Below are 137,081 nucleotides of genomic sequence, written 5' to 3'. Positions count from 1 at the left end.
TGGACAAACTGGGCCCCATAATCACAAAACAATAAGTCATCTGAAATTTTTTTTTATTCCCAATAAATAAATAAAAGAACTCCCAGCAATGTTAAATCCCCAATGCTAAGGGCTAGTTCACACGTAAAAACCGCCTGGCTTATTTTGGTCCCGAAAAAAACCGCTTCCTAATTAGGAAGCGTTGTTTTTTACCTTGAGGCGTTCTTTGGAGCGTTTTCTGGAGCAGTTTCCTCTCCCCTAAAGCGAATAGAAGGGAGGGAAAACTGCTAGCGGAAAAATGAAAGCTAGCAGTCTCCATAGACCACCATTGTATGGAGGCAGGTTTTGAGGTGAAATCTGCTGTCAAAATCTGCCTCATTGCCCCCCGTGTGAACTAGCCCTAACGGTCCCGCTGCTCATAGTGTATAGTAATCATACAGGGACCAAAACAATAATAATCTAATGGGGATTTATAGAGATTATTAGAAGCCTAATCTAATGCCAAACAAAGATCTTTGGGAGATATAATTGCCCAACCTGATAATTGCGGGGATTAATGCATGTCCATAGCATATGCCATTAAGAACAACAGGGAGGCATAGAAGGCACTCTCCCCAGTAAACACTAACCCCAATGGGCTGTTAGTTCCCTAAATTAACTGGAAACACAAGCAACAGCCTCTCCCTGTCATAGACTTGTATGTGCGCTGGCCACCAAGGATTAAAGCCCATAAGTTCCCTCTCCACACAGGTGAGCGCTAGCTTTCCCCCAACCAGGGCCGCACCTCTGAGGCGAGGTCACGCAGCCGCCTCAGGCAGCACTTTCAAAGGGGCAGCAATTTTACCAGTTTATTTTTTTCCTTATTTTTTCTCTTAACCAGCCCAAGACAGGATGCCCTGAAAACAGATCTGAACAGTAATGTCCCAGATGTCACGTGGGGACGTCACGTCTGGAACATTGCCATATAGTCCTGAAGCCTGTGCTAGGAGTAACAATGGATCCCGGAGAGGTGAGTTACACTGTTTATTATGCTTCTTCACCTCCCCTGAGTCTCTGATTATTATACTCCGGGGTCTGAAAAGACCCCAGGGTATAATAATAGCGGCAGTTTCTCTCGGGGTTAGCCTTGTTTGTTCCGGTGCCCGTTCAAAGAGGGTAACCTCAGCAAAAACTCACTTTGCTGATCATATTGATGTATGCTTGAGCAGTTACTCTGTACTGCTGGAAAGCTGACAGTGCTTGTCCATAGACAAATATTATCTGGAGGGAGGGGGCGTTCCTCCCAGCTCACCCAGTACAGCGCAATAGGCACTGCTGTGGAGAAGGATGTACCTGAGTGACTGTCAGGAACGCCCTTCTGACTGTAAAGAGCTACGGTACCAGGGCCGATAGTTCTTTACCCGGGGCACAGATTGGGAAAGCCGACAGTGCGCTGAATTCAGATCATTGTCAGCGTTCCAGCAGTATATAGAATTGCCTACGCCCAAATCGGTGAAAGGTCCTCTTTAAGGGTCTGGGGGGTGGCAGTTTCTTTTCTGAACAAGGTAGTGATGGGAGATATGAAGAAACTGGACAGAACGCTAGCTAGTAGCGAAAAAAAGAAGCAACATGCCCTATCTGCGCAGAATCAGACGTGAATTCCATGGCTTGACCATTTATTCGGGCCTACACAGGAGTGGGTTGCCGCGATAGGAAGCTGATGCTGCATCGGCATTTCGTCGCGGAATGTTCAAATGGAATGTTCCGTGAAAAAGATATGAAGGTCACAGCTCTTAATATAGAAAAAATGATAATAATTTAGAAGTGCACTACTCACGTGTCAGAGCCGTCAGCGTTGTAGCAGGATTCCAAAAGATCGGTGCACGGATAATGGCTCTCTCGGCTAAGCCAAAATGCAGCAACAGGAAAAGACAAAAGGATATATCCAGCACTCGGAATCCGGCCTAATAAAAATAAAACTGAACTTTTATTAAGAAATGGTCATTCTTCCATTAAAAAATTATGATCATACAAGGGACATTAGCTTACCTCTCGTATGATCAAACAATTTTTAATGGAAGAATGACCAATTCTTAATAAAAGTTAAGTTTATTTTTATTAGGCCGGATTCCGAGTGCTGGATATATCCTTTTGTCTTTTCCTGTTGCGGAATGTTCCGTGACCTTTTCCTCCGTGTGAACATACCCTTTGAGTGGGGGGTTTAATGTTGTTGGGATTTCTTTTATTGATTTATTGGGAATAACAGTTATGTTTTAGACGGGTTATTGTTTTGTGATTATGGGGCCCAGTTTGTCAAATTGCCTGAATAAAGAACTTCTGTTTTCTATCATGGGCAGGGGTGGAATTCGGAGGAAAGTAAAACCCACCCCAAACGACTAGGAATGGAAAATGTGCTGTTTACCCTGAAACATTGCTCAGCAGAGCCCAGGGATAACTCCTCCCAGGAAATCTCCTCTAGGGTGGGGGGAATATTGTCTCTCTCTTCCTGAACAATTCACTTACCTTGATTCTCCGGTCGGCGCAGCCATGTATCATTGTCAGCTATCAGCTGACGCAGCTCTCGGGCGCTCATGGCTTAGTTACCAAGGCGGATCTGATGAAATATTAGAGAACTAAGTTCTCAGGTGGCTCCGATATTACTGGGCCCTGATCAAAGATCAGTAAGAATGAATGGAAGTAATCACTAGATATGTAGTACAAACTAGTTCGCTCTTCCAGAACCAAAGTGAAGTGTCAGCAAAAGCATCAACTCAAGAAATGGCTGTGATGTCACAGCGCTCAGGGTTTATATCCCCTCAGGGTTCCGTTATGACATCATCATATGCAAATATGTGCATTATGACATCATCATATGCAAATATGTGCATTATGACATCATCATATGCAAATGTGAACAGAACCTCACATAATAGGTAAGCAGATCCTAGTTTTATGACATCACAGAAGTAAGGTCATGTGACTGTGTGTGTGTGCAAAAAAAAAAAAATAATAATAATAATTTGAATTAAAATCTGGATGTGGCTATTTCTAGGTACCGTACCTATGAACTCCTGGCTATTTTTAGGTACCATCCGTGTACCGTGCCTATAAACTTAAATGAACTGCAGATGTATCATATTTATCCCAGTAAATTTTCACTTTATTAAGACATTTATGTTACAATGGCTAATCTTCCTCGCACTGCGGACATCCATCCACTCTATAACAATCTTCATGTAGTGTGGAACAACAAGAAAAACAAGTTGTCAATTTTTTAGACTTTTTCCCCAAATCAAAGTGGCAAATCAGACATTTCTCCATTTCCTTGCAATTTTTTTGTGTTTTGGTTGTTTCCCTTTTTCTCCTCTTTGTGGATACCTTCAGCCTGAAAAGGCACAACTACCTGCGGACGCGCAGATGAAGATTTGCAGCTTGTAGAAGGTGGTGTATTTCCATCAACTATATCCGGAACATTTGAAGTCTCAGCACCTGCAACATCTTGATGTACAGACTGGTTATATGACAAGCTGGGTTGTAATAACGAAGAACCTCATCTGGCATTGTTTTGGATAACCTTGATTTCTTCCAAGTAGTTTAGAAAGGTTGAAGTTCCGTGATTAGATAAAATATCCGCCAACTGAGTTAGGGATTGGAACGGCGGATTGTACTTAGCAGTACTACTGAGTGGTTCTTCATCAATAGTCTCTTGTTCTTCCACAGCACAATATAAATCAAATTCTGTGTCTTCAAAACTAGGCTCAATTTGCAAATTTTCCCAGTATTTTTTGTGGAAGCAGTTCCTATCATACAAAGGAATTGATTGGGTTTCTCTCATTAAAAGCATGTGTCTGCATGGAACACAATATTGTAGCCGGAAACTGCAGTTACACAAGTTAACAGAACTGTCGTAAGCTTTTGAGTGATCGCCATTGCATGTTTCGATTATGGAATTCTACAAAATTTGCAAATTTGGCTTCATCGTTTGAAAACTCTTTAGAACTTTGCAAAAGAACCGTACACCAACTTCTGTCATTTCCTGCGATGCTGAATCAAGGTGAGTTTGCAATGGCGGATCAATTATTCTAAATGTTTTAAGCGACTGTTGAATCTGTTTATGCTGTAATCAGTTATCTATGAACGTTATGAGTTCTCAAGAAGAAAAAAAGTTACCTGGCGCCCGTATATAGAAAACCCTGGAAGGGGGCTGAAAATAGGCAGTTGCAGCTCTTACCCGGACACCAACCAATGAGGTGGTGGAGGTTAATGAACAAGAAAAATAAAACCCGGGATATCTATAGAGCGCTACTGTGTGACAATAAAACAGAAGCCAATTGCATGCAAAAATAAAACCAAATTATTGAGTCTTTATTCATTCCAATTGACAGTAGAAAAATATGCAAAAATGTAGGCTACGCGTTTTGGGCGTCTTCCTCAGGCCACTAAAACAATAGTAGTAAAAAATACACAGATCAGCAGATTGCCAAAACTTAAAAATATTACAAATATAGAAACAGTCTATGGTATGTTCAGAGCAGGAAACAAGTTGTAATGTCACAAACATGTTATATACAAAGTTAAAAACTGAGACAGTAGTCTTATCTTACATTCAGTCAATCAAAGGTTCACATGTAGAGTAAATCTGTAATAAGTTATATCAGAGGATGTTACTCACAGATGTCCTGAACTGTCAGAGCATAGGAATCAGCTAACCTGCGCTCCAGACAGCCAGAACTAAATAGACTACCTGGGCGACGCCTAGGCCTCGTGCATCACAGGGAGCAGGCGTTTACAGGTGGATATGATTACGAGGAGGTGTATACGGGTGTGGAGGTGTATACAAGTGAGGAGGTGCGCCATATACATATACACAAACAGACGCACACATATAAACACATACATATACATACACACACACACACACCTACACAAAATCTCACAATTAGCGAATGATTATAAGGAGGTGTATACAGGGGTAAAGGTGTATACAGGTGAGGAGGTGCGCCACATACACATACATATACACATACAGACGCACATATATATACACACATACATACACACACACACAGTGCTGCATATAATGGTGGTCATGTTTTGATAATATTCGTACATATATATTAAAATTGACATTAAAGCATATCGGAAAGACATGGCTATGGTTATGTGAAACAATACTGGATAAATTGGATTTATGAATCAAGCAATTTAACTAAGCTAAAAAATACAAATGTACGCTTATATGAACACACCCATATAAATAGTGGCATATGACAATAATACAAACAAGAAGAAGAGACAAAAATGTATTAATTATAAAGGTAGAAAAGGTTGAGTACCGAGGATTAACCTAATGCCTAAAGCCCAGATAAGGGGATATGGAGGTCTTGTTTCCAGAATAAATGGACTGACAAATGTATGATGCAGGCTTATATACATACATATATAAAAATAATCGTAATTGATGTTAGACTGAGGATTCCACCACATCATTCAGACCGTGTGGATAAAGGGTGTTCAATTTATAGATCCAATAGGATTCACATTGTCTAAGTCTTCGAAAATGGTCCAGGATGGAATCAGGTATATGTTCTATGGGCAGAATTACTGTGTTGCTAAAATTGCAATTGTTCATTACTCTGTAGTGGGCAGATACAGAATGTTTCTGGTACCCTTTATTGATATTAGACCTATGCCTGTTTACCCTACAATGGAATGGTTGGATGGTGCGTCCGATATATTGGAGATTGCACGGGCATTCGAGTAAATAGATGACATATTTGGTGGTACAGTTAAGTATAGTCTGTATCTGAAATGTTTCTTGGGTTATGTTAGATTTGAATGATATTGCTTTATGGTGTATGTTCTTGCAGCATAAGCATCGGGTGTGTCCACATTTGTACACTCCTGGTGCTGTTAGGGGAGATGTTATACTCAGAGGTTTAGGGTTGCGGAGCCTGCTGGGGGCAAGAATGTTCCGCAAGGTGGTCGACCTTCTGAAGGTGACCCTGGGATGAGCGGGGAGGGCTCGATTGAGGAATGGGTCACTACGTAACATGTTCCAATGTTTGGATAATATTGCTTTGATCTGTTTGTGGTCAGAATTAAAGGTTGTAATGAAGTTATTGCATACTTCAGAGGGTGTGTTATTTATCAAATGAGAAGTTTTGTCTTCATTTTTATCAGTATGACAGGTAGACTGACTTAGCTGTGAAGCCCTCCGGTAAGCGTTATCCACTAGAGGTTTAGGGTATTTTTTCTCCCTGAATCTATGTTTGAGAATGTTTGCTTGTTGATGGTATGTGGTGTCAATATCTCAGTTTTTTCGCACCCGTTTGAATTGGCTATATGGAATATTGCGCAGCCAAGGGCCATAATGGGCACTGTTGAATTCTAAATAGCTATTAACATCTACTTTTTTAAAATGAGTGGCCGTAGATAGGGTCCCATCTGGAGTGATGGAAATAAGCAAATCAAGGAATTCAATAGTGGTGGTGGAAAACTGATGCGTGAAAGAAAGGCCTAAATTATTGTCATTAAGTGTAGAAATGAATTGATGTGCTGATGATTCATCTCCCTTCCAAATGAAGATGAGATCATCAATATATCTCCTAAATAGGGCTATGTGGGTATGAAAGTAATGTGAATGGTAAATATAGGTCTCCTCAAACAGTCTCATATAGAGGTTTGTGTAGGATGGAGCGAATCGCGTCCCCATGGCGCAGCCCCTGGTTTGTCTATATACCTTATCCTGAAATGAAAAAATATTATGATTCAAAATAAAATCTATACCCGCCAGTATAAACTGTTTTTGGTGCGTAGGCATGGATGGATTGGATGATAGAAAATGATCAATAGATCGGAGGCCCTCCTGGTGGGGAATATTGCTATATAATGCTGACACGTCAGCAGTGAGTAATGACCACTGTGTGACTTGGTTATGCTGACTGTTAACTTGGTGAAATTCTCTAATCAATTGTGCGGAGTCTTTTAGATATGATGGTAATTGAATGACTAATGGTTGTAAATGTAAATCTATAAAATGTGTGTATGATTTTGATGATGACGTTATTAGTTCTTTCATGCAAATAGTCACTGTTGGTAAGCTTCGAAACTTTTCCTGAAGATTAGAGATGAGCAAACGCCGTTCGATCGAATAAGTATTCGATCAAATATCATGGCGTTCGATGTATTCTTTCACAATCGAATACCAGGCCGCATACGCAGTAAAAATTCGTATCCCCTCCCACTTTCCCTGGCAAGTTTTTTGCACAAATAACTGTGCAGGGGAGGTGGGACAGGAACTACGACAATGGAGGCAGTGAAAAAAATAGAAAACACCCATTGTGATGTTGTTATAAGTATGTTCTGTATGTTCTGTTCTGCTTACTTATTCTGCTTTGTCTGCCTAGCAACAGTGAGGTAGTAATGGAGGAGGAGCTGAGCTTAGGGGGAGGAGTTGCTAGACAGGGAGCCATGATGGAGCATGGAATAAAGGGTTCTGATCTACAAGAGTAACCATCTCATATTGGACTTATTCCAGAAGACCGGCATCCTCACTACAACACTACAATTGGCGACGAGGATTAAGAATCATCAGCTAAAGGTATTTCCCTGCTACAGAAAACTGTTTACAAGACTGCAATCCTAGCACCAGCCATGGCCTGCTTACCCTCCTTTGCTGCATTTGATGTGCACCAGCCCCAAGCAAACTTAGCAGCATGCTGGAATAAATGGCTGAAACACTTTGAGATATTCCTGCAAGCAATGAACATTACTGACAATGCAAGAAAGAAAGCCATGTTATTACACTATGCAGGGGAGCAAGTCTATGATATCTTCACAACTCTGCCCAATACAGGGGAGGACAGTGACTATGATCTATGCAAAGCAGCGCTAACTAAGCATTTCTCTCCATACATAAATGCAGCTTTTGAAATTTTCAAGTTTAGACAGTCAAAACAGTCAGCAACAGAAACCATTGATGAATATCATGTCCGCTTAAGACAACTTGCAGCTTACTGTGAATTTGCTGATATAGACAAGGAAATTCTGATGCAAATCATACAAGGTTGTGTGTCCTCTAAGTTAAGGAGACAAGCACTCAGAGATCCCACCATGACTTTAGCAAAGCTCCTGGACATTGCACGTATTCATGATGCAGCAGAGAATCAAGCTAAACTTATAGAGAACACAGACTGTATACCAGAGCAGCCATCTTCTGTAGCAAAGCTCACTCAGAAGCCACATGTGCCTCACACACAGGCTGCAGCCTGCTACAACTGTGGAGGTCCTTATCCTCATCAGAAACCATGCCCAGCACAGGGAGGAACTTGTCATAACTGTGGGAAACTAAATCACTTTGCAAAAGTCTACAGATCAAAATCACAATCTTCTCTCTCTGCTAAACAAGCCTTGCCACAGAAAGTTCAAGCAGTGCAGTCGGTGTCCCCTGCTGATCAGCCCAGCAGCACCTACTTATTCTCAGTGACTGAGGGGTCTCACAATGTGCATGCAATGTCTAATCCCAAACAAGTCATCTTAATACATGGCAATCCGGTGGAGACACTGGTAGTTACAGGGGCGTCTGTCAATGTTATTAGTCATGCCACTTATAGCCAGCTAAAGAACAAACCTGCTTTGCAATGTACTAACCTGAAGATATTTCCTTATGGTTCAGCTACTGCATTACCCCTATGTGGCAAATTTCAGGCATTGCTAACGGCTGATGGGAAATCCATCATGGACACTTTCTATGTAATGGAGTGTTCTGCAGACACTCTTCTGAGCTGCAATAGTGCGGTATCTCTGGGCCTAGTGAAACTGGCAAACAGCGTAACACACTCTTCTGTCCAAACTATTATGCAGAAATATCCTCAACTCTTTCAAGGCCTAGGAAAGCTGAAAGACTTTCCAGTGAAATTACACATTGACCAGTCAGTCCAGCCGTCAGTTCAACCTCACAGGCGCATCCCATTCCATGTCCGCAAGCTAGTGGAGAAAGAGCTACAAGACCTTGAGACAGATGATGTTATTGAACGTGTCGAGGGCCCAACTCCCTGGGTCTCACCAATTGTTGTTGCGCCTAAACCTAAGCAGCCTGGTAAAATCAGGTTATGTGTGGATATGCGACATGCCAATCGAGCCATTCAAAGAGAAAGGCATATTACGCCTACCATTGATGATATTCTCACAGATCTAAATGGTGCAAAAGTATTCTCAAAAATTGATCTAAAATCTGGTTATCATCAGCTTGAATTGCATCAAGACTCCAGATATATCACAACTTTTAGCACTCAAGAAGGTTCAAGAGGCTGAATTTTGGCATTTCATCGGCTGCAGAAATCTTTCAGAATGTTATCAGGCAAGTTCTTTCAGGAATACTTGGAGTCCTCAATGTTAGTGATGACATCCTTATCTTTGGCACAACCCAAGAGGAACATGACAATCACCTAGAACAAGTCTTTCAGAGACTGCAAACCTGCAATTTAACTGTTAATCCATCAAAATGCGAATTCAACAAGACGTCATTGAATTTTTTTGGCTACATTTTTTCTGAAAATGGTGTTTCTGCAGACCCTGAGAAAGTAGCTGCCATAACCTCTGCTAGCCAGCCACAAAATGTCTCAGATGTTCGAAGTTTTCTTGGTCTGGTCACATACTGTGGACGATTCATACCTGATCTGGCTACTGTTTCTGAACCCTTACGACAACTCACTAAAAAGGATACTCCTTAGTCATGGACAGTTGAACATCAATCAGCTTTTGATACACTTAAGTCCAGTCTTTCTAGTGACACAGTCATGGCCTATTTTGACCCACTAAAGTCTACTGAGCTTATTGTGGATGCCAGTCCTGTAGGCCTTGGTGCAATTTTAACTCAGGTGTCCAAAACTGGCAGTATCTCCACAGTCTCCTATGCAAGCAAGGCTTTAACAGAAACGGAACAGCGCTATTCTCAAACTGAGAGGGAAGCTCTCGCAGTTGTATGGGGATGCCTTCATTTTCATCTTTACCTCTTTGGTCGTCCATTCACAGTGATCAGTGATCATAAACCACTCATTCCAATCTTCAATAAACATTCATCAAAGCCACCCCCACGACTTGAACGCTGGCTACTCCGCCTGCAGAACTATCGCTTTCACTTGAGATATGAGGCAGGAGCTGGGAACCCTGCAGACTATTTTTCAAGACACCCTTCACCACAGTCTACCAAAGATGACTTGCCTGCCACTGTCTTAGCTGAGGAACATGTAAATTTCATTGTTACACACTCTGTGCCAAGAGCAATGACCCTCGAAGAAATTAAACATGCGGTGGATTCTGATCCCCAACTTCAGTTGGTAATTGACACTGTTCGGTCTAAGAACTGGAACTCTTTTCTAGCTGAGACTCGTCTTCAACCGCAGGGCCAAACAGCATATTTGCAGGCCTTCTTTAATGCAAGACACTCTCTTTCTGTATCTGACTCAAACATACTACTGCGGGACAACCGCCTGGTCATTCCTCAGAAACTTCAGAGTAGAGTGATCGATCTGGCCCATGAGGCCCATCAAGATATAGTTAAAACAAAGCAATTACTTAGGGAGAAAGTATGGTTTCCTGGACTAGATAAACAAGTGGAAGCACTTATTGCCACATGTATACCTTGCCAAGCAACTACGGTGGACCATAGCCGAGCACCAGTACAAATGACACCTCTGCCAGACAATCCATGGACTGCTGTGAGTGTTGATTTCTGCACTTTGCCAGATCATTCCTATTTACTGGTTGTCATAGATGATTTTTCTAGGTTTCCAGTCATTGAACCCGTTTCCACCACCTCTGCAAGAGCTGTCATACCAAAACTGGACAAAATCTTTTCTGCATATGGCATGCCTGAAACAGTGAAGACTGACAATGGGCCACCTTTCAATAGTGCAGATTTTCAGTCTTTTGCAACTTATCTTGGTTTTAACCACAGGAAAATAACTCCTTACTGGCCTCAAGCCAATGGTGAAGTGGAGCGCTTCATGCAATCTATCAACAAAACTCTTTGGATTGCTACCATGGAACACAAGGATTTGCAGCAAGAATTGTACAGGTTCCTTAGACAGTACAGAGCCACCCCACACTCTACTACAGGAACTCCGCCAGCGACTGCGCTTTTCGGCAGGCCTTTGCGCATTAAGCTTCCAAACATCCCAGTAGTTCACGTCCAGACTCCATTGGTCCTCAATGATTCCCTTGCCAAAGGCAGGATGAAAAGATATGCAGATAAGAGAAGTTGTTGCTTCAAACAGCTGTATGTGGGAGACTGGGTCCTGGTTAAAAGGCTGAGACCCAGTGACAAGTTATCATCCCCTTATCATCCAGAACCCTTTCAAGTCACACACGTCAAAGGTACCATGGTTACTGCTCAACGCCAGGGTCATCAAGTGACACAAAATGTCTCCCATTTTAAAAAGCTTCGTGACTACAACCCAGGAGCCAGTGCAGAGGAGACAGATGATGAGGACATTTCACCGGGTACAACTGGTTCAGCAACACCAACAAGAGATACGGAAAATTCACAGACTGTTTCTGATAACGAGATGTCTCAACGCTACCCGACAAGGATAAGTCGAAGGCCACCAACGAACCTCAGGGACTATGTTCTGCAGTAAAATGTTCTTTTCAGTTCGGACCTTTTATTTATTGTTCATTTATAATGTTTGCATTTTATTTTTTTTTATAAGAAGGGGAGAGATGTGATGTTGTTATAAGTATGTTCTGTATGTTCTGTTCTGCTTACTTATTCTGCTTTGTCTGCCTAGCAACAGTGAGGTAGTAATGGAGGAGGAGCTGAGCTTAGGGGGAGGAGTTGCTAGACAGGGAGCCATGATGGAGCATGGAATAAAGGGTTCTGATCTACAAGAGTAACCATCTCATATTGGACTTATTCCAGAAGACCTGCATCCTCACTACAACACTACACCCATTGTCTGCCGAAAACATGTGCCCTCCCATTCATAAGAACGGCCGCCGCCCTATTCGACATTTTTGCCGTCAGACATATGGAGAGAAACATATCTGCTGAGGGCTAGATAGAAATTAGCTTCATATAGGCAGGGAAGAAGTAATGAAGAAAGCCAACAGCTCTTCTCAGAGCTATACACTGTAGGGACATCAGTCCAGCTTTCCCCGGACGGTGGAAAACAGGGATACACAACAGATACAACTTCATATATAGCGGAGAAACAGCTTTCATTTTTAGCTGTCCGCACACAGAATAGCCGGAATCCATAGCAGTGACTAATTCATATAGAGATGAAAAAAGCCCTGAATTTTATTTTATTTTATTTTTTTTTTGGGGGGGGGGCCCTGAAACATAGCAGCAATCCACAGCAATTACAAGTTCATATAGCTGGAAAAAGCCTTGAATTTTGGGGGGGCCTGAAACAGCAGCAATCCACAGCAGTTACTTCTTGCTACATACGTGCTAAACAGCTTTTCAGGCTGTGTAACCCCAAAACAAGGATACAGAGCAATTAGTTCAGGCTATGTACGCTCAATCCAGATATTCAGGGTGTCTACCCCCAAAACCTAGGTGGGAGACCCAGAAATTCAGTCACGCTATATCAGCTCAATCCAATTTTTAAGGGTCTACCCCCAAAAGCTAAGTGTGATACACAACAATTCACTCAGGCTATATCAGCTCAATCCAATTTTTTTTTCAATCCAGTATTGTTTGCTCTCCATGATGTGAACTATGCCTTTGTCTCTTGAAAAGCAACCCAACATGAAGTCAGCCATGTGTGCCAGTGTGTTCCAAACCAAAATTTGACTGGTGCAAAAGTATGGGCACCTCAACAGAAAAGTGCCATTAATATTTAGTGATCCTCCTTTTGCAAAGATAACAGTCTCTAGTCGCTTCCTGTAGCTTTTAATCAGTTCCTGGATACTGGATGAAGGGATTTTGGACCATTCCTCTTTACAAAACAATTCAAGTTCAGTTAAGTTTGATGGTCGCCGAGCATGGACAGCGCGCTCTCAAATGATCTGAAAACAGCAGTCTGTAAGCGTATATGTCTTGTATCCGAATACACTGGCGATCAGTCATTGGCTCTTAAATTTCAACATCTTCTTAGGTTTCGATTCCCAGAAAATAATACTGTCTTTCTTGTAAACCACATGACAATCGTGTGCGTCAGCATTTGGGTGCGGTACTGGATACAGGCGCCATCTTAATGTGTATCAGGTATAATAAGCTTGCATAGAGAAAAATATAATTTCTTAAGCAGTATAAGAGATATATAAAAACAGGAATATATGGGTTTACCTTCACAACGCTATATCAGCTCAATCCAATTTTTAAGGGTCTACCCCCAAAAGCTAAGTGTGATACACAGCAATTTAGTCAGGCTATATCAGCTCAATCCAATTTTTAAGGGTCTACCCCCAAAAGCTAAGTGTGATACACAGAAATTCAGTCAGGCTATATCAGCTCAATATAGTTTTTTTTTCAATCCAGTATTGTTTGCTCTCCATGATGTGAACTATGTCTTTGTCTCTTGAAAAGCAACCCAACATGAAGTCAGCCATGTGTGCCAGTGTGTTACTTGGCATGACTTTGCTACCACCAACTGTAAGGGTCACTCTCCATTTCCTCCATTTTTCACTCCCCTTCACACCATCCATGCTGAAGCAATGGGATGCACTAAGGTGCACCCTCATGCCTCTTGTGGGACAGTGACATGAAATGCCACTTCATCCCCCTCATCTTCCTCCACCAGCCAACGGTGCGAAGATGACAGGAGTGCGCTATGAATGTTTTCTGCCTAGTAGAGGCTACTTCTCACTTATGAAAATGGCCACACTTTGACCAGTATATCAGGCACAATAGTGTAGGTTTCAAAGAACCTTTACACCAACAAATTGAAAACGTGGTCCATGTGTTGACCGTGTTTGAGTCTTGAAAGCTCCAGATCTGCTACAAGGTTTCGGCCATTATCACATATGCAAAAATGCCTGGCCCCAGGTGCAGCAGGGAAAAACACATTGCCATCTCAGCCAGGATGGCATCCCTGACCTCGGAGGCAGTGTGCCGTCTGTCCCCCAAGCTGATGAGCTTCAGCACGTCCTGCTGACATCTCCCCACGCCAGTGTTACAGCGTTTCCATCTTGTAGCTGGGGTGGAGGTTGCAGCGCAGTAGGCTTTCAGATAACCTGTGGCATGAATTTTGGGATGGGAGAGGAAATAGGCCACCCCAGTTTGCACACCCGGCCCAGACTCCCCTACATTCACCCTGCGTGTCATTAAAGATAAGCAGCATCCCTTACCACAGGCGCTTGTCCATGCGTCGGTGGTCAAGTGGACCTTGCAGCAAAGCGCGGAGCTCTGGGCCCGACTGATGTTATGGGACACGTGCAGGCGCAAGGCAGGGACAGCAAACCAAGAGAAGTAGTAACGGCTAGGCCCAGCATAGGGAGGTGCCCCAGCTGCCATCTGGTGACGGAAGGCCTGGGTATCCAGAAGCATAAACGTCAACATCTCCAGGGCCTGCAGTTTTTCAATGACGCCATTAAAGGCTTGGGCATGTGGGTGGCTTGCATTGTACTTCTGCCTGCAATGAAACACCTGGGAGATGGGGAGTGGCTGGGAAGAAGCGCATGATTGTGCAGGCCAAAAGGGCGGATCAGCGTGAACTCCCCAATGTGTCAGAGACAGATGTGTAGGTGTCCTTGCATCATATCCTTGCACCATACTTTGCTTGATTGGACTTTGATTTTGTGCCAAAAAGTGGTCAAGACAGCGATCCCTCAGCTAATCCCGTTACACCGTCCATTGCCAACTGCAGCACTGAAGTTACCATCACTGGAAGTGGTACAACGTCTTTCTCTGCATTTAGCCATGCTGGATGCTATGCTAGCTGTCTACACTTGGTTGCTTCCCGGTTCTCTTAATGCATATTGCTAAGGGGACTCAGATGTGTTTCTCGGCACTGAGGCCACCACCTCTGAGATCCCAAAGGAAGTTGACAAGAGATGTGTAGTACAGAAAAACAGATGAGAAAATACAGTCCTATGAAAAAGTTTGGGCACCCCTATTAATCTTAATCATTTTAGTTCTAAATATTTTAGTGTTTGCAACAGCCATTTCAGTTTGATATATCTAATAACTGATGGACACAGTAATATTTCTGGATTGAAATGAGGTTTATTTTAATAACAGAAAATGTGCAATATGCATTAAACCAAAATTTGATTGGTGCAAAAGTATGGGCACCTCAACAGAAAAGTGCCATTAATATTTAGTAGATCCTCCTTTTGCAAAGATAACAGTCTCTAGTCACTTCCTGTAGCTTTTAATCAGTTCCTGGATCCTGGATGAAGGGATTTTGGACCATTCCTCTTTACAAAACAATTCAAGTTCAGTTAAGTTTGATGGTCGCCGAGCATTGACAGCCCACTCTCAAATGATCTGAAAACAAAGATTGGTCAACATAGTTGTTCAGGGGAAGGATACAAAAAGTTGTCTCAGAGATTTAACCTGTCAGTTTCCACTATGAGGAACATAGTAAGGAAATGGAAGACCACAGGGACAGTTCTTGTTAAGCCCAGGAGTGGCAGGCCAAGAAAAATATCAGAAAGGCAGAGAAGAAGAATGGTGAGAAGAGTCAAGGACAATCCACAGACCACCTCCAAAGAGCTGCAGCATCATCTTGCTGCAGATGGTGTCACTGTGCATCAGTCAACAATACAGCACACTTTGCACAAGGAGAAGCTGTATGGGAGAGTAATGAGAGAGAAGCCGTTTCTGCAAGCACGCCACAAACAGAGTCATCTGAGGTATGCAAAAGCACATTTGGACAAGCCAGCTTCATTTTGGAAGAAGGTCCTGTGGACTGATGAAACAAAGATTGAGTTGTTTGGTCATACAAAAAGGCGTTATGCATGGCGTCCAAAAAAACAGCATTCCAAGAAAAACACTTGCTACCCACTATAGAATTTGGTAGAGGTTCCATCATGCTTTGGGGCTGTGTGGCCAATGCCGGCACCGGGAATCTTGTTAAAGTTGAGAGTCGCACGGATTCCACTCAGTATCAGCAGATTCTTGAGAATAATGTTCAAGAATCAGTGACGAAGTTGAAGTTACGCCGGGGATGGATATTTCAGCAAGACAATGATCCAAAACACCGCTCCAAATCGACTCAGGCATTCATGCAGAGGAACAATTACAATGTTCTGGAATGGCCATCCCAGTCCCCAGACCTGAATATCATTGAACATCTGTGGGATGATTGGAAGCGGGCTGTCCATGCTCGGCCACCATCAAACTTAACTGAACTTGAATTGTTTTGTAAAGAGAAATGGTCTAAAATACCTTCATCCAGGATCAAGGAACTGATTAAAAGCTGCAGGAAGCGACTAGAGGCAAAAGGAGGAGCTACCAAATATTAATGTCACTTTTCTGTTGAGGTGCCCAGACTTTTGCACCGGTCAAATTTTGGTTTAATGCATATTGCACATTTTCTGTTAGTACAATAAACCTCATTTCACTCCTGAAATATTACTGTGTCCATCAGTTATTAGATATATCAAACTGAAATGGCTGCTGCAAACACTAAAATATTTAGAACTAAAAATGATTAAGATTAATTTGAGTGCCCAAACGTTTTCATAGGACTGTAAGTGTAGGCTGTAGAGCACAGAGGAATCGGAGAGAACAGAGCTGGGGCCGGCCAGGTATTCCCATAACATGCGCCTATACTTGTCCCTCCTGGTGACACTAGGCCCCTCAGTAGCAGTAATTTGGCCAGGGGGGCCATTAACGCGTCCCAGACCTAGTAATAAGTCTGGCAACAGGGAAGAGTTTTGTATGCCTTTGCCTGTAGCCACCGTTTTTGCTGCTTAGCTTGCCTCCACATCTACACTGCTTTCACCCCTAGATATCAACCCAGTCTATGCCTCTGCTTCTAACCACCTATTTTGTTGATTAGCTAGCCTCCACATCTACACTGCTTTCGCCCCTAAACATCACCCCAGTCTATGCCTCTGCTTCTAGTCACCTTTTTTGTTGATTAGCTAGCCTCCACATCTACACTGCTTTCGCCCCTAAACATCACCCCAGTCTATGCCTCTGCTTCTAGCCACCTTTTTTTGTTGATTAGCTTGCCTCCACATCTACACTGCTTTCGCCCCTAGACATACATCACCCCAGTCTATGCCTCTTCTTCTAGCCACTTTTTTTGTTGATTAGCTAGCCTCCACATCTACACTGCTTTTGCCCCTAAACATCACCCCAGTCTATGCCTCTGCTTTTAGCCACCTTTTTTGTTGATTAGCTTGCCTCCACATCTACACTGCTTTCGCCCCTAGACATACATCACCCCAGTCTATGCCTCTTCTTCTAGCCACTTTTTTTGTTGATTAGCTTGCCTCGACATCTACACTGCTTTACCCGCTAGACATCACCCCTGTCCATGTCGAGTCGGTGGCCTCGTTGTCCACCAACTCCTCTTACAATTGCTCAATGTCCCCTTACTGCAAACCGCACATAACCACAGCTCGGGCTTGGTCTGCATTGTACCCTACACCCTGCTTAACGCAGCTGCCATATCCAGAGTTGTGATGAGCGCATGCTAATGTTTTGTGTCCAGTGGAAAGGATGGGAAAGGATTTCACATAAGTCTGCCACCCATGGAAACTCATGGTGCAGAAACTGGGGGAGCTGACTCTGAGGAACCTTTGGGTTTTGGACATGGTACTCCATCAAAGGTCTCTGCTGCTCACACACTCTATTCTGGCAGATGGAGGCGTTGCTGGAGGCTTTGGAGGCTAGCAGAAGCTCCTGTACACTTGCGAAAGTGGACGCACCAGCGCTGCACTTTCACCAGTAGCTCGTGTACATTTGGGTATGTTTTCAAAAAACGTTGCACCACTAAGTTAGACGTGGGCCAGGCATGGAACGTGTTGGAGGCTGGCAAGCTCCATAGCCGCTACCAGGTTCCTGCCGTTATCACACATGACAAACATGCCTGGCCCCAGGTGCAGCAGGGAAAAAGACATTTCCATCTCAGCCAGGATGGCATCCCTGACCTTGGAGGCAGTGTGCTGTCTGTCCCCCAAGCTGATGATCTTCAGCGCGGCCTGCTGACGTCTCCCCACGTCAGTAGCTGAGGTCGATTCAACGGCGGAGGAGGAGGAGAGTGGTGTTTCAGCAGTCCTGCCAGGAACATTGGGCGGGGAGACAAAGCAGGCTGCCAAAGAATCTTGTGTTTTGCTTGAAGAAGAGACCATCTTAGTCTGACTGCTGGTTGCTTTTGCTGCAGCATGTGGAGTTGTGTCTGTCAGCCTTGTGATATACTCCTCATTCTGGATCCCATTACTTTCAACAGTCTCTAAAGTCTTTGGACACTTTGAATTTTGTTCAGTTCCAAAGGACTCTGTGTTTAGATTTGGCTCAGTCGCAGCTCCAGGACATGCCTTTGAAGGCAAGGGTTCGTTTAGTGGCTCCATCTCAGCAGGATGATGATGGTGAACTTACTCCCCCCTGGTGTCCACTTACCTCCAGAGATGGCTGGTCTGGTGCCTTCCTTGTTCCTTGCCTCACTGCCGCTCCACGCTGCTCTTCTCCCTTCGCTGCCCCTCCCTGCCAGGTTAGGAGAGTGTGGGCGGGTTAGGAGAGTGTGGGCGGGTACTGGGAGGGGAGACGTCACGTCTCCCCGCCCTGTACCCGCCCACACTCTCCTAGGCTGCAAGACCCGCCTACCTAGCGCTTTAAACACTAACCTGGGAGGCGGGGCAGCGAGGCAAGAAGAAGGAGGGCACCGGAGCAGCCATCTCTAGAGGTAAGAAGCTGCTAGAAATGTTTAGTTTAGCCTCCCATTCGAATGAATGGAGGCAGCCGGCGCGCAGGGGGTTAAGGCTGTGTGCCGGCTGCTTCCATTCATTCCTATGGAACTGTAGCGGAGCCTTCACACTGAGTATACAGCGTATACTCAGTGTGAAGGCTAAGCAAAGCATTGTGGGAAAAGATCACCGATCTCGATCGAAATTTTCTCGATCGCCGATCGGAATCAGATCTTTCCGAACACGATCGCTCAACCCTACCTGTAACCTAATTTGGAAGGGCTCATGTTAAGGGCTAGAAAAGTGAATTTTGAAAGGTCTTACCACATCTCTCTCACACACACACACACACACACACACACACACACACACACACACACACACACACACATCCACAATGACAGTTGAGGGTGGGTACTGTTGGATTTCCCATTGCCTATTCCATCTGTGATTGTCATGGGCAACGTGATTTAAAGGGGTGCTTGTTAATGTTTATTTAGCTTAAATTTGGGTTTGTGTCCATCCATATGGGGAGTAGAGAAGGTTTCCAGATATTTTCCCACTTTGATAGAGGTATTTTTGAATGTGCAAAGTGTGTAGTTGTTAGGCTGTGATAGTGGGGTAATAGAGGGACTTTGGTGTGTTAGATGTCCCCAGACATGCTTCCCCTGCTGTCCCAGTTGCATTGCAGACGTGTTGGCATCGAATGGTGGGATCCCCTGAAACGAAGCATTTTCTCCCATAGACTATACTGGGGTTCGATATTCGTTCGAATAGTCAAATATTGAGATGGAATATGGAATATTTTACTGTTTGCTCATCTCTAGCAGTGACAAATAATCTGCTCTTGGACTGGCTTATCTGCCATCTTCCAATTTGATGAAACTCCCCTTAAACATGCTGGAGCATCTGTATGAGCAGCAGAAGGGGTGAACGATTGTAACAGATTTTTAGGAGTCCAGAATTGTGTAGGTCTGTAGTGTCTGAATGTGAATGTGTTCTAGTCCCCTCTTCACCATCATACAGGCAGTTTTTGGGACCAGTTTCAAAATCTGAAACAGGGCCCCACCTACCATGTGCCATTTATTATACTTGTGTCTACATATACAAACACTTGCTAAATTTGACATATTGGCCTCTGGGAGACCTGGTGCACAAAGCGTTTTGTAAAAATTGTCCGGCGGCCCAAACCCTTTTGGGAGAACACCCCCTTTTTGCAGATCACTCCCCATTTTTGTGACATTAATGCTAAATGTGTCAGTCACATTGCTTTTCTGATATGACTGGCACATATAGTGCTCATGTTATGTTATTCTGCTGGGCTGAGGACACTTGTCCACCCTGGGAGTCCAGGCAGTCAACCTTTCTGAGGGCCCCTCCCAGGTGTTTTGAGAGAGTTGGAGAATAACAGAGGGGCCTTGAGCCTCCTTGTGTACTTAGGCCCATGTATATCTGTTGGTGCGGTCGTGTATTTGGTGTAACTGATACCTCTGTCTTACTTATCATTATAGGCTCCTAGATCACAAAATATTATTATATACAGTAAAAAAAAAGTATAAACAATTTACACAATCTTTTTTTTTTTTTTTTTTTTTTTTTTTTTTCTTTCTTTTTTTTTTTTAGGAAGAATTTGCCATGGAATAAAGTATATGGCACCATCCGGGTCTGGAGCTGCCGTGTCCTGTAACGGATTGTAGTTCAGGCTGTTCTTTTTCCAGGCTTGGATATTCTTTCTGGATAGAAAAAGATAAAATTTTATTATTTCTATGTTACATGTCACATACATCTGATAGTGCGGAGGGAAAAGATGAAATATAGATGGCTTACCTTCCATTATTTTGGGATGTCTCTGTTCATAGCCCTTCATGGGGCTTCATTGGAAGCAGTGGTTACGGCACAGGGGGCACTGAGAGTGAGAGCGGAGCCAGGTCGAGATGCAACCCTGATGAAAGTTATGAGTACAGGGAAGCTCTGTGACTCGCTCTCCAATCTCATATTCAGTCATGCAGATTACACATGACTGGGCCTCCTCCTGAGATATTACCTCTCTAGTGGGTAAGTTCTGAATCTGCAGAGTTCTCCTGCTGGGCGGACGCCGCCGTCTCTCCTGCCAAAGTAGATATTGTGCATGTGGTTCAAGTGGTTGCCCCTGTGGCATTGCCGGTGACGTTGGGGTCATCCCACCCATGTCCAGCAGCTGAATGAATCTACTGAATGCACGGGTTGCAGGGTAGGAGTATACAGGAGATCTGCTTGGAATTGGATCCTCAGGGGGTGGAACCGGATTTGGCCGTTGAAATTCAGTGGTGTCAGCTGTGGATCCACTTCCTGGACAGTTGTTATCACTGCTGCTCTCTCCTATTATTCTGGAGGGATCTGCAGGAACCGGATTTGGCAGTTGAAATTCAGTGGTGTCAGCTGTGGATCCACTTGCTGGACGGCTGCTATCACTGCTACTCTCTCCTATTATTCTGGAGGGCTCTGCAGGGGCGGGTCTTAATGGAGAGCGGCTTCTTTCCCTGCTCTCTTCTAGTCCTCTGTGCTGTGGAGGAGCTCTGTCGCGTCTCCCTGTCCTCGCAGTGATAGGATTCCTGCTTCTTTGATGTCCAGTAGAAGGTTCTCCACGATGTCCTAGGGATGACCTCAGTCTATGGACAATTGCTGCCTGACCTGTAAATATATAAAGGTAACACATTTAGCCCATAGGAATGGATCCTGTTATTGCTAAGGGTTTTGAGGAGAGGAGACCCCAGTATAGTTAAGTTCAACAGTAACCTGAATAAAGATATATATCATTCACTGGATGAAGGGACGCCATCAACTAATATTGGACAAACTGGGCTCCATAATCACAAAACAATAAGTCGTCTGAAATTTATTTTTTTTTATTCCCAATAAATAAATAAATAAAAGAACTCCCAGCAATGTTAAATCCCCAATGCTAAGGGCTAGTTCACACGTAAAAACCGCCTGGCTTATTTTGTTCCCGAAAAAAAACGCTTCCTAATTAGGAAGCGTTGTTTTTTACCTTGAGGCGTTCTTTGGAGCGTTTTCTGGAGCAGTTTTTTCAGAAAATGACAGGCGGTTTTCCCCTCCCCTAAAGTGAATAATGAAAGCTAGCAGTCTCCATAGACCACCATTGTATGGAGGCAGGTTTTGAGGTGAAATCTGCTGTCAAAATCTGCCTCATTGCCCCCCGTGTGAACTAGCCCTAACGGTCCCGCTGCTCAAAGTGTATAGTAATCATACAGGGACCAAAACAATAATAATCTAATGGGGATTTATACAGATTAGAAGCCTAATCTAATGCCAAACAAAGATCTTTGGGAGATGTAATTGCCCAACCTGATAATTGCGGGGATTAATGCATGTCCATAGCATATGCCATTAAGAACAACAGGGAGGCATAGAAGGCACTCTCCCCAGTAAACACTAACCCCAATGGGCTGTTAGTTCCCTAAATTAACTTGAAACAAAAGCAATAGCTTCTCCCTATCATAGACTTGTATGTGCGCTGGCCACCAAGGATTAAAGCCCATAAGTTCCCTCTCCACACAGGTGAGCGCTAGCTTTCCCCCAACCAGGGCCGCACCTCTGAGGCGAGGTCACGCAGCCGCCTCAGGCAGCACTTTCAAAGGGGCGGCAATTTTACCAGTTGATTTTTTTCTCTTAACCAGCCCAAGACAGGACGCCCTGAAAACAGATCTGAACAGTAATGTCCCAGATGTCACGTGGGGACGTCACGTCTGGGACATTGCCATAAATTCCTGAAGCCTGTGCTAGGAGTAACAATGTATCCCGGAGAGGTGAGTTACACTGTTTATTATGCTTCTTCACCTCCCCTGAGTCTCTGATTATTATACTCCGGGGTCTGAAAAGACCCCAGGGTATAATAATAGCGGCAGTTTCTCTCGGGGTTAGCCTTGTTTGTTCCGCTGCCCGTTCAAAGAGGGTAACCTCTCGCCAGAAATCTATTCAGCAAAAACTCACTTTGCTGATCATATTGATGTATGCTTGATCAGTTACTCTGTACTGCTGGAAAGCTGACAGTGCTTGTCCATAGACAAATATTATCAGGAGGGAGGGGGCGTTCCTCCCAGCTCACCCAGTACAGCGCAATAGGCACTGCTGTGGAGAAGGATGTACCTGAGTGACTGTCAGGAACGCCCTTCTGACTGTAAAGAGCTACGGTACCAGGGCCGATAGTTCTTTACCCAGGGCACAGATTGGGAAAGCCGACAGTGCGCTGAATTCAGATCATCGTCAGCGTTCCAGCAGTATATAGAATTGCCTACGCCCAAATCGGTGAAAGGTCCTCTTTAAGGGTCTGGGGGTGGCAGTTTCTTTTCTGAACAAGGTAGTGATGGGAGATATGAAGAAACTGGACCGAACGCTAGCTAGTAGCGGAAAAAAGAAGCGACATTCTCTATCTGCGGCAGGATCAGCCGTGAATTCCATGGTTTGACCATTTATTCGGGCCTACACAGGAGTGGGTTGCCGCGATAGGAAGCTGATGCTGCATCGGCATTTCGTCGCGGAATGTTCAAATGGAATGTTCCGTGAAAAAGATATGAAGGTCACAGCTCTTAATATAGAAAAAATGATAATAATTTAGAAGTGCACTACTCACGTGTCAGAGCCGTCAGCGTTGTAGCAGGATTCCAAAAGATCGGTGCACGGATAATGGCTCTCTCGGCTAAGCCAAAATGCAGCAACAGGAAAAGACAAAAGGATATATCCAGCACTCGGAATCCGGCCTAATAAAAATAAAACTGAACTTTTATTAAGAAATGGTCATTCTTCCATTAAAAAATTATGATCATACAAGGGACATTAGCTTACCTCTCGTATGATCAAACAATTTTTAATGGAAGAATGACCAATTCTTAATAAAAGTTAAGTTTATTTTTATTAGGCCGGATTCCGAGTGCTGGATATATCCTTTTGTCTTTTCCTGTTGCGGAATGTTCCGTGACCTTTTCCTCCGTGTGAACATACCCTTTGAGTGGGGGGTTTAATGTTGTTGGGATTTCTTTTATTGATTTATTGGGAATAACAGTTATGTTTTAGACGGGTTATTGTTTTGTGATTATGGGGCCCAGTTTGTCAAATTGCCTGAATAAAGAACTTCTGTTTTCTATCATGGGCAGGGGTGGAATTCGGAGGAAAGTAAAACCCACCCCAAACGACTAGGAATGGAAAATGTGCTGTTTACCCTGAAACATTGCTCAGCAGAGCCCAGGGATAACTCCTCCCAGGAAATCTCCTCTAGGGTGGGGGGAATATTGTCTCTCTCTTCCTGAACAATTCACTTACCTTGATTCTCCGGTCGGCGCAGCCATGTATCATTGTCAGCTATCAGCTGACGCAGCTCTCGGGCGCTCATGGCTTAGTTACTAGAGATGAGCGAACACTAAAATGTTCGAGGTTCGAAATTCGATTCGAACAGCCGCTCAATGTTCGTGTGTTCGAACGGGTTTCGAACCCCATTATAGTCTATGGGGAACAGATACTCGTTAAGGGGGAAACCCAAATCCGTGTCTGGAGGGTCACCAAGTCCACTATGACACCCCAGGAAATGATGCCAACACCTCTGGAATGACACTGGGACAGCAGGGGAAGCATGTCTGGGGGCATCTAACACACCAAAGACCCTCTATTACCCCAACATCACAGCCTAACAACTACACACTTTACACACTCAATACCACCTCTCTGACAGTAGGAAAACACCTTGAAACATGTGTATTTGGCACTTGCAGTGAGGAGAGCTTGTCACCAGCAGTGAATTTGGCCCTTGTAGTAAGTTGAGGTTGGCACCAACATTTGTTTTGAAAATCAGGGTGGATTGAGCCTCTAACCAGCAGAGTTTGGGCAAATTCATGGTGGAGGGAGCCTCTAAACACCCCAGTTTGGGCAAATTCATGGTGGAGGGAGCCTCTAAAAACCCCAGTTTGGACCAATTCATGGTGGAGGGAGCCTCTAACCAGCCCAGTTTGGGCAAATTCATGGTGGAGGGAGCCTCTAAAAAACCCAGTTTGGACCAATTCATGGTGGAGGGAGCCTCTAACCAGCCCAGTTTGGGCAAATTCATGGTGGAGGGAGCCTCTAACCAGCCCAGTTTGGACCAATTAATGGTGGAGGGAGCCTCTAACCAGCCCAGTTTGGACCAATTAATGGTGGAGGGAGCCTCTGACCAGCCCAGTTTGAACCAATTCATGGTGGAGGGAGCCTCTAAACAGCCCAGTTTGGGCAAATTCATGGTGGAGGGAGCCTCTAAAAAACCCAGTTTGGACCAATTCATGGTGGAGGGAGCCTCTAACCAGCCCAGTTTGGACCAATTAATGGTGGAGGGAGCCTCTAACCAGCCCAGTTTGGACCAATTCATGGTGGAGGGAGCCTCTAACCAGCCCAGTTTGGACCAATTAATGGTGGAGGGAGCCTCTAACCAGCCCAGTTTGGACCAATTCATGGTGGAGGGAGCCTCTAACCAGCCCAGTTTGGACCAATTAATGGTGGAGGGAGCCTCTAAACAGCCAAGTTTTGGGAAATTCATGGTGGAGGGAGCCTCTAACCAGCCCAGTTTGGACCAATTCATGGTGGAGGGAGCCTCTAAACAGCCCAGTTTGGGCAAATTCATGGTGGAGGGAGCCTCTAAAAAACCCAGTTTGGACCAATTCATGGTGGAGGGAGCCTCTAATTAGCCCAGTTTGGACCAATTAATTGTGGAGGGAGCCTCTAACCAGCCCAGTTTGGACCAATTAATGGTGGAGGGAGCCTCTAAACAGCCCAGTTTGGGCAAATTCATGGTGGAGGGAGCCTCTAACCAGCCCAGTTTGGACCAATTAATGGTGGAGGGAGCCTCTAACCAGCCCAGTTTGGACCAATTAATGGTGGAGGGAGCCTCTAACCACCCCAGTTTGGACCAATTCATGGTGGAGGGAGCCTCTAACCAGCCCAGTTTGGACCAATTCATGGTGGAGGGAGCCTCTAAAAAACCCAGTTTGGACCAATTCATGGTGGAGGGAGCCTCTAAACAGCCCAGTTTGGGCAAATTCATGGTGGAGGGAGCCTCTAAAAAACCCAGTTTGGACCAATTCATGGTGGAGGGAGCCTCTAACCAGCCCAGTTTGGACCAATTAATGGTGGAGGGAGCCTCTAAACAGCCAAGTTTGGACCAATTCATGGTGGAGGGAGCCTCTAAAAACCCCAGTTTGGACCAATTCATGGTGGAGGGAGCCTCTAACCAGCCCAGTTTGGACCAATTAATGGTGGAGGGAGCCTCTAACCAGCCCAGTTTGGACCAATTAATGGTGGAGGGAGCCTCTAACCACCCCAGTTTGGACCAATTCATGGTGGAGGGAGCCTCTAAACAGCCAAGTTTGGACCAATTCATGGTGAAGGGAGCCTCTAAAATCCCGTTTGGACCAATTCATGGTGGAGGGAGCCTCTAACCAGCCCAGTTTGGGCAAATTCATGGTGGAGGGAGCCTCTAAACAGCCCAGTTTGGGCAAATTCATGGTGGAGGGAGCCTCTAACCAGCCCAGTTTGGACCAATTAATGGTGGAGGGAGCCTCTAACCAGCCCAGTTTGGACCAATTAATGGTGGAGGGAGCCTCTAACCACCCCAGTTTGGACCAATTCATGGTGGAGGGAGCCTCTAAACAGCCAAGTTTGGACCAATTCATGGTGAAGGGAGCCTCTAAAAACCCGTTTGGACCAATTCATGGTGGAGGGAGCCTCTAACCAGCCCAGTTTGGGCAAATTCATGGTGGAGGGAGCCTCTAAACAGCCCAGTTTGGGCAAATTCATGGTGGAGGGAGCCTCTAACCAGCCCAGTTTGGACCAATTAATGGTGGAGGGAGCCTCTAACCAGCCCAGTTTGGACCAATTAATGGTGGAGGGAGCCTCTAACCACCCCAGTTTGGACCAATTCATGGTGGAGGGAGCCTCTAAACAGCCAAGTTTGGACCAATTCATGGTGGAGGGAGCCTCTAAAAACCCCAGTTTGGACCAATTCATGGTGGAGGGAGCCTCTAACCAGCCCAGTTTGGACCAATTAATGGTGGAGGGAGCCTCTAAACAGCCAAGTTTTGGGAAATTCATGGTGGAGGGAGCCTCTAACCAGCCCAGTTTGGACCAATTCATGGTGGAGGGAGCCTCTAAACAGCCCAGTTTGGGCAAATTCATGGTGGAGGGAGCCTCTAAAAAACCCAGTTTGGACCAATTCATGGTGGAGGGAGCCTCTAATTAGCCCAGTTTGGACCAATTAATTGTGGAGGGAGCCTCTAACCAGCCCAGTTTGGACCAATTAATGGTGGAGGGAGCCTCTAAACAGCCCAGTTTGGGCAAATTCATGGTGGAGGGAGCCTCTAACCAGCCCAGTTTGGACCAATGGTGGAGGGAGCCTCTAACCAGCCCAGTTTGGACCAATTAATGGTGGAGGGAGCCTCTAACCACCCCAGTTTGGACCAATTCATGGTGGAGGGAGCCTCTAACCAGCCCAGTTTGGACCAATTCATGGTGGAGGGAGCCTCTAACCAGCCCAGTTTGGACCAATTAATGGTGGAGGGAGCCTCTAACCACCCCAGTTTGGACCAATTCATGGTGGAGGGAGCCTCTAAAAAACCCAGTTTGGACCAATTCATGGTGGAGGGAGCCTCTAAACAGCCCAGTTTGGGCAAATTCATGGTGGAGGGAGCCTCTAAACAGCCCAGTTTGGGCAAATTCATGGTGGAGGGAGCCTCTAACCAGCCCAGTTTGGACCAATTAATGGTGGAGGGAGCCTCTAACCAGCCCAGTTTGGACCAATTCATGGTGGAGGGAGCCTCTAAACAGCCCAGTTTGGGCAAATTCATGGTGGAAGGAGCCTCTAACCAGCAGAGTTGTGGGAAAGCAGGGTGGAGGGAGCCTCTAACCAGCAGAGTTGGTGGAAATCAGGGTGGAGGGAGCCTCTAACCAGCAGAGTTGGGGGAAATCATGTTGGAGGGAGCCTAGTATTAGCAGAATTGTGCAACGCTTATGGTGGATGAGTATGAGGATGCGGAGGAATTGGAGAGGTTGAGTACAGACATGGAGTTTCATGTTGGGGTGCTTTACACAGGTGGGCACAAAAATGAAGGCTCTATCCAGTGGTGGTTCATTTTTATCAAAGTGAGCCGGTCGGCACTCTCAGCTGACAGACGGGTGCGCTTGTCAGTGATGATGCCACCGGCTGCACTGAACACCCTCTCAGATAGGACGCTGGCGGCAGGACAGGACAGCACCTCCAAGGCATATAGGGCAAGTTCAAGCCACAGGTCCAACTTCGACACCCAATACGTGTAGGGCGCAGAGGGGTCGGAGAGGACAGGGCTGTGGTCGGAAAGGTATTCCCGCAACATGCGCCTATACTTCTCACGCCTGGTGACACTAGGACCCTCCGTGGCGGCACTTTGGCGAGGGGGTGCCATCAAGGTGTCCCAGACCTTAGACAGTGTGCCCCTCGTTTGTGTGGACCGGTGAGAACTTGGTTGCCTACTGGAGGAACTGCCCTCCCTGCCGCCACTGTCACATGCTGGAAACATCTCCATCATATTCTGCACCAATTGCCTGTGGCAAGCATTGATGCGATTGGCCCTCCCCTCTACCGGAATAAAAGACGAGATGTTGTTTTTATACCGGGGGTCAAGGATAGCAAAGATCCAGTACTGGTTGTCCTCCATGATTTTGACAATACGCTTGTCGGTTGTAAAGCACCCCAACATGAACTCAGCCATGTCTGCCACAGTGTTAGTTGGCATGACTCCTCTGGCCCCACCGGAAAGTTCAATCTCCATTTCCTCCTCATCCTCCATGTCTACCCATCCGCGCTGCAACAATGGGACGATTCGAAGTTGCCCGGAAGCCTCCTGTATCACCATCACATCATCGGACAACTCTTCTTCCTCCTCCTCCTCCTCCTCCTCCTCCATTAAACGCAGTGAAGCGGACAGATGTGTGGACCTACTCTCCAGCTGTGACGGATCGGATGCTATCCCTAACTCCTCTGTGTGATCTGAGTTATCCCTGATGTCAATCAGGGATTCTCTCAGAACACACAAGAGCGGGATTGTAAGGCTCACCATCGCATCCTCAGAGCTCACCCTCCTTGTGGACTCCTCAAAGACCCGTAGGATGTCACAAAGGTCTCTCATCCATGGCCACTCATGGATGTGAAACTGAGGCAGCTGACTTTGTGGCACCCTAGGGTTTTGTAGCTGGTATTCCATCAAAGGTCTCTGCTGCTCAACCACTCTATTCAACATCTGAAACGTTGAGTTCCAGCGTGTGGGGACGTCGCACAAAAGCCGGTGTTGTGGCACATGCAGGCGTTGCTGGAGAGATTTTAAGCTAGCAGCGGCTACTGTCGACTTGCGAAAGTGGGCGCACATGCGCCGCACTTTCACCAGTAGCTCTGGAACATTGGGGTAGCTCTTTAGGAAACGTTGCACCACTAGGTTGAAGACGTGGGCCAGGCATGGAACATGTTGGAGTCTGGCAAGCTCCAGAGCTGCTACCAGGTTCCGGCCGTTATCACAAACGACCATGCCTGGGCCCAGGTGCAGCGGCTCAAACCATATTGCCGTCTCATCGAGGAGGGCATCCCTCACCTCGGAGGCAGTGTGCTGTCTGTCCCCCAAGCTGATCAGCTTCAGCACAGCCTGCTGACGTCTACCAACGCCAGTGCTGCAACGTTTCCAACTCGTAGCTGGGGTCAATCTAACAGCGGAGGAGGAGGCGGTGGCGGAGGAGGAGGCGGTGGCGGAGGAGGAGGCGGTAGAGGAGGAGGAGGAGGGGGGTGTTCTTCTCGTGTCCCTGCCAGGAATGTTAGGCGGGGAGACGAGGTACACCGGGCCAGTTTGGGAAGCAGTCCCAGCCTCAACTACATTCACCCAGTGTGCCGTCAGTGAAATGTAGCGTCCCTGTCCGCATGCACTTGTCCACGCGTCGGTGGTCAAGTGGACCTTTGTGCAAAGCGCGGAACTAAGGGCCCGCCTGATGTTGAGTGACACGTGCTGGTGCAAGGCGGGGACGGCACACCGGGAGAAGTAGTGACGGCTAGGGACGGCATAGCGAGGTGCCGCAGTTGCCATCAGGTCCAGGAAGGCGGGAGTTTCAACAAGCCGGAACGCCAACATCTCCTGGGCCAGCAGTTTAGCGATGTTGGCGTTCAAGGCTTGCGCGTGTGGGTGGTTAGCAGTGTATTTCTGCCGCCGCTCCAATGTCTGAGAGATGGTGGGTTGTTGTAAAGAAACGCCTGATGGTGCCTTTGATGGTGCAGGAGAAGGAGATAAGACAGGACCAGGGGAGGATGAGGTAGAAGTCAACAAAGTGGCGGAGGCAGATGAAGTGGTGTCCTGGCTCGTCCTCTGGAGTGCATCGCCAGCACAGTCAGCAGTGGCAGTGGCAGAGGCAGAGGCAGTGGCAGTGGCGTGAACGGCAGGCGGCCTTTGTCCTGCCGTTGCTGCCTGCCACTGATTCCAGTGCTTGGATTCCAAATGACGGCGCATTGAAGTGGTGGACAGGTTGCTCTTCTCAGAGCCCCTAATCAATTTCGAGAGGCAAATTGTGCAGACAACACTATATCTGTCCTCGGCGCATTCCTTGAAAAAACTCCACACCTTCGAGAAACGTGCCCTCGAGGTGGGAGTTTTTCGGGGCTGGGTACGAACTGGAACATCTTGGGAGATTCCGGGTGTGGCCTGGCTTCGCCTAAGCTGCTGACCTCTGCCTCTGCCTCTAGCTACCCTTTTTGGTGCTGCACCTGCCTCAACATCCACACTACTTTCCCCGCTTGACATCCCCCCTGTCCAGGTCGGGTCAGTGTCCTCATCATCCACCACTTCCTCTTCCAACTCCTGTCTCATCTCCTCCTCCCGCACAATGCGCCAGTCAACTGGATGCCCTGACGGCAACTGCGTCACATCATCGTCGATGAGGGTGGGTTGCTGGTCATCCACCACCAAATCGAACGGAGATGGAGGAGACTCTAGTGTTTGAGCATCTGGACACAGATGCTCCTCTGTTAGGTTCGTGGAATCGTGACGTGGAGAGGCAGGTTGAGGGACAATGAAAGGAGCGGAGAACAGCTCTGGGGAGCAGGGACAGTTTGGGTTATTGTTCTGTAAAGCTTCGGAATTTTGGGAGGAAGGAAGACAAGACTGTTGGGTAATAGGAGGAGAGGAGGCAGAGTCTGACTGGCTGCTGGACAATGTGCTGTAAGCGTTCTCTGACAGCCATTGCAAGACCTGTTCCTGGTTCTCGGGCCTACTAAGGTTTGTACCCTGCAGTTTAGTTAATGTGGCAAGCAACCCTGGCACTGTGGAGTGGCGCAATGCTTGCTGCCCCACAGGAGTAGGCACGGGACGCCCTGTGGCTTCACTGCTACCTTGCTCCCCAGAACCATTCCCCCGACCTCGCCCACGGCCTCGTCCACGTCCCTTTCCGGGAGCCTTGCGCATTTTGAATTCCTAGTTAGAAATTGGCACTGTATACCAGTAGTAAAAATTGTGGGTGCACGTAACCCCAATATATTCTTTGAATTCCCAGTCAGACACTGGCACTATATGGCAGTAGCAAGAAATGAGGGTATTTGTATTCCCAATATACTCTTTGAATTCCCAGTCAGACAATGGCACTGTATACCAGTAGTAAAAATTGTGGGTGCACGTAACCCCAATATATTCTTTGAATTCCCAGTCAGACACTGGCACTATATGGCAGTAGCAAGAAATGAGGGTATTTGTATTCCCAATATACTCTTTGAATTCCCAGTCAGACAATGGCACTGTATACCAGTAGTAAAAATTGTGGGTGCACGTAACCCCAATATATTCTTTGAATTACCAGTCAGAAACTGGCACTATATGGCAGTAGCAAGAAATGAGGGTATTTATAACCCCAATATATTCTTTGAATTCCCAGTCAGACAATGGCACTGTATACCAGTAGTAAAAATTGTGGGTGCACGTAACCCCAATATATTCTTTGAATTACCAGTCAGAAACTGGCACTATATGGCAGTAGCAAGAAATGAGGGTATTTGTATTCCCAATATACTCTTTGAATTCCCAGTCAGACAATGGCACTGTATACCAGTAGTAAAAATTGTGGGTGCACGTAACCCCAATATATTCTTTGAATTACCAGTCAGAAACTGGCACTATATGGCAGTAGCAAGAAATGAGGGTATTTATAACCCCAATATATTCTTTGAATTCCCAGTCAGACAATGGCACTGTATACCAGTAGTAAAAATTGTGGGTGCACGTAACCCCAATATATTCTTTGAATTCCCAGTCAGACACTGGCACTATATGGCAGTAGCAAGAAATGAGGGTATTTGTATTCCCAATATACTCTTTGAATTCCCAGTCAGACAATGGCACTGTATACCAGTAGTAAAAATTGTGGGTGCACGTAACCCCAATATATTCTTTGAATTACCAGTCAGAAACTGGCACTATATGGCAGTAGCAAGAAATGAGGGTATTTATAACCCCAATATATTCTTTGAATTCCCAGTCAGACAATGGCACTGTATACCAGTAGTAAAAATTGTGGGTGCACGTAACCCCAATATATTCTTTGAATTACCAGTCAGAAACTGGCACTATATGGCAGTAGCAAGAAATGAGGGTATTTGTATTCCCAATATACTCTTTGAATTCCCAGTCAGACAATGGCACTGTATACCAGTAGTAAAAATTGTGGGTGCACGTAACCCCAATATATTCTTTGAATTACCAGTCAGAAACTGGCACTATATGGCAGTAGCAAGAAATGAGGGTATTTATAACCCCAATATATTCTTTGAATTCCCAGTCAGACAATGGCACTGTATACCAGTAGTAAAAATTGTGGGTGCACGTAACCCCAATATATTCTTTGAATTACCAGTCAGAAACTGGCACTATATGGCAGTAGCAAGAAATGAGGGTATTTGTAACCCCAATATATTCTTTGAATTCCCAGTCAGACAATGGCACTGTATACCAGTAGTAAAAATTGTGGGTGCACGTAACCCCAATATATTCTTTGAATTACCAGTCAGAAACTGGCACTATATGGCAGTAGCAAGAAATGAGGGTATTTATAACCCCAATATATTCTTTGAATTCCCAGTCAGACAATGGCACTGTATACCAGTAGTAAAAATTGTGGGTGCACGTAACCCCAATATATTCTTTGAATTCCCAGTCAGAAACTGGCACTATATGGCAGTAGCAAGAAATGAGGGTATTTGTATTCCCAATATACTCTTTGAATTCCCAGTCAGACAATGGCACTGTATACCAGTAGTAAAAATTGTGGGTGCACATAACCCCAATATATTCTTTGAATTACCAGTCAGAAACTGGCACTATATGGCAGTAGCAAGAAATGAGGGTATTTATAACCCCAATATATTCTTTGAATTCCCAGTCAGACAATGGCACTGTATACCAGTAGTAAAAATTGTGGGTGTATATAGCCCCAATTCTATTGCTAGGGGACTTGCAGGGTATTTCTGGGGTGAAGGTGGGGGGGCACACCGTTGGAACGGGTATCGGGGTATATATCGGGTATACGGGAATACACTGACAGTGTATTCCATTCAGGATCCTGGGAAAGCTGGGTTGCGGCGATTGAGCCCGTCAGTGCCACGTTACACTGACAAGCTTCTCCCTGGAATTTAGCTCTTACAAGAGCTGTTGGTTGTCTTCTCCTTCCTATCCTAGCCTGTCCCTGCCTACCCAGAATCTAAGCCCTAGCTAGCTGGACGGAAACCTCCGTCCTCGGTGAATTGCAAGCTCAGAATGACGCGAAGCTGGGCGGCGCTGTTCTTTTAAATTAGAGGTCACATGTTTTCGGCAGCCAATGGGTTTTGCCTACTTTTTTCAACGTCACCGGTGTCGTAGTTCCTGTCCCACCTACCCTGCGCTGTTATTGGAGCAAAAAAGGCGCCAGGGAAGGTGGGAGGGGAATCGAGTAATGGCGCACTTTACCACGCGGTGTTCGATTCGATTCGAACATGCCGAACAGCCTAATATCCGATCGAACATGAGTTCGATAGAACACTGTTCGCTCATCTCTATTAGTTACCAAGGCGGATCTGATGAAATATTAGAGAACTAAGTTCTCAGGTGGCTCCGATATTACTGGGCCCTGATCAAAGATCAGTAAGAATGAATGGAAGTAATCACTAGATATGTAGTACAAACTAGTTCGCTCTTCCAGAACCAAAGTGAAGTGTCAGCAAAAGCATCAACTCAAGAAATGGCTGTGATGTCACAGCGCTCAGGGTTTATATACCCTCAGGGTTCCGTTATGACATCATCATATGCAAATATGTGCATTATGACATCATCATATGCAAATATGTGCATTATGACATCATCATATGCAAATGTGAACAGAACCTCACATAATAGGTAAGCAGATCCTAGTTTTATGACATCACAGAATAAGGTCATGTGACTGTGTGTGTAAAAAAAACCAAAAAAAAAACCAATAATAATAATTTGAATTAAAATCTGGATGTGGCTATTTCTAGGTACCGTACCTATGAACTCCTGGCTATTTTTAGGTACCATCCGTGTACCGTGCTTATAAACTTAACCCCTTCCCGCCGATGGCATTTTTTGATTTTCGTTTTTCGTTTTTGACTCCCCTCCTTCTAAACCCCATAACTTTTTTATTTCTCCGCTCCCAGAGCCATATGAGGTCTTAATTTTTGCGGGACAAATTTTTCTTCATGATGCTACCATTAATTATTCTATATAATGTACTGGGAAGCAGGAAAAAAATTCAGAATGGGGTGGATTTGAAGAAAAAATGCATTTCTGCGACTTTCTTACGGGCTTTGGTTTTACGGCATTCACTGTGCAGCCAAAATGACATGTCCCCTATATTCTGTGTTTCGGTACAGTTCCAGGGATACCAAATTTATATGGTTTTATTTACATTTTGACCCCTAAAAAAAATTCCAAAACTGTGTTAAAATTTTTTTTTTCTAAAAGTCGCCATATTCCGACGGCCGTAACTTTTTTATACGTAAGTGTACGGGGATGCATAGGGCGTATTTTTTTGTGGGGCCAGGTGTAATTTTTAATTTTACCATTTTTGGGAAATGTTCTTGCTTTGATCACTTTTTATTAAAATTTTTATCAGAATCAAAACAGTGAAAAAAAAGGCGGTTTGGCACTTTCGACTATTTTTCCCGCTACGGTGTTTACCAAACAGGAAAAATATTTTTATAGATTTGTAGAGCGGGCGATTTCGGACGCGGGGATACCTAACATGTATATGTTTCACAGTTTTTAACTACTTTTATATGTGTTCTAGGCAAAGGGGGGTGATTTGAACTTTTAATTCTTTTTATATTTTTCTATATTTTTTTTTACTTTTTTTTTTTTTTTGCATTTATTAGACCCCCTAGGGGTGTTGAACCCCAGGGGGTCTGATCACTAATGCAATGCATTACAATGCTAATGCATTGCAATGCATTGCAAAAAAGCATCATCTCTTTTGTAGGCTGCATAGACCAGCCTGCAAAAGAGAGGATTTGCAGACAAGCCTGGAAGCCTTGTATAAGGCTCCCGGCTGTCATGGCATCGGGACGTCAGCCCGGGAGCATGCTCCAGGAGCCGGCAATCCCGGCCTTTGACCGCGGTGCCGGAGGGGTTAATGCCTCCGATCGGTCCGGGGACCGATCGGAGGCATGAGAGCCGGTTGTCTACTGCTTAAAGCAGTAGACAACCGGCGGCTATGGCGGCCGCCCAGCTCCCGGGCGGTCGCCATAGTTACAGACCCGACATGCGCCGTACTATTACGGCGCATGTCGGGAAGGGGTTAAATGAACTGCAGATGTATCATATTTATCCCAGTAAATTTTCACTTTATTAAGACATTTATGTTACAATGGCTAATCTTCCTCGCACTGCGGACATCCATCCACTCTATAACAATCTTCATGTAGTGTGGAACAACAAGAAAAACAAGTTGTCAATTTTTTAGACTTTTTCCCCAAATCAAAGTGGCAAATCAGACATTTCTCTATTTCCTTGCAATTTTTTTGTGTTTTGGTTGTTTCCCTTTTTCTCCTCTTTGTGGATACCTTCAGCCTGAAAAGGTACAACTACCTGCGGACGCGCAGATGAAGATTTGCAGCTTGTAGAAGGTGGTGTATTTCCATCAACTATATCCGGAACATTTGAAGTCTCAGCACCTGCAACATCTTGATGTACAGACTGGTTATATGACAAGCTGGGTTGTAATAACGAAGAACCTCATCTGGCATTGTTTTGGATAACCTTGATTTCTTCCAAGTAGTTTAGAAAGGTTGAAGTTCCGTGATTAGATAAAATATCCGCCAACTGAGTTAGGGATTGGAACGCCAGATTGTACTTAGCAGTACTACTGAGTGGTTCTTCGTCAATAGTCTCTTGTTCTTCCACAGCACAATATAAATCAAATTCTGTGTCTTCAAAACTAGGCTCAATTTGCAAATTTTCCCAGTATTTTTTGTGGAAGCAGTTCCTATTATACAAAGGGATTGATTCGGTTTCTCTCATTAAAAGCATGTGTCTGCATGGAACACAATATTGTAGCCGGAAACTGCAGTTACACAAGTTAACAGAACTGTCGTAAGCTTTTGAGTGATCGCCATTGCATGTTTCGATTACGGAATTCTACTAAATTTGCAAATTTGGCTTCATCATTTGAAAACTCTTTAGAACTTTGCAAAAGAACCGTACACCAACTTCTGTAATTTCCTGCGATGCTGAATCAAGGTGAGTTTGCAATGGCGGATCAATTATTCTAAATGTTTTAAGCGACTGTTGAATCTGTTTATGCTGTAATCAGTTATCTATGAACGTTATGAGTTCTTTCATGCAAATAGTCACTGTTGGTAAGCTTCGAAACTTTTCCTGAAGATTAGAGATGAGCAAACGACATTTTTGCCGTCGGACATATGGAGAGAAACTTATCTGCTGAGAGCTAGATAGAAATTAGCTTCATATAGGCAGGTAAGAAGTAATGAAGAAAGCCAACAGCTCTTCTCAGAGCTATACACTGTAGGGACATCAGTCCAGCTTTCCCCGGACGGTGGAAAACAGGGATACACAACAGATACAACTTCATATATAGCGGAGAAACAGCTTTCATTTTTAGCTGTCCGCACACAGAATAGCCGGAATCCATAGCAGTGACTAATTCATATAGAGATGAAAAAAGCCCTGAATTTTTTTTTTTTTTTTTTTTTTTTTTTTTGGGGGGGGGGGGGGGGGGGCCTGAAACATAGCAGCAATCCACAGCAGTTACAAGTTCATATAGCTGGAAAAAGCCTTGAATTTTGGGGGGGCCTGAAACAGCAGCAATCCACAGCAGTTACTTCTTGCTACATACGTGCTAAGCAGCTTTTCAGGCTGTGTAACCCCAAAACAAGGATACAGAGCAATTAGTTCAGGCTATGTACGCTCAATCCAGATATTCAGGGTGTGTACCCCCAAAACCTAGGTGGGAGACCCAGAAATTCAGTCAGGCTATATCAGCTCAATCCAATTTTTAAGGGTCTACCCCCAAAAGCTAAGTGTGATACACAGCAATTCAGTCAGGCTATATCAGCTCAATCCAATTTTTTTTTCAATCCAGTATTGTTTGCTCTCCATGATGTGAACTATGCCTTTGTCTCTTGAAAAACAACCCAACATGAAGTCAGCCATGTGTGCCAGTGTGTTACTTGGCATGACTTTGCTACCCCCAACTGTAAGGGTCACTCTCCATTTCCTCCATTTTCCACTCCCCTTCACACCATCCGTGCTGAAGCAATGGGATGCATTAAAGTGCACCCTCATGCCTTGTGTGGGACAGTGACATGAAATGCCACTTCATCCCCCTTGTCTTCCTCCACCAGCCAACGGAGCGAAGATGACAGCAGTGCGCTATGAATGTTTTCTGCCTAGTAGAGGCTACTTCTCACTTACGAAAATGGCCGCACTTTGACCAGTATATCAGGCACAATGGTGTAGGGGCAGATACTTGGAAGAAGATGAAGATTGCAGCACTCCAGGGTCTTCAGTTAATAAATCCTTTATTCATGCATCATTTAAAAAAAAAAAAAAATACACATACCAAAAGTGCAAAAGTTAGAAAAAACACATGTGAGCTTAAAAACGCCGACGCTTTTCGGGGCTCAGGGTCCCCTTAATCATAGCGTACTTACATCTTAGCTCTTAAACCTTTATAAACACTATGGGTTCTGCCACCCATCTGTGTATAATCAGCAGTCAGGTGTCAACACGGAATGAATAAAGTTTGTTTAAAGGAGTCAAAAAACACACATGACAAGAGGCAATCAGCTGTAAACAATACACAAAAACAGCGACGCCTCACTGCTATCCTAATGTGAATGGGACCCAAGTAGGATTAATTAGATTTTTTCTACATTACAAACTAGCCTATCTAGCACATATTTTACATGAAAACAGCGACGCCTCACCGCTATCCTAATGTGAATGGGACCCAAGTAGGATTAATCAGATTTTTTCTACATTACAAACTAGCCTATCTAGCACATATTTTGCACAAAAACAGCGACACCTCACCGCTATCCTAATGTGAATGGGACCCAAGTAGGATTAATCAGATTTTTTCTACACTACAAGCTAGCCTATCTAGCACATATTTTTAATACATATTTTTAGACCTAGCCTACAAAATGGATAAATGGAAAAGCTAGTAAATATAGGCCAAGTCCGATCTAATATTCATGCCATGTGGCACTCGACTATTGAATTTTAAGATATGCCAGGCTTCACGTTTGAGGAGGATTGCTTTGGTATTGCCACCCCTCAAGGGTTTTGAGATTTTTTCTATGCCAAGACAACGGAAGCTTTGGGTGTTTCCCTGGTGCTTCAAGGCAAAATGCCTCGAAGCTCCAGACATACTCTCCGTAATATTTTTACCGCAATCTCTCAAGTGCTCCGAGATGCGTAACTTGATATTCCTGGTAGTGCAACCTACATAATCCTGTTCACACTCAATACATTTGATGCAATAGACAACGTTGACACTATTGCAATCTAGATGGGATTCAATATTCCATTTAAAGCTGGAAGCATAGCTGGTTACGTCCTTTGAAGTTACCATATATTTACATACCCTACATTTAGGAAAACCACACTTGGTGCTACCTTTTTTAAGGGAAACATTGCTCTTCACTACAGGTAGACAACTAGGGGAAACCAAATTCCCTATCGTCTTTGCTCTTCTCGCTACAAAAGAGATGCCATTGTTCAAAATATTAGTGGTGATTTGGTCTGTTCTAAGGATACACAGATTATCCTGAATGATCTTTCTTATTAGGTCAAACTGAGGACTGTACCGAGTGGAGAACACAGGTCTTTTACTCATTTCTGCTTGTTTTTTGATAGTGTCAGGGTTTCATTCCCCCACCAAGAGTTTTTTTCAATCTTTTTTATTAACTTTGGCAGCAGCCCTATCAATCATCCACTTAGGATAGTTCCTTTGTTTTAAACGCACTGTGATTTCACTTCTCAGAATGTTAAAATCTTTGTCTTCACTACATACCCGTCTTGTTCTCAAAATTTCCCCGTATGGAATACTTGAAATTGTATGTGCCGGATGGCAACTATTAGCCATTAAGATGGAATTCCCCGCCGTTCTTTTTCTAAATAGGGAAGTTATTACTTTACCTGGAGGGACTGCACCTGTCAAGGAGATGTCTAAAAAGTTCATCTGCATCTTGTCATGAACATACGTAAATTTTAAACCGTAAGGGTTGCCGTGCAAAAACTCAATGAAGTCCGGTATGGGCGCTATATCTCCATCCCACACTCCAGATCTGCTACAAGGTTCCGGCCATTATCACATACGCAAAAATGCCTGTCCCTAGGTGCAGCAGGGAAAAACACATTGCCATCTCAGCCAGGATGGCATCCCTGACCTCGGAGGCAGTGTACTGTCTGTCCCCCAAGCTGATGAGCTTCAGCACGTCCTGCTGACATCTCCCCACGCCAGTATTACAGCGTTACCAGCCTGTAGCTGGGGTGGAGGTTGCAGCGCAGTAGGCTTTCAGATAACCCGTGTCATGAATTTTGGGCTGGGAGAGGAGATAGGCCACCCCAGTTTGCACACCCGGCCCAGACTCCCCTACATTCACCCTTCCTGTCATTAAAGATAAGCAGCATCCCTGACCACAGGCGCTTGTCCATGCATCGGTGGTCAAGTGGACCTTGCAGCAAAGCGCGGAGCTCTGGGCCCGACTGATGTTATGGGACACATGCAGGCGCAAGGCAGGGAGAGCAAACCAAGAGAAGTAGTAACGGCTAGGCCCAGCATAGGGAGGTGCCCCAGCTGCCATCAGGTGACGGAAGGCCTGGGTATCCAGAAGCATAAACGTCAACATCTCCAGGGCCTGCAATTTTTCGATGACGCCATTAAAGGCTTGGGCATGTGGGTGGCTTGCACTGTACTTCTGCCTGCAATGAAACGCCTGGGAGATGGGGAGTGGCTGGGAAGAAGCGCATGATGGTGCAGGCCAAAAGGGCGGATCAGTGTGAACTCCCCAATGTGTCAGAGACAGATGTGTAGGTGTCCTTGCATCATATCCTTGCACCATACCTGGCTTGATTGGACTTTCATTTTGTGCCAATAAGTGGTCAAGACAGCGATCCCTCAGTTAATCCCGTTACACCGTCCATTGCCAACTGCAGCACTGAAGTTACCATCACTGGAAGTGGTACAACGTCTTTCTCTGCATTTAGCCATGCTCGATGCTATGCTAGCTGACTACACTTGGTTGCTTCACGGTTCTCTTAATGCATATTGCTAAGGGGACTCAGATGTGTTTCTCGGCACTGAGGCCACCACCTCTGAGATCCCAAAGGAAGTTGACAAGAGATGTGTAGTACAGAAAAAAAGATGAGAAAATACAGTCCTATGAAAAAGTTTGGGCACCCCTATTAATCTTAATCATTTTTAGTTTTAAATATTTTAGTGTTTGCAACAGCCATTTCAGTTTGATCTATCTAATAACTGATGGACACAGTAATATTTCTGGATTGAAATGAGGTTTATTTTACTAACAGAAAATGTGCAATATGCATTAAACCAAAATTTGACTGGAGCAAAAGTATGGGCACCTCAACAGAAAAGTGCCATTAATATTTAGTAGATCCTCCTTTTGCCTCTAGTCACTTCCTGCAGCTGGGGCACCTCCCTATGCTGGGCCTAGCCGTTACTACTTCTCTTGGTTTGCTGTCCCTGCCTTGCTCCTGCACGTGTCTTATAACATCAGGAGGAGAGTGGTGTTTCAGCACTCCTGCCAGGAATATTGGGTGGGGAGACAAAGCAGGCTGCCAAAGAATCTTGTGTTTTGCTCGAAGAAGAGACCATCTTAGTCTGACTGCTGGTTGCTTGTGCTGCAGCATGTGCAGTTGTGTCTGTCAGCCTTGTGATGAACTCCTCATTCTGGATCCCATTACTTTCAACAGTCTCTAAAGTCTTTGGACACTTTGAATTTTGTTCAGTTCCAAAGGACTCTGAGTTTAGATTTGGCTCAGTCGCAGCTCCAGGACATGCCTTTGAAGGCAAGGGTTCGTTTAGTGGCTCCATCTCAGCAGGATGATGATGGTGAACCACTTACCTCCAGAGATGGCTGGTCCGGTGCCTTCCTTGTTCCTTGCCTAGCTGCCGCTCCACGCTGCTCTTCTCCCTTCGCTGCCCCCTCCCTGCCAGGTTAGGAGAGTGTGGGCGGGTTAGGAGAGTGTGGGCGGGTACTGGGAGGGGAGACGTCACGTCTCCCCGCCCTGTACCCGCCCACACTCTCCTAAGCCGCAAGCCCCGCCTACCTAGTGCTTTAAACACTAACCTGGGAGGCGGGGCAGCGAGGCAAGAAGAAGGAGGGCACCGGAGCAGCCATCTCTAGAGGTAAGAAGCTGCTAGAAATGTTTAGTTTAGCCTCCCATTCGAATGAATGGAGGCAGCCGGCGCGCAGGGGGTTAAGGCTATGTGCCGGCTGCTTCCATTCATTCCTATGGAACTGTAGCAGAGCCTTCACACTGAGTATACAGCGGATACTCAGTGTGAAGGCTAAGCAAAGCATTGTCGGAAAAGATCACCGATCTCGATCCCACATAAATAGATCGTGTTCGGAATTCCGATGGCGATCGTGAAATTTTCTCGATCGCCGATCGGAATCAGATCTTTCCGAACATGATCGCTCAACCCTACCTGTTAGCTAATTTGGAAGGGCTCATGTTAAGGGCTAGAAAAGTGAATTTTGAAAGGTCTTACCACATCTCACACACACACACACACACACACACACACACACGGGTGAACCTGCTCCTTTCGCCGCCCGAGGCGAAGTACAGAAAGCCGCCCCCCCCCGCACCGGGAGGAGGGGCAGACCGGGGGCGTGGCTTAGCGGAGGGGGCGTGGTGTCTCGAAAGGGGTCAGGGCTTAGCGCCGTTCGCCGGCAGAGAGCAGGCCCGGAGACTTCCTGCGCTCTGCCTGAGCATGAGGGGAGGCTGCTGAAGCAGCGCTGCTCCAGTGGCCTCCCCAAACCACCGCTCTGTGCTAAGCCAGTCCAGGACAGCTTGTCCTGGACTGGCTTGGGTTAGCAAAAATGCCACCCTCCCTGAGGCCCTGGCATAGTGCCGCCTGAAGCGCTCGCTTCAGGTCGCCTCATGGGAGGTGCGACACTGCACACACACACATCCACAATGACAGTTGAGGGTGGGTACTGTTGGATTTCCCATTGCTTATTCCATCTGTGATTGTAATGGGCAATGTGATTTAAAGGGGTGCTTGTTAATGTTTTTTTAGCTTAAATTTGGGTTTGTGTCCATCCATTTGGGGAGTAAAGAAGGTTTCCAGATATTTTCCCACTTTGGTAGAGGTTTTTTTGAATGTGCAAAGTGTGTAGTTGTTAGGCTGTGATAGTGGGGTAATAGAGGGACTTTGGTGTGTTAGATGTCCCCAGACATGCTTCCCCTGCTGTCCCAGTTGCATTGCAGACGTGTTGGCATCGAATGGTGGGATCCCCTGAAACGAAGCATTTTCTCCCATAGACTATAATGGGGTTCGATATTCGTTCGAATAGTCAAATATTGAGATGCTATTCGTAACGAATAACGAATAGAGATGAGCGAACAGTGTTCTATCGAACTCATGTTCGATCGGATATTAGGCTGTTCGGCATGTTCGAATCGAACAGCCACCTTCCCTGGCGCCTTTTTTGCTCCAATAACAGCGCAGGGTAGGTGGGACAGGAACTACGACACCGGTGACGTTGAAAAAAGTAAGAAAAACCCATTGGCTGCCGAAAACATGTGACCTCTAATTTAAAAGAACAGCGCCGCCCAGGTTCGCGTCATTCTGAGCTTGCAATTCACCGGGGACGGAGATTTCCGTCCAGTTAGCTAGGGCTTAGATTCTGGGTAGGCAGGGACAGGCTAGGATAGGAAGGAGAAGACAACCAACAGCTCTTATAAGAGCTAAATTCCAGGGAGAAGCTTGTCAGTGTAACGTGGCACTGACGGGCTCAATCGCCGCAACCCAGCTTTCCGTGGATCCTGAATGGAATACACTGACAGTGTATTCCCGTATACCCGATATATACCCCCGATACCCGTTCCAACGGTGTGCCCCCCCACCTTCACCTCAGAAATACCCTGCAAGTCCCCTAGCAATAGAATTGGGGCTATATACACCCACAATTTTTGCTACTGGTATATAGTGCCATTGTCTGACTGGGAATTCAAAGAATATATTGGGGTTACGTGCACCCACAATTTTTGCTACTGGTATATAGTGCCATTTAGAGATGAGCGAACAGTGTTCTATCGAACTCATGTTCGATCGGATATTAGGCTGTTCGGCATGTTCGAATCGAATCGAACACCGCGTGGTAAAGTGCGCCATTACTCGATTCCCCTCCCACCTTCCCTGGCGCCTTTTTTGCTCCAATAACAGCGCAGGGTAGGTGGGACAGGAACTACGACACCGGTGACGTTGAGAAAAGTAGGCAAAACCCATTGGCTGCCGAAAACATGTGACCTCTAATTTAAAAGAACAGCGCCACCCAGGTTCGCGTCATTCTGAGCTTGCAATTCACCGAGGACGGAGGTTTCCGTCCAGCTAGCTAGGGCTTAGATTCTGGGTAGGCAGGGACAGGCTAGGATAGGAAGGAGAAGACAACCACAACAGCTCTTGTAAGAGCTAAATTCCAGGGAGAAGCTTGTCAGTGTAACGTGGCACTGACGGGCTCAATCGCCGCAACCCAGCTTTCCCAGGATCCTGAATGGAATACACTGTCAGTGTATTCCCGTATACCCGATATATACCCCCGATACCCGTTCCAACGGTGTGCCCCCCCACCTTCACCCCAGAAATACCCTGCAAGTCCCCAAGCAATAGAATTGGGGCTATATACACCCACTATTTTTGCTACTGCCATATAGTGCCATTGTCTGACTGGGAATTCAAAGAATATATTGGGGTTACGTGCACCCACAATTTTTACTACTGGTATACAGTGCCAGTTTCTGACTGGGAATTCAAAGAATATATTGGGGTTATAAATACCCTCATTTCTTGCTACTGCCATATAGTGCCAGTTTCTGACTGGTAATTCAAAGAATATATTGGGGTTACGTGCACCCACAATTTTTACTACTGGTATACAGTGCCAGTTTCTGACTGGGAATTCAAAGAATATATTGGGGTTACAAATACCCTCATTTCTTGCTACTGCCATATAGTGCCAGTTTCTGACTGGTAATTCAAAGAATATATTGGGGTTACGTGCACCCACAATTTTTACTACTGGTATACAGTGCCATTGTCTGACTGGGAATTCAAAGAATATATTGGGGTTATAAATACCCTCATTTCTTGCTACTGGTATATAGTGCCATTGTCTGACTGGGAATTCAAAGAATATATTGGGGTTACGTGCACCCACAATTTTTACTACTGGTATACAGTGCCAGTTTCTGACTGGGAATTCAAAGAATATATTGGGGTTACAAATACCCTCATTTCTTGCTACTGCCATATAGTGCCAGTTTCTGACTGGTAATTCAAAGAATATATTGGGGTTACGTGCACCCACAATTTTTACTACTGGTATACAGTGCCATTGTCTGACTGGGAATTCAAAGAATATATTGGGGTTATAAATACCCTCATTTCTTGCTACTGGTATATAGTGCCATTGTCTGACTGGGAATTCAAAGAATATATTGGGGTTACGTGCACCCACAATTTTTACTACTGGTATACAGTGCCAGTTTCTGACTGGGAATTCAAAGAATATATTGGGGTTACAAATACCCTCATTTCTTGCTACTGGTATATAGTGCCATTGTCTGACTGGGAATTCAAAGAATATATTGGGGTTACGTGCACCCACAATTTTTGCTACTGGTATATAGTGCCAATTTCTAACTGGGAATTCAAAATGCGCAAGGCTCCCGGAAAGGGACGTGGACGAGGCCGTGGGCGAGGTCGGGGGAATGGTTCTGGGGAGCAAGGTAGCAGTGAAGCCACAGGGCGTCCCGTGCCTACTCCTGTGGGGCAGCAAGCATTGCGCCACTCCACAGTGCCAGGGTTGCTTGCCACATTAACTAAACTGCAGGGTACAAACCTTAGTAGGCCCGAGAACCAGGAACAGGTCTTGCAATGGCTGTCAGAGAACGCTTACAGCACATTGTCCAGCAGCCAGTCAGACTCTGCCTCCTCTCCTCCTATTACCCAACAGTCTTGTCCTCCTTCCTCCCAAAATTCCCAAGCTTCACAGAACAATAACCCCAACTGTCCCTGCTCCCCAGAGCTGTTCTCCGCTCCTTTCATTGTCCCTCAACCTGCCTCTCCACGTCACGATTCCACGAACCTAACAGAGGAGCATCTGTGTCCAGATGCTCAAACACTAGAGTCTCCTCCATCTCCGTTCGATTTGGTGGTGGATGACCAGCAACCCACCCTCATCGACGATGATGTGACGCAGTTGCCGTCAGGGCATCCAGTTGACCGGCGCATTGTGCGGGAGGAGGAGATGAGACAGGAGTTGGAAGAGGAAGTGGTGGATGATGAGGACACTGACCCGACCTGGACAGGGGGGATGTCAAGCGGGGAAAGTAGTGTGGATGTTGAGGCAAGTGCAGCACCAAAAAGGGTAGCTAGAGGCAGAGGCAGAGGTCAGCAGCTTAGGCGAAGCCAGGCCACACCCGGAATCTCCCAAGATGTTCCAGTTCGTACCCAGCCCCGAAAAACTCCCACCTCGAGGGCACGTTTCTCGAAGGTGTGGAGTTTTTTCAAGGAATGCGCCGAGGACAGATATAGTGTTGTCTGCACAATTTGCCTCTCGAAATTGATTAGGGGCTCTGAGAAGAGCAACCTGTCCACCACTTCAATGCGCCGTCATTTGGAATCCAAGCACTGGAATCAGTGGCAGGCAGCAACGGCAGGACAAAGGCCGCCTGCCGTTCACGCCACTGCCACTGCCTCTGCCACTGCCTCTGCCTCTGCCACTGCCACTGCTGACTGTGCTGGCGATGCACTCCAGAGGACGAGCCAGGACACCACTTCATCTGCCTCCGCCACTTTGTTGACTTCTCCCTCATCCTCCCCTGTTCCTGTCTTATCTCCTTCTCCTGCACCATCAAAGGCACCATCAGGCGCTTCTTTACAACAACCCACCATCTCTCAGACATTGGAGCGGCGGCAGAAATACACTGCTAACCACCCACACGCGCAAGCCTTGAACGCCAACATCGCTAAACTGCTGGCCCAGGAGATGTTGGCGTTCCGGCTTGTTGAAACTCCTGCCTTCCTGGACCTGATGGCAACTGCGGCACCTCGCTATGCCGTCCCTAGCCGTCACTACTTCTCCCGGTGTGCCGTCCCCGCCTTGCACCAGCACGTGTCACTCAACATCAGGCGGGCCCTTAGTTCCGCGCTTTGCACAAAGGTCCACTTGACCACCGACGCGTGGACAAGTGCATGCGGACAGGGACGCTACATTTCACTGACGGCACACTGGGTGAATGTAGTTGAGGCTGGGACTGCTTCCCAAACTGGCCCGGTGTACCTCGTCTCCCCGCCTAACATTCCTGGCAGGGACACGAGAAGAACACCCCCCTCCTCCTCCTCCTCTACCGCCTCCTCCTCCGCCACCGCCTCCTCCTCCGCCACCGCCTCCTCCTCCGCTGTTAGATTGACCCCAGCTACGAGTTGGAAACGTTGCAGCACTGGCGTTGGTAGACGTCAGCAGGCTGTGCTGAAGCTGATCAGCTTGGGGGACAGACAGTACACTGCCTCCGAGGTGAGGGATGCCCTCCTCGATGAGACGGCAATATGGTTTGAGCCGCTGCACCTGGGCCCAGGCATGGTCGTTTGTGATAACGGCCGGAACCTGGTAGCAGCTCTGGAGCTTGCCGGACTCCAACATGTTCCATGCCTGGCCCACGTCTTCAACCTAGTGGTGCAACGTTTCCTAAAGAGCTACCCCAATGTTCCAGAGCTACTGGTGAAAGTGCGGCGCATGTGCGCCCACTTTCGCAAGTCGACAGTAGCCGCTGCTAGCTTAAAATCTCTCCAGCAACGCCTGCATGTGCCACAACACCGGCTTTTGTGCGACGTCCCCACACGCTGGAACTCAACGTTTCAGATGTTGAATAGAGTGGTTGAGCAGCAGAGACCTTTGATGGAATACCAGCTACAAAACCCTAGGGTGCCACAAAGTCAGCTGCCTCAGTTTCTCATCCATGAGTGGCCATGGATGAGAGACCTTTGTGACATCCTACGGGTGTTTGAGGAGTCCACAAGGAGGGTGAGCTCTGAGGATGCGATGGTGAGCCTTACAATCCCGCTCTTGTGTGTTCTGAGAGAATCCCTGATTGACATCAGGGATAACTCAGATCACACAGAGGAGTCAGGGATAGCATCCGATCCGTCACAGCTGGAGAGTAGGTCCACACATCTGTCCGCTTCACTGCGTTTAATGGAGGAGGAGGAGGAGGAGGAGGAAGAAGAGTTGTCCGATGATGTGATGGTGATACAGGAGGCTTCCGGGCAACTTCGAATCGTCCCATTGTTGCAGCGCGGATGGGTAGACATGGAGGATGAGGAGGAAATGGAGATTGAACTTTCCGGTGGGGCCAGAGGAGTCATGCCAACTAACACTGTGGCAGACATGGCTGAGTTCATGTTGGGGTGCTTTACAACCGACAAGCGTATTGTCAAAATCATGGAGGACAACCAGTACTGGATCTTTGCTATCCTTGACCCCCGGTATAAAAACAACATCTCGTCTTTTATTCCGGTAGAGGGGAGGGCCAATCGCATCAATGCTTGCCACAGGCAATTGGTGCAGAATATGATGGAGATGTTTCCAGCATGTGACGTTGGCGTCAGGGAGGACAGTTCCTCCAGTAGGCGACCAAGTTCTCACCGGTCCACACAAACGAGGGGCACACTGTCTAAGGTCTGGGACACCTTGATGGCACCCCCTCGCCAAAGTGCCGCCACAGAGGGTCCTAGTGTCACCAGGCGTGAGAAGTATAGGCGCATGTTGCGGGAATACCTTTCCGACCACAGCCCTGTCCTCTCCGACCCCTCTGCGCCCTACACGTTTTGGGTGTCGAAGTTGGACCTGTGGCTTTAACTTGCCCTATATGCCTTGGAGGTGCTGTCCTGTCCTGCCGCCAGCGTCCTATCTGAGAGGGTGTTCAGTGCAGCCGGTGGCATCATCACTGACAAGCGCACCCGTCTGTCAGCTGAGAGTGCCGACCGGCTCACTTTGATAAAAATGAACCACCACTGGATAGAGCCTTCATTTTTGTGCCCACCTGTGTAAAGCACCCCAACATGAAACTCCATGTCTGTACTCAACCTCTCCAATTCCTCCGCATCCTCATACTCATCCACCATAAGAGTTGCACAATTCTGCTAATACTAGGCTCCCTCCACCCTGCTTTCCCACAACTCTGCTGGTTAGAGGCTCCCTCCACCATGAATTTGCCCAAACTGGGCTGGTTAGAGGCTCCCTCCACCATGAATTGGTCCAAACTGGGGTTTTTAGAGGCTCCCTCCACCATGAATTTGCCCAAACTGGGCTGTTTAGAGGCTCCCTCCACCATGAATTGGTCCAAACTGGGTTTTTTAGAGGCTCCCTCCACCATGAATTGGTCCAAACTGGGGTTTTTAGAGGCTCCCTCCACCATGAATTGGTCCAAACTGGGGTTTTTAGAGGCTCCCTCCACTATGAATTTGCCCAAACTGGGCTGTTTAGAGGCTCCCTCCACCATGAATTGGTCCAAACTGGGTTTTTTAGAGGCTCCCTCCACCATGAATTGGTCCAAACTGGGGTTTTTAGAGGCTCCCTCCACCATAAATTTGCCCAAACTGGGCTGGTTAGAGGCTCCCTCCACCATGAATTGGTCCAAACTGGGCTGGTTAGAGGCTCCCTCCACCATGAATTGGTCCAAATTGGGGTTTTTAGAGGCTCCCTCCACCATGAATTGGTCCAAACTGGGCTGTTTAGAGGCTCCCTCCACCATGAATTGGTCCAAACTGGGGTTTTTAGAGGCTCCCTCCACCATGAATTGGTCCAAACTGGGCTGGTTAGAGGCTCCCTCCACCATGAATTGGTCCAAACTGGGTTTTTTAGAGGCTCCCTCCACCATGAATTGGTCCAAACTGGGGTTTTTAGAGGCTCCCTCCACCATGAATTTGCCCAAACTGGGCTGGTTAGAGGCTCCCTCCACCATGAATTGGTCCAAACTGGGCTGGTTAGAGGCTCCCTCCACCATGAATTGGTCCAAACTGGGCTGTTTAGAGGCTCCCTCCACCATGAATTGGTCCAAACTGGGGTTTTTAGAGGCTCCCTCCACCATGAATTGGTCCAAACTGGGCTGGTTAGAGGCTCCCTCCACCATGAATTGGTCCAAACTGGGTTTTTTAGAGGCTCCCTCCACCATGAATTGGTCCAAACTGGGGTTTTTAGAGGCTCCCTCCACCATGAATTGGTCCAAACTGGGGTTTTTAGAGGCTCCCTCCACCATGAATTTGCCCAAACTGGGCTGTTTAGAGGCTCCCTCCACCATGAATTGGTCCAAATTGGGGTTTTTAGAGGCTCCCTCCACCATGAATTGGTCCAAACTGGGGTTTTTAGAGGCTCCCTCCACCATGAATTTGCCCAAACTGGGCTGTTTAGAGGCTCCCTCCAGCATGAATTGGTCCAAACTGGGGTTTTTAGAGGCTCCCTCCACCATGAATTGGTCCAAACTGGGGTTTTTAGAGGCTCCCTCCACCATGAATTGGTCCAAACTGGGGTTTTTAGAGGCTCCCTCCACCATGAATTGGTCCAAACTGGGCTGGTTAGAGGCTCCCTCCACCATGAATTTGCCCAAACTGGGCTGTTTAGAGGCTCCCTCCACCATGAATTGGTCCAAACGGGGGGTTTTAGAGGCTCCCTCCACCATGAATTTGCCCAAACTGGGCTGGTTAGAGGCTCCCTCCACCATGAATTTGCCCAAACTGGGCTGTTTAGAGGCTCCCTCCACCATGAATTGGTCCAAACTGGGCTGTTTAGAGGCTCCCTCCACCATGAATTGGTCCAAACTGGGTTTTTTAGAGGCTCTCTCCACCATGAATTGGTCCAAACTGGGGTTTTTAGAGGCTCCCTCCACCATGAATTGGTCCAAACTGGGGTTTTTAGAGGCTCCCTCCACCATGAATTTGCCCAAACTCTGCTGGTTAGAGGCTCCCTCCACCATGAATTTGCCCAAACTCTGCTGGTTAGAGGCTCAATCCACCCTGATTTTCAAAACAAATGTTGGTGCCAACCTCAACTTACTACAAGGGCCAAATTCACTGCTGGTGACAAGCTCTCCTCACTGCAAGTGCCAAATACACATGTTTCAAGGTGTTTTCCTACTGTCAGAGAGGTGGTATTGAGTGTGTAAAGTGTGTAGTTGTTAGGCTGTGATGTTGGGGTAATAGAGGGTCTTTGGTGTGTTAGATGCCCCCAGACATGCTTCCCCTGCTGTCCCAGTGTCATTCCAGAGGTGTTGGCATCATTTCCTGTGGTGTCATAGTGGACTTGGTGACCCTCCAGACACGGATTTGGGTTTCCCCCTTAACGAGTATATGTTCCCCATAGACTATAATGGGGTTCGAAACCCGTTCGAACACACGAACAGTGAGCGGCTGTTCGATTCGAATTTCGAACCTCGAACATTTTAGTGTTCGCTCATCTCTAGTGCCATTGTCTGACTGGGAATTCAAAGAATATATTGGGGTTACGTGCACCCACAATTTTTGCTACTGGTATATAGTGCCATTGTCTGACTGGGAATTCAAAGAATATATTGGGGTTACGTGCACCCACAATTTTTGCTACTGGTATATAGTGCCATTGTCTGACTGGGAATTCAAAGAATATATTGGGGTTACGTGCACCCACAATTTTTGCTACTGGTATATAGTGCCATTGTCTGACTGGGAATTCAAAGAATATATTGGGGTTACGTGCACCCACAATTTTTGCTACTGGTATATAGTGCCATTGTTTCACTGGGAATTCAAAGAATATATTGGGGTTACGTGCACCCACAATTTTTGCTACTGGTATATAGTGCCATTGTTTCACTGGGAATTCAAAGAATATATTGGGGTTACGTGCACCCACAATTTTTGCTACTGGTATATAGTGCCATTGTCTCACTGGGAATTCAAAGAATATATTGGGGTTACAAATACCCTTATTTCTTGCTACTGCCATATAGTGCCAGTTTCTGACTGGGAATTCAAAGAATATATTGGGGTTACATGCACCCACAATTTTTGCTACTGGTATATAGTGCCATTGTCTGACTGATAATTCAAAGAATATATTGGGGTTACAAATACCCTCATTTCTTGCTACTGCCATATAGTGCCAGTTTCTGACTGGGAATTCAAAGAATATATTGGGGTTACGTGCACCCACAATTTTTGCTACTGCTATATAGTGCCATTGTCTGACTGGGAATTCAAAGAATATATTGGGGTTACAAATACCCTCATTTCTTGCTACTGCCATATAGTGCCAGTTTCTGACTGGGAATTCAAAGAATATATTGGGGTTACGTGCACCCACAATTTTTGCTACTGCTATATAGTGCCATTGTCTGACTGGGAATTCAAAGAATATATTGGGTTTACAAATACCCTCATTTCTTGCTACTGCTATATAGTGCCAGTTTCTGACTGGGAATTCAAAATGCGCAAGGCTCCCGGAAAGGGACGTGGACGAGGCCGTGGGCGAGGTCGGGGGAATGGTTCTGGGGAGCAAGGTAGCAGTGAAGCCACAGGGCGTCCCATGCCTACTCCTGTGGGGCAGCAAGCATTGCGCCACTCCACAGTGCCAGGGTTGCTTGCCACATTAACTAAACTGCAGGGTACAAACCTTAGTAGGCCCGAGAACCAGGAACAGGTCTTGCAATGGCTGTCGGAGAACGCTTACAGCACATTGTCCAGCAGCCAGTCAGACTCTGCCTCCTCTCCTCCTATTACCCAACAGTCTTGTCCTCCTTCCTCCCAAAATTCCCAAGCTTCCCAGAACAATAACCCCAACTGTCCCTGCTCCCCAGAGCTGTTCTCCGCTCCTTTCATTGTCCCTCAACCTGCCCCTCCACGTCACGATTCCACGAACCTAACAGAGGAGCATCTGTGTCCAGATGCTCAAACACTAGAGTCTCCTCCATCTCTGTTCGATTTGGTGGTGGATGACCAGCAACCCACCCTCATCGACGATGATGTGACGCAGTTGCCGTCAGGGCATCCAGTTGACCTGCGCATTGTGCGGGAGGAGGAGATGAGACAGGAGTTGGAAGAGGAAGTGGTGGATGATGAGGACACTGACCCGACCTGGACAGGGGGGATGTCAAGCGGGGAAAGTAGTGTGGATGTTGAGGCAGGTGCAGCACCAAAAAGGGTAGCTAGAGGCAGAGGTCAGCAGCTTAGGCGAAGCCAGGCCACACCCGGAATCTCCCAAGATGTTCCAGTTCGTACCCAGCCCCGAAAAACTCCCACCTCGAGGGCACGTTTCTCGAAGGTGTGGAGTTTTTTCAAGGAATGCGCCGAGGACAGATATAGTGTTGTCTGCACAATTTGCCTCTCGAAATTGATTAGGGGCTCTGAGAAGAGCAACCTGTCCACCACTTCAATGCGCCGTCATTTGGAATCCAAGCACTGGAATCAGTGGCAGGCAGCAACGGCAGGACAAAGGCCGCCTGCCGTTCACGCCACTGCCACTGCCTCTGCCTCTGCCTCTGCCACTGCCACTGCTGACTGTGCTGGCGATGCACTCCAGAGGACGAGCCAGGACACCACTTCATCTGCCTCCTCCACTTTGTTGACTTCTTCCTCATCCTCCCCTGTTCCTGTCTTATCTCCTTCTCCTGCACCATCAAAGGCACCATCAGGTGCTTCTTTACAACAACCCACCATCTCTCAGACATTGGAGCGGCGGCAGAAATACACTGCTAACCACCCACACGCGCAAGGCTTGAACGCCAACATCGCTAAACTGCTGGCCCAGGAGATGTTGGCGTTCCGGCTTGTTGAAACTCCCGCCTTCCTGGACCTGATGGCAACTGCGGCACCTCGCTATGCCGTCCCTAGCCGTCACTACTTCTCCCGGTGTGCCGTCCCTGCCTTGCACCAGCACGTGTCACTCAACATCAGGCAGGCCCTTAGTTCCGCGCTTTGCACAAAGGTCCACTTGACCACCGATGCGTGGACAAGTGCATGCGGACAGGGACGCTACATTTCACTGACGGCACACTGGGTGAATGTAGTTGAGGCTGGGACTGCTTCCCAAACTGGCCCGGTGTACCTCCTCCTCCGCCACCGCCTCCTCCTCCGCTGTTAGATTGACCCCAGCTACGAGTTGGAAACGTTGCAGCACTGGCGTTGGTAGACGTCAGCAGGCCGTGCTGAAGCTGATCAGCTTGGGGGACAGACAGCACACTGCCTCCGAGGTGAGGGATGCCCTCCTTGATGAGATGGCAATATGGTTTGAGCCGCTGCACCTGGGCCCAGGCATGGTCGTTTGTGATAACGGCCGGAACCTGGTAGCAGCTCTGGAGCTTGCCGGACTCCAACATGTTCCATGCCTGGCCCACGTCTTCAACCTAGTGGTGCAACATTTCCTAAAGAGCTACCCCAATGTTCCAGAGCTACTGGTGAAAGTGCGGCGCATGTGCGCCCACTTTCGCAAGTCGACAGTAGCCGCTGCTAGCTTAAAATCTCTCCAGCAACGCCTGCATGTGCCACAACACCGGCTTTTGTGCGACGTCCCCACACATGCTGGAACTCAACGTTTCAGATGTTGAATAGAGTGGTTGAGCAGCAGAGACCTTTGATGGAATACCAGCTACAAAACCCTAGGGTGCCACAAAGTCAGCTGCCTCAGTTTCTCATCCATGAGTGGCCATGGATGAGAGACCTTTGTGACATCCTACGGGTGTTTGAGGAGTCCACAAGGAGGGTGAGCTCTGAGGATGCGATGGTGAGCCTTACAATCCCGCTCTTGTGTGTTCTGAGAGAATCCCTGATTGACATCAGGGATAACTCAGATCACACAGAGGAGTCAGGGATAGCATCCGATCCGTCACAGCTGGAGAGTAGGTCCACACATCTGTCCACTTCACTGCGTTTAATGGAGGAGGAGGAGGAGGAGGAGGAGGAGGAGGGGGAGGAGGAAGAAGAGTTGTCCGATGATGTGATGGTGATACAGGAGGCTTCCGGGCAACTTCGAATCGTCCCATTGTTGCAGCGAGGATGGGTAGACATGGAGGATGAGGAGGAAATGGAGATTGAACTTTCCGGTGGGGCCAGAGGAGTCATGCCAACTAACACTGTGGCAGACATGGCTGAGTTCATGTTGGGGTGCTTTACAACCGACAAGCGTATTGTCAAAATCATGGAGGACAACCAGTACTGGATCTTTGCTATCCTTGACCCCCGGTATAAAAACAACATCTCCTCTTTTATTCCGGTAGAGGGGAGGGCCAATCGCATCAATGCTTGCCACAAGCAATTGGTGCAGAATATGATGGAGATGTTTCCAGCATGTGACGTTGGCGGCAGGGAGGGCAGTTCCTCCAGTAGGCGACCAAGTTCTCACCGGTCCACACAAACGAGGGGCACACTGTCTAAGGTCTGGGACACCTTGATGGCACCCCCTCGCCAAAGTGCCGCCACGGAGGGTCCTAGTGTCACCAGGCGTGAGAAGTATAGGCGCATGTTGCGGGAATACCTTTCCGACCACAGCCCTGTCCTCTCCGACCCCTCTGCGCCCTACACGTATTGGGTGTCAAAGTTGGACCTGTGGCTTGAACTTGCCCTATATGCCTTGGAGGTGCTGTCCCGTCCTGCCGCCACCGTCCTATCTGAGAGGGTGTTCAGTGCAGCCGGTGGCATCATCACTGACAAGCGCACCCGTCTGTCAGCTGAGAGTGCCGACCGGCTCACTTTGATAAAAATGAACCACCACTGGATAAAGCCTTCATTTTTGTGCCCACCTGTGTAAAGCACCCCAACATGAAACTCCATGTCTGTACTCAACCTCTCCAATTCCTCCGCATCCTCATACTCATCCACCATAAGTGTTGCACAATTCTGCTAATACTAGGCTCCCTCCACCCTGATTTCCCCCAACTCTGCTGGTTAGAGGCTCCCTCCACCCTGATTTCCCCCAACTCTGCTGGTTAGAGGCTCCCTCCACCCTGATTTCCACCAACTCTGCTGGTTAGAGGCTCCCTCCACCCTGATTTCCCCCAACTCTGCTGGTTAGAGTCTCCGTCCACCCTGCTTTCCCACAACTCTGCTGGTTAGAGGCTCCCTCCACCCTGATTTCCCACAACTCTCCTGGTTAGAGGCTCCCTCCACCCTGATTTCCCCCAACTCTGCTGGTTAGAGGCTCCCTCCACCATGAATTGGTCCAAACTGGGGTTTTTAGAGGCTCCCTCCACCATGAATTGGTCCAAAATGGGTTTTTTAGAGGCTCCCTCCACCATGAATTTGCCCAAACTGGTGTTTTTAGAGGCTCCCTCCACCATGAATTTGCCCAAACTGGGCTGTTTAGAGGCTCCCTCCACCATGAATTGGTCCAAACTGGGGTTTTTAGAGGCTCCCTCCACCATGAATTGGTCCAAACTGGGGTTTTTAGAGGCTCCCTCCACCATGAATTGGTCCAAACTGGGCTGGTTAGAGGCTCCCTCCACCATAAATTGGTCCAAACTGGGTTTTTTAGAGGCTCCCTCCACCATGAATTGGTCCAAACTGGGCTGGTTAGAGGCTCCCTCCACCATGAATTAGTCCAAACTGGGGTTTTTAGAGGCTCCCTCCACCATGAATTGGTCCAAACTGGGGTTTTTAGAGGCTCCCTCCACCATGAATTGGTCCAAACTGGGTTTTTTAGAGGCTCCCTCCACCATGAATTGGTCCAAACTGGGGTTTTTAGAGGCTCCATCCACCATGAATTGGTCCAAACTGGGCTGGTTAGAGGCTCCCTCCACCATGAATTGGTCCAAACTGGGTTTTTAGAGGCTCCCTCCACCATGAATTGGTCCAAACTGGGCTGGTTAGAGGCTCCCTCCACCATGAATTGGTCCAAACTGGGCTGGTTAGAGGCTCCCTCCACCATGAATTGGTCCAAACTGGGGTTTTTAGAGGCTCCCTCCACCATGAATTGGTCCAAACTGGGGTTTTTAGAGGCTCCCTCCACCATGAATTGGTCCAAACTGGGGTTTTTAGAGGCTCCCTCCACCATGAATTTGCCCAAACTGGGCTGTTTAGAGGCTCCCTCCACCATGAATTGGTCCAAATTGGGGTTTTTAGAGGCTCCCTCCACCATGAATTGGTCCAAACTGGGGTTTTTAGAGGCTCCCTCCACCATGAATTGGTCCAAACTGGGGTTTTTAGAGGCTCCCTCCACCATGAATTGGTCCAAACTGGGCTGGTTAGAGGCTCCCTCCACCATGAATTGGTCCAAACTGGGTTTTTTAGAGGCTCCCTCCACCATGAATTGGTCCAAACTGGGCTGGTTAGAGGCTCCCTCCACCATGAATTGGTCCAAACTGGGTTTTTTAGAGGCTCCCTCCACCATGAATTGGTCCAAACTGGGGTTTTTAGAGGCTCCCTCCACCATGAATTGGTCCAAACTGGGGTTTTTAGAGGCTCCCTCCACCATGAATTGGTCCAAACTGGGGTTTTTAGAGGCTCCCTCCACCATGAATTTGCCCAAACTGGGCTGTTTAGAGGCTCCCTCCACCATGAATTGGTCCAAACTGGGGTTTTTAGAGGCTCCCTCCACCATGAATTGGTCCAAACTGGGCTGGTTAGAGGCTCCCTCCACCATGAATTGGTCCAAACTGGGGTTTTTAGAGGCTCCCTCCACCATGAATTGGTCCAAACTGGGTTTTTTAGAGGCTCCCTCCACCATGAATTGGTCCAAACTGGGCTGGTTAGCGGCTCCCTCCACCATGAATTTGCCCAAACTGGGCTGGTTAGAGGCTCCCTCCACCATGAATTTGCCCAAACTGGGGTTTTTAGAGGCTCCCTCCACCATGAATTGGTCCAAACTGGGGTTTTTAGAGGCTCCCTCCACCATGAATTGGTCCAAACTGGGGTTTTTAGAGGCTCCCTCCACCATGAATTTGCCCAAACTGGGCTGTTTAGAGGCTCCCTCCACCATGAATTGGTCCAAACTGGGGTTTTTAGAGGCTCCCTCCACCATGAATTGGTCCAAACTGGGGTTTTTAGAGGCTCCCTCCACCATGAATTGGTCCAAACTGGGCTGGTTAGAGGCTCCCTCCACCATGAATTGGTCCAAACTGGGTTTTTTAGAGGCTCCCTCCACCATGAATTGGTCCAAACTGGGTTTTTTAGAGGCTCCCTCCACCATGAATTGGTCCAAACTGGGGTTTTTAGAGGCTCCCTCCACCATAAATTGGTCCAAACTGGGGTTTTTAGAGGCTCCCTCCACCATGAATTGGTCCAAACTGGGGTTTTTAGAGGCTCCCTCCACCATAAATTGGTCCAAACTGGGGTTTTTAGAGGCTCCCTCCACCATGAATTGGTCCAAACTGGGGTTTTTAGAGGCTCCCTCCACCATGAATTTGCCCCAACTCTGCTGGTTAGAGGCTCAATCCACCCTGATTTTCAAAACAAATGTTGGTGCCAACCTCAACTTACTACAAGGGCCAAATTCACTGCTGGTGACAAGCTCTCCTCACTGCAAGTGCCAAATACACATGTTTCAAGGTGTTTTCCTACTGTCAGAGAGGTGGTATTGAGTGTGTAAAGTGTGTAGTTGTTAGGCTGTGATGTTGGGGTAATAGAGGGTCTTTGGTGTGTTAGATGCCCCCAGACATGCTTCCCCTGCTGTCCCAGTGTCATTCCAGAGGTGTTGGCATCATTTCCTGGGGTGTCATAGTGGACTTGGTGACCCTCCAGACACGGATTTGGGTTTCCCCCTTAACGTGTATCTGTTCCCCATAGACTATAATGGGGTTCGAAACCCGTTCGAACACACGAACATTGAGCGGCTGTTCGAATCGAATTTCGAACCTCGAACATTTTAGTGTTCGCTCGTCTCTATTACATAATAATCACTAAAAAAAGATAGGAGTGCACCGTATGCCCTATATTTAATGCGGCCCTGTATTCCCTGCTCATATAATACCGCCAGACAGTTCACCTATACCACCGTATCATATCCAGGGGCCCCTCCCAGATGTTTTGAGAGAGTTGGAGAATAACAGAGGGGCCTTGAGCCTCCTTGTGCACTTAGGCCCATGTATATCTGCCCTCCCCGCAGCCCCTGGAGCTATGATCTCCTCATTACACAATATACACATTTACATATATCTGCCATATATTGGAGCATTTGTTGGTGCGGTCGTGTATTTGGTGTAACTGCTACCTCTGTCTTACTTATCATTATAGGCTCCTAGATCACAAAATATTATTATATACAGTAAAAAAAAGAAAAACAATTTACACAATCTTTTTTTTTTTTTTTTTTTTTTTTTATTTACATTTTTTTTTTTTTTTTTTAAAGGAAGAATTTGCCATGGAATAAAGTATATGGCACCATCCGGGTCTGGAGCTGCCGTGTCCTGTAACGGATTGTAGTTCAGGCTGTTCTTTTTCCAGGCTTGGATATTCTTTCTGGATAGAAAAAGATAAAATGTTATTATTTCTATGTTACATGTCACATACATCTGATAGGGCGGAGGGAAAAGATGAAATATAGATGGCTTACCTTCCATTATTTTGGGATGTCTCTGTTCATAGCCCTTCATGGGGCTTCATTGGAAGCAGTGGTTACGGCACAGGGGGCACTGAGAGTGAGAGCGGAGCCAGGTCGAGATGCAACCCTGATGAAAGTTATGAGTACAGGGAAGCTCTGTGACTCGCTCTCCAATCTCATATTCAGTCATGCAGATTACACATGACTGGGCCTCCTCCTGAGATATTACCTCTCTAGTGGGTAAGTTCTGAATCTGCAGAGTTCTCCTGCTGGGCGGACGCCGCCGTCTCTCCTGCCAGAGTAGATATTGTGCATGTGGTTCAAGTGGTTGCCCCTGTGGCATTGCCGGTGACGTTGGGGTCATCCCACCCATGTCCAGCAGCTGAATGAATCTACTGAATGCACGGGTTGCAGGATAGGAGTATACAGGAGATCTGCTTGGAATTGGATCCTCAGGGGGTGGAACCGGATTTGGCCGTTGAAATTCAGTGGTGTCAGCTGTGGATCCACTTGCTGGACGGTTGTTATCACTGCTACTCTCTCCTATTATTCTGGAGGGCTCTGCAGGGGCGGGTCTTAATGGAGAGCGGCTTCTTTCCCTGCTCTCTTCTAGTCCTCTGTGCTGTGGAGGAGCTCTGTCGCGTCTCCCTGTCCTCGCAGTGATAGGATTCCTGCTTCTTTGATGTCCAGTAGAAGGTTCTCCACGATGTCCTAGGGATGACCTCAGTCTATGGACAATTGCTGCCTGACCTGTAAATATATAAAGGTAACACATTTAGCCCATAGGAATGGATCCTGTTATTGCTAAGGGTTTTGAGGAGAAGAGACCCCAGTATAGTTAAGTTCAACAGTAACCTGAATAAAGATATATATCATTCACTGGATGAAGGGACGCCATCAACTAATATTGGACAAACTGGGCCCCATAATCACAAAACAATAAGTCGTCTGAATTTTTTTTTTTATTCCCAATAAATAAATAAAAGAACTCCCAGCAATGTTAAATCTCCAATGCTAAGGGCTAGTTCACACGTAAAAACCGCCTGGCTTATTTTGGTCCCGAAAAAAACGCTTCCTAATTAGGAAGCGGTTTTTTTTTACCTTGAGGCGTTTTTTGGAGTGTTTTCTGGAGCAGTTTTTTCAGAAAATGACAGGCGGTTTTCCCCTCCCCTAAAGTGAATAATGAAAGCTAGCAGTCTCCATAGACCACCATTGTATGGAGGCAGGTTTTGAGGTGAAATCTGCTGTCAAAATCTGCCTCATTGCCCCCCGTGTGAACTAGCCCTAACGGTTCCGCTGCTCATAGTGTATAGTAATCATACAGGGACCAAAACAATAATAATGTAATGGGGATTTATAGAGATTAGAAGCCTAATCTAATGCCAAACAAAGATCTTTGGGAGATATAATTGTCCAACCTGATAATCGCGGGGATTAATGCATGTCCATAGCATATGCCATTAAGAACAACAGGGAGGCATAGAAGGCACTCTCCCCAGTAAACACTAACCCCAATGGGCTGTTAGTTCCCTAAATTAACTGGAAACACAAGCAACAGCCTCTCCCTGTCATAGACTTGTATGTGCGCTGGCCACCAAGGATTAAAGCCCATAAGTTCCCTCTCCACACAGGTGAGCGCTAGCTTTCCCCCAACCAGGGCCGCGCCTCTGAGGCGAGGTCACGCAGCCGCCTCAGGCAGCACTTTCAAAGGGGCGGTAATTTTACCAGTTTATTTTTTTCCTTATTTTTTCTCTTAACCAGCCCAAGACAGGATGCCCTGAAAACAGATCTGAGCAGTAATGTCCCAGATGTCACGTGGGGACGTCACGTCTGGGACATTGCCATAAATTCCTGAAGCCTGTGCTAGGAGTAACAATGGATCCCGGAGAGGTGAGTTACACTGTTTATTATGCTTCTTCACCTCCCCTGAGTCTCTGATTATTATACTCCAGGGTCTGCAAAGACCCCAGGGTATAATAATAGCGGCAGTTTCTCTCGGGGTTAGCCTTGTTTGTTCCGCTGCCCGTTCAAAGAGGGTAACCTCTCGCCAGAAATCTATTCAGCAAAATCTCACTTTGCTGATCATATTGATATGTGAATTCCATGGCTTGACCATTTATTCGGGCCTACACAGGAGTGGGTTGCCGCGATAGAAAGCTGATGCTGCATCGGCATTTCGTCGCGGAATGTTCAAATGGAATGTTCCGTGAAAAAGATATGAAGGTCACAGCTCTTAACATAGAAAAAATGATAATAATTTAGAAGTGCACTACTCACGTGTCAGAGCCGTCAGCGTTGTCGCAGGATTCCAAAAGATCGGTGCACGGATAATGGCTCTCTCGGCTAAGCCAAAATGCAGCAACAGGAAAAGACAAAAGGATATATCCAGCACTCGGAATCCGGCCTAATAAAGATAAAACTTAACTTTTATTAAGAAATGGTCATTCTTCCATTAAAAAATTATGATCATACAAGGGACATTAGCTTACCCCTCGTATGATCAAAAATTTTTAATGGAAGAATGACCAATTCTTAATAAAAGTTAAGTTTATTTTTATTAGGCCGGATTCCGAGTGCTGGATATATCCTTTTGTCTTTTCCTGTTGCGGAATGTTCCGTGACCTTTTCCTCCGTGTGAACATACCCTTAGAGTGGGGGTTTAACGTTGTTGGGATTTCTTTTATTGATTTATTGGGAATAACAGTTATGTATTAGACGGGTTATTGTTTTGTGATTATGGGGCCCAGTTTGTCAAATTGCCTGAATAAAGAACTTCTGTTTTCTATCATGGGCAGGGGTGGAATTCGGAGGAAAGTAAAACCCACCCCAAACGACTAGGAACGGAAAATGTGCTGTTTACCCTGAAACATTGCTGAGCAGAGCCCAGGGATAACTCCTCCCAGGAAATCTCCTCTAGGGTGGGGGGAATATTGTCTCTCTCTTCCTGAACAATTCACTTACCTTGATTCTCCGGTCGGCGCAGCCATGTATCATTGTCAGCTATCAGCTGACGCAGCTCTCGGGCGCTCATGGCTTAGTTACCAAGGCGGATCTGATGAAATATTAGAGAACTAAGTTCTCAGGTGGCTCCGATATTACTGGGCCCTGATCAAAGATCAGTAAGAATGAATGGAAGTAATCACTAGATATGTAGTACAAACTAGTTCGCTCTTCCAGAACCAAAGTGAAGTGTCAGCAAAAGCATCAACTCAAGAAATGGCTGTGATGTCACAGCGCTCAGGGTTTATATACCCTCAGGGTTCCGTTATGACATCATCATATGCAAATATGTGCATTATGACATCATCATATGCAAATTTGAACAGAACCTCACATAATAGGTAAGCAGATCCTAGTTTTATGACATCACAGAAATAAGGTCATGTGACTGTGTGTGTGCAAAAATAAAAAATAATAATAATAATAATAATAATAATTTGAATTAAAATCTGGATGTGGCTATTTCTAGGTACCGTACCTATGAACTCCTGGCTATTTTTAGGTACCATCCGTGTACCGTGCCTATAAACTTAAATGAACTGCAGATGTATCATATTTATCCCATTAAATTTTCACTTTATTAAGACATTTATGTTACAATGGCTAATCTTCCTCACACTGCGGACATCCATCCACTCTATAACAATCTTCATGTAGTGTGGAACAACAAGAAAAACAAGTTGTCAATTTTTTAGACTTTTTCCCCAAATCAAAGTGGCAAATCAGACATTTCTCTATTTCCTTGCAATTTTTTTGTGTTTTCGTTGTTTCCCTTTTTCTCCTCTTTGTGGATACCTTCAGCCTGAAAAGGTACAACTACCTGCGGACGCGCAGATGAAGATTTGCAGCTTGTAGAAGGTGGTGTATTTCCATCAACTATATCCGGAACATTTGAAGTCTCAGCACCTGCAACATCTTGATGTACAGACTGGTTATATGACAAGCTGGGTTGTAATAACGAAGAACCTCATCTGGCATTGTTTTGGATAACCTTGATTTCTTCCAAGTAGTTTAGAAAGGTTGAAGTTCCGTGATTAGATAAAATATCCGCCAACTGAGTTAGGGATTGGAACGCCAGATTGTACTTAGCAGTACTACTGAGTGGTTCTTCGTCAATAGTCTCTTGTTCTTCCACAGCACAATATAAATCAAATTCTGTGTCTTCAAAACTAGGCTCAATTTGCAAATTTTCCCAGTATTTTTTGTGGAAGCAGTTCCTATCATACAAAGGGATTGATTCGGTTTCTCTCATTAACCACATGAGGACCGCCGTACGTAAATTTACAGCCTCATGTGCTGGGATCCGCCGACAATTGAAGGTGATGGGCACCCCCGCGGCGAGATCGGGGGGTGCCGATGTCAGTAAAAGGTAGTCTGGGGTCTGGACAGTGACCCCAGACTACCGGAGCCCCCACATACCTGGTGATCCTGCCAGGCGATGGAGGAAGTGAGCGATGTGTCTCACTTCCTCTGTAGCTTACAGGACACCAGCAGGCTCATGTCCTGCTCGTGTCCTGTCTGCTATTGTGCAGAATCAGTTGATGCTTTCATCAAAGCATCAACTGATTCAAGTGTCCTAAAGGGATACATGAAAAAGTAAAAAAAAAAGTAAAAAAACAAAAAAATAAAGTGTATGAAAAAAGTAATAAAGTTATAAAGACCAAAAATCTCTTTTTTTCTATACAAAATGAATTATATAAATAAGCACTAAAAATAAAAAAAGCAAAGCATATTTGGTATCGCCGCGTGCGTAACAACCTGTACAATAAAACTGAAATAATATTTAATGTACACAATGAACGTCGGAAAAAAAAACATGGAAAAAACTCGCCGGAAGTAATGATTTCTTGCCATCTCATCCTACAAAATATGCTATAAAAAGTGATCAAAAAGTCATAGGCACCCCACAACAGTGCCAATAAAAAGCGCACATTGTCCCGCAAAAAATAAGCCCTCAACCAGCACTGTCAATTGAAAAATAAAAATGTTACGCCTCTCAGAAGATGGCGATGCAAAAAACATTGATTTATGTCCCCAAATGTGTTTTTATTCTACAGAATTAGTATCGCATAAAAAAATAACATAAATGAGGTATCGCCGTAAACATACCGACCCGCAGAATAAAGGTCACATGTCGCTTATACTGTACCCTGCATGACGCAAAATTTAAAATGTAAAACTCAATGCCAGGATTGATTTTTTTTTTTTTTTTTTAATCCAGCAAGAAAGAGTTAATAAAATGTATTCAGTAAGTTGTAGGCACCCAAAGATGGTGTCATTAGAAAATGCATCTCATCCCGCAAACAACAAGCCCTTATATGGCCGCGTCACCATAAAAATAAAGAAAATATAGCATCTAATAATGTGAAGACAAAAACCCGCAAAAATCGCCAAATCATTAGAACACGACTGGCTGCGTCAGGTAGGGAATATATAAGCTGTGCGAGCGGATATCAGGGGACACCCCAGATTTACAGCTTATGAGGGAAAAGACACCAGAAGTGACCCCTAAAGTGACCCCCAGAGCAACTCCCCCAATCATAGGAGCTACTGGGACATAGTAGGGAATTTGGTGTTTGTAATGTCCTCCGCACCTCTTATATATTCCCTCTTCGCCATCCGCTGTGCAGTCACGTCTGGGATACTAATACTCACTACGCCCCCTGAGAAATTCTTTGAGGGGTGCAGTTTTCAAAATTAGGTCACTCCTTTGGGGAATCCACTTTTCTGTTACCTTACAGGCTCTACAAACATGACATGGCGTCCAGATACCAAACATCAAAATCTGTACTCCAAAAGCCGCATCGCGCTCCTTCCCTTCTGCGCCCTGCTGTGCGCCCAAACTGCAGTTTATGTCACGTGTATGACACATGTATGACACTGCTGTACCCCGGATAACGTATGTAATGTCATTTGTGGGTATAAACTGATATTAGGGCACAGCTGGACACAGAAGGGAAGAAGGGTTATTGGGTTTTTGGAGCGCAGACGGTTTGGTTTTTGGATGCCATGACACTTTTGCAGAGCTGAAACGCCAGTAAAGTGGAATCCCCTGATATGTGACCTTATTTTGGAAACTACACCCCTGAAGGATTTCTCCAGGGGTACAGACAGCATTTAACCCCCAAGTGTTGCTATAACTTATCCATAAATGAATATGAAGCGAGGTGAGAGGTGAAAATGACAATTTTTCCAGGAATCTGTCATTTCAGTGCCTAATATGTTGCGCCCGCCTCGTATCAGAGATGAACGCTCTAAAAGCTCTTGTGCCCGGGATACCCGCTTACCAGTTTTTGGAGTGTGTATCTCTGCTGACATAAGTTGGGCACAAAAATGGCGAATCTCTGGAAAAATGTCATTTTTAACTTCTCTATCAGTTGCGATTTCATTTCTGGAAACTAAATAAATGCAACACTCAAGGGTTAAAAATTCTCGCTACGCCACTTGATAAATCCCATCAGTGGGGTAGTGTCCAAAATAGGGTGACATGTCTGCGGATTCCACTTTATTGACAATTCAGGGGCTTTGCAAAAGTGGCATGACGTCCAAAAACCAAACTGTGCTCCAAAAACCAAAATCGTGCTCCTTCCCTTCTGTCCCCGGCTGTGCCCAAACAGCCATTTCTACCCACATATGGCATTAAGTCCGTTATCCGGGGTACACTAGTGTCATACATGTCGGCATACACCGCCATTTGGGTACCCAGCAGGGTGCAGATGTGAAGGAACGCTATGTGCTTTTGGAGTGCAGATTTAGATTCTTCGTTTTTGGACACCATGTCACATTTGCAGAGACCCTAACCAGAAAACTATTCCAGCAAAATCTGCCCTCCAAAATCCAAATAGCGCTCTTTCCATTCTGAGCCCCACCATGTACCCATACAGCAGATTATGGCCACATATGGGGTATTGCCGTGTTCAGAAGAAATTGTGTAACAAACTGTGGGGGGGCTTTTAATTCTTAAACTATTTGCAAAATTAAAACTATGGCGCTAAATGGACGATTTATTGGGAAAAAAAGTAATTTTTCATTTTCATGTCCCAATGTTAATAAAATCTGTGAAACACCTGTGAGGCCAAAATACTCACTCTACCCCTAGATAAATTCTATGAGGGGTGTAGTTTCCAAAATGGGGTCACTTTTAGGGGGTTTCCACTGTATTGGTACTTTAGGGGCTCTGCAAATGCGACATGGGACCTGAAAACTATTCCAGCAAAATCTGCCCTTCAAAAGCTAAATAGCCCTCTTTCCATTCTGAGCCCTGCCATGTTCCCATACAGCAGATTATGGCCACATATGGGGTATTGCCGTGTTCAGGAGAAATTGTGTAACGAACTTTAGGAAGCTTTTTCTCCTTTATCCTCTTGTGAAAATTAAAAATTTGGGGCTAAATTGACAGTTTATTGGAAAAAAAGTAATTTTTCATGTTCATGGCCCAATGTTAATAAAATCTGTGAAACAGCTGTAGGGTCAAAATGCTCACTCTACCCTTTGATATGTTCTGTGGGGGGTGTAGTTTCCCAAATGGGGTCACTTTTAGGGGGTTTCCACTGTATTCGTACTCTAGGGGCTCTGCTAATGCGGCATGGCACCTAAAAATAATTCCAGCAAAATCTGCCATCCAAAAGCCAAATAGCGCTCCTTCCATTCTGAGCCCCGCCATGTACCCATACAGCATACTATGGCCACATATGGGGTATTGCCGTGTTCAGGAGAAATTGTTTAACAAACTGTGGGGGGCTTTTACTCCTTTAACCCCTTGTGAAAATGAAAACTTTGGAGATAAAGTGACATTTTAGTAATTTTTCATTTACACATCCCAATGTTAGTAAAATCTGTGAAACAACTGTAGGGTCAAAATGCTGACTATACCCCTTGATGAATTCTGTGAGGGGTGTGGATTCTAAAATGGGGTCACTTTTGGGGGGTTTCCATTGTTTTGGTACTCTAGGGTCTCTGCAAATGAGGCATGGTGCCTGAAAATTATTCCAGCAAAATCTGCTGTTCAAACACCCAGTGTCGCTACTTCCCTTCCATGCACTGCCGTGTGCCCAAAAATCAGTTTACACCCACATGTGGGGTATTTCTGTGTACGGGAGAAATTGTACAATAAACTGTCAGATGCATTTTCTCCTTTAACCCTTTTTGAATGTGTTAATTTTAGGTCTAAATGAATGTATTAGTGAAAAAAAATGAAATGTCTAAATTTCACTGCCATATTATTTTTATTCTTATGAAATGCTTAAAGGGTTAACAAACATCCCAAATGCTGTTTTGAATAATTTGAGGGGTGCAGTTTTGAAAATGGGGTGATTTATGGGGGTTTCTATTATACAGGCCTTTATAATTACTTTCAGAACTGAAGTGATCCCTAAAAAATTGGTTTGGGGAATTTTCTTGTAAATCTGGAAAATCGCTGTTACACTTGGAAGCCTTGTAACGTCCAAAATAAATTAAAAGACAATCAAAAGATGATGCCGATATAAACCAGAGATATGGGAGATAATATTTATTTATGTATTTGGATGGTATAACTATCTGCCTGAAAAGTAGAAAATTTCACATTTTGAAAATTGCAAATTTTTTCAAATTTCCATCAAATTTCCTATTTTTTTTTATAAATAAATACAAAAATATTGATTAGTGTTTACAACTAACATGAAGTATAATGTGTTACGAAAAAAACAATCTCAAAATCACTTGTGTAAGTTAAAGCGTCTCAAAGTTATTGCCATTTAAAGTGACACATGTCAGTTTTGGAAAAAAAGGCCCGGTCTTTAACATACTTTTGGGCCCGGTCCTTAACCGGTTAACTGATAAACCAAGTATCAAAATATCCTTCACACCATACACTATATTGTAGAGATATAGGCATAAAGTGTCCAGTAGGTGGCAGTCTGCTCATAAACAAACACACAAGGATGAGATCAGCTTCTGTATGGACATATTGGGCACAGATCCTTGTAGACCAGGGCTCGGTGCAAGATGTCTGACACGTGATATTTTATACTGGATTTCCTTGTTACGTCTCCTCCTGTAACTTTCGATTAATTTATTCTATTATATTGGCGGTATTATTTTATAGATGTCACACTCAGTATCCGTCTTCAGATATATCTATATCTACATACACAGATCCAGCATCTCCAAATACAAAAGGCAGAAAAAAATTCTGTCTACATTTTAGGTCTGTAACCATGGACAGAACTGGTAAAGACTGGGCCCAATAGGAAACATTGACATCATGTGGGACAGACGGGGCTCCCTGGAGGGCTGAAGCAGAAGTGGAGGCAGCAGGGCTGTCAATGTTATATGGAGGAATATGATGGGCCCTATATAAATAAAAATGTCTGTTCATTATACCACAGGCAGTGTATTGTGCTGACTATACTGCCCCCTAGTGTCCAGCACTGACTGTACTGGGGATTCGTAAATGCAGGATGACATTTTGATAGTTGAATCCGTCCTTTGCGTTATGTCCAGACAGACATCTTGTGAATTCCGGCACATTTATCAGTTTTATGGATCTTTGATGTTTTTGTAGTTGTTTATCACATAACATGGAGATACCTGGATGTCTCTGTGTATGAGCGGACTGCCACCTACTGGCCACATTATGTATACATCTTTAGGAATACTGCACATGACAGTGAAGGATATTCTGATACTTGCTTTATCAGATATTACAGTTTCTTGGATCACATCTAGATATTTCTGCTTAAAGTTGAACAAATTCATGTTTTTAGTGATTGTTATGTAAGACAAAACATGGAGATGCCGGGGATTGAACCCGGGGCCTCATACATGCGAAGCATGCGCTTTACCACTGAGCTACATCCCCTATAGGAAACCTCTATACATCCTCCAATTGCTGAGACAATATACTACGTGTAGCCCTATTGTGTGCATACTACTGGATATTTCTATACATGTATTGTGTTAGCTACACTGCCCCCTAGTGTTCACTATTGACATAGGCTTCTAAAATGGTGAACAGATAATATTCAGCCTTTATAATACAGACGGGCAGATGTTTCCTGAATTCCTGCACATTCCTCAGTTTTCTGGATCTTTGATGTTTTTGTAGTTGTTTATCACATAACATGGAGATGCCGGGGATTGAACCCGGGGCCTCATACATGCGAAGCATGCGCTCTTCCACTGAGCTACATCCCCTACAGGAAACCTCTACAAATACTCCAATTCCTGAGACAATATACTACGTGTAGCCCTATTGTGTTGATACTACTGGATATCATTATTAGAGATGAGCGAACACTAAAATGTTCGAGGTTCGAAATTCGATTCGAACAGCCGCTCAATGTTCGTGTGTTCGAACGGGTTTCGAACCCCATTATAGTCTATGGGGAACAGATACTCGTTAAGGGGGAAACCCAAATCCGTGTCTGGAGGGTCACCAAGTCCACTATGACACCACAGGAAATGATGCCAACACCTCTGGAATGACACTGGGACAGCAGGGGAAGCATGTCTGGGGGCATCTAACACACCAAAGACCCTCTATTACCCCAACATCATAGCCTAACAACTACACACTTTACACACTCAATACCACCTCTCTGACAGTAGGAAAACACCTTGAAACATGTGTATTTGGCACTTGCAGTGAGGAGAGCTTGTCACCAGCAGTGAATTTGGCCCTTGTAGTAAGTTGAGGTTGGCACCAACATTTGTTTTGAAAATCAGGGTGGATTGAGCCTCTAACCAGCAGAGTTTGGGCAAATTCATGGTGGAGGGAGCCTCTAAAAACCCCAGTTTGGACCAATTCATGGTGGAGGGAGCCTCTAAACAGCCCAGTTTGGGCAAATTCATGGTGGAGGGAGCCTCTAAAAACCCCAGTTTGGACCAATTCATGGTGGAGGGAGCCTCTAAACAGCCCAGTTTGGACCAATTCATGGTGGAGGGAGCCTCTAAAAACCCCAGTTTGGACCAATTCATGGTGGAGGGAGCCTCTAAACAGCCCAGTTTGGACCAATTCATGGTGGAGGGAGCCTCTAAAAACCCCAGTTTGGACCAATTCATGGTGGAGGGAGCCTCTAAAAACCCCAGTTTGGACCAATTCATGGTGGAGGGAGCCTCTAAACAGCCCAGTTTGGGCAAATTCATGGTGGAGGGAGCCTCTAACCAGCCCAGTTTGGACCAATTCATGGTGGAGGGAGCCTCTAAAAACCCCAGTTTGGACCAATTCATGGTGGAGGGAGCCTCTAAACAGCCCAGTTTGGGCAAATTCATGGTGGAGGGAGCCTCTAAAACCTCCCAGTTTGGACCAATTCATGGTGGAGGGAGCCTCTAAAAACCCCAGTTTGGACCAATTCATGGTGGAGGGAGCCTCTAAACAGCTCAGTTTGGGCAAATTCATGATGGAGGGAGCCTCTAAAAACCCCAGTTTGGACCAATTCATGGTGGAGGGAGCCTCTAAAAACCCCAGTTTGGACCAATTCATGGTGGAGGGAGCCTCTAAACAGCTCAGTTTGGGCAAATTCATGGTGGAGGGAGCCTCTAAAAACCCCAGTTTGGACCAATTCATGGTGGAGGGAGCCTCTAAAAACCCCAGTTTGGACCAATTCATGGTGGAGGGAGCCTCTAAAAACCCCAGTTTGGACCAATTCATGGTGGAGGGAGCCTCTAAACAGCCCAGTTTGGGCAAATTCATGGTGGAGGGAGCCTCTAAAAACCCCCAGTTTGGACCAATTCATGGTGGAGGGAGCCTCTAAAAACCCCCAGTTTGGACCAATTCATGGTGGAGGGAGCCTCTAAAAACCCCAGTTTGGACCAATTCATGGTGGAGGGAGCCTCTAAACAGCCCAGTTTGGGCAAATTCATGGTGGAGGGAGCCTCTAAACAGCCCAGTTTGGGCAAATTCATGGTGGAGGGAGCCTCTAAAAACCCCAGTTTGGACCAATTCATGGTGGAGGGAGCCTCTAAAAACGCCAGTTTGGACCAATTCATGGTGGAGGGAGCCTCTAAACAGCCCAGTTTGGACCAATTCATGGTGGAGGGAGCCTCTAAAAACCCCAGTTTGGACCAATTCATGGTGGAGGGAGCCTCTAAACAGCCCAGTTTGGACCAATTCATGGTGGAGGGAGCCTCTAAACAGCTCAGTTTGGGCAAATTCATGGTGGAGGGAGCCTCTAAAAACCCCAGTTTGGACCAATTCATGGTGGAGGGAGCCTCTAAAAACCCCAGTTTGGACCAATTCATGGTGGAGGGAGCCTCTAAAAACCCCAGTTTGGACCAATTCCTGGTTGAGGGAGCCTCTAAACAGCCCAGTTTGGGCAAATTCATGGTGGAGGGAGCCTCTAAACAGCCCAGTTTGGGCAAATTCATGGTGGAGGGAGCCTCTAAAAACCCCCAGTTTGGACCAATTCATGGTGGATGGAGCCTCTAAAAACCCCAGTTTGGACCAATTCATGGTGGAGGGAGCCTCTAAACAGCTCAGTTTGGGCAAATTCATGGTGGAGGGAGCCTCTAAAAACCCCAGTTTGGACCAATTCATGGTGGAGGGAGCCTCTAAAAACCCCAGTTTGGACCAATTCATGGTGGAGGGAGCCTCTAAAAACCCCAGTTTGGACCAATTCATGGTGGAGGGAGCCTCAAAACAGCCCAGTTTGGGCAAATTCATGGTGGAGGGAGCCTCTAAAAACCCCCAGTTTGGACCAATTCATGGTGGAGGGAGCCTCTAAAAACCCCAGTTTGGACCAATTCATGGTGGAGGGAGCCTCTAAACAGCCCAGTTTGGGCAAATTCATGGTGGAGGGAGCCTCTAAACAGCCCAGTTTGGACCAATTCATGGTGGAGGGAGCCTCTAAAAACCCCAGTTTGGACCAATTCATGATGGAGGGAGCCCCTAAACAGCCCAGTTTGGACCAATTCATGGTGGAGAGAGCCTCTAAAAACCCCAGTTTGGACCAATTCATGGTGGAGGGAGCCTCTAAACAGGCCAGTTTGGGCAAATTCATGGTGGAGGGAGCCTCTAAACAGGCCAGTTTGGGCAAATTCATGGTGGAGGGAGCTTCTAACCAGCCCAGTTTGGACCAATTCATGGTGGAGGGAGCCTCTAAAAACCCCAGTTTGGACCAATTCATGGTGGAGGGAGCCTCTAAAAACCCCAGTTTGGACCAATTCATGGTGGAGGGAGCCGCTAAACAGCCCAGTTTGGACCAATTCATGGTGGAGGGAGCCTCTAACCAGCAGAGTTGGTGGAAATCAGGGTGGAGGGAGCCTCTAACCAGCAGAGTTGGGGGAAATCAGGGTGGAGGGAGCCTAGTATTAGCAGAATTGTGCAACGCTTATGGTGGATGAGTATGAGGATGCGGAGGAATTGGAGAGGTTGAGTACAGACATGGAGTTTCATGTTGGGGTGCTTTACACAGGTGGGCCCAAAAATGAAGGCTCTATCCAGTGGTGGTTCATTTTTATCAAAGTGAGCCGGTCGGCACTCTCAACTGACAGACGGGTGCGCTTGTCAGTGATGATGCCACCGGCTGCACTGAACACCCTCTCAGATAGGACGCTGGCGGCAGGACAGGACAGCACCTCCAAGGCATATAGGGCAAGTTCAAGCCACAGGTCCAACTTCGACACCCAATACGTGTAGGGCGCAGAGGGGTCGGAGAGGACAGGGCTGTGGTCGGAAAGGTATTCCCGCAACATGCGCCTATACTTCTCACGCCTGGTGACACTAGGACCCTCCGTGGCGGCACTTTGGCGAGGGGGTGCCATCAAGGTGTCCCAGACCTTAGACAGTGTGCCCCTCGTTTGTGTGGACCGGTGAGAACTTGGTTGCCTACTGGAGGAACTGCCCTCCCTGCCGCCAACGTCACATGCTGGAAACATCTCCATCATATTCTGCACCAATTGCTTGTGGCAAGCATTGATGCGATTGGCCCTCCCCTCTACCGGAATAAAAGACGAGATGTTGTTTTTATACCGGGGGTCAAGGATAGCAAAGATCCAGTACTGGTTGTCCTCCATGATTTTGACAATACGCTTGTCGGTTGTAAAGCACCCCAACATGAACTCAGCCATGTCTGCCACAGTGTTAGTTGGCATGACTCCTCTGGCCCCACCGGAAAGTTCAATCTCCATTTCCTCCTCATCCTCCATGTCTACCCATCCGCGCTGCAACAATGGGACGATTCGAAGTTGCCCGGAAGCCTCCTGTATCACCATCACATCATCGGACAACTCTTCTTCCTCCTCCTCCTCCTCCTCCTCCTCCATTAAACGCAGTGAAGCGGACAGATGTGTGGACCTACTCTCCAGCTGTGATGGATCGGATGCTATCCCTAACTCCTCTGTGTGATCTGAGTTATCCCTGATGTCAATCAGGGATTCTCTCAGAACACACAAGAGCGGGATTGTAAGGCTCACCATCGCATCCTCAGAGCTCACCCTCCTTGTGGACTCCTCAAACACCCGTAGGATGTCACAAAGGTCTCTCATCCATGGCCACTCATGGATGAGAAACTGAGGCAGCTGACTTTGTGGCACCCTAGGGTTTTGTAGCTGGTATTCCATCAAAGGTCTCTGCTGCTCAACCACTCTATTCAACATCTGAAACGATGAGTTCCAGCGTGTGGGGACGTCGCACAAAAGCCGGTGTTGTGGCACATGCAGGCGTTGCTGGAGAGATTTTAAGCTAGCAGCGGCTACTGTCGACTTGCGAAAGTGGGCGCACATGCGCCGCACTTTCACCAGTAGCTCTGGAACATTGGGGTAGCTCTTTAGGAAACGTTGCACCACTAGGTTGAAGACGTGGGCCAGGCATGGAACATGTTGGAGTCCGGCAAGCTCCAGAGCTGCTACCAGGTTCCGGCCGTTATCACAAACGACCATGCCTGGGCCCAGGTGCAGCGGCTCAAACCATATTGCCGTCTCATCGAGGAGGGCATCCCTCACCTCGGAGGCAGTGTGCTGTCTGTCCCCCAAGCTGATCAGCTTCAGCACAGCCTGCTGACGTCTACCAACGCCAGTGCTGCAACGTTTCCAACTCGTAGCTGGGGTCAATCTAACAGCGGAGGAGGAGGCGGTGGCGGAGGAGGAGGCGGTGGCGGAGGAGGAGGCGGTAGAGGAGGAGGAGGAGGGGGGTGTTCTTCTCGTGTCCCTGCCAGGAATGTTAGGCGGGGAGACGAGGTACACCGGGCCAGTTTGGGAAGCAGTCCCAGCCTCAACTACATTCACCCAGTGTGCCGTCAGTGAAATGTAGCGTCCCTGTCCGCATGCACTTGTCCACGCGTCGGTGGTCAAGTGGACCTTTGTGCAAAGCGCGGAACTAAGGGCCCGCCTGATGTTGAGTGACACGTGCTGGTGCAAGGCGGGGACGGCACACCGGGAGAAGTAGTGACGGCTAGGGACGGCATAGCGAGGTGCCGCAGTTGCCATCAGGTCCAGGAAGGCGGGAGTTTCAACAAGCCGGAACGCCAACATCTCCTGGGCCAGCAGTTTAGCGATGTTGGCGTTCAAGGCTTGCGCGTGTGGGTGGTTAGCAGTGTATTTCTGCCGCTGCTCCAATGTCTGAGAGATGGTGGGTTGTTGTAAAGAAGCGCCTGATGGTGCCTTTGATGGTGCAGGAGAAGGAGATAAGACAGGAACAGGGGAGGATGAGGGAGAAGTCAACAAAGTGGCGGAGGCAGATGAAGTGGTGTCCTGGCTCGTCCTCTGGAGTGCATCGCCAGCACAGTCAGCAGTGGCAGTGGCAGAGGCAGAGGCAGTGGCAGAGGCAGTGGCAGTGGCGTGAACGGCAGGCGGCCTTTGTCCTGCCGTTGCTGCCTGCCACTGATTCCAGTGCTTGGATTCCAAATGACGGCGCATTGAAGTGGTGGACAGGTTGCTCTTCTCAGAGCCCCTAATCAATTTCGAGAGGCAAATTGTGCAGACAACACTATATCTGTCCTCGGCGCATTCCTTGAAAAAACTCCACACCTTCGAGAAACGTGCCCTCGAGGTGGGAGTTTTTCGGGGCTGGGTACGAACTGGAACATCTTGGGAGATTCCGGGTGTGGCCTGGCTTCGCCTAAGCTGCTGACCTCTGCCTCTGCCTCTAGCTACCCTTTTTGGTGCTGCACTTGCCTCAACATCCACACTACTTTCCCCGCTTGACATCCCCCCTGTCCAGGTCGGGTCAGTGTCCTCATCATCCACCACTTCCTCTTCCAACTCCTGTCTCATCTCCTCCTCCCGCACAATGCGCCGGTCAACTGGATGCCCTGACGGCAACTGCGTCACATCATCGTCGATGAGGGTGGGTTGCTGGTCATCCACCACCAAATCGAACGGAGATGGAGGAGACTCTAGTGTTTGAGCATCTGGACACAGGAGTAGGCACGGGACGCCCTGTGGCTTCACTGCTACCTTGCTCCCCAGAACCATTCCCCCGATCTCGCCCACGGCCTCGTCCACGTCCCTTTCCGGGAGCCTTGCGCATTTTGAATTCCCAGTTAGAAATTGGCACTATATACCAGTAGTAAAAATTGTGGGTGCACGTAACCCCAATATATTCTTTGAATTCCCAGTCAGACAATGGCACTGTATACCAGTAGTAAAAATTGTGGGTGCACATAACCCCAATATATTCTTTGAATTACCAGTCAGAAACTGGCACTATATGGCAGTAGCAAGAAATGAGGGTATTTGTAACCCCAATATATTCTTTGAATTCCCAGTCAGAAACTGGCACTGTATACCAGTAGTAAAAATTGTGGGTGCACGTAACCCCAATATATTCTTTGAATTACCAGTCAGAAACTGGCACTATATGGCAGTAGCAAGAAATGAGGGTATTTGTAACCCCAATATATTCTTTGAATTCCCAGTGAGACAATGGCACTATATACCAGTAGTAAAAATTGTGGGTGCACGTAACCCCAATATATTCTTTGAATTCCCAGTCAGACAATGGCACTGTATACCAGTAGCAAAAATTGTGGGTGTATATAGCCCCAATTCTATTGCTAGGGGACTTGCAGGGTATTTCTGAGGTGAAGGTGGGGGGGCACACCATTGGAACGGTGATTTGGGGTGTATATATGGGGTATACGGGAATACACTGTCAGTGTGTTCCATTCAGGATCCTGGGAAAGCTGGGTTGCGGCGATTGAGCCCGTCAGTGCCACGTTACACTGACAAGCTTCTCCCTGGAATTGAAGTTATATGTAAGCCCAATATATTCTTTGAATTCCCAGTCAGACAATGGCACTATATGGCAGTAGCAAAAATAGTGGGTGTATATAGCCCCAATTCTATTGCTAGGGGACTTGCAGGGTATTTCTGGGGTGAAGGTGGGGGGGCACACCGTTGGAACGGGTATCGGGGGTATATATCGGGTATACGGGAATACACTGACAGTGTATTCCATTCAGGATCCTGGGAAAGCTGGGTTGCGGCGATTGAGCCCGTCAGTGCCACGTTACACTGACAAGCTTCTCCCTGGAATTTAGCTCTTATAAGAGCTGTTGGTTGTCTTCTCCTTCCTATCCTAGCCTGTCCCTGCCTACCCAGAATCTAAGCCCTAGCTAGCTGGACGGAAACCTCCGTCCTCGGTGAATTGCAAGCTCAGAATGACGCGAACCTGGGCGTCGCTGTTCTTTTAAATTAGAGGTCACATGTTTTCGGCAGCCAATGGGTTTTGCCTACTTTTCTCAACGTCACCGGTGTCGTAGTTCCTGTCCCACCTACCCTGCGCTGTTATTGGAGCAAAAAAGGCGCCAGGGAAGGTGGGAGGGGAATCGAGTAATGGCGCACTTTACCACGCGGTGTTCGATTCGATTCGAACATGCCGAACAGCCTAATATCTGATCGAACATGAATTCGATAGAACACTGTTCGCTCATCTCTAATCATTATGTGATTAGTAAAGTGGAAATACATAATAATAATACCGCCATACAGATATAATGTAGCCATACAGCGCCCACATACAGTACACCGAAATAACACTGTCCTACAAATAAATACTAAAAACATAGAGTGCATATAAATGATACTGTCACACTGTGCAAAACAATAATACCACTATATAGTGCACACGGATAATACTCCCATACTATACACATTAGTAGTGCTATTACGCAGTACACGTAAAAAAAACACTTTTGTGTTTCAACAAGTCGAAGTGCGTACATGGATGTTTTTGTGTATGAGTTGACTGCCCCCTACTGTCCACCATGAGCTTATGTTTCCACATTATATGATGGTGAACGATACAATCTTTTTATTTTTTGACAAAATCCAGTTGTTTGAGGATCATCCAGACACCCGAGCTCTGAAATTTGTCATCTTTATTGTATTTAGATAAACTTGTACAAAACATGGAGGTGTCGGGGATTGAACCCATGGCCTCATACACGCAAAGCACACGCTCTACCACTGAGCTACATCCCCTACATAACAATTCCTTTAATGTTCCCAATTCTGAGATGAAACAACACATTGCATTGAGCCCCTATACTGAGGGGAAATAATCCCAGCAGGTATTAGGCCCTATTTAGTTACACATCTCTGCCGCTGCCCACAGCCACCTTTGCTTACATTTCAGTCCTTTAGGGGGCCCCATGCATCAAATATCATGTAGCTGAGGCTGAACAGTGTCAGGATGTTGTTGACAGCGATGTGATATGCAACACACAGGGCCCCCTGGAGGGCTGAAGTGTAAGCGAATGATAGATAGCAGGACTATTTTTCTCAGATCTCAAAAACAAAAGAAACACCGAGCAACCCGTAGTGGAGATCGTACTGATAGTGATAATTTCAGATGACAAAAAACAGGCTCACCTTTTAGGTAGTGTGCATACACAACTGTTTTGTTGATGATGGGATCACTTGGCCAAGGATCCCTCTCAGGATTGGATGCAGCTGCAGGGTACCTCACACCTCACGGGTGTATGTATGGGTGTATGGAACCTTGCCTTCCGCCGGGTTAACAAGCCTCCTGGCCTGACGGTAAAGAACTTTTACACCTGAAGAAGGGCAGAGTTACGCCCGAAACGCGTAGTGTGTTGTTCAATAATAATCGTATATTTACTTATCCATTTGGCAAGCGCAGGTCCTTTGTGTCCAAGTTTGCAGTCACTAAGGAGGACTATTTATTACATCACTGGCCATGTATTTCTATACATGTATTGTGTCAGCTACACCGCCCCCTAGTGGTCACTATCGACATAGGAGTCTAAAATGGTGAACAGATAATATTCAGCCTTTATAATACAGACGGGCAGAGGTTTCCTGAATTCCTGCACATTCATCAGTTTTCTGGATCTTTGATATTTTTGTAGTTGTTTATCACAAAACATGGAGATGCCGGGGATTGAACCCGGGGCCTCATACATGCGAAGCATGCGCTCTACCACTGAGCTACATCCCCTATACGAAAATCTCTAAAAATACTCCAATTCCAGAGACAATATACTACATGTAGCCCTATTGTGTTGTTATTACTGGAAATCCTTATGTGATTAGTAAAGTGGAAATATATAATAATAATAATACCGCCATATAGATAAAATGTGGCCATACAGCGCCCACATACAGTACACCGAAATAACACTGTCCTACAAATAAATACTAAAAACATAGAGTGCATATAAATGATACTGTCACACTGTGCAAAACAATAATACCACCATATAGTGCACACGGATAATACTCCCATACTATACACATTAGTAGTGCTACCACGCAGTACACGTAAAAAAACCACTTTTGTGTTTCAACAAGTTGAAGTGCGTACATGGATGTTTTTGTGTTGACTGCCCCCTACTGTCCACCATGCGCTTATGTTTCCACATTATATGATGGTGAACGATACAATCTTTTATTTTTAAGCTTATTTTTTGACACAACTCAGTTGTTTGAGGATCATCCCGACACCTGAGCTCTGAAATCTAGCATCTGTATTGTATTTAGATAAACCTGTACAAGGCATGGGGATGCCGGGGATTGAACTCGGGGCCTCATACATGCAAAGCATGCGCTCTACCACTGAGCTACATCCCCTGTATAACTATTCCACTAACGTTCCCAATTCTGAGATGAAACAACACGTTCCATTGAGCCCCTGCACTGAGGGGAAATAATCCCAGCAGGTATTAGGCCCTATTTAGTTACCGATCCCTGCCGCTGCCCACAGCCACCTTTGCTTACAATTCAGTCCTCTAGGGGGCTCCATGCGTCTCATATCATGTAGCTGAGGCTGAACCGTGTCGGGATGTGGTTGACAGCAATGTGATATGCAACGCACAGGGCACCCTGGAGGGCTGAAGTGTAAGCATGACTATTTTTCTCGGATGCATTGGGAGCATAAGTAGGAGCATTGTGTAGGGGATGTAGCTCAGTGGTAGAGCGCATGCTTTGCATGTATGAGGCCCCGGGTTCAATCCCCGGCATCTCCATCTTTTGAGACAAAGAACTACAAAACATCAAAGGTCAGTAAAACTGATATACAGGCAGGAAGTCACACGAAATATGTTCGGGGATAATACGAAGACGGAATTTAATGTAAAAGAGCTTAACCTTTTGTCTGTAGAGAAAATGATGGACACTAGGGGGCAGTCTAGTCCGCACAATACATGTACAGGAATACATGGTACTATTCCGTTATCGGGCCAGCAGCAGCGCAGTTCAGCAGCAGCTTTCGGGACAGCAGTTCAGCAGCGGGAATTACAATGACATCCGAGGACTGCTGGCCCGATGCTTGTGCCCAGTAACCAGTACATCGATGACCCCCCTCCCCCATCCTTCTCCTCCTGCCAGTGCTGCCCCCCAGCTCTCCTTACATCTTCCCCGTACCCTCTCCCCGCCACACGACTAGGCCTCACCTCAGCGCTAGTACCGAGACCGAAAGGAAAGACACCGGGGCTCAATCCAGGCCCTGACAAGAAACACGCCGACTATAGGAACGGTGAGCTACAGCGAGCCGGAGGGACAAACTTTCTGCAGCGTCCGGCGGCTATCTAGTAGCATTCATTGCTCAAGATTTACGGTGAGGCCTATTACAGGGAGAGGGTACGGGGCAGATGTAAGAAGAGCTGGGGGGCAGCACTGGAAGGAAGAGGAGGATGAGGGCATCGATCGATGTACTGCCTACTACACACAAGCACGGCCTCTATCATCGGGCCAGCATCGGCTTAGTCATGTGGCGGGGAGAGGGTACGGGGTAGATGTAAGGAGAGCTGGGGGGCAGCACTGGAAGGAGGAGGAGATGGAGGGGGGGTCATTGATGTACTGGCTACTGGGCACAAGCATCGGGCCAGCAGTCCTCGGATGTCATTGTAATTCCCGCTGCTGAACTGAACTGCTGTCCCGAAAGCTGGTGCTGAAATGCGCTGCTGCTGGCCCGATAACGGAATAGTACCGAATACATTGCCGGTGATCCTGCAGCATCTGGTGACTTCACATCCTACCACCAACGTGATATGCCAGAAATCCAGTATAAATTATCATGTGCCCGACATCTTGCACCTCCTGTCATTGTGGAGCCGAGCCCTGGTCTACAAGGATCCGTATCCAATATGTCCTTACAAGTTGAAGTGTGTACATGGATGTTTTTGTGTATGAGTTGACTGCCCCCTACTGTCCACCATGCGCTTATGTTTCCACATTATATGATGGTGAACGATACAATCTTTTTACTTTTAAGCTTATTTTTTGACAAAATCCAGTTATTTGAGGAACATCCAGACACCTGAGCTCTGAAATTTGTCATCTTTATTGTATTTAGATAAACCTGTACAAAACATGGAGATGCCGGGGATTGAACCCTGGGCCTCATACATGCGAAGCATGCGCTCTACCACTGAGTTACATCCCCTATGGGAAACCTCTACAAATACTCCAATTCCTGAGACAATATACTACGTGTAGCCCTATTGTGCTGATACTACTGGATATCATTATGTGATTAGTAAAGTGGAAATATATAATAATAATACCGCCATACAGATATAATGTAGCCATACAGCGCCCACATACAGCACACCGAAATAACACTGTCCTACAAACAAATACTAAATACATAGAGTGAATATAAATGATACTGTCACACTGTGCAAAACAATAATACCACCATATAGTGCACACGGATAATACTCCCATACTATACACATTAGTAGTGCTACCTGAGCTACATCCCCTATAGAAGGTGCATTAGTCTATATTGGGTTCACAAGGACACTAACAGCTCAGTGACATGTACCGCAGTTCCGTTTTGCACATTTCCGGTCTGGACGAAACCACCAGGAGATCTCATGAGACAAATCTCGCCAGGTTCCCCCAACAAATGCTCTCAGTGCTGCCCCCTCCTGGATTCAGCAATCTGCCTCCTAAGGCCTCACAGCAGATGTAAACTGGGACTGTCCTGGTGTCCCAAGAGGCCCCCGCTACCATAGGGCCCAGTAGGAGTGCACCATATGCCCTACTAGCAGTTACCCGCGACTTCGTCTGCGGGTTGGCGGTGGCGCTGAACCGCTTATATTTCTTGTCCCCCCATCTCTGCCCCCAGTTTCTTGTCCCCCCAGTTTTTTGTCCCCCCATCTCTTCCCCCAGTTTCTTGCCTCCCATCTCTGCTCACAGCTTCATGTCCCCCCCTACATCGGCCCCAGTGTAGTTGGACTCACCTTGCCACGCTCCCCCGCCACTCTCTCCGCTCGCTCACTGCACATAGTTGTCGGGCGGCTGGTTGCCTGTGGCATAGATGAGGCAGAGCAGGGGCCTTGCGCTGCTTTCCTGGCTTGTCAGTCTTTCGCTGCACTGCGGAGCCGAGCCCTGGTCTACAAGGATCCGTATCCAATATGTGCTTACAAGCTGAAGTGGGTACATGAATGTTTTTGTGTTTGAGTTGGTTACATCCTAGGCAGATAGACTGCAATAGAGCCGCCGGTATTATACAGTGCATTGCAGAATACCGGCGCCTCTATTGCAGCCTACCTGCCATACGCAGCCAGCCGCCCGACACCTATGAGCCGCGGGGGAGTGTGGCAAGGTGAGTCCAACTACACTGGGGTGATGTAGGGTAGGGGGGGGGACATGAAGCTGTCCTCCCCGGGACACCCCCTCCCCAACCCCCTCCCCAACCCCCTGTCCCTGCTGCACTGACCTGTTATGTGGTGTGTCGGGTGCAGCAGCCTCCTCCTTAGCCATCCGCGAAGTGTGTAGGTGGCCTGGGATAGCTACGGCGCTGGGACCATGTGGGCTGCCGCCATCTTGCTCACTGTGTCCCTGCTGAATCGGCACGCCCACCTTCAGTCCCCAACCTATGGTGCCGCAGCCCTGGCTCCAGAACCCGCCCACAGCCTGCCATGCACCAATAGGAGGTGCGTGCACAGACCAGCGCTGGCAGAATGCCAGCTGCTACAGCCGTGCCAGAGGGTTTTTTGGAGGGTCACGGTGGCGATTTGGGGTGAGTGGCCCACATTTAAAGTAGCCTATTACCTTTTCCTGGGCAATATGTATGTGTGTGTGAAATTTCCCCAAAATCCATTCAGCCGTTTGGCTGTGATTGAGGAACAAACATCTGAACATTCAAACACACAAACATCCAAACTCACACCTTTATAATATTAATAGGATACGGGCAGATGTTTCCTGAATTCCTGCACATTTATCAGTTTTATGGATCTTTGATGTTTTTGTAGGTGTTTATCACAAAACATGGAGATGCCGGGGATTGAATCCGGGGCCTCATACATGCGAAGCATGCGCTCTACCACTGAGCTACATCCCCTATGGGAAACCTCTACAAATACTCCAATTCCTGAGACAATATACTACGTGTAGCCCTATTGTGCTGATACTACTGGATATCATTATGTGATTAGTAAAGTGGAAATATACACTCACCGGCCACTTTATTAGGTACACCATGCTAGTAACGGGTTGGACCCCCTTTTGCCTTCAGAACTGCCTCAATTCTTCGTGGCATAGATACAACAAGGTGCTGGAAGCATTCCTCAGAGATTTTGGTCCATATTGACATGATGGCATCACACAGTTGCCGCAGATTTGTCGGCTGCACATCCATGATGCGAATCTCCCGTTCCACCACATCCCAAAGATCCAGAACTGCCGCTCACTGGATGTTTTTTCTTTTTCGGACCATTCTCTGTAAACCCTAGAGATGGTTGTGCGTGAAAATCCCAGTAGATCAGCAGTTTCTGAAATACTCAGACCAGCCCTTCTGGCACCAACAACCATGCCACGTTCAAAGGCACTCAAATCACCTTTCTTCCCCATACTGATGCTCGGTTTGAACTGCAGGAGATTGTCTTGACCATGTCTACATGCCTAAATGCACTGAGTTGCCGCCATGTGATTGGCTGATTAAAAATTAAGTGTTAACGAGCAGTTGGACAGGTGTACCTAATAAAGTGGCCGGTGAGTGTATAAATGCCATATACCTGCCCATAATAATAATAATAATACCAATGTAATACTGCCATATAGGTGGTATGTAGTCTCAGAAACATGAGCATTTTCACACTGTGTATGAGGGGATGTAGCTCAGTGGTAGAGCGCATGCTTTGCATGTATGAGGCCCCGGGTTCAATCCCCGGCATCTCCATGTTTTGTCTTACATAATAATCACTAAAAAGAGATAGGAGTGCACTATATGCCCTATATTTAATGCGGCCCTGTATTCCCTGCTCATATAATACCGCCAGACAGTTCACCTATACCACCGTATCATATCCAGGGGCCCCTCCCAGATGTTTTGAGAGAGTTGGAGAATAACAGAGGGGCCTTGAGCCTCCTTGTGCACTTAGGCCCATGTATATCTGCCCTCCCCGCAGCCCCTGGAGCTATGATCTCCTCATTACACAATATACACATTTACATATATCTGCCATATATTGGAGCATTTGTTGGTGCGGTCGTGTATTTGGTGTAACTGCTACCTCTGTCTTACTTATCATTATAGGCTCCTAGATCACAAAATATTATTATATACAGTAAAAAAAGTAAAAACAATTTACACAATCTTTTTTTTTTTTTTTTTTTTATTTACATTTTTTTTTTTTAGGAAGAATTTGCCATGGAATAAAGTATATGGCACCATCCGGGTCTGGAGCTGCCGTGTCCTGTAACGGATTGTAGTTCAGGCTGTTCTTTTTCCAGGCTTGGATATTCTTTCTGGATAGAAAAAGATAAAATTTTATTATTTCTAAGTTACATGTCACATACATCTGATAGGGCGGAGGGAAAAGATGAAATATAGATGGCTTACCCTCCATTATTTTGGGATGTCTCTGTTCATAGCCCTTCATGGTGAGTTCACAACCAGGGCTGAATACAAGGCAGGATCCTCCCCTGAGGTTATTGTTGGTGCTTCATTGGACGAAGTGCTCACGGCACACGGGGCACAGAGAGTTGGAGTGCAGCCAGATCGAGATGCAACCCTGATGAAAGTTATGAGTACAGGGAAGCTCTGTGACTCGCTCTCCAATCTCATATTCAGTCATACAGATTACACATGACTGGGCCTCCTCCTGAGATATTACCTCTCTAGTGGGTAAGTTCTGAATCTGCAGAGCTCTCTTGCTGAATCGAGGATACTCTCTTTCCAGCAAAAGAAGATATTGTGCATTTGGTGAAAGTGGTTGCGTTTCCGTCATCCCACCTATGCCCAGCAGCCGAAGGAAGCTACTGAATACACGAGTTATAGGGTGGTGGTATACAGGAGATCTGCTTGGAATTGGAACCTCAGGGGGTCTGCGGCTGGGAGGAACCGGATTTGGCCGTTGAAATTCAGTGGTGTCAGCTGTGGATCCACTTGCTGGACGGTTGTTATCACTGCTACTCTCTCCTATTATTCTGGAGGGCTCTGCAGGGGCGGGTCTTAATGGAGAGCGGCTTCTTTCCCTGCTCTCTTCTAGTCCTCTGTCCTGTGGAGGAGCTCTGTCGCGTCTCCCTGTCCTCGCAGTGATAGGATTCCTGCTTCTTTGATGTCCAGTAGAAGGTTCTCCACGATGTCCTAGGGATGACCTCAGTCTATGGACAATTGCTGCCTGACCTGTAAATATATAAAGGTAACACATTTAGCCCATAGGAATGGATCCTGTTATTGCTAAGGGTTTTGAGGAGAAGAGACCCCAGTATAGTTAAGTTCAACAGTAACCTGAATAAAGATATATATCATTCACTGGATGAAGGGACGCCATCAACTAATATTGGACAAACTGGGCCCCATAATCACAAAACAATAAGTCGTCTGAATTTTTTTTTTATTCCCAATAAATAAATAAAAGAACTCCCAGCAATGTTAAATCCCCAATGCTAAGGGCTAGTTCACATGTAAAAACCACCTGGCTTATTTTGGTCCCGAAAAAAAACGCTTGCTAATTAGGAAGCGTTGTTTTTTACCTTGAGGCGTTCTTTGGAGCGTTTTCTGGAGCAGTTTCCTCTCCCCTAAAGCGAATAGAAGGGAGGGAAAACTGCTAGCGGAATAATGAAAGCTAGCAGTCTCCATAGACCACCATTGTACGGAGGCAGGTTTTGAGGTGAAATCTGCTGTCAAAATCTGCCTCATTGCCCCCCGTGTGAACTAGCCCTAACGGTCCCGCTGCTCATAGTGTATAGTAATCATACAGGGACCAAAACAATAATAATCTAATGGGGATTTATAGAGATTAGAAGCCTAATCTAATGCCAAACAAAGATCTTTGGGAGATATAATTGCCCAACCTGATAATTGCGGGGATTAATGCATGTCCATAGCATATGCCATTAAGAACAACAGGGAGGCATAGAAGGCACTCTCCCCAGTAAACACTAACCCCAATGGGCTGTTAGTTCCCTAAATTAACTGGAAACACAAGCAACAGCCTCTCCCTGTCATAGACTTGTATGTGCGCTGGCCACCAAGGATTAAAGCCCATAAGTTCCCTCTCCACACAGGTGAGCGCTAGCTTTCCCCCAACCAGGGCCGCACCTCTGAGGCGAGGTCACGCAGCCGCCTCAGGCAGCACTTTCAAAGGGGCAGCAATTTTACCAGTTTATTTTTTTCCTTATTTTTTCTCTTAACCAGCCCAAGACAGGATGCCCTGAAAACAGATCTGAACAGTAATGTCCCAGATGTCACGTGGGGACGTCACGTCTGGAACATTGCCATAAAGTCCTGAAGCCTGTGCTAGGAGTAACAATGGATCCCGGAGAGGTGAGTTACACTGTTTATTATGCTTCTTCACCTCCCCTGAGTCTCTGATTATTATACTCCGGGGTCTGAAAAGACCCCAGGGTATAATAATAGCGGCAGTTTCTCTCGGGGTTAGCCTTGTTTGTTCCGCTGCCCGTTCAAAGAGGGTAACCTCTCGCCAGAAATCTATTCAGCAAAATCTCACTTTGCTGATCATATTGATGTATGCTTGAACAGTTACTCTGTATACGGAGGAACTGCCCCCCTTTGGGATGCCCCTTTTAAAGAGAACCTTGCACCAATTTTGACGCAGGCAGTTCTATATACTGCTGGAAAGCTGACAGTGCTTGTCCATAGACAAATATTATCAGGAGGGAGGGGGCGTTCCTCCCAGCTCACCCAGTACAGCGCAATAGGCACTGCTGCGGAGAAGGATGTACCTGAGTGACTGTCAGGAACGCCCTTCTGACTGTAAAGAGCTACGGTACCAGGGCCGATAGTTCTTTACCCGGGGCACAGATTGGGAAAGCCGACAGTGCGCTGAATTCAGATCATTGTCAGCGTTCCAGCAGTATATAGAATTGCCTACGCCCAAATCGGTGAAAGGTCCTCTTTAAGGGTCTGGGGGGTGGCAGTTTCTTTTCTGAACAAGGTAGTGATGGGAGATATGAAGAAACTGGACCGAACGCTAGCTAGTAGCGAAAAAAAGAAGCAACATGCCCTATCTGCGCAGAATCAGACGTGAATTCCATGGCTTGACCATTTATTCAGGCCTACACAGGAGTGGGTTGCCGCGATAGGAAGCTGATGCTGCATCGGCATTTCGTCGCGGAATGTTCAAATGGAATGTTCCGTGAAAAAGATATGAAGGTCACAGCTCTTAATATAGAAAAAATGATAATAATTTAGAAGTGCTCTACTCACGTGTCAGAGCCGTCAGCGTTGTAGCAGGATTCCAAAAGATCGGTGCACGGATAATGGCTCTCTCGGCTAAGCCAAAATGCAGCAACAGGAAAAGACAAAAGGATATATCCAGCACTCGGAATCCGGCCTAATAAAAATAAAACTTAACTTTTATTAAGAAATGGTCATTCTTCCATTACAAAATTATGATCATACAAGGGACATTAGCTTACCCCTCGTATGATCAAAAAATTTTTAATGGAAGAATGACCAATTCTTAATAAAAGTTAAGTTTATTTTTATTAGGCCGGATTCCGAGTGCTGGATATATCCTTTTGTCTTTTCCTGTTGCGGAATGTTCCGTGACCTTTTCCTCCGTGTGAACATACCCTTAGAGTGGGGGGTTTAACGTTGTTGGGATTTCTTTTATTGATTTATTGGGAATAACAGTTATGTTTTAGACGGGTTATTGTTTTGTGATTATGGGGCCCAGTTTGTCAAATTGCCTGAATAAAGAACTTCTGTTTTCTATCATGGGCAGGGGTGGAATTCGGAGGAAAGTAAAACCCACCCCAAACGACTAGGAATGGAAAATGTGCTGTTTACCCTGAAACATTGCTGAGCAGAGCCCAGGGATAACTCCTCCCAGGAAATCTCCTCTAGGGTGGGGGGAATATTGTCTCTCTCTTCCTGAACAATTCACTTACCTTGATTCTCCGGTCGGCGCAGCCATGTATCATTGTCAGCTATCAGCTGACGCAGCTCTCGGGCGCTCATGGCTTAGTTACCAAGGCGGATCTGATGAAATATTAGAGAACTAAGTTCTCAGGTGGCTCCGATATTACTGGGCCCTGATCAAAGATCAGTAAGAATGAATGGAAGTAATCACTAGATATGTAGTACAAACTAGTTCGCTCTTCCAGAACCAAAGTGAAGTGTCAGCAAAAGCATCAACTCAAGAAATGGCTGTGATGTCACAGCGCTCAGGGTTTATATACCCTCAGGGTTCCGTTATGACATCATCATATGCAAATATGTGCATTATGACATCATCATATGCAAATATGTGCATTATGACATCATCATATGCAAATATGTGCATTATGACATCATCATATGCAAATGTGAACAGAACCTCACATAATAGGTAAGCAGATCCTAGTTTTATGACATCACAGAAGTAAGGTCATGTGACTGTGTGTGTGTGTGTGAAAAAAAAAAAAATAATAATAATAATTTGAATTAAAATCTGGATGTGGCTATTTCTAGGTAGCGTACCTATGAACTCCTGGCTATTTTTAGGTACCATCCGTGTACCGTGCCTATAAACTTAAGAACTGCAGATGTATCATATTTATCCCAGTAATTTTTCACTTTATTAAGACATTTATGTTACAATGGCTAATCTTCCTCGCACTGCGGACATCCATCCACTCTATAACAATCTTCATGTAGTGTGGAACAACAAGAAAAACAAGTTGTCAATTTTTTTGACTTTTTCTCCAAATCAAAGTGGCAAATCAGACATTTCTCTATTTCCTTGCAATTTTTTTGTGTTTTCGTTGTTTCTCTTTTCTCCTCTTTGTGGATACCTTCAGCCTGAAAAGGTACAACTACCTGCGGACGCGCAGATGAAGATTTGCAGCTTGTAGAAGGTGGTGTATTTTCATCAATTATATCCGGAACATTTGAAGTCTCAGCACCTGCAACATCTTGATGTACAGACTGGTTATATGACAAGCCGGGTTGTAATAACGAAGAACCTCGTCTGGCATTGTTTTGGATAACCTTGATTTCTTCCAAGTAGTTTAGAAAGGTTGAAGTTCTGTGATTAGATAAAATATCCGCCAACTGAGTTAGGGATTGGAACGGCGGATTGTACTTAGCAGTACTACTGAGTGGTTCTTCGTCAATAGTCTCTTGTTCTTCCACAGCACAATATAAATCAAATTCTGTGTCTTCAAAACTAGGCTCAATTTGCAAATTTTCCCAGTATTTTTTGTGGAAGCAGTTCCTATCATACAAAGGGATTGATTCGGTTTCTCTCATTAAAAGCATGTGTCTGCATGGAACACAATATTGTAGCCGGAAACTGCAGTTACACAAGTTAACAGAACTGTCGTAAGCTTTTGAGTGATCGCCATTGCATGTTTCGATTACGGAATTCTACAAAATTTGCAAATTTGGCTTCATCATTTGAAAACTCTTTAGAACTTTGCAAAAGAACCGTACACCAACTTCTGTAATTTCCTGCGATGCTGAATCAAGGTGAGTTTGCAATGGCGGATCGATTATTCTAAATGTTTTAAAGAGGACCTTTCACCATATCCGGGCACAGGCAGTTTTATATACTGCCAGAAACTGACAGTGCGCTGAATTCAGCGCACTGTCGGCTTTCCCGATCTGTGCCCGGTGTGAAGAGCTTACGGCCCGGTACCGTAGCTTTTCTATGGTCAGAAGGGCGTTTCTGACAGTTAGCCAGGAACGTCCTTCTGCCTCGCGGCGCCAATCGCGCTGTGCTGTGGAGCCGGGAGGAACGCCCCCTCCCACTCCTGATAATGCTCGTCTATGGACGAGCTTTGTGAGCAGAGGGAGGGGGCGTTCCTCCCCGCTCCACAGCACAGCGTCCCTGGCGTGTTTTTTGCACCAATAAGGGCTAGTTCACACGTGAGTATAAGGGGAGGTTTTTGACAGCGGAATTCGCGTCCAAAACCTCCCCTTATAATGGTGGTCTATGGAGACCGCCGGGCTTCTGTTCTCCGCTAGCGGCGAGCTGCTGCTAGCGGAGAAAAGAAAGGACATGTCCTTTCTTCAGGCAGAAGCCGCGCAGTCTCAGCCGCGCGGCTTCCGCCCCCGGCAGCTCCCTCCTATGTCGGCTCATTCATTTGAGCCGACAGCAGAGGGTTAAGCCGCGACAGCGATGGTCGCGGCGGGCGGGTTTTTGACAAGAGAGAGACGCGGCTCGCCGCGTCTCTCTCTGTGTCAAAACCCGCGCGGGCAGTTCACGTGTGAACTAGCCCTAACTGTGCAGGGGAGGTGGGACAGGAAATACGACAATGGAGGCAGTGAAAAAAAATAGAAAAAAACCCATTGTCTGCCGAAAACATGTGCCCTCCCATTCATAAGAACGGCCGCCGCCCTATTCGCCATTTTTGCCGTCAGACATATGGAGAGAAACATATCTGCTGAGGGCTAGATAGCAATTAGCTTCATATAGGCAGGGAAGAAGTAATGAAGAAAGCCAACAGCTCTTCTCAGAGCTATACACTGTAGGGACATCAGTCCAGCTTTCCCCGGACGGTGGAAAACAGGGATACACAACAGATACAACTTCATATATAGCAGAGAAACAGCTTTCATTTTTAGCTGTCCGCACACAGAAAAAAGCCCTGAATTATTTATTTATTTATTTTTTTTTTTTTTGGGGGGGGGGCTGAAACATAGCAGCAATCCACAGCAATTACAAGTTCATAAAGCTGGAAAAAGCCTTGAATTTTTTTGGGGGGCCTGAAACAGCATCAATCCACAGCAATTACAAGTTCATATAGCTGGAAAAAGCCTTGAATTGGGGGGGGGGGGGCCTGAAACATAGCAGCAATCCACAGCAGTTACTTCTTGCTACATACGTGATAAGCAGCTTTTCAGGCTGTGTAACCCCAAAACAAGGATACAGAGCAATTAGTTCAGGCTATGTACGCTCAATCCAGATATTCAGGGTGTGTACCCCCAAAACCTAGGTGGGAGACCCAGAAATTCAGTCAGGCTATATCAGCTCAATCCAATTTTTTTTTAAATCCAGTATTGTTTGCTCTCCATGATGTGAACTATGTCTTTGTCTCTTGAAAAGCAACCCAACATGAAGTCAGCCATGTGTGCCAGTGTGTTACTTGGCATGACTTTGCTACCCCCAACTGAGGGTCACTCTCCATTTCCTCCATTTTCCACTCCCCTTCACACCATCCGTGCTGAAGCAATGGGATGCACTAAAGTGCACCCTCATGCCTCGTGTGGGACAGTGACATGAAATGCCACTTCATCCCCCTCGTCTCCCTCCACCAACCAACGGAGCGAAGATGACAGGAGTGCGCTATGAATGTTTTCTGCCTAGTAGAGGCTACTTCTCACTTACGAAAATGGCCGCACTTTGACCAGTATTTCAGGCACAATGATGTAGATTTCATAGAATCTTTGCACCAACAAGTTGAAAACGTGGGCCATGTGTGGACCGTGTTTGAGTCTGGCAAGCTCCAGATCTGCTACAAGGTTCTGGCCATTATCACATATGCAAAAATGCCTGGCCCTAGGTGCAGCAGGGAAAAACACATTGCCATCTCAGCCAGGATGGCATCCCTGAACTCGGAGGCAGTGTGCTGTCTGTCCCCCAAGCTGATGAGCTTCAGCACATCCTGCTGACATCTCCCCACGCCAGTGTTACAGCGTTTCCAGCTTGTAGCTGGGGTGGAGGTTGCAGCGCAGTAGGCTTTCAGATAACCCGTGGCATGAATTTTGGGCTGGGAGAGGAGATAGGCCACCCCAGTTTGCACACCCAGCCCAGACTCCCCTACATTCACCCTTCCTGTCATTAAAGATAAGCAGCATCCCTGACCACAGGCGCTTGTCCATGCATCGGTGGTCAAGTGGACCTTGCAGCAAAGCGCAGAGCTCTGGGCCTGTCTGATGTTATGGGACACGTGCAGGCGCAAGGCAGGGACAGCAAACCAAGAGAAGTAGTAACGGCTAGGCCCAGCATAGGGAGGTGCCCCAGCTGCCATCTGGTGACGGAAGGCCTGGGTATCCAGAAGCATAAAAGTCAACATCTCCAGGGCCAGCAATTTTTCGATGACGCCATTAATGGCTTGGGCATGTGGTTGGCTTGCACTGTACTTCTGCCTGCAATGAAACGCCTGGGAGATGGGGAGTGGCTGGGAAGAAGCGCATGATGGTGCAGGCCAAAAGGGCAGATCAGCGTGAACTCCCCAATGTGTCAGAGACAGATGTGTAGGTGTCCTTGCATCATATCCTTGCACCATACTTGGCTTGATTGGACTTTCATTTTGTGCCAAAAAGTGGTCAAGACAGCGATCCCTCAGCTAATCCCGTTACACCGTCCATTGTCAACTGCAGCACTGAAGTTACCATCACTGGAAGTGGTACAACGTCTTTCTCTGCATTTAGCCATGCTCGATGCTATGCTAGCTGACTACACTTGGTTGCTTCACGGTTCTCTTAATGCATATTGCTAAGGGGACTCAGATGTGTTTCTCGGCACTGAGGCCACCTCCTCTGAGATCCCAAAAGAAGTTGGGTAAAAAATATGCAAATCTATTCTCCTGGATGGAATTAGGAGAACAGAGTGCACTCTGTACACCACCCTATAGAGGCAGCATCCTTAACATCATGAATGACTCAGTTATAAAGTCTTTTAATCATGATGTGGATTTAATTGCCAAATCAGTATTTCTGTCCCAAAAGGAACAGATTCCCAGCTATGGACAGCGCTGTTTCGGCCTATTGGGCCATCCTCAGCATAGCGTAGGGATACTGATTGGCAGAGTGAGAGACTATAGACCAGGGTTTGGGGACACTCGTCCACATCAGGGAGAGTGTGTGCCTACATAGGCAGTAAAAAAAGATAAATTTGCTCAACTTCAGAGCAGAAATATCCGGATGTGATCCAAGAAACTGTATTAACTGATAAACCAAGTATCAAAATATCCTTCACACCATACACTATATTGTAGAGATATAGGCATAAAGTGTCCAGTAGGTGGCAGTCTGCTCATAAACAGAAACACACAAGGATGAGATCAGCTTCTGTATGGACATATTGGGCACAGATTCTTGTAGACCAGGGCTCGGTGCAAGATGTCTGACACGTGATATTTTATACTGGATTTCCTTGTTACGTCTCCTCCTGTAACTTTCGATTAATTTATTCTATTATATTGGCGGTATTATTTTATAGATGTCACACTCAGTATCCGTCTTCAGATATATCTATATCTACATACACAGATCCAGCATCTCCAAATACAAGAGGGCAGAAAAAAATTCTGTCTACATTTTAGGTCTGTAACCATGGACAGAACTGGTAAAGACTGGGCCCAATAGGAAACATTGACATCATGTGGGGCAGACGGGGCTCCCTGGAGGGCTGAAGCAGAAGTGGAGGCAGCAGGGCTGTCAATGTTATATGGAGGAATATGATGGGCCCTATATAAATAAGAACGCCTGTTCATTATACCACAGGCAGTGTATTGTTCTGACTATAATGCCCCCTAGTGTCCATCACTGACTGTACTGGGGATTCGTAAATGCAGGATGACATTTTGATAGTTGAATCCGTCCTTTGCGTTACGTCCAGACAGACATCTTGTGGATTCCTGCACATTTATCAGTTTTATGGATCTTTGATGTTTTTGTAGTTGTTTATCACATAACATGGAGATACCTGGATGTTTCTGTGTATGAGCGGACTGCCACCTACTGGCCACATTATGTATACATCTTTAGGAATACTGCACATGACAGTGAAGGATATTTTGATACTTGCTTTATCAGATATTACAGTTTCTTGGATCACATCCAGATATTTCTGCTTAAAGTTGAACAAATTATTATGTAAGACAAAACATGGAGATGCCGGGGATTGAACCCGGGGCCTCATACATGCGAAGCATGCGCTCTACCGCTGAGCTACATCCCCTACAGGCAAATGCTAAAAATACTCCAATTCCTGAGATAATATACTACGTGTAGCCCTATTGTGTTGATACTGGATATCATTATGTGATTAGTAAAGTGGAAATATATAATAATAATACCGCTATATAGATATAATGTAGCCATACAGCGCCCACATACAGTACACCGAAATAACACTGTCCTACAAATAAATACTAAAAACATAGAGTGCATATAAATGATACTGTCACACTGTGCAAAACAATAATACCACCATATAGTGCACACGGATAATACTCCCATACTATACATATTAGTAGTGCTACCACGCAGTACACGTAAAAAACACTTTCATGTCATTTTTTCAGGGACTATAATACTGATGTTCTGTCCTAAGAAAAGGTCATGAATATACAATGTTGTGGGGTCTGAGACCCTTTGTAACCCCCTATATGTTCTATGTGCACTATACCCTGTAGGTGCTGTGGGGGCCCAGTCAGTGTTTACTATGGGGCCCGGTCCTTGCTAGTTACAACCCCTAATACCAGACCTGAAATGTAGACAGAATAGTACCAGCATATATAAATGCCATATACCTGCCCATAATAATAATAATACCAATGTAATACTGCCATATAGGTGGTATGTAGTCTCAGAAACAGGAGCGTTTTCCCACTATTTATGAGGGGATGTAGCTCAGTGGTAGAGCGCATGCTTTGCATGTATGAGGCCCCGGGGTTCAATCCCCAGCATCTCCATGCTTTGTCTTACATAATCACCAAAAAAGATGAATTTGCTCAATGCAGAAATATCCGGATGTGATCCAAGAAACTGTATTAACTGATAAACCAAGTATCAAAATATCCTTCACACCATACACTATATTGTAGAGATATAGACCAGGCGGAATGTGGTGTAAGTACCCATGACAACCTCCTCCCACGGCTGTTAGCACCCCGACATAGAAGAAACACTGGCACATTCTTGGATGGTAAATTGTGGGGGTCGGCCACAGCTTTATTAACCCCTTCCCGCCGATGGCATTTTTTGATTTTCTTTTTTCGTTTTTGACTCCCCTCCTTCTAAACCCCATAACTTTTTTATTTCTCCGCTCCCAGAGTCATATGAGGTCTTAATTTTTGCGGGACAATTTTTTCTTCATGATGCCACCAGTAATTATTCTATATAATGTACTGGGAAGCAGGAAAAAAATTCAGAATGGGGTGGATTTGAAGAAAAAATGCATTTCTGCGACTTTCTTACGGGCTTTGGTTTTACGGCGTTCACTGTGCAACCAAAATGACATGTCCCCTGTATTCTGTGTTTCGGTACGGTTCCAGGGATACCAAATTTATATGGTTTTATTTACATTTTGACCCCTAAAAAAAATTCCAAAACGGTGTTAAAAAATTTTTTTTCTAAAAGTCGCCATATTCCGACGGCCGTAACTTTTTTATACGTCCGTGTATGGGGATGTATAGGGCGTCTTTTTTTGCGGGGCCGGGTGTACTTTTTAGTTCTACCATTTTCGGGAAATGTTATTGCTTTGATCACTTTTTATTCAAATTTTTAGCAGAATTAAAACAGTGAAAAAACAGCGGTTTGGCACTTTTGACTATTTTTCCTGCTACGGCGTTTACCGAACAGGAAAAATATTTTTATAGATTTGTAGAGCGGGCGATTTCAGACGCGGGGATACCTAACATGTATATGTTTCACAGTTTTTAACTACTTTTATATCTGTTCTAGGGAAAGGGGGGTGATTTGAACTTTTAATACTTTTTATATTTTTTTATATTTTTTTTTACTTTTTTTTTTATTTTTTTTTTTGCATTTATTAGACCCCCTAGGGGTGTTGAACCCCAGGGGGTCTGATCACTAATGCAATGCATTACAATGCTAATGCATTGCAATGCATTGCAAAAAAGCATCATCTCTTTTGCAGGCTGTATACACCAGCCTGCAAAAGAGAGAATTTGCAGACTGGCTGGGAGCCCTTAACAAGGCTCCCGGCTGTCATGGCAACGGGGGGTCGGCCCTGGAGCATGCTCCAGGAGCCGGCGATCCCTGCCAAAATGGCGGCGCCCATGCGCCGCCGGGAAGATGGCGCCTCCGGCGCCTTTGACAGCAGCGCCGGAGGGGTTAATGCCTCCGATCGGTCCGGGGACCGATCGGAGGCATTAGAGCCGGTTGTCTACTGCTTGAAGCAGTAGACACCCGGCGGCTATGACGGCCGCCCGGCTACCGGGCGGTCGCCATAGTTACAGACCCGACACGCGCCGTACTATTACGGCGCATGTCGGGAAGGGGTTAAACTATACACACATCGGCAGAACCCTGCTATCCCCCTCCCCCTTCTAGACCAAGCGCGTCACCGGAAAGCCCCGCCACCGCCTGCGGTGTGCATGTGTGTGATGTTCAACGGGTGACGCGCTCCATCTTCTACAACTGATGACCAGAAGGGGGATGGGAAGGCGCAAGGTCCCGCCACCGGAACCCGACGTAAACCTACAAAGGGGTCCGACCCCCCTCCAAGAGCATGAATAACGCGCGCTCAATCCCATCCTGAAGCCCAGACAAGAAAATGTCTAGACCGATGTCAGACAGATGGACACCATCTCTGCGGAGAAGCGCCCTGTTATCACCTTCAAGCTGCCTGTGCCGAACCACCACCCCCGAACGGGAGCGCACGTGGCGCGACACACGCAAGTTCAGCAAGCACCTTGCACGCTCCAATGCCGCTGGATCTCGAGCATCTCGCCACCGTGCCCGGGGAACAACTTCAGACCATACAATAACGACATCCTGAAAGAAGGCTGGAAAGCGATTCACATCCGAGCAAATCAACAAAATCAATTCGGACAGGCGTATCACACCCAAATCGTTTCCACCGGCATGAAACACCAGCACCACTGGGGCCTGGGAGGATCTTCCAATCTCAATGACTTGTGGCAGCATCTGTGACCAGCTCATTCCTCTCACTCCGTGCCATCTCAGCTCCGCTTCCTGAAAACCAAGCTGCAGACCTCCTGGCCGGATAGCGGCACGCCGAGCTGCCCAATAAATATACGAGTGGCCGAGAATCCAGACCACCAGATAATGACCTAGAACAATAAAAACAATATTAAAGAAAATTCCTTTTTTTTTTTTTACAAAGGAACAAAGAAAAAGAAACAGAGCGTACACGGGCAGAAAAAAACAAAAACAAAGAACTAAACTGTGAGAAGACCCGGGCGAACATAACATCTGTAACAACTAGACCGCCAACGGCCAATCCGCTTAATCTCCTCCTCAGTAAGGCCCGCCGCATCAGCCGCAGTAGCTGCCCCAATGCGGAAAGAATGAGTACCAAAATCATCCGACGGGACTCCCAAAGCGACAAGACAACGCTTAAACAACGATTCAAACTGGAATCTAGTAAAAAAGGAGCCATCCGCATGGACCAAAAACTGACTGGCCGAGGGGTGGACCGACACAAAACGGCGCACTCGTTCAACAGGGCATAAGGGGCCTTCTAAACGTGAGATATTCAACCAAGTACCCTGACCGTAAGGATCTGTCTTAGACCGTTTAACCCGGACACGGAGGGAATCCTACAAAAGAACCACATCGTCCGCAGCCAACCCACCCGCTGCCCGCCGAGACGGAGCGACCAACTCACCCACACGCAACGCTCCGAAAAATGCTAAAACAAACGCACAACTCAATAATTCCGCCTCAAAAGGGGAAGAACAGACCAACTCAGTTATCCCAACCAAGCGGCGTAAAAGAAAAAACGAAACCGGGCGACGCTTATCGACGGGGCGCGCAGATTTCTTCCAACCCCTCAAAATCAACTGAGAGGAAAAGTCTTTGGTTACGTCTGGCACGCCCAACAATTTAAGCCCAAAAGCCACGCCCGACAACCTCCTAGCCGCAGTAGCGGCAGACACACCCTCAGACTTCAAACGAGCTAAGTAAGCAAATGTCAAATCCCTACAACAGTCAGGATCCAACAGTCTCTCCGGAGAGCCGAAGGACAGCCACTCACCCCACGCCTTACCATGTGACGACCATGTTGCCGCCGTGACGGAATCCTGCAACAGCAGGCTCAAGACTGCAGAACCAGGTCCCACAGCAAAGGAGGGCACGGGAAGCCCACCAAATCCGCTCTCAGGTGCATGTCTCTGAAGCGCTCCCACTGAAAACGAGAAAGAGCATCAGCAACAATATTATCAACACCCGGAACATGGCGAGCCTTGAAAACCAAATTAAACTGCAAACACTTTAAAACCAAATGCCGCAACAAAGACAAAACAGGCAAGGAGCTGGACGAAAGTCTATTGATTACAGAAACCACGCTCTCGTTGTCACACCAAAACAAAACTCGCTTGTTTGCCATGTCCGCGCCCCATAACTCCAAAGAAACTACAATTGGAAACAATTCCAATAAAGTAAGGTTGCGCGTAAGACCAGCCGACAACCAGCTCTGGGGCCATGGGGCAGCGGACCAGCGGGAACTGAAAACGGCCCCATAACCAGACGAACCAGCCACGTCCGTGAAAAGCTGAAGGTCGGAATTGCACATCTCCTTCTCCGGAAAACAAGAAACACCAGAATAATCCAAAAGAAAGGACTTCCAAACCTTCAGATCCTCCCGCAGAACACTCGTTATCCGCACATAGTGGTGCGGCATGCGAACTCCAGCCGTGGCCATAGACAGGCGGCGAGAAAAAACACGCCCCATAGGAAAAATCCTACACGCAAAGGCCAACTGACCCAGCAAGGACTGCAAACGGGACAGCTGGACCTTGCGGGCCGACAGGCAGAAATCCACATCCGCACTGAGGCAAGACAACTTGTCCTGCGGGAGCTGGAGGATCATACGGTCCGAATCAATAAGTATGCCCAAAAAGGAGAGTGACGAAACCGGACCCTCAGTCTTGTCACTAGCAAGGGGAACCCCAAAGTAACCTGCAAAGAAACGGAAAGTATTTAGCAAATATTCGCACAAACGCGAAGAAGCAGGACCAACGAAAAGAAAATCATCTAAATAGTGAATTACCGCCTGGGACCCCGTCTCTTGCCGAACAACCCACTCCAGAAACGTGCTAAACAATTCAAAATAACGGCAAGAGATGGAGCACCCCATGGGCAAACACATATCATAGTAAAAAGAACCCCCAAACTGGCAACCCAATAAGTGATAGCAATCGGGATGTACCCGCAAAAGACGGAAAGCTGATTCGATATCAGATTTCGCCATGAGGGCACCCCTGCCAGCATTGACCACCAAGGAGACCGCTCTATCAAAAGAGACATACGACACCATCATCTCTTCCTTCGGGATACCATCATTCACCGACTCGCCCGGAGGGAAAGACAAATGGTGCATCAATCTGAATTTTCCGGCCTCTTTCTTCGGGACCAAACCCAGCGGGGACACCCTAAAATTTGGAAAAGGGGGCTGTACAAAAGGGCCAGCCAAACGGCCCAACTCAACTTCTTTATCAATCTTAGCCTGAGCAACAACTAAGTCTTTCTGAACAGAACGTAAATTATCCGAAAACATAACGGAAGAACTGTGAACATGAGGTATATAAAAACCAAACATAAAACCGTTAAGAAGCAGGTCTGCTTCCTGCCTCCTGGGGTACCTGTCGAGCCAGGGGCGCATCCTTGCTGTGCTCACTGGCGTCCTCGGGTTTACCCGTACTGGACTTAGTGGCTCTACCGCGCTTGGCACAGCGCAAGGCGGAATGAGCTCCTCCGCAAATTGAACATTCATGCTTGAAACGGCATGATGTGAAGAAACGACAGTGTCCTTCATTAAAGAGGACCTTTCACCACTTTTGGGCACAGGCACTGTTATATACTGCTGGAAAGCTGACAGTGCACTGAATTCAGCGCAATGTCGGCTTTCCCGATCCGTGCCCGGTGTAAAGAGCTTACGGTGCCGGTACCGTAGTGCTCTATGGTCAGAAGGGCGTTTCTGACCATTAGCCAGGAACGTCCTTCTGCCTCGCGGCGCCTATCGCGCTGCGGGGAGGAACGCCTCCTCCCTCTGCTCACACAGCTCGTCCATAGACGAGTATTATCAGGAGAGGGAGGGGGCGTTCCTCCCCGCTCCACAGTACAGCGTGATAGGCGCCGTGAGGCAGAAGGACGTTCCTGACTAATGGTCAGAAACGCCCTTCTGACCATAGAGCACTACGGTACCGGCACCGTAAGCTCTTTACACCGGGCACGGATCGGGAAAGCCGACAGTGCGCTGAATTCAGCGCACTGTCAGCTTTCCAGCAGTATATAACACTGCCTGTGCCCAAAAGTGGTGAAAGGTCCTCTTTAAACATCCAGCAGGCACCTGGCCTGCAAACGGCCGCGGAGGGAGAACCAGCTCCCCCAGCGGCCACGGATGGAAAGGGAGAAGAAACCGGCTTCGGCGAGAGCATCAGCTGAATCCAAATTTCGGTAGCCTTAGAGGCCCAACCAACCTCCTGCTGAAGAGCCAACCTACGCCGAAACTCATCGTCGTACTTCCACCATGCTGTTCCACCATAAAGCTTGTGAGCTGTAAAAATAGTCTCCAAATAAACAAAAAGATCAGCCGCCATAGAAGGCGCTGACTGACAGAGTATACAAGAATAAATAGCAAAGGCTTGTAACCAATTTGAAAACGTCTTAGCTACTTTGGGCTTCTTATCATCACCCCCGACCAAACCCTCTCTCCTTATCTACTGTTATCTGATCGGGGGACAACAAGAGCCAAATGTCAACATACTCATTAGACGTGATCTTATGACGAAGCTCCGCCGAGACATGAGTACCCAACGGAGTTACAGCACAGAAATAAGAATCACGAAATCTTAAACCAGAAGGAGGGGGAACCGGCTCAGGCTGCGTACCAGCCGCCCCTGGAGAAGCAAGTGACTGCCCCCTACCTTCCAACTGACTAACCATAGCTTTTAAAACATCCAACACATCACCACCAGCAGGTGGCGTTTGAGAGGACCAAGCCTGTGAACATGACAACTCACCAGCCGGAATCACTGGAATCTGCGACGAAGCGACCAGGGGTGGAGGCAACGGAGCCACAACAGGAGGAGGTTCAGGAACCACAACAGCAGGCACGACTGGGACGCCCTGGGCGGAACCATATTCTCTCCTCCCACTCCGCCTCCTGGAACTCCTGCTATAATGCGAGCGCCGCGACCTACGTGAATCACGCGACGAAGAAGATGAACAGGACTCTGACCTGTGCCTACTATAACGAGACCCATGACGCCTGCGGCGACTCCGCGACCTAGAGCGACTACGATAACGCCGTGACCGACCTGAACGCAGAGACACATCATCAGGCCCAAAGCTCCTGTAGGAGCGGGCCCCAGACCCCGGCGCGTGGCTAGAAAACGAACGGGAGTGAGTACGTGGCAAAACATGAGGAGTTCCAGGCACGTAATCTACATCAAAGAACTCCTCCTCACTTTCCTGGAACAAAACTGGGGAAGCTGCGGCCGGTAAAGGAGCAAGAGCAGAAGCCTGGGCGGATACGCCGGCCGCTATAGTCTGGGTTATTGTGGCACTGTCTGTCCCTGCAGGGGTGGTAGATGCCCTCCCAAACCACCGCGCCAATCTACCTGGCTGCGGTGGGGGTGCCACAGGAGCAGCGGAAGCCGGGGGGTCACTAGGCCCAACAGGGGGCACAACAACTAGGGCCTGCTGGGAAGCCACCATAGGGGGAGCACTCCCTTGCATAGGCTGAGGGGGCAGAGGGACCGCCACAGGCGGAGAGACGAAGTCGCGCGCCGCCCGGTACGGGCAGGAGCCCGGGCAGCACGCGACACTGAGCGCGCGGCCCGCCGCGCCAGAGCCCTGCTCCGGCTACTGGGGGCCGCGTCAGGAGACAGCCGCACGGGAGGCCTCGCCGTCCTGCTAGGCCGGGTAGAGGCCTCCCGCTGCGGCTCCGGTGGAGCGGGAGGCAGGCTGGACCCACCGCTCGAAGTGAGCAGCGTCTCCAACCATGCCGTCCCCTCGTCCCTTACCCGTCGCTGCAGCAGCTCCATGAGCTGCTGTTGCCGGGAGCTCTGATCCATCTCCGACGCTTCTTCGCTTCTTCTTACTCCGACGCTGGCGGGGATCCAAGAGGAAGTCCCCGCCCAGCGCCGGAGATTAAATAGGGCGGGTAAGCCCCGCCTCCTCCAAACCCCGCCCAGGCCAGCGACAGCCGCCGGGAGGGGGGAGAGGAGGAAGGGAGAGGCACACGCCAGGTCAAGACCCGGACGACTTAAGCAGCCGTCCGGGTCGCAGGCATAAAGTGTCCAGTAGGTGGCAGTCTGCTCATACACAGAAACACACAAGGATGAGATCAGCTTCTATATGGACATATCGGGCACAGATCCTTGTAGACCAGGGCTCGGTTCCAGATGTCTGACACGTGATATTTTACACGTTACACAAGGTCCTTCATCTACAGGTCCTGATTAGAGTTGAGCGAGTACTGTTCGGATCAGCCGATCCAAACAGCACGCACGCATTGAAATCAATGCACGCGGCGGGTTAAGCGGCCGGCCGGCATCAAACCGGAAGCACCAGGTGCTTCCATTCATTTCAATGCGTGCGTGCTGTTCGGATCGGCTGAGCCGAACAGTATTCGCTCAACTCTAGTCCTGATCTTATCGCAGTTACAACAATTTGTGATAAGAGCGGGGGTAGCTGTCACCGGGCCCCTAATGTCCCGGGCCCTGTGGCAGCTGCCTCTGCTGCTATGGTGGTAGTTACGCCACTGTCTGTAACCATGAACAGAACTAGTAAAGACGGGGCCCAATAGAAAACATTGACATCATGTGGGGCACACGGGGCCCCCTGGAGGGCTGAAGCAGAAGTGGAGGCAGCAGGGCTGTCAATGTTATATGGAGGAATATGATGGGCCCTATATAAATAAAAATGTCTGCTCATTATACCACAGGCAGTGTATTGTGCTGACTATACTGCCCCCTAGTGTCCATCCCTGACTGTACTGGGGATTCGTAAATGCAGGATGACATTTTGATAGGGTTGAATCCGTCCTTTGTGTTACGTCCAGACAGACATCTTGTGGATTCCTGCACATTTATCAGTTTTCTGGATCTTTGATGTTTTTGTAGTTGTTTATCACAAACATGGAGATACCTGGATGTTTCTGTGTATGAGCAGACTGCCACCTACTGGCCACATTATGTATACATCTTTAGGAATACTGCACATGACAGTGAAGGATATTTTGATACTTGGTTTATCAGATATTACAGTTTCTTGGATCACATCCAGATATTTCTGCTTAAAGTTGAACAAATTCATATTTTTAGTGATTGTTATGTAAGACAAAACATGGAGATGCCGGGGATTGAACCCGGGGCCTCATACATGCGAAGCATGCGCTCTACCACTGAGCTACATCCCCTATAGAAACCTTCTAAAAACACTCCAATTCCTGAGACAATATACTACGTGTAGCCCTATTGTGCCGATACTACTGGATATCATTATGTGATTAGTAAAGTGGAAATATATAATAATAATACCGCTATATAGATAAAATGTAGCCATACAGCGGCCACATACAGTACACCGAAATAACACTGTCATACAAATAAATACTAACAACATAGAGTGCATATAAATGATACTGTCACACTGTGCAAAACAATAATACCACCATATAGTGCACACGGATAATACTCCCATACTATACACATTAGTAGTGCTACCACGCAGTACACGTAAAAAAACACTTTTGTTTTTCAACAAGTTGAAGTGCGTACATGGATGTTTTTGTGTTTGAGTTGACTGCCCCCTACTGTCCACCACGCGCTTATGTTTCCACATTATATGATGGTGAACGATACAATCTTTTTATTTTTAAGCTTATTTTTTGACAAAATCCAGGTGTTTGAGGATCATCCAGACACCTGAGCTCTGAAATTTGGCATCTTTATTGTATTTAGATAAACCTGTACAGAATATGGAGATACTGGGGATTGAACCCGGGGCCTCATACATGCAAAGCATACGCTCTACCACTGAGCTACATCCCCTATAGAGATATTCCATTAATGTTCCCAATTCTGAGATGAAACAACACGTTCCATTGTGCCCCTGTACTGAGGGGAAATAACCCCAGCAGGTATTAGGCCCTATTTAGTTACTGATCCCTGTCGCTGCCACCTTTGCTTACATTTCAGTCCTCTAGGGGGCCCCATGCGTCTCATATCATGTAGCTGAGGCTGAACAGTGTCAGGATGTTGTTGATGGCAACGTGATATGCAAGGCACAGGGTCCCCTGGAGGGCTGAAGTGTAAGCGAATGATAGATACCACAACTGGTTTTCTCAGGTGCATTGGAAGCATTATTAGGAATCCTCCATAGGGGATGTAGCTCAGTGGTAGAACGCATGCTTTGCATGTATGAGGCCCTGGGTTCAATCCCCGGCATCTCCACCTTTTGAGACAAACAACTACATAACATCAAAGGTCAGTAAAACTGATATATAGGCAGGAAATCACATGAAATATGTTCGGGGATAATACGAAGGCGGAATTTAATGTAAAAGAGCTCAACCTTTTGTCTGTAGAGAAAATGATGGACACTAGGGGGCAGTCTAGTCTACACAATACATGTACAGGAATACATTGCTGGTGACACAATGACATAGGATGGCGCTATAGAAATAAGGAGCACTATTTATTACATCACTGGCCATGTATTTCTATACATGTATTCTGTTAGCTACACCGCCCCCTTGTGGTCACTATCGACATAGGATTCTAAGATGGTGAACAGATAATATTCAGCCTTTATAATACAGACGGGCAGATGTTTCCTGAATTCCTGCACATTTATCAGTTTTCTGGATTTTTGATGTTTTTGTAGTTGTTTGTCACAAAACATGGAGATGCCGGGGATTGAACCCGGGGCCTCATACATGCGAAGCATGCGCTCTACCACTGAGCTACATCCCCTATAAGCAACTTCCAAAAATATTCCAATTCCTGAGACAATATACTACATGTAGCCCTATTGTGTTGATACTACTGGATATCATTATGTGATTAGTAAAGTGGAAATATATAATAATAATACCGCTATACAGATATAATGTAGCCAGACAGCGCTCACATACAATACACCGAAATAACACTGTCCTACAAATAAATACTAAATACATAGAGTGCATATAAATGATACTGTCACACTGTGCAAAACAATAATACCACCATATAGTGCACACGGATAATACTATATATACTATACATATTAGTAGTGCTACCACACAGTACACATAAAAAAAAAACACTTTTGTGTCATTTTTTCAGGGACTATAATATTGATGTTCTGTCCTAAGAAAAGGTCATCAATATACAATGTTGTGGGGTCTGAGACCCTTTTAAAGGTCCTTATAAGTATCTTGAGACCCTTTGTAACCCCCTATATGTTCTATATGCACTATACCCTGTAGGTGCTGTGGGGGCCCAGTCAGTGTTTACTATGGGGCCCGGTCTTTGCTAGTTACAACCCCTGATAACAGACCTGAAATGTAGACAGAATTTTTTTTCTGTATTAGTAGAGCCCCTGTACTGCATCTGCATCTACATCTGTGTATGTAGATATATATATATATATATATATATATATATATATATATATATATATATATCTGAAGACGGATACTGAGTGTGACATCTATAAAATAATACCGCCAATATAATAGAATATTATAAATCCAGTATAAGTTGCCATGTGCCTGACGTTTTGCTCCTCCTGTCACTGTGGAGCCGAGCCCTGGTCTACAAGGATCCGTATCCAATATGTCCTTACAAGTTGGAGTGTGTACATGGATGTTTTTGTGTTTGAGTTGACTGCCCCCTTCTGTCCACCATGCACCAATGTTTCCACATTATATGATGGTAAACGATATAATCTTCTTATTTTTAAGCTTATTTTTTTGACAACATCCAGTTGTTTGAGGATCATCCCGACACCTGAGCTCTGAAAGTTGTCATCTTTATTGTATTTAGATAAACTTGTACCAAACATGGAGATGCCGGGGATTGAACCCAGAGCCTCATACATGCAAAGCATGCGCTCTACCACTGAGCTACATTCCCTATAGAACTATTCCATTAATGTTCCCAATTCTGAGATGAAACAACACGTTCCATTGAGCCCCTGTACTGAGGGGAAATAATCCCAGCAGGTATTAGGCCCTATTTAGTTACCGATCCCTGCTGCTGCCCACAGCCACCTTTCCTTACATTTCAGTCCTCTAGGGGGCCCCATGCGTCTCATATCATGTAGCTGAGGCTGAACAGTGTCAGGACGTTGTAGACAGCAACGTGATCCGCATCGTACAGGGCCCCCTGGAGGGCTGAAGGGTAAGCGAATGATAGATACCACGACTGTTTTTCTCAGATGCATTGGTAGGAATATTCTATAGGGGATGTAGCTCAGTGGTAGAGCGCATGCTTTGCATGTATGAGGCCCCGGGTTCAATCCCCGGCACCTCCACCCCTTGAGACAAACAACTACAAAACATCAAAGGTCAGTAAAACTGATATACAGGCAGGACAGTCACACAAAATATGTTTGTGGATAATACGAAGACGGAATTTAATGTAAAAGAGCTTAACCTTTTGTCTGTAGAGAAAATGATGGACACTAGGGGGCAGTCTACGTACAGGAATACATTGGCGGTGACCCTGCAGCACCTGGTGACTTCACATCCTACCACCAAAGTGGTATGCCCACAGCAGCATTATATGGGATCTGTATGGTAATATTATTAGTCTCTTCTTCATAATGTCTATAAGGATAGGTCATCCGTATCAATCACCTTCAGATCCTGGACATCCCCTTTAAGAGGCATATCTCTCACCAGTCAGGAGAATTAGTATAGGAAATGGCACTCAGTCAAGGTCCTATTGACTCTCAGAATTGCGTATATTTCAAAGTAGCTCCTATAGGGGATGTAGCTCAGTGGTAGAGCGCATGCTTTGCATGTATGAGGCCCCGGGTTCAATCCCCGGCATCTCCATGTTTTTTTTGTGGTAAACAACAACAACATCAACGGATCAAAAATACATAAAAATAATAACGGGTTGGAATTCACAGGATTTCTGTCCGGACGTTAGACAAAAGATGGATTCAATGCTAAGTACTATCAAAATGTGGTCCAGCTTTTACGAATTCTATATATAGTCAATGATGGACACTAGGGGGCAGTCTTGCCAGCACAATACACTGCCATTGATGTAATATACAGTTATTTTTAAAAATATGGCGCCATCATAGTAAGCCACACAACATTGCGGTCTGTACCTCAACTACAGGAGCCCATAAATACCAAGAAAGTTGATGAAACTAATAAAAACATATAATAATATGAGGTATTATCCCTACGGCATGGAGCTTTCACATACCACCGCTAACATGATACGGCGGTATATGTGCACTGTTTGGCGTCATTTGTTTAATTATACATTTATGTGTCTGATGGAATTTATTGCTTATTGCTTTATAATTTATTTATAATTTATTTGTAATTTTTTTATTATAATTTGTTTATTTATAATGCTTTATAATTTATTGCTTATTGCTTTAAAACACTGGCAAATACCTACTTTTTCCCATAACAAATATGGCGCCCCATCCTACAGTACATCCGGCGCGTCTAATTACGTCATTTCCGTCTCTGCGGCAGTAAACGCCTCAATCCGACTCTTTCTGCCCATTTCTCATTGACCCGCCCCCAGCCGCCTATTCAATCCCTGATTGGTTAGTGGTCCGTTCGCGCCAATTTCTTTATCCTATCCCAAGTGAGGGACTGGCGAGCGTTTCGCGGGAAAACTAGAGCCTCGCTGTATTTTCGCGCCAGTCGGAGCCATTACCTGAGAGCCGGCGCGGACTCTGTGTTCTCCTTCTTCCTTGTCTGTACTCACTGCTCGGTGTATAACACTGTCATGGCGGCTCCCGGGGTTGTGGAGATGGATGACCAGGAGTTGCGGGAGGCTCAGCGCGAATATCTGGACTTCTTAGACGATGAGGTGGGTGAGGGGTCGCTGTGGATCGGCTAGATGGACGATTGTATAGGGTTAAGATCGTATCGGGCGTCGATTGTACCGATCTCCTATGTATCCCAGTTAGGTTATAGTGTGCAGCCTAATAATGGTGACTGACTACAACTCCCATCATGTGCCGTCTCCATGTTGGGCGTCCCCTAAATTGCATGGCTGCAGATAATGTGTTACATCTGGGATGTGAGCTTGTGCAAGGGACTTGGTGCAGTTAAAGCCGCCTTGTCCTTAAAGGGATTTTAAAGGGATGACGTCATCAGTCTGTGATCTGTGTAGGTCTGACACCCGGACCCTGCACAGATCAGCTATTCTAGCAGACTGTGGGTGTCAGGAGCTACCAGTGACCTATACAGACGGCATTGTAGTACCCTGGGACCACCACTATGCGGTGTATGGGGCTGCGGTGCCCAAATGGTGACCTTTTGGGGTCTGATGCCAGGGCTAGAGGATCTTTCATGTCCTGCTGCACATGCGGTTTGATATAGCACTGAATTCAGCGCCCTGTTATGTGCCCGGGGCCGTTACTGATCTCTGCCCACTGTCAAAATGGCGTTCCTCACAGCTTAGTGTCATTGCTGGGCAGTAAGGACCGCCGCCTCTGACAGTACAGGGCTATGGACGAGACTGTCAGGGGTAGGGGGGGGGGGGGGTCGTTCCGCACAGCCCGGCTAGACTGTCAGGACGCCCTTCTGACAGTGGGGAGAGATCGGTGACGGCGCTGATATCTCCAGCCCCGGGGACAGAATGGGAAAGCCGAATACAGCTCAGTCTGCTTTCTATAGTATATAATATCACATGTGCCTGAGGATGTGAAAGGTCCCTGTTCAAACTCCTTGTAACTGCCCCTCACATTTCAACCCCCTCATAAGGTTGCCCCACCCACTCAACAAAAAAAATATATACTCACCTGACCTGTCACCACGGACCTGCGGACTCCAGCTGTAATGATATCGCTGCGCTCGTGGGACTTCCCTGCCGAAAGCAGAATAATAACTCCGAGCTCTACTATTACTATCAACACAGCCTAGAACAGAGGGACAGCGCCCGAAATGTTGGACTGTCCTGTTCGGTCCTGGGTGGCTGCGAAGGTCCCAGTGGCGAGGAACCATTGGCCCTATGACTAAAATGTACATCATACAATGTTTGCGGCCGTGCAAAGTATTCTCAGCCCATTGACTTCTATAGTCGTTTTGGAAACATTGGTGCTCAGGTACGCTGTTTCCATAAAGCCTGACTGGTGAGGACTGCCCTGTCAGTGACGTTGTGAGATGGGTGCAGGTCCTGGAGGCGGACACATCTATCACACCTGTATACTATGGATATGCCATTAATGTCTTTTATGGGAAAAACCCTTTAATAACTTTCAGCTGTTAAAGGGATCCTATCATTTAAACTCAAATTTATTTATTTTTTTTCTGCCCATCACGCAGGAATAGCCTTAAGAAAGCCTATTCTTCTCCTACCTTTCAATGTTTTCTCTGTGCCGCCATTCCATAGAAATCCCGGTTTCCACCGGTATGCAAATGAGTTGTCTCCAAGCAATGGGGGCGTCTCCAATGCTGCGAGAGAACTCTCCAGTGATGCCTCCATCTTCTTAAGGAACGGGTCTTCTTCCGGGGGTTGGCTTCAAACTTCTAGGCCTTGGGCAAAGCTGGCTGTGCATGCCGGCCACAAGAAAATGGCTGCTTACACAGTATTGCAAGCCGCCATTTTCTTGTGGCCGGCATGCGCAGTCGGCTTTGCCCAAGGCCTAGAAGTTTGAAGCCAACCCCCGGAAGAAGACGTGAAGAAGACCCATTCCTTAAGATGATGGAGGCGTCGCCGGAGAGTTCTCTCGCAGCATTGGAGATGCCCCCAGTGCTTCATGAGAACTCATTTGCATACCGAATAAAACCAGAATTTCTATGGAACGGTGGCCGGGAGAAGACCTCTAAAGGTAGGAGAAGAATTAGCCTTTCTTAAGACTATTCCTACGTCATTGAGCTTAAATTATAGGATCCCTTTAAATGAAGAAACTTCCACAAAATCCACAAGTTATGAATGTAGTCTTAGAACAAAGTCCAGTCTAGACTACAAACTGCTGCTTACTCTTTAGTAGTCAGCACAGGAGATGTAGTCACTGGATGCTATTGCAGCAAACCCTCAGCTGTGAAAAGTAGGGTCTGGATGTAAATCAGAACCTTTTCGTTCACTGTCAAAAAGCAGAGATCCTGATGATGATGATGAGAGTTCTGGTATTGCAAGTGCAGGAGAATAGGGTTAAAAAAAAAAAAAAAAAATAAAAATAAATAAAAACCTATGGAGCACAGCTGAGGGATTGGAACAGATTAGGGGCTGTATGGAAAGTAAATGACCCCTTGTCTTTCCCTTTTCTGCAGGAAGATCAAGGCATTTACCAGAGCAAAGTGCGAGACATGATCAGTGACAACCATTACCGGCTCATCGTGAATATCAATGATCTCCGCAGGAAGAATGAGAAGAGAGCGAACCAGTAAGTACCCAACATGGAGGACACCAGATCTACACCTGACCCTGAGCTCTACTCGTCACTCACCGTATATGTCTTGTATCTTTCCAGGCTCATGAACAAGGCCTTCGAGGGGCTCATCGCCTTCCAGCGAGCTCTGAAGGACTTTGTTGCCTCCATTGATGGAACGTATGCCAAACAATATGAGGAGTTTTATGTTGGCTTGGAAGGAAGCTTTGGCGCTAAACATGTCACACCCCGAACACTGACTTCACGATTCTTGGGTTGTATGGTCTGTGTGGAGGGGATTGTCACCAAGTGTAAGTATAACGATATCTATGTACAAGAACATAACTACTATAATACTACCTCCTATGTACAAGAATATAACTACTGTAATACTGCTCTAATGTACAAGAATATAACTACTATAATACTGCTCCTATGTACAAGAATATAACTACTATAATACTGCTCCTATGTACAAGAATATAACTACTATAATACTGCCCCTATGTACAAGAATATAACTACTATAATACTGCTCCTATGTACAAGAATATAACTACTATAATACCACTCCTATGTACAAGAATATAACTACTATAATACTACCTCCTATGTACAAGAATATAACTACTATAATACTACTCCTATGTACAAGAATATAACTACTATAATACTACTCCTATGTACAAGAATATAACTACTATAATACTACTCCTATGTACAAGAATATAACTACTATAATACTACCTCCTATGTACAAGAATATAACTACTATAATACTACTCCTATGTACAAGAATATAACTACTATAATACTACTCCTATGTACAAGAATATAACTACTATAATACTACCTCCTATGTACAAGAATATAACTACTATAATACTACTCCTATGTACAAGAATATAACTACTATAATACTACTCCTATGTACAAGAATATAACTACTATAATACTACCTCCTATGTACAAGAATATAACTACTATAATACTACTATGTACAAGAATATAACTACTATAATACTACCTCTATGTACAAGAATATAACTACTATAATACTGCTCCTATGTACAAGAATATAACTACTATAATACTACCTCTATGTACAAGAATATAACTACTATAATACTGCTCCTATGTACAAGAATATAACTACTATAATACTACCTCTATGTACAAGAATATAACTACTATAATACTGCTCCTATGTACAAGAATATAACTACTATAATATTTATCCCTATGGATTTATTGTGCAGGTTCTCTGGTTCGCCCTAAAGTTGTGCGCAGCGTCCATTACTGTCCAGCCACAAAGAAGACTATAGAGCGGAAGTATACGGACATGACCAGTCTGGATGCGTTTCCCTCCAGCGCGGTCTACCCCACTAAGGTGAGCCTCACTATCTGCTCCTCTGTATTTGTACATACGAGATAATAAATATGGTGAGAAAGTAATATCAATAATATTTAGTAAACTTCTGATCTTCTGAGACTGTTTCCTTGTTTATCCCTCAGGATGAGGAGAATAACCCTCTGGAGACAGAGTTCGGCCTCTCCCTGTACAAGGACCACCAGACCATCACCATTCAGGAGATGCCGGAGAAGGCTCCTGCCGGTCAGCTGCCGCGCTCCGTGGACATCATCTTGGATGACGACCTGGTGGACAAGGTGAAGCCTGGGGACCGTGTGCAGATTGTCGGGACCTACCGCTGCCTGCCATCCAAGAAGAACGGCTACACATCAGGGTCATTCAGGTAAGGTTCCTCGGTCATTGCTTCCATAGTCCTAGGAGGAGTCTTACTGCAATGGCTGCCATGGTGTTGGCCGTGGATCTAGAAGTAGTAGTCTATAGATTGTTTGTCTGATGTTCAGGACTGAAGGAACGTTAGGTGAGCGTACTGTGGCAGCCATGTTGGTCGTCCTCTTAATAGGTCTCTCTGTACAGGACGATCATGATCGCCTGCAACGTGGTGCAAATGAGCAAGGAGGTGACCCCGGTGTTCTCTGCAGACGACCTGGCCAAAATCAAGAAGTTCAGCAAGAACCACTCCAAGGTAACCCACCGCCATGTTGTACCCCTGTGATATGTCTGGTGTAGTGCCGCTCCATCACCTGTGTGTTTGCTCTTCTCCTCAGGATGTGTTTGATCAGTTGTCCCGATGCCTGGCCCCCAGTATCCATGGCCACCAATACATTAAGAAGGCCATCTTGTGCATGCTGCTCGGAGGGGTGGAGAAGGTGCTGGACAATGGGACGAGGATCAGAGGAGACATCAACGTGCTGCTGATAGGTATGCTGTTATATCATCCTTACTACCAGGGATTAATGATATTATGGCGCCCCCTGCTGTTCAGATTTTTCTTTTTGTGTGTCCAGTGCTGACGTTTAGACTGCACTGATCCGTGTCGGCGGCCACCATCAGTGCATGGGACGAGCCGCACTGAGCATGTGTGACCACCAGCCCTGGACATATGTGAGGCAATCAAGAACCACCAGGGGGCAGCAATATCTAGACATAGGAGTCCATTTAGATCCTATAGATCGTGCATAATCCCTTAAAACTTTACCTTGTGCCTTGTTTTAGGTGATCCTTCCGTGGCCAAGTCCCAGCTCCTGCGCTACGTGCTGTGCACCGCCCCCCGCGCCATCCCCACCACCGGCAGAGGGTCCTCAGGAGTGGGTCTGACCGCTGCGGTGACCACTGACCAAGAGACCGGTGAGTACAACTGGCACATAAACGGTTAATCAACTCCAACTCTCTAGAACTTTCCGCTAATCCTTGGGTCCTTTTATTTCTTTATCCAGGGGAGAGAAGGCTGGAGGCCGGTGCCATGGTTCTGGCTGACAGAGGTGTCGTCTGCATCGACGAGTTCGACAAGATGTCCGACATGGACCGTACGGCAATCCATGAGGTCATGGAGCAGGGTCGGGTCACCATCGCCAAAGCTGGCATCCACGCGAGGTTAAACGCCCGCTGCAGCGTGCTGGCCGCAGCCAACCCGGTCTATGGAAGGGTGAGTGCCAGAGTAGTGTACAGATTGCCTTGCTAACTTGGTCACTCAGCTTTCCCACACGCCATAGCTGGGATAGGATAGATTTATGACCTTCATATTGACTTCGCTCCTTCTCTGCTTACAGTACGATCAGTACAAGACCCCCATGGACAACATCGGCCTGCAGGATTCGCTGCTCTCCCGTTTCGATCTCCTGTTTATTATGCTGGATCAGATGGATCCGGAGCAGGATCGGGAGATCTCTGACCATGTGCTGCGCATGCACCGCTACAGAGCTGCGGGGGAACAGGATGGAGATGGTGAGGATGCCGGACACGTTTTTTTTTATCCCTCTAGTGGTAATTCTGGGCAACTGCAGCTCTTCTCCCAATACTGCACATGCTGCCCATTCACTGCAGTAGCTGCCGGGACAGCTGATCAGTGTGGGGTCTGGGTGTTGGCACATACTGATGACCTATCCTGTGCCTGGACAATCAGTATGAAAAATCCTTATGGGCTGGAGAACCCCTTTAAGGTGGTCCACTTATTGGGTGTTCTTATATTGCGCCTTCTGTTTTCCAGCCATGCCCCTGGGCAGCTCTGTGGACATCCTCGCCACCAATGACCCCAACGTCACCAGCGAGGAGCAGCAGGAACTGCAGATTTACGAGAAGCATGACAACCTCCTGCATGGCGCGAAGAAGAAGCGGTAAGTGCCCTTTATTGTCACCATCTTAGAGCTAAATCTATCAATGACCTATCCTGAAGATGGCGCCAACCCCATATATTGGCTATCAGGAAGTAGACAGCACCGTTCTCTGTGTAGTGGCTGAACGGAGCCACTGCAGCTTAGGTCCCATTCAAATGAATAGGAGCTGAACTGCAGTACCGCAACTGACCACTACGTAGAACGGCGCTGTCTGCTTTTTGCTCCGTTCTGTGTATTGGCTGCTGGGAACAGCTAAACAGTGGATGGGGGGGTTGTCAATTAATTTGCAATGCTACCCCTAATGATCAGTCACCCTTTTTATTAACCAACATACAGGGAACGGATTATAAGCGTCGAGTTTATGCGCAAGTACATCCACGTGGCTAAACTGTTCAAACCTACGCTGACCGAGGAGGCCGCGAACTACATCGCAGAGGAGTACTCCCGCCTGAGGAACCAGGACCAGATGAGCACCGATGTGGCCCGGGTGAGTGCCGGACCCCAATGTGCATCCCATGGCATTCTGCTGCCAATTACCACTAGGGGGAGTTCTACACAAAAGAAAGTCATGTATGAATCTCTATGCTGCAGCTCCCCCTGGTGGCCACTGAATTTTTCTCAAAACCTTCTCTTGTAACTTCTTCCCCCTTAAGACCTCTGCTTGCCGTCTGTGATTGGAAACCTTCTTTACATGCGGTTAGGATTTTATAGTAATTTTGTCTTTGCCATTTTAGACCTCACCCGTGACCGCTCGTACTCTGGAGACGCTGATCCGTCTTTCCACCGCACACGCCAAAGTGCGAATGAGCAAAACTGTGCAGCTCCAGGACGCGGAGGCGGCGGTGGAACTTGTCCAATATGCTTACTTCAAGAAGGTGAGGCGGTGGGAATTCTTGGATATTAAAGGTGTTCCCGCCAGAGACATTGATAGTGGAACGCTTACTGTACAAGTATCGGGGATGGTATTGTGCAGAGCGTGATGTGCAAATCGGCACAAAGAGAAACGGCCATATTGTTTTTCTCTATTATCCTCCATGTGCAGTACCCACTCACTGCCACTGGGTGTCGCTGTTTCTTGCAGATTTTTTTGGTATATTTATAACTATCAGACTTTAAACGTTCCGTCCATGTAGAAATTGTAACAGAGTTAAATTGTTTTGGCCTTCAAGGTATTGGAAAAGGAGAAGAAACGAAGGAAGAGGGGTGAGGATACAGATACGGAGGAAGAGGAGCAAGAGTCTGCACCTGCTGAGAAGAGGACCAGGAAGAAGAGGTTGGTCATCTAGGCAGCAGAGTAATATAGTGGGTGTCCAAGACCCCCAGGGTGATGGATACTGATGTCCTATCTTGTGGATAGATGGGTGGGGGTCCCACAGATTAGATTTGGTTGTACACTTGGGATTCTGCTCTCCTCTTAATGATTGTAATGGGAACGGCCCTGCAGTTCCAGGCGAGTCCACTAGAGTACGTAGTTGGAAGCCATATATATACAAATTGTACAGCGCTGCGGAATATGTTGGCGCTATTATTATATAAAGATGTATACAGTAATGGTGGCGCCGTGAAACTGAAACTCTGCATCTGATTGGTGCAATGACATTGTGTCTCATCCTCTACAATCTGATCCTCATGACCTATCCTGTGAATGGTTCATCCACCTCCATTACCCTCTGATCTGGCACAACCCAATTAAGGCCTTGTGTAGGATCAGGGACACTATGGCTGTATTATGCTACTAGCGTCTAACGTTTTGTGCACACCGGAGACCTGTGTATATTTTCATACAGTTACAACAGTGCGAATGGCATCTAAAATATATTCTTACTGTAGGAAAACGGCCGGGACGACGGAAGGCGAGACACATGACCCCTATGACTTCAGCGATACAGAAGACGAGACCCCTGACGGTAAGTGTCCTATTGGCTGCCATGTTTCTGTTTCCTATTTGCTACGTGTCCTTGCCACATGGCGGTCCAGTATGTGCGGGTATTGCACTGTGGGAGATTGTGTTTCCAGCAATTACAGTAAGTCTGTGCACCAGGGAAGTGTATTTTAGGATCTCGCCAAGGTGATGCGGTTTGTCCACACAGGGTGGGGGATTTCTTAAGACTGGCAGCTGGATTGAGACACCGACCTCAGGTTCACTTCCGTGTGGAATAACTTTCTGGCTGGAGTTGTAGTATCTTGTTGGGTTAGTTGACTCCATCTAGTGCCTTTTGCGGTCCAACTGGTCAGCAGAATTGTGAACGCAGCTCTGGATGTACGGAGTCCAGATCTTAGGTCATTCAGCATGCACAGTGACGCATACACTTAAAGGGGCAGTACATGAAATTTAACTTTATTAAATCTGTATTACAGTTCAATCGCCAAAGCCCCCAGGAAGCAAGCAAGCGGATTCTACAGAGAAGACCGGACTGTCCGGGGAAAGGTGAGGCTTTCTTATACGGTTTCAGTTTCTCTGCTTGCTTTCAGTGAATGTGACCATCACGTTTAGAGCTTGAAAGCCCATCCAGATCCCATGTTGCTCACGTCGGTGTCAGGCTTGCACTAGATGTAGTGGGGCAGGGATTCACTGACAGCAAGCAGAGATGGAGGGCCCGAAGCATTAGGTATAAAGCTGCAAAAATCAAAATATTGCTGAGCTCTCCTAAGGTTTATCAATATCTGATCCAGGACCCTGAAGGATCAGCTGATGGGCAGAGAATGGAGCTGTTCTGTGTAGTGACAGTGTCATTGCCGCTCACGTCACATCTACATTCACATTTGTATAAGTGACTGTCGCCTTTTTCGTCCACCACTTTCCATTTTAAACCAGACTGACCCCATTATAGTCAGACATTTGCCAGACTAAAGATTTAACCACTATCCTAGCAATCTGCTTGTCTGGTACAGAGCAGAACAATGGACAGATAATGCTGGTATGAACCTAGTGTAAGTGAATAGGAGCTGAGCTGCAGTACCTGTTCTGGCCACTACACAGAACGGCGCTGTCTGTTTCCTGATGATGCTTTATGGTAACTCTCTAATATTCTATCCCGTTCACTTCTTCAGGCTGAAGGATTTCAAAGCCGCCCTTCTTGATGCCTTCAAAGCTGCCCACGCCCAGTCCATCGCCATGCCCACCCTCATGGACTCCATTAACAAGAACAATGAGTCGCCTTTCTCGGCGGGGGAAGTCAAGGCGGCGCTGGAGCTCATGGAGGAAGCCAACCATATCATGGTTTCTGAGAATATCGTGTTCTTAATCTAATGGACTGCTGAAGACAGAAGGGGTTAATGCAGAGTCGGACATTGTCGGCCATCTTCTGCTTCCCTTATGTGGGGGGAACGCTTTAATGTAGCGCAAGTTCTACATTGTTATAAGTGTCTTTACTGCATTACACTTAGGTGTATGACCTTCAAGGGGCGCTCCACCAAATGCCATGCTCCTTGTCATTTAAAGGGATACATGGTGTATCCCTTTAAATTGGGTGTAGATCCAGTTCTGTTAACCTATTGGCACCCAGCTTTTCCCAAGCCCATAGTTCACTGAGCTGGCCCAATGCCATCTATAAGTTGTCACCCAGCTTTTCCAGGTCTCAAGGTTTTATTTTTACTGTGTTTTTTGATCTTGCGGTCTATTTTTCAGTTTTTATTAGTTTTACCTATTATGTAAGTTCATGTGGAAGAGCTGGGAGCGTCCTCGGTATATTTTAATACCCTCTTACGTCACGGTCGCTTCTTTGACCCCCTTTATTTGTACAGAATTTTTACCCGTTTCCAGGTTCTATAGTGACTCTTAATCTTCCAAGTTTTTTCTTTGTATATTGGAGATTTCTATGTAATATCGCCCAATAAAGGCAATTGTTTCACACGTTGTCATTTTCTGTGATGATGTGAACGCTCCGGAAAGATTCTTGAATGAGTATGATCTGGTATATAGGTATCATGATATGTCTGTATTTCACAGACAGGGATCAGGACTCCGAGCATCACAGTAATGTACGAGAGTCCCTGCTTCCTGTCTCCTCTGTTCCATACTACAGAGTTGCAGGGACTCCTTAGCATCTTACATTAGTCTGGGTCTGCAACTCCGGGTTTGGTCCAGCCAACAGCCTGTTTATATCTTCTGCACTGAACCGTACGGTGTGAAACAGGCCTAAATGTATCTGTCCATTGTCTTCAACCTCATTCTAATGGGTGCCCTCTCCCCACTAGACCCTCATTGCTGGGTGCTTCTTCTAGTCTCCTCACTGCCAGGCTTGGCTAAGGAGTTTGCGACCGTCTAGGACAGGGCTAGGGAACCTTCGGCTCTCCAGCTGTTGCAAAACTACAACTCCCAGCATGCTCCATTCACTTCCATGGGAGTTCCAAGAACAGCAGAGCAAGTATGCATGCTGGGAGTTGTAGTTTTGCAACAGCTGGAGAGCCGTACGTTCCCTACCCCTGGTCTAGGAGCTTACAAAGCGCTAATGGGATCAGAGGATCCTCTCCACTGGTTATGTAAGACCGCTATACAAGGCTTCTTATAAATCGGAGGGGGGGGGGGGGTGTCCCCCATCCCCCATTTATCATGACTGCTGCTCCGTGTAGACTCCAGTGATCATGCTTTAATGGGGTTGTCCAGGATTTATCTTTGTGGCGAGACCTAGGATTGGCGGTGCTCTGACAACCTGTCCCCCCGCCCAGGTCAGCTACATGGGGCTGGTTCTGATGCTATACACAACACATAGCTGGAATCAGTGGACTCTGGTCCCTATATAGAGTCCAGCTCTGCTCCCATTGATTTCAGCACTTGCACCTAGTTATTGTATAGGGGGCGGAGCTATCTTACCCGGTGCTGTGTATAGTATAGGCATCATGGTGACCCTGTAGTGGTGGGGGGCTTGCTGCTGGACCCCCAACATGGGTGTGAACTCTAGGTTTAATCTGTACTAGGTTTAGACTTATGTGGACCCCTGGCACAAATATCAATGCAGCTGTACTTCCTCCAGGGGTTTTTGGATGCTGTACCCAAATCCCAAACGACCTTGTAAAAAAATGTATTTTTAATATAGATTGTGAGCCGCATATAGTTATCACAATGTACTTTTTTTTTTCTTATCAGTATGTCTTTATAAAATGGGAGGAAATCCACGCAAACACGGGGAGAACATACAAACTCCTTTCAGATGTTGCTCCTGGTGGGATTCGAACCCAGGACTTCAGTGCTGCAAGGCTGCAGTGCTAACCACTGACCCACTGTGTTTCCCCTTGACCTTGTAAAGTTTTGGGCTGTGCCTGTGGAGGTTTGTACAGTCGGATGTGGGGGGGGGGGAGTGTAGTTTAAACAGGATTGTGATGTCATCAAAAGGACAATCCACAGCACAGAGAGTAACAATGTTTAATAGTAATAAATATACTTTACAGAAGGCGCTGTTCACATTATACCAATACCACATGCTAAAGCAGAGACAAAAGGAAAATGGCGTCACCAGGACTTCATATGTTAAAAAACGGAACAATATCAGAGTTGTCCACTAGAGGGCGCCAGTGCTTTAACCTTTTTCTTTGACTGTCCTATTATATCCTAATTCTTAGAAGGTGCATGAGAATTAGTAATAACTGCAACCCCCGGCGTGCCCTCTCCGGGACCTTTCTTGAGAATACGAATTCTCTGACCCCTGGATGTAACTCTCTCTATAGTCACCTCTATCTGAATTCTGAGAATAGCCTAACCTGCCTGTTCGGTTATTCTTCAATTTTCATAGAAGTGAATGGAGAAATTTACACGCGTGGTCACAACTCCTCAGCTGTAGCAACCACAAGACACGGGTTTGAGGACGCATATTCTCAAGAGGTCTGTGCTAGAGGTAGACTGCCGCCTTTAGGGCATTTGCGGTATATTGTATAGATGTGACATAAATATCTGATGGGGAAACCTCCCCTTTAAATACTCTAAAATAAAATCTGTAAGTAAATAAATGATACGAGACATGGACACCCTATCTCTCTCTTCCTTCATAGCGGTCAGGCTGACGACCCCCATGGCTGCGAGATCCTTGGTGTTTGCGATCTCCGAAGATCATCTTGATGGCTGCTCTATTACTTCTGCTGTGACACAAGTGCAGCCGACGGTGACCATCATCTCGCTGAGGACGAACACGTTCCCCTCTCTCTTCAGGTATAGAATGTTCCTTTTAATCGGAACCGCGTTCATGTCTTTGAACATACATGTGTCCAAGCAAGACATCTCAAAAATCCATTGAGGATACCCGCCAGGGTTTTCAATGCTCCTGTGGAAGTAGAAGATCTAGTTAGACTTTAGAAAAATTTTTAAAATTCGTTTTTTTCTTTGCAATAATCTAAGAGATGATATTTTACCGTATTTTTCGGACTATAAGACGCACTTTTTTTCCCCAAAATTTTTTGGGAAAAGAAGGGTGCGTCTTATAGTCTGAAGGTGGCGCCTGGCATCCGCTATAATAGAGAGGCGGAAGCCGGTAAGTGATAGACGCCATTACAGGTGCCGGGGCCTGCGACATCGCTGCGCTCCTCTGCCCCGCATGAAGCCAGCAGCGGCAGGGGCTCCTCCGTCCCCCCGCCGCTGGCTTCATGCAGGGGAGAGGATCGTAGCGATGTCTCAGGCCCCGGCGTCTATCCCTCCCCGGCATCCGCCTCTCTAGTACAGTGGATGCCGGGTCAGTATCGGTGGCCCCTTCTCCCCCGGGGCCGGTCCCCACCGGCCCCGTACCTGTAAAGTTGCAGGCCGGCTCCTGCGCGGCGATATCGCAGGAGCCGACCTGTTCGGGTGACAGCCGGGAGCCTAATGAGGCTCCCGGGCCTGTCACTGCTATATATTAGTATTGCGGCTGGGTCTATGACCAGCCGTAATACTAATACACAGAATGTCCCATAGATGGCAATACAGTTGTATTGCCGTCTATGGGACTTGCGATCAAGTGACCGCAGGTTCAAGCCCCCGGGGGGGAATAAAATAGTAAAAAAAAAAAAAAAAAAAAAAGCTTTAAAAATATGAAATAAATAAAAGTTCTAAATCACCTTCTCTTTTTTTTTTCAATACAAGGTGATCTAAGCAATAGATATCCCCCAAAATGGTATAACTAAAAAGTACAGCTGGCCCCGCAAAAAAAACGCTCTATGCGTCCCCGTACAGCTGCAGGGTCACCTGTCAATGTGGCCTTGCAGCTGTTGCAAAACTACAACTCCCATATATTAAATATTTTACCAGTTTTTGCTTCAAAATTTTTTTCCCCTATTTTCCTCCTCTAAAACCTAGGTGCGTCTTATAGTCCGAAAAATACGGTATATGAGGAGAGAAACAAAGCAATTTTTAATAATAATAAAAAAAAAGTGCCCCTACATTCCAGGATTCATAATATTTACATGTTTCTATTTAATGTATATAGACTAGGCTTGAGCGATCGGGATCTGAAATCTTCGGATTCCGATCGGCGATCGAGTAAATTTCACGATCGTGATCGGAATTCCGTTCTGGATCTTTTCCGGCGGGATCGAGGTCGGAGGTTATTTCCCACAATGCTTGGCTACTGGCCAATCATTGTGGGAAAAGCTATAGTATCAGATGAGTGAGCACGCACCCATAGGAATGAATGGAAGCGGCCGGCACGTATACTTTGCCGGCTTCCGGCTGCTTAACCCCCTGTGCGTCCATTCATTGCTGTGGATTTACCGCAGCCTGCCCACTCTTCTGCTTCGTCCCTGTTTTACTGTATATTCAACTCTGCTACATCTGAGATGTAGCAGAGCTGTGTACTCAACCCTGCTACATCTGAGATGTAGCAGACTGAGTATACAGTAAAGCAGGGACGAAGCAGAAGAGTAGATAGTATCTATCTACTCGCGAACTTCGCTCAACTTACCTGCATAGAAGTGCTGTCGCTGCCAGTTCCGTTCTTCTCGCTCCTCTTTTGTTAGAGATGCTGGGAGAAGGCAAGGCTTGTGGCTTAGGAGAGTGTGGGTGGGTACTGGGAGGGGAGTCATGAGTGATGCACTCACGTCTCCCCGCCCACACTCTCCTAAGCCACAACAAGCCCCGCCTACTCTCATCTCTAACACTAGTGGGGGCGTGCACGGTGCTCTGAAGGCATGTCAAAGGGAGAAGAGAGAGAATGGGGAGCGGCAACGGATCTGTGCAGGTAAGTGGACACCAGGGGGGCTAAGTAGCCGGGGGATATTTTTTTCAATCACTACACAGCGTGGAGTCCAGAAATTGAATCAATTTTTGGACTCCATGCTGTGTAGTGAATAGGATCGTTTTTAAAATCCGATCTTCGATTATTAAAAAAAAATCCCATTGACCCCGAGTTCAAATGGAAAATGATCGGAAATCAGATTTTAAAAACGATCCTAAAATTTCAAGATCGGCTCAACCCCAATATAGTGTGAGTTGTATTTTTTATTCTTTTAATGTAGATTGGGAGCCCCGTATAGGGATCACAATGTACATTTTTTCTCCTATCAGTATGTCTTTGTAGAATGGGAGGAAATCCATGCAAACACAGGGAGAACATACAAACTCCTTACAGGTGTTCTTCCTGGTGGGATTCGAACTCAGGACTCCTGCACTGCAATGCTAACCACTGAGCCACAGTGTTGCCCCTGAGTTGTATTTTTTTGTGTCATTATAGGGTTACAAGTTTATTGACTAAGCTTTATATTTTGGGGAAGGGGTAGGTGGGCTGTGAGGAAGCAAGATGAACCAATGTTTTGTTTTGTTTTTCTTGCTGCAGGTTACATTTCTGGAAATAACATATCTGCATTGTGTAATATTTAATACATAAATAACATTAAATTAAATAATATAGTATTATTATTATTATTATTATTATTATTATTATTATTATTATTATTATTATTATTATTATTATTAGGTAGTTTAATTGTTTTTTACATTTTTATTTATTTATTTTTTAAGTTAAACATTTTAGTTTGGTTTTTATTTGCCCTGCTAGGGGGTTTGAACCCGTGACCGTTAATTACCAAAAATAATGCTTTGGAAGTGTTACACCCACAAGCCATAACTAATAACTGGCAGGGCCTAATAGGCTAAATATTTTTGGCAGACCTGGGGATTGTATTAGGCTCTAAGGTGTCATGTTAACCCATTGACACCCCCACAATCATGACATGGGTTCTAACCTGACAGAGGGGGTTCTCCTACCGCCTATCGAGCACCTTACATGCCACGATCACTTTTGACTGCAGCATCTAAGTGGTTAACTGATGGGATGAAAGTGATCCTCGGACCCTGCTAGTTACAAAAATTTTTTTAAAAAAAACCACTCAATTTGCTTGCTTTTGGTGTGTTTTTTTTTAATTTTATTTATTGTAATTTTTATATTTAATTTTTATTTTTTTTATTTTTTTTTTTAAGCAAAAGCTATTAACATTAACTAAGAGGCTACAGTAGATGGCAGATAACTTTTTCCGTGTCTGTGGTTTTTTTTATATTGTGATTTTTCTATTTGTACGATGCAGACAGATAATATTTGGTAAATGACCTACTTTCCTCTTACAGCAAAGCAAAATTTTAAAAAAAATCCATCAGATCACACCAAAGCCTATAAATACGGTGTATCCTTACTAGAGACCAAAATAAAGAGAACCTTATATATTGTAGAAAGAATTACCGTATTTTTCGGACTATTTTTCCCCAAAATTTGGGGGGAAAAGAAGGGTGCGTCTTATAGTCTGAATGTGGCGCCTGGCACCCGCCGTAATAGAGAGGCGGATGCCGGCAAGGGATAGACGCCGGGGCCTGAGACATCACTGCGCTCCTCTGCCCTGCAAGAAGCCAGCAGTGGCAGGAGTGATGCTATTCCGCTCCTCCTTCCCCCCGCCGCTGGCTTCATGCAGGGCAGAGGAGCGCAGCGATGTCTCAGGCCCCGGCACCTGTGCCAGCGTCTATCCCTCGCCGGCATCCGCCTCTCTAGTACAGCGGATGCCGGGTCAGTATCGGTGGCCCATTCTCCCCCGGCCCCGTACCTGTGAAGTTGCAGGTCGGCTCCTGCGCGGCGATATCGCAGGAGCCGACCTGTTCGGGTGACAGCCGGGAGCCTAATGAGGCTCCCCGGCCTGTCACTGCTGTATTAGTATTGCGGCTGGGTCTATGACCAGCCATAATACTAATAGACAGAATGTCCCATAGACGGCAATACAGTTGTATTGCCGTCTATGGGACTTGCAATCAAGTGACCGCAGGTGCAAGCCCCCGGGGGGGAATAAAATAGTAAAAAAAAAAAAAAAAAAAAAAAAAAGCTTTAAAAATATAAGTAAAAGTTCTAAATCACCTCCTGTCCCTAGAAAAAAAATAAAAAAAAATATATATATATATATATATATATATATATATATATATATATATATCTCATAAACCACCGGGTTTTTTTTCAATACAAGGTGATCTACGCAATAGATATTCCCCAAAATGGTATAACTAAAAAGTACATCTGGACCTGCAAAAAAAACACACTATGCATCCCCGTACAGCTGCAGGGTCACCTGTCAGTGTGGCCTTGCAGTTGTTGCAAAACTACAACTCCCATATATTAAATATTTTACCATTTTTTACTTCAAAATTTTTTTTCCCCTATTTTCCTCCTCTAAAACCAAGGTGCGTCTTATAGTCCGAAAAATACGGTACTTCAACAGATTTTGTCACGTTTAATGGATAAAATTTTTCCACAATTTTTTCTGGCACTTACTTGTATGTAAAGGGCACGATGCTCCTATTGACAAAATTTCGGATGCCGCTCTCCTTTCCTTGAATGATGATAGGTTTGACCACTTGCACCTCGATACATTTTGCGCATTTCTTCTTTTCTGAGCATTTGTTGTTATTCTTACGTTTCTTAGCGCCATCTACAGGATGGGTGAGGAGCATTAGAGCCACAATGGCGATGACAACCTGCCGAAATAGTAGTAAAGATTAGACATTGTCCACATGACTGTAGGGTGTCCGTTAATCTCAGTGGGGATCAGCTGTAATCTATTCAGGGCCCTAGCAGCAAGTGTTCAATCTGCCTGCAGCGCCACCACAGGAGAAATGAAGCATTGCAGAGAGTCTATTCATATCAATAGGCTGATTGTGTGATGTGTGGACATGGTGAGTCCTCCAGAGCAAGAGACGCTCTTTAGAACCGATCTCTGATCTAGAGGATCCTGAATAGAAGACCCCAATTTATATACCCAAAATAGGATATATAAAATTGGATTTTCTTACCTGCCTACAAGCCACCGGCAGAAAGGTGAGATGATAATAATAACTGAAAAATATATGACAGTTGCATCAATTTTGTATCAAGTAAAGACAATGACATGTATATTACCTGCCACAGTAGCCGGTTCCTGAGCTGCCTCATCGTGGTGACTGGTGTGTAGGGCAGACAATGTTTGGGGAGATGGAGGTACCTGGGGCTGCATTATACCTCTGCCTAGGCCACACCTTTCTTCATGTGGCTTTACAATACCCTTCACACATTTTGACTGGTCGCTCATACATCCGAGGTTGGGCTACAAAATACTCTGCATATTTATCACCTTTACCTCAAAAGTCACCACATGAGCAGTCAGTGCGAGGAACAGATCTATGAACGTCTTTCCACTGCAAAGAAGGAACAAATTATATTGCAACAGCAGCAAATTTACCCCTAGACTGAATGTATTGCCCTACATTGCAAGGGCACATTATTGTATGGAATGATTTAGTCATTGTGTGTATTAGGCTGTGTTTAATGTGTCCCATCATTTTATTGCTTTAGCAGCAGCTTCCTGACACTGGATGTTATAGTACTGCCTATGGCAGTTTTATACTACATGAGATAACAACTATAATACTGTCACCTGTAAAAATATAGCTACTATAATACTGCTCCTATGTACAAGAATATAACTACTATAATACTACCTCCTATATACAAGAATATAACTACTATAATACTACCTCCTATGTACAAGAATATAACTACTATAATACTGCCTCCTATGTACAAGAATATAACTACTATAATACTACCTCCTATGTACAAGAATATAACTACTATAATACTACCTCCTATGTACAAGAATATAACTACTATAATACTGCTCCTATGTACAAGAATATAACTACTATAATACTACTCCTATGTACAAGAATATAACTACTATAATACTGCCCCCTATGTACAAGAATATAACTACTATAATACTGCTCCTATGTACAAGAATATAACTACGATAATACTCCTATGTACAAGAATATAACTACTATAATACTACCTCCTATATACAAGAATATAACTACTATAATACTACCTCCTATGTACAATAATATACTATAATACTGCTCCTCTGTACAAGAATATAACTACTATAATACTGCCCCTATGTACAAGAATATAACTACTATAATACTGCTCCTATGTACAAGAATATAACTACTATAATACTGCTCCTCTGTACAAGAATATAACTACTATAATACTGCCCCTATGTACAAGAATATAACTACTATAATACTGCTCCTATATACAAGAATATAACTACTATAATACTGCTCTTATGTACAAGAATATAACTACTATAATACTGCTCCTCTGTACAAAAATATAACTACTATAATACTACCTCCTATGTACAAGAATATAACTACTATAATACTACTCCTATGTACAAGAATATAACTACTATAATACTACTCCTATGTACAAGAATATAACTACTATAATACTACTCCTATGTACAAGAATATAACTACTATAATACTACTCCTATGTACAAGAACAGACCTGAGCAAAGTCCGGCCCCCGGGCCACATCCGGCCCTCTGGCTGATTCAGTCCAGCCCGCACAGCTTTGACTAGGGAGGCGTGTCTAGGGGGCGTGTCTTAGTGCCGGCCGAAGATGGAGATATGGAGCGTGTCATAAAGTACTAAGAGATGTAAGGTGAGCTGCAGGGGGGAGAGAGAGAGAGAGTGTGTGTGTCTATATGTGTGTGTGTCTATATGTGTGTGTCTCAGCAACCTAGGGGGGAAAAATGGAAGGGGAATGTTATACTAGGGCAGAGATGGCAGATGGAGGGGGGGACATGAAATGGGGAAAATAAAGGGGGATATGAAACTGAGGGAGAAATGTAGGGGGGGACATGAAACTGTGGGTAGATGAAGAGGGCACTTAGACTGGGGGGACATTAAACCGTGGAGGAAGCTGTAGGGGGACCTGTCTGCCTCTAGTTGCCCCCAGTTTAATGTCACCCTCCAGCTACCCCTACGGTTTAATGTCTACTTCCCAATTTTAATGTCCCCCTCTAGTTGCCCCCAGTTTCATGTCCCGCTGCAGCTGTCAATTTATTGCTCCCCTCCAACTACCCCAAAGTTTAATGTCCCCCTCCAGCTGCTCCAGTTTCGTGTCCCCTCTAGTTTCCCCCAGTTTATACTGGGGCACCAGGAGAGGGAGCTAACACTGTGGGGCAGTTGGAAGGGAACATTATAATGTGGGGGCATATAATGTACAGGTGACTGTAGGAGGATTATACTTTGTGGGGGCACATGGAAAGATGATTGGGAATGGGCGGAGTCAACGTAGAAGTGGGTGGAGCTAATTTTGCCATGGCACGGCCCTCTAGCATAGTTTCAATTTGTTATGCGGCCCCATGGGAATATTAATTGCCCACCCCTGTACAAGAATATAACTACTACAATACTCCCTCCTATGTACAAGAATATAATTACTATAATACTGCTCCTATGTACAAGAATATAACTACTATAATACTGCTCCTATGTACAAGAATATAACTACTATAATACTGCTCCTATGTACAAGAATATAACTACTATAATACTACCTCCTATGTACAAGAATATAACTACTATAATACTGCTCCTATGTACAAGAATATAACTACTATAATACTACTCCTATGTACAAGAATATAACTACTATAATACTGCTCCTATGTACAAGAATATAACTACTATAATACTGCTCCTATGTACAAGATTATAACTACTATAATACTGCTCCTCTGTACAAGAATATAACTACTATAATACTAAATAATATAACTACTATAATACTACTCCTATGTACAAGAATATAACTACTATAATACTGCTCCTATGTACAAGAATATAACTACTATAATACTACTCCTATGTACAAGAGTATAACTACTATAATACTGCTCCTATGTACAAGAATATAACTACTATAATACTGCTCCTATGTACAAGATTATAACTACTATAATACTGCTCCTCTGTACAAGAATATAACTACTATAATACTAAATAATATAACTACTATAATACTACTCCTATGTACAAGAATATAACTACTATAATACTGCTCCTATGTACAAGAATATAACTACTATAATACTACTCCTATGTACAAGAATATAACTACTATAATACTGCTCCTATGTACAAGAATATAACTACTATAATACTACTCCTATGTACAAGAATATAACTACTATAATACTGCTCCTATGTACAAGAATATAACTACTATAATACTGCTCCTATGTACAAGATTATAACTACTATAATACTGCTCCTCTGTACAAGAATATAACTACTATAATACTAAATAATATAACTACTATAATACTACTCCTATGTACAAGAATATAACCACTATAATACTGCTCCTATGTACAAGAATATAACTACTATAATACTACTCCTATGTATAAGAATATAACTACTATAATACTACTCCTATGTACAAGAATATAACTACTATAATACTAAATAATATAACTACTATAATACTACTCCTATGTACAAGAATATAACTACTATAATACTACTCCTATGTACAAGAATATAACTACTATAATACTGCTCCTATGTACAAGAATATAACTACTATAATACTGCTCCTATGTACAAGATTATAACTACTATAATACTGCTCCTCTGTACAAGAATATAACTACTATAATACTAAATAATATAACTACTATAATACTACTCCTATGTACAAGAATATAACCACTATAATACTGCTCCTATGTACAAGAATATAACTACTATAATACTACTCCTATGTATAAGAATATAACTACTATAATACTACTCCTATGTACAAGAATATAACTACTATAATACTACTCTTATATACAAGAATATAACTACTATAATACTGCTCCTATGTACAAGAATATAACTACTATAATACTACTCTTATATACAAGAATATAACTACTATAATACTGCTCCTATGTACAAGAATATAACTACTATAATACTACTCCTATGTATAAGAATATAACTACTATAATACTACCTTCTATGTACAAGAATATAACTACTATAATACTACCTCCTATGTACAAGAATATAACTACTATAATACTACTCCTATGTACAAGAATATAACTACTATAATACTACTCTTATATACAAGAATATAACTACTATAATACTGCTCTTATGTATAAGAATATAACTACTATAATACTACCTTCTATGTACAAGAATATAACTACTATAATACTACCTCCTATGTACAAGAATATAACTACTATAATACTACTCCTATGTACAAGAATATAACTACTATAATACTACTCCTATGTACAAGAATATAACTACTATAATACTACTCCTATGTACAAGAATATAACTACTATAATACTGCTCCTATGTACAAGAATATAACTACTATAATACTGCTCCTATGTACAAGAATATAACTACTATAATACTACTCCTATGTACAAGAATATAACTACTATAATACTACTCCTATGTACAAGAATATAACTACTATAATACTACTCCTATGTACAAGAATATAACTACTATAATACTACTCCTATGTACAAGAATATAACTACTATAATACTGATCCTATGTACAAGAATATAACTACTATAATACTACTCTTATATACAAGAATATAACTACTATAATACTGTTCCTATGTACAAGAATATAACTACTATAATACTACTCCTATGTACAAGAATATATCTACTATAATACTGCTCCTATGTACAAGAATATAACTACTATAATACTGCTCCTATGTACAAGATTATAACTACTATAATACTGCTCCTCTGTACAAGAATATAACTACTATAATACTAAATAATATAACTACTATAATACTACTCCTATGTACAAGAATATAACCACTATAATACTGCTCCTATGTACAAGAATATAACTACTATAATACTACTCCTATGTATAAGAATATAACTACTATAATACTACCTTCTATGTACAAGAATATAACTACTATAATACTACCTCCTATGTACAAGAATATAACTACTATAATACTACTCCTATGTACAAGAATATAACTACTATAATACTACTCTTATATACAAGAATATAACTACTATAATACTGCTCCTATGTACAAGAATATAACTACTATAATACTACTCCTATGTATAAGAATATAACTACTATAATACTACCTTCTATGTACAAGAATATAACTACTATAATACTACCTTCTATGTACAAGAATATAACTACTATAATACTACCTCCTATGTACAAGAATATAACTACTATAATACTGCTCCCATGTACAAGAATATAACTACTATAATACTACTCCTATATACAAGAATATAACTACTATAATACTGCTCCTATGTACAAGAATATAACTACTATAATACTGCTCCTATGTACAAGAATATAACTACTATAATACTACTCCTATGTACAAGAATACAACTACTATAATACTACTCCTATGTACAAGAATATACCTACTATAATACCGCTCCCTATGCACAAGAATATAACTACGATAGTACTACCTCCTATGTACAAGAATATAACTACTATAATACCGCTCCTATGTACAAGAATATAACTACTATAATACCGCTCCTATGTACAAGAATATAACTACTATAATACCGCTCCTATGTACAAGAATATAACTACTATAATACCGCTCCTATGTACAAGAATATAACTACTATAATACCGCTCCTATGTACAAGAATATAACTACTATAATACCGCTCCTATGTACAAGAATATAACTACTATAATACCGCTCCTATGTACAAGAATATAACTACTATAATACTGCTCCTATGTACAAGAATATAACTACTATAATACTGCTCCTATGTACAAGAATATAACTACTATAATACTAAATAATATAACTACTATAATACTACTCCTATGTACAAGAATATAACTACTATAATACTGCTCCTATGTACAAGAATATAACTACTATAATACTGTCCTCTTATGCTCAAGAACATAGTTATTGATATATAGATCACTTCTATTGACTATTTTGAGACACGTGCAAGTTGCTGTTTGTTCTACCAAGATCAAAGCAATTGGACTACAGTGATGTTGCTGGAATCTATCTGACTAGTGTGTTACTTTATGTAACTATATATGTGAATTTGCTTTGTCCATTGCGGTTCTGAGCATCTTCCGTTGACTACTGTGAAATAAAGGCACGTTGCCCTGTAATCTCATCATGGGTACGTCCATCAAAGCAGTAAGATCACTATGACATTACTGGGATGATAGAGTTAAGGGGATATCGTCACTCCTTAGGGAGAGACAACCATTTAGGTGTGTGGAGTCTTATTAAGCCATTTGCGCTCCAGTGTGCAAAGGAACATGGGAAGAATATGCAAATCTGTCTTCCATGATGTAAATTTACATCATGGAAGACAGATTTGTATATTCTTCCCATGGGATGATATAGACTATTTGACTCGAGTATTACATTCTGTTACTGATAAGGGAAATTTGATGTGCCCATGGCGGTTCTGGGTAACTTCCATTGGTTACTACGGTATAAGACAAGGTCTAGTCAGCTTCTGGTCTTAGCAGGGTCAAAGCAGTTGGACTGTGGTGATGATGTTGGGATAATCCAGCCTATCTGACTACTGTATTATATTATGTAACTGTTCAGGGGAATCTGACGTGCCCATGGCGGTTCTTTGCAACTTCCATTGGCTTATAAGCAGTATGACACTTTTCTTCTTGCTATATTATTACCCCGATTCCTTTATCCACATGTCTACATGTAGCAGCTCTCCTGAAGCACATATTTATTATTTTTTTGTATTTGTTTTATATAGAACATATAGAATAGCTACCACATTCACCACCCCCCATTGGTTGCACCTTCTGCCTCCTCCTACCTGTTCTCAGAATGAATACCATGTCACACTTTCTAGCACAAGTATATGGTGCACATAAGCAATATCATAAGCAGTGGTTTCTAACAAAATGCTACACCTAGATGTGGTTACTCTTTAAGATAATGATATATAAAGCTGATGAACATTTAGATGACATGGTTGAAACAAGGCGTTACGATCTGCTGTTTATTTCTATAGGTTCCAACATGTAATGGTATGGCAGAAGGACTGATAACATAAAGGCAATGGAGAGGTTCCCAGAAGAAACCCGGGGGCACTTACTTATTATGAAACCCATTATTATTTGTACCAGTTAGAGATGAGTCGATTGATGTGGCACAAACCGAATTTGGTTGAAAATTCCGAAAAGTTTTGATGTTCAGCAGAGATATCGCTCATAATAATATTTGCCGTTTTACGGAAAAGAGAAGAAGAAGGAAGATCCCATGACATCGGTTGCAGGGCTTCCCCATGGTGCTTTGCAGGTAGCTCTCAGCCAATCAGGAGTTCAAAAACACAGAATACAGATAGAGGGTGAGGATTGGCGTTTCAGTGAGAAGAGAGGGATAGGAGACTTAGTATATTAGTTTCACTATGTTAGGCAGGGACGTTCCGGCAGCAGCCGTTGCTGACATTTTTCTGTATCACAGCTATCACAGCTATCACAGTTCTTACATTGAGCATGGCATTTAGCGGGAAAATTCCACTTTTATACTCCTGTCCCGTGGTCCCGTGCAGTTCCCTGCATGTCCCGCTATGTCCCTTTAGTGTTTTACTTAAGAAAACTTTCCCCCGATCACCCCCACTCTTGTAACAGTGATAAGGGCAGGGGTGATGGGGGAAAGCTTGTACTACTGTACTCCAAAGGACCTATGTGATGTCAGACGTCACGTGACTAGGGAGGTGTGTCTTAGTATACCGACAGTGCAAGAAGATGGAGATATGTGTAGTCTTAGGTACTGAGAGGAGAGGGGGATGTTAGATGCAGGGTGGAGAGTGTGTCTCTGTGTGTGTCTGTGTGTTTGTGTCTCTCAGTAACCTAGGATCAGAGACGGAAGGGGAACATTATACTGGGGGCAGAGATGGAAGGGTGGCATGAAACTAGGGCCACAGATGAAACTGGGAACATGAACCTGGGGCAGATGGAGGGGGGGCATGAAACTGGGGGCAGATGAAGGGGGATATGAAACTGGGGAGAAATTGGAAGGGGAGATGAAACTGGGGGCAAATGGAGGGAACATGAAATGGGGCAGATGAAGGGGGATATGAAACTGGGGGAGAAATAGAGAGGACAAAAAACTGGGAGTAGATGAAGGGGGTTACTTAAACTGGGGGGACATTAAACTGGGGACAACTGGAGGGGGCATTAAACCGTGAAGGTAGCTGGACCTGTCTGCCTCTAGTTTGCCTCAGTTTAATGTCACCCTCCAGCTACCCCTACGGTTTAATGTCTGCTTCTAGCTGCCCGAGTTTAATGTCCCCCTCTAGTTGCCCCCAGTTTAATGTCCGACTTCATCTGCCATTAATTTATTGTCCCTCTTCAACTATCCCCTGGATTTAGGGAAGCAGGTCAGAACTTCCACAGCAATGTGCGGGGCTTGCCGGTCTCCTTCTAAGCTGGAGAGGTGGCTACCAGTTTGCAGCCTAGTCACGGGCCGGAGCCTGTTTCAGGATAGTTCTGGCTCTGGACCGCCGCTGGCTATTCAGAATTTCCTCGTGTTCCTGAAAGTCACGTTTTCTCTCCTGTTTTGATTGCCTTGCCCTGCGACTCTGCTTCTTGCCTCCTGGCTTTGCACTGTGCCTGCTCCTGTCTATGACCCCCGGCTTGCCTTTACACCTCTGCTTCCTGAATACCAATTTTGTACTGCTCTATCACTCCTGTTACCGACTCGGCCTGTCTGACCTTCCCTTTGGACCCATGAACTTCTGGATTAGCAGAATGGGCCAGAGGATGGAATTGGTCCAGTTTGCCATCAGTGTACTGTCGTGTGCATCTTCTGTCCAGCTATTCAGCATGGCAGATGACTTCATCACCACAAAGCGGACAAGACTGTCCAAATTGTAGAGAATCTGGCATGTCTCAGTGATGGTTTCTCACACCTCCGGGTGATGCCAGTAAATAGATTTGGCAGATATGACAGTGAGGACTGGCTATTAATAACTGTCCTAGTTCTGGCTCTACCGCTGTCTGCCTATCTGTAATACTACACATTGTACAGCAGTCACTACTACTACCCCTATACAGCCGCACATAAGCTGCCTTGTCCATCATGTTCCATACCATACTGCTGTCACTAATACTACCGTTATAAAGCCGCACATCCCATGCCTTGTCCATCATGGTCCATACCGTACTGCTGCACTACTATTACTACCCCTATACAGCCGCACATCTCCTGCCTTGTCCATCATGGTTCATACCGTACTGCTGTCACTACTTCAACCCCTATACAGCCGCATCTCCTGCCTTGTCCATCATGGTCCATACTGTACTGCTGCACTACTACTACCGCTATACAGCCACATCTCCTGCCTTGTCCATCATGTTCAATACCGTACCATTGCACTACTACTACTACCCCTATACAGCCGCACATCTCCTGCCTTGTCCATCATGGACCATACCGTACTGCTGTCACTACTTCAACCCCTATACAGCCGCCTCTCCTGCCTTGTCCATCATGGTCCATACCGTACTGCTGCACTACTACTACCCCAATACAGCCGCATCTCCTGCCTTGTCCATCATGGACCATACCATACTGCTGCACTACTACTACCGCTTTACAGCTGCATCTCCTGCCTTGTCCATCACGTTCCATACCATACTGCTGTCACTACTTCAACCCCTATACAGCCGCACATCCCCTGCCTTGTCCATCATGATCCATACCGTACTGCTGCACTACTACTACCGCTATACAGCCGCATCTCCTGCCTTGTCCATCATGGTCCGTACCGTACTGCTGCACTACTACTACCGCTATACAGCCGGATCTCCTGCCTTGTCCATCATGGTCCATACTGTACTGCTGCACTACTACTACCACTATACAGCCGCATCTCCTGCCTTGTCCATCATTATCCATACTATACTGCTGCACTACTACTACTCCTATACAGACGGATCTCCTGCCTTGTCCATCATGGTCCATACCGTACTGCTGCACTACTACTACCGCTATACAGCCGCATCTCCTGCCTTGTCCATCATGGTCCATACTGTACTGCTGTCACTACTACTACCACTATACAGCCGCATCTCCTGCCTTGTCCATCATGATCCATACCGTACTGCTGCACTACTACTACCGCTATACAGCCGCATCTCCTGCCTTGTCCATCATGATCCATACCGTACTGCTGCACTACTACTACCGCTATACAGCCGCATCTCCTGCCTTGTCCATCATGATTCATACCGTACTGCTGCACTACTACTACCGCTATACATCTGCATCTCCTGCCTTGTCCATCATGATTCATACCGTACTGCTGTCACTACTACTACCGCTATACAGCCGCATCTCCTGCCTTGACCGTCATGTTCAATACTGTACTGCTGCACTACTACTACCGCTATACAGCCGCATCTCCTGCCTTGTCCATCATGTTCAATACCGTACTGCTGCACTACTACTACTGCTATACAGCCGCATCTCCTGCCTTGTCCATCATGGTCCATACCGTACTGCTGCACTACTACTCCTAGTTGTAATCTATACCTTGTATCTGAATCTTTCTCTCCCTCTCTTCCAAGCCCCTCTAAACCCACTGAGGTTGATGGCCATGACAATGCAGAACTGAGCCTTCCGCATACTAGGTTTCCATGTCAACCCGTCAGCGTCTTCCTTCCTCATATGCAAATGTCTAGAGATACATCGCTCCTTCCCAGACTCGCTGTGTTTGGACGTCCCCGGCTCCTCCAGCATCAGACACTTCCTGACCTCTGTTTTGCACCTTTGCGCTATATAGGTTACGGGTAGTTCTGTTTTCTGCATTTTGTGGTCACTGACAGTCGAGTATTTATTTCTGTAGAGTGGATTTCCCCTTTAAGAAGAGCTGACTCATAGCTGAAACCTTGACAGACGTGTGGGCTACAGGATAGAGTAAATAGATCGCCAACCTAGTGCATTAGAATATTCCTATCAGTACAAAAACATTCAAAAACATCACCGACCGCACAATGACTGGCAAAAAGTTACTGGTCCTGGGCAGGGATCTCCAAGCAGCCGCTCTTCAGGTGCATTGGCAAAATGAGGATCAATAGTCGGGGTTCGGGGCCCACCGGGGTTCAGGGTTGGGAGGGATTCACCGGTTCCCCAGTGGGCCAGTCCAACCGTGAAGCCTAGTGTTTAGTCAAGATTTTTTGCCCTCCCAAAATTAAATTTTTGAAAATGTAATTTCAAAAAGTTGCCAAATATGCTTAAATGTGAAGGTGGGAGCCCCCCCTTCACCCCTCCACCGGTTCTTAATAATTGTGTAATAACCCGTAGTTAACCCTTTGTTTGCATGATTTCGGCTAATGATAGTAAACTGATGCAATCGCCGGCAATTCACAGTATTACCAAAGCTTAAAATAAACTTTTATAGAACGATAATATTCTCAGGAAATGAAACAAACAGATGCCGAAATAAGATAAAAAACGTAACTCAGTGCCACAGAACGACAAGCAAACATAGGGCAGAGGAAGGGGTGGCAAACTGGGCAGTTGCCTAGGGCTGCCATCACCATCTTCTGTGTTTCAGATCCTTGCCTCTATAAAGAAAGGGCAGTCGTGCTGGGTCTTATTGTTCACCGATATGCCGTTCGAATTCCCATGAGAA

The 137,081-nt window shown here is 45.8% G+C and overlaps 2 protein-coding genes and 18 non-coding genes across 20 annotated transcripts; 7 read left to right on the top strand and 13 right to left on the bottom strand.

The window, feature by feature from the left end:
• Nucleotides 1–68,876: 68,876 nt before the first annotated feature.
• Nucleotides 68,877–68,948, bottom strand: TRNAA-CGC (transfer RNA alanine (anticodon CGC)). Its single transcript has one exon. It is a non-coding gene; the product is annotated as a tRNA-Ala (tRNA).
• A 263-nt stretch (nucleotides 68,949–69,211) lies between these two features.
• Nucleotides 69,212–69,283, bottom strand: TRNAA-CGC (transfer RNA alanine (anticodon CGC)). Its single transcript has one exon. It is a non-coding gene; the product is annotated as a tRNA-Ala (tRNA).
• An 8,154-nt stretch (nucleotides 69,284–77,437) lies between these two features.
• On the bottom strand, nucleotides 77,438–77,509 carry TRNAA-UGC (transfer RNA alanine (anticodon UGC)). The gene has a single exon. It is a non-coding gene; the product is annotated as a tRNA-Ala (tRNA).
• Nucleotides 77,510–78,416: 907 nt separating this feature from the next.
• TRNAA-CGC (transfer RNA alanine (anticodon CGC)) lies at nucleotides 78,417–78,488 on the bottom strand. The gene has a single exon. It is a non-coding gene; the product is annotated as a tRNA-Ala (tRNA).
• Nucleotides 78,489–79,048: 560 nt separating this feature from the next.
• On the bottom strand, nucleotides 79,049–79,120 carry TRNAA-UGC (transfer RNA alanine (anticodon UGC)). The gene has a single exon. It is a non-coding gene; the product is annotated as a tRNA-Ala (tRNA).
• A 323-nt stretch (nucleotides 79,121–79,443) lies between these two features.
• TRNAA-UGC (transfer RNA alanine (anticodon UGC)) lies at nucleotides 79,444–79,515 on the top strand. Its single transcript has one exon. It is a non-coding gene; the product is annotated as a tRNA-Ala (tRNA).
• Nucleotides 79,516–80,861: 1,346 nt separating this feature from the next.
• Nucleotides 80,862–80,933, bottom strand: TRNAA-CGC (transfer RNA alanine (anticodon CGC)). The gene has a single exon. It is a non-coding gene; the product is annotated as a tRNA-Ala (tRNA).
• Nucleotides 80,934–82,772: 1,839 nt separating this feature from the next.
• On the bottom strand, nucleotides 82,773–82,844 carry TRNAA-CGC (transfer RNA alanine (anticodon CGC)). Its single transcript has one exon. It is a non-coding gene; the product is annotated as a tRNA-Ala (tRNA).
• Nucleotides 82,845–83,609: 765 nt separating this feature from the next.
• TRNAA-UGC (transfer RNA alanine (anticodon UGC)) lies at nucleotides 83,610–83,681 on the top strand. The gene has a single exon. It is a non-coding gene; the product is annotated as a tRNA-Ala (tRNA).
• A 10,108-nt stretch (nucleotides 83,682–93,789) lies between these two features.
• TRNAA-CGC (transfer RNA alanine (anticodon CGC)) lies at nucleotides 93,790–93,861 on the bottom strand. The gene has a single exon. It is a non-coding gene; the product is annotated as a tRNA-Ala (tRNA).
• Nucleotides 93,862–94,524: 663 nt separating this feature from the next.
• On the top strand, nucleotides 94,525–94,597 carry TRNAA-UGC (transfer RNA alanine (anticodon UGC)). Its single transcript has one exon. It is a non-coding gene; the product is annotated as a tRNA-Ala (tRNA).
• Nucleotides 94,598–103,185: 8,588 nt separating this feature from the next.
• Nucleotides 103,186–103,257, bottom strand: TRNAA-CGC (transfer RNA alanine (anticodon CGC)). Its single transcript has one exon. It is a non-coding gene; the product is annotated as a tRNA-Ala (tRNA).
• Nucleotides 103,258–103,819: 562 nt separating this feature from the next.
• TRNAA-UGC (transfer RNA alanine (anticodon UGC)) lies at nucleotides 103,820–103,891 on the bottom strand. Its single transcript has one exon. It is a non-coding gene; the product is annotated as a tRNA-Ala (tRNA).
• A 330-nt stretch (nucleotides 103,892–104,221) lies between these two features.
• Nucleotides 104,222–104,293, top strand: TRNAA-UGC (transfer RNA alanine (anticodon UGC)). Its single transcript has one exon. It is a non-coding gene; the product is annotated as a tRNA-Ala (tRNA).
• Nucleotides 104,294–104,743: 450 nt separating this feature from the next.
• On the bottom strand, nucleotides 104,744–104,815 carry TRNAA-CGC (transfer RNA alanine (anticodon CGC)). The gene has a single exon. It is a non-coding gene; the product is annotated as a tRNA-Ala (tRNA).
• A 1,074-nt stretch (nucleotides 104,816–105,889) lies between these two features.
• Nucleotides 105,890–105,961, bottom strand: TRNAA-UGC (transfer RNA alanine (anticodon UGC)). The gene has a single exon. It is a non-coding gene; the product is annotated as a tRNA-Ala (tRNA).
• A 328-nt stretch (nucleotides 105,962–106,289) lies between these two features.
• TRNAA-UGC (transfer RNA alanine (anticodon UGC)) lies at nucleotides 106,290–106,361 on the top strand. The gene has a single exon. It is a non-coding gene; the product is annotated as a tRNA-Ala (tRNA).
• A 454-nt stretch (nucleotides 106,362–106,815) lies between these two features.
• TRNAA-UGC (transfer RNA alanine (anticodon UGC)) lies at nucleotides 106,816–106,887 on the top strand. The gene has a single exon. It is a non-coding gene; the product is annotated as a tRNA-Ala (tRNA).
• An 851-nt stretch (nucleotides 106,888–107,738) lies between these two features.
• Nucleotides 107,739–117,674, top strand: MCM3 (minichromosome maintenance complex component 3). The gene is made up of 17 exons (XM_075266835.1): nucleotides 107,739–107,896; nucleotides 110,305–110,417; nucleotides 110,505–110,713; nucleotides 111,662–111,792; nucleotides 111,918–112,156; nucleotides 112,348–112,456; nucleotides 112,539–112,692; nucleotides 112,987–113,118; nucleotides 113,208–113,416; nucleotides 113,541–113,715; nucleotides 113,978–114,104; nucleotides 114,441–114,591; nucleotides 114,839–114,979; nucleotides 115,274–115,377; nucleotides 115,935–116,011; nucleotides 116,463–116,532; nucleotides 117,156–117,674. The coding sequence occupies exons 1-17, from the start codon at nucleotides 107,813–107,815 to the stop codon at nucleotides 117,352–117,354; spliced, it is 2,424 nt and encodes an 807-aa protein (XP_075122936.1). The 5' UTR covers nucleotides 107,739–107,812; the 3' UTR covers nucleotides 117,355–117,674.
• A 2,473-nt stretch (nucleotides 117,675–120,147) lies between these two features.
• LOC142198604 (interleukin-17F-like) lies at nucleotides 120,148–125,467 on the bottom strand. Its single transcript, XM_075269631.1, has 3 exons — nucleotides 125,435–125,467; nucleotides 124,811–125,013; nucleotides 120,148–120,358 (listed from the first exon to the last, which is right to left on the bottom strand). The coding sequence occupies exons 1-3, from the start codon at nucleotides 125,465–125,467 to the stop codon at nucleotides 120,148–120,150; spliced, it is 447 nt and encodes a 148-aa protein (XP_075125732.1).
• Between the last annotated feature and the right edge of the window lie 11,614 nt (nucleotides 125,468–137,081).

Source organism: Leptodactylus fuscus, chromosome 3, assembly GCF_031893055.1.
Source record: "Leptodactylus fuscus isolate aLepFus1 chromosome 3, aLepFus1.hap2, whole genome shotgun sequence".
Classification (NCBI taxonomy): Eukaryota; Metazoa; Chordata; class Amphibia; order Anura; family Leptodactylidae; genus Leptodactylus; species Leptodactylus fuscus.
Note: the sequence above shows the minus strand (reverse complement) of the source record. Positions and strands in the feature narration are given on the sequence as shown.

What these genes read in the sequence shown, in the direction of transcription:
- MCM3 (XM_075266835.1), top strand. Translation starts at nt 107,813, where the DNA reads ATGGCGGCTCCCGGGGTTGTGGAGATGGATGACCAGGAGTTGCGGGAG. An exon ending in AATGAGAAGAGAGCGAACCA is followed by an intron (nt 110,418 to 110,504) that starts GTAAGTACCCAA and finishes GTATCTTTCCAG; the next exon opens with GCTCATGAACAAGGCCTTCG. An exon ending in ACCGGACTGTCCGGGGAAAG is followed by an intron (nt 116,533 to 117,155) that starts GTGAGGCTTTCT and finishes TCACTTCTTCAG; the next exon opens with GCTGAAGGATTTCAAAGCCG.
- LOC142198604 (XM_075269631.1), bottom strand. Translation starts at nt 125,467, where the DNA reads ATGAGGCAGCTCAGGAACCGGCTACTGTGGCAG. An exon ending in GGAACCGGCTACTGTGGCAG is followed by an intron (nt 125,014 to 125,434) that starts GTAATATACATG and finishes CTATTTCGGCAG; the next exon opens with GTTGTCATCGCCATTGTGGC. An exon ending in ATCGTGCCCTTTACATACAA is followed by an intron (nt 120,359 to 124,810) that starts GTAAGTGCCAGA and finishes CTACTTCCACAG; the next exon opens with GAGCATTGAAAACCCTGGCG.